Source organism: Lepisosteus oculatus, chromosome 23 (genome assembly GCF_040954835.1).
Source record: "Lepisosteus oculatus isolate fLepOcu1 chromosome 23, fLepOcu1.hap2, whole genome shotgun sequence".
Lineage (NCBI taxonomy): Eukaryota > Metazoa > Chordata > Actinopteri > Semionotiformes > Lepisosteidae > Lepisosteus > Lepisosteus oculatus.
Genome location: NC_090718.1, coordinates 1,121,334 through 1,263,077, shown reverse-complemented (window position 1 = coordinate 1,263,077; position 141,744 = coordinate 1,121,334). Strand labels below are relative to the sequence as shown.

The window sequence follows — 141,744 nt, the reverse complement described above, 5'->3', positions numbered from 1 at the left end:
ACTGACTGAGCCTCAGGGATTCCTCAGGACTCTCCTCTGTACAGACAGACACACAGGAATCACCTGGATTAATACTGACTGAGCCTCAGGGATTCCTCAGGACTCTCCTCTGTATGGACAGACACACAGGAATCACCTGGATTAATACTGACTGAGCCTCAGGGATTCCTCAGGACTCTCCTCTGTACAGACAGACACACAGGAATCACCTGGATTAATACTGACTGAGCCTCAGGGATTCCTCAGGACTCTCCTCTGTACAGACAGACACACAGGAATCACCTGGATTAATACTGACTGAGCCTCAGGGATTCCTCAGGACTCTCCTCTGTACAGACTCTCTCAGTTCAGTTCAGTGACGCTCAACCACTGAGCTCCTGTACTGTTCCTCCTGGAGTCCTGCAGCACTGAGACTCACACTGACAGACGGGTCAGTAGTGAGTCTCTACCTGATTGTCACTGACTGTGTAGAGAACAGCCCTGAGGCTCTTATCCTCATGTCTGAGAGTCTGTCTGTCCTCTCAAACACGTCTCTTACCAATAGCAGCAGCTCCAGCTCCTGCTGAGACCTGGAGTCAGGCTGCAGTCTGTCTCAGGAGAGTCCTGCACCAGAGGAGACTGGGGTTTCTACACCCTCGTCATGTGATCTTACCTTCCCAGGAGTCACAGCTCTCGCCACACACTGCAGTAGAGTCACTTCCTGTACCTTCACAATCACAGTGTAGAACATCAACATGACAGGACTCTTCTGTGTCTCAGTTGCACACATGAGGTGAGAATTCTGTCTCCATCACTACCAGTGTATGAGACAGCGCCCCCTGTGTGCTGGTGGAAGAGGTGCCCTGATGTGTGCAGATGTGCGCAGGTGTGTACAGATGTTACAGGTGTGTACAGGTGTGTACAGAGGGCTCTGTAGGCTGGAGCAGAGCACTGTCACTCACTGTCACTGAAGCTCACATGTAGAGTTAAAAGGACAGACGTTTTCTACAGCCAGCAGACACAACCCCTCACACTCACTACACCACAGGACTCTCAGGGCTGATCACACACTAAACCATCAGTCTCCACACTCAGTCTCCTCTCCTGTAGTCCTACAGAGCACAGCTGGGCTCCTCACAGACAGAACAGCTGCCAGTTCACCAGCTACAGCTCATTGTGTCCAGAAATTAAGACCATTATTATAAAAAAACACCTGTTTCCAAAAGCATCATCAAGAACTGAGCTCAGATATCACTGCTGCTGCTTTCTGAAAGATCTCAACACAGTTCTGGGTCAGAGGAGTCACTAGTCCAGCTGTCCTGATGGTTATAAATTCTCGACATGTTCATGTAGAAACAGAAAGGGAGAGAGCTCTTGCTGTCACCCTCTCACTCCTCTGACAGAAGAGACCCCTCCCTGCTCACAGTCCTGCTGAAGACCCGTCTGCTCTGTCAGTGCAGCTCCAGACCAACCTGAAGACCAGCTCTGTCCAAGAAACAGGTCTTCTCTCTCCTCTCTGCTGCTGTTTCACCCTGCAGACCTGTCACCCCTACACACACTCAACTCTCACTCCTACACACACTCAACTCTCACTCCCACACACACACTCAACTCTCACTCCCACACACACTCAACTCTCACTCCTACACACACACTCAACTCTCACTCCTACACACACACACTTCACTCTCACTCCCACACACACTCAACTCTCACTCCCACACACACACTTCACTCTCACTCCCACACACACACTTACTTCTCTTCCCAGTAGAAGGGTCCACACAGAACTTCTCCAGCTGTTTCCTGTATCTCTCAGCTTCACTCAAGTGTGTCGCAGATTTATTCTGGTTTCTCTCCAGCTCTGACTTCGTCTCCTCCAGTCTTCTCTCCCAGTCTGAGCTGTTCTGTTTCCACACTGCAGGTCACAGCCCCAGAACACACAACATCATTTAATCAACCAGATTCATCTGTCTGTCTGTCATCTGTATATCAGCTGTCTGTCTCTGTCTGCCTGATCTATCAATCACAGGAATGATCCACTTCAGTAGTATTATCATCTCCTGGTCTGTGTATCTCTGATCTTAATTATTTAATTAAACTAATGATTTACAATTAATATCATGAGTATTTCAGTGCTAGTTGAGAAAGGGTGTGTGTCTGGATGAGGACAGATAAGAGCACAGCGATCCACACAGGAAGCAGGAGCTACAGCAGACAGCTCTCCTGGGGGACTGGGAGCTGCAGGAAGCTCCGCCTGAGAGGACCTGTGTGTTCCTGCAGAGTCTTCTGTCCTCATCCAGACAGCCTGGGCACAGCCTGCTGGGATGTGTACAGAGAGTGGGGCTGAAAGCCAGGGAGGTTGTGATGAGGGTTTACAGCTCACTGGTGAACCCCCCGTAGGACACTGTGCTCAGCTCTGGTCAGCACACTGGTGAACCCCCTGTAGGACACTGTGCTCAGCTCTGGTCAGCACACTGGTGAAACCCCTGTAGGACACTGTGCTCAGCTCTGGTCAGCACACTGATGAACCCCCTGTAGGACACTGTGCTCAGCTCTGCTCAGCACACTGATGAACCCCCTGTAGGACACTGTGCTCAGCTCTGCTCAGCACACTGATGAACCCCCTATAGGACACTGTGCTCAGCTCTGGTCAGCACACTGGTGAACCCCCTGTAGGACACTGTGCTCAGCTCTGGTCAGCACACAGGTGAACCCCCTGTAGGACACTGTGCTCAGCTCTGGTCAGCACACAGGTGAACCCCCTGTAGGACACTGTGCTCAGCTCTGGTCAGCACAATGGTGAACCCCCTATAGGACACTGTGCTCAGCTCTGGTCAGCACACTGGTGAACCCCCCGTAGGACACTGTGCTCAGCTCTGGTCAGCACACAGGTGAACCCCCCGTAGGACACTGTGCTCAGCTCTGGTCAGCACACTGGTGAACCCCCCGTAGGACACTGTGCTCAGCTGTGGTCAGCACACTGGTGAACCCCCCGTAGGACACTGTGCTCAGCTCTGGTCAGCACACTGTTGAACCCCCTGTAGGACACTGTGCTCAGCTCTGGTCAGCACACTGGTGAACCCCCTGTAGGACACTGTGCTCAGCTCTGGTCAGCACACTGGTGAACCCCCTGTAGGACACTGTGCTCAGCTCTGGTCAGCACACTGGTGAACCCCCTGTAGGACACTGTGCTCAGCTCTGGTCAGCACACAGGTGAACCCCCTGTAGGACACTGTGCTCAGCTCTGGTCAACACACTGGTGAAACCCCCTGTAGGTCACTGTGCTTAGCTCTGGTCAGCACACTGGTGAACCCCCTGTAGGACACTGTGCTCAGCTCTGGTCAGCACACTGGTGAACCCCCTGTAGGACACTGTGCTCAGCTCTGGTCAGCACACTGGTGAACCCCCTGTAGGACACTGTGCTCAGCTGTGGTCAGCACACTGGTGAAACCCCCTGTAGGACAATGGTGGTCAGCACATTGCTGGAAGGACACAACAGCCTCAGCAGGAGCTCAAGGAAGAGGAGAGAGACTGATTCCTGCTCTCAGGTGTTGCTCTGTGCAGACAGGACTCTCCAGAGCCCTGAGACCTGCTGGTAATTCAAGATCATGAACACAGATTCAACACGTGAACAATTTAAATTAAATCATTATATTGAATATTGAATTGTAACTCTCTGTAAACATTATTTTAATTATACTGAATTATATGACATCATTTCTGAATGAGGACATTCCCAACACACTAGGTTCTGTACTTACACATATATTGTAGGTAGATCAGTTATAATCCTGTTCGTACATATATTCTCACTCTCGTTAATAATACTATATGTTTCTCAACCTTTTTCTGTGTGTTTATAGTGTGTTTGTACCTCTATTTTCTATAATCATGAGTCTTGTTCACTGCTATTTTCTGTTTTAGCTTTTGAAGACAAAACCACAACCTTCCCCACAGAGAGGCTCTGAATGACCAGAGGAACGTCACCATGGCAACAGGGCTCAAATACAGAATGACCTCAACACTTCACACTGCTACAGCCCTTCAGGAAACACAACTGTGGTGTTAAAAATACTTTCAGAAAAAAGTAAACACTTCACTGGCTTTGTGCAATTAGGACTTTCAGGTCATGTGACTTGTAGTCTCTTCCTGTCTCAGGCAGTAAGAGAGCAGCTTGAGCCCAGCAGCTCACAGCCTGGAGCCACAGTCCTGAACAGCAGATATCCAGAGGCTGATCAGAGCCCAGAATATCTGGTATTGCTTCACACACACATATAAAAGAGAAGGGTGACTGTGTGTAGCTACTCTTGCTGCTCAGACATCAAAGCCTTATGATCACTGTAAGATTAGACACAGATTCACACAGGTCCATATGAAATGACAGGAGCGACTATCAGACTTACAGACTGTCCCCAGGGCAATGACTGTGACCAGTAAGACACACACTGTGACTCCCAGGCTGATGGACACACAGCTCCTACTCCTGGACTGTCCTGGCCAGGGAGAGAGGGAGACAGGTGAATTCTCCCCACAGACTGGACACAGCAGGACTCTGAGTGGCCGGGGAAGTGGAGCTCAAGCAGAGACCCTGACTGGAGCTGCAGGGTGTCACTGGGACTGACTGTGGAGGAGGGGTGTGAGCAGCTGAAGGCTCAGAGTGAGACACTTCAGGAGGGGGGCTGACAGAGGCGTCTCCTCACATCAGAGCTGTGAAGAGGTCATGTGACTGACCACTGAGGAGTGAAAATACACCGTGGTCAGAGCGAAGACCCACTGGTGCAGACTGACTGACTGAGAGAGATCACAAAGAGAGTCAAATAGAAACATCCAAGGAGACCAGGAAACACAAAGAATAAAATGTCAGACATGAACAGATCAGATATAAAGGTGAAATAGTGCAGCAGAGCAGACACACACTGTGTCAGTATGCAGGTGTGTTGACCTTTCACTGCGTCAGTTAACTGATCAGGTCTTTCATTCTGTCTTGTTGTGTATCAATGAGTCACTGTCAGAGTCACAGACAGACGACAGTAAGTCAGAGTTTACCAGCGTGTTACAGAACCAGTGTATCAGAATATAACTGTGTGAGTGTATCAGTGTATCAGAGTGCTACTGTGCTACTGTCTCAGTATCTCAGTATATCAGTGTCTCAGTGTCTCATTCTCTCAGTGTCTCAGTGCATCAGCTCTGTACTCACTGGTCTGCTCTCCTCCTGGCTCTCTCTCTGCTCTCCTGGTCACAGTCTCGTACACGTCCTGTGCTGGATGCTGTAGCCCAATGTAAACGCTGTCTGTGTCCATACGTCTGACTGTATTAGCAGAGTCCAGTGAGACAGCTGGGCGCTGAGTCACACTGAGTCTCTGCCAGGTCAGAGTGACAGTAAAGCCCTGGACAGCAAACAGGAACTCAGAAACCCCTCCTCCTCCTCTCCTTTTTCCTCATTCTCTCTCTCTCTAACCCTCTGAGACAGAGGAACATCTCCAGACACACTCGACTGAGAGGGAGAAGGACAGAGAGACACCATCACACTCACAGAGGCACAGAGTGAGAGAGGAAGAGAGACAGCAGGAGAAAGACAGTGTCTGGTCACTCTCCCAGCGCAGCGTCAGTGTCCTGTACTGCACAGCAGCACAACCTGTCTCTCTGGACTCTGTCAAGCCCAGTAGCAGGAGGTGTGTTCCCAGTGTGTTCCTGGATAGTGTCTGTGAGGCTGACAGTCAGATCCAGTCCCGACTCCAGCAGGGAGCTGTGTCAGCATGCGCAGGAACAAGAGACACCTGAGACTCCACAGCCAAAACTGTGTTTGTTCTCTTCTTTTTCAGCAGGAATAAACCTTTACCTGTTCCTCTGCAGCCTGCAAACACTGTGATCAGCTGTAAGTCTAAGGCCAGGCTGCCTGCACACTGACAGTCACACTAAGAGAGAGTGAGCACCAGTGGCAAGAGTCTCTTGTTCTTGAAGAGATGAGAATGAAGAAGGTGACTCTCAAACACACTCTTTTCCCTGTAAGAAGGACATGATGGACTGTTAGACTTACAGATCCCCACGACAGCGACTGCAGCCAGCAAGAAGCACAGTGTGACTCCCAGAGCAATGAGCAGACCCCTCCTGCACCTGGGCTGGGCTGAGACAGAGAGAGAAAGACGGGTTAATAAAGAAACTCTGACCGCCTGGCACACAGCTGGGGAGGGTGAGGAGGAGACACAGCTCCCGTCCTGCGCTGTGGTCAGAGTGGGGTCAGACTTCACATGAACGAGAGCTCTGGGCAGTGAGAGAGAAAATACTGGAAAAAACCAAACCACAACAAACAGGAAACTACAGTCTTGTCAGCTTTATATAGAAGAAGGGTTACAAACAGATATATGATTTAAAAGTATTTATGTGCAGTCACATTTATTTGTCTCTATAACAATATGTGCAATGTAATTAAGAAACTAGAGGTTGTGCACAAGTTTAAGGCATCTTAGACTCACAGGAGTTACAGGATGTCTGTTCTGAGCATCTTCACTCAGAGACTCCACAGGTTTCTTACTGTATAAAACACATCCACACAGAAGAACAGTGAGAAAGGAGAGCAGTTCAGTAGTTAGGAGCTCACTGATCCAGGAGCTCACCCAGCTGTGTCCTGAGAGAAGCCAGGGTATCGGCTTCAACACCACAGCAGGACAGCTCATCCCAGACTCCCACAGCTGCTCTGGAGTCAGAAGAGCTTCGACTCTTAATAATACAGCTGAGTTTGGGAGGGAAGAAACCCAGCTTGGAATGTGCAGTCAAACACCTGATCACATCTCAAGGCCACCTGCACACGAGCTGCCAGTGTTAAGTGTGAGTAGCTCAACCATCAAACCCACAAATAAGATCTCATGGACTCTGTGTCAGGTGTTCCTCACCAGAGACCACTTTCTGGACTGGGAAATAAAGATCTGCCAGGACTAACTGTTTAAATTCAGTGGAATCTTCTTGTGAAGATGTCAGACATCTCTACAATATGACCTGATCGCTCACTACAATAACAGGCTATCATTCCTGCTTTTTCAGGAAATGACATCATGGAGAATTAGAGCACAGATTAGCAGAGGTGAGGGAGATCTGGACTGTTGTCCGGCCTCCTAAACTTTCATGAAAATTCAAGTTGTGAACTACTTGTAACACATACTGTCATGACATCACAGTTCATAACTAATGCTAAACAACCGAGACCCTTTACAATATCTCAGTGTTACAGTGCAGCAGACAGACAGTATCAGAGTGTTCCAGTGCAGCAGACAGACAGTTTCACAGTGTTACAGTGCAGCAGATATACAGTATCATAGTGTTACAGTGTAGTACACAGTATCACAATGTTACAGTGCAGCAGACAGACAGTATCACAGTGTTCCAGTGCAGCAGACAGTATCATAGTGTTCCAGTGTAGTACACAGTATCACAGTGTTACAGTGCAGCAGACAGTATCACAGTGTTACAGTGCAGCAGACAGACAGTATCACAGTGTTACAGTGTAGCAGACAGACAGTATCACAGTGTTCCAGTGCAGCAGACAGTATCATAGTGTTCCAGTGTAGTACACAGTATCACAGTGTTACAGTGCAGCAGACAGTATCACAGTGTTACAGTGCAGCAGACAGACAGTATCACAGTGTTCCAGTGCAGCAGACAGTATCACAGTGTTACAGCCTAGCAGACAGACAGTATCACAGTGTTCCAGAGCAGCAGACAGTATCACAGTGTAACAGTCTAGCAGACAGTATCACAGTGTAACACTCTAGCAGACAGTATCACAGTTTTACAGTCTAGCAGACAGACAGTATCACAGTGTTCCAGTGCAGCAGACAGTATCACAGTGTTACAGCCTAGCAGACAGACAGTATCACAGTGTTCCAGAGCAGCAGACAGTATCACAGTGTTACAGCCTAGCAGACAGACAGTATCACAGTGTTCCAGAGCAGCAGACAGTATCACAGTGTAACCGTCTAGCAGACAGTGTCACAGTTTTACAGTCTAGCAGACAGACAGTATCACAGTGTTACAATGCAGCAGACAGTATCAAAGTGTTACAGTGCAGCAGACAGACAGTATCACAGTGTTCCAGAGCAGCAGACAGTATCACAGTGTTACAGCCTAGCAGACAGACAGTATCACAGTGTTCCAGTGCAGCAGACAGACAGTATCACAGTGTTACATTGCAGCAGACAGACAGTATCACAGTGTTACAGTCTAGCAGACAGACAGTATCACAGTGCTCCAGTGCAGCAGACAGACAGTATCACAGTGTTAAAGTGCAGCAGACAGACAGTATCACAGTGTCTCAGTGTCAGAGGCAGCTGTGGGGGTCTGTACTCACTGTGGGGGGATCCTGGCTGTGCTGGAATAGTGGTGATGGTTCGGCTCCTCTGTCCCTGTATGTTAGTGAATTTGATGTCAGCGTAGGTCACATCTTCAGCCATGGTGTCTCACTGTCTCAGCGTCTTTAAAATGTCTCTTTCTCGTCACGCTGGACTGCCTCTCCGCACAGAGACAGAAGGAAGGGTACTGAACGAGGAAGAGTCAGAAGGAGGAGTTTTCTCAGTTCCTGTTGTTGTGACTCAATGCCCCCTTCTCATTTCAAACCTTTCTGCAGTTCTAATCCTGTAACATACAGTTGGAACATAAACTATCCTCCATTTAAGTTCCACACGTTTGATTCTACATGTTAACATAATAGATTACTTCTATTTAGACAGACCCAAGACTTTTTAAAAATCATTTGCTGCTTCTACAGTGTTTACTAATCCTATTAGTTTGGTATCATGGGCAACCTGACAAGTTTACTAACTGGACCAGAAAGTAGATCACTGACATAAATCAGGAAGACCAGCAGAAACTCCACCAGTTACATCATCCTAATAAGAGAACTGACCTCTCATCTGTGCTCTCTGTTTAATAACCAATTCTCAATCCAAACACAATCCTTTCCTGGAATTTCTAACACCTGCGAAATGAGAATGAATCTTTTATGCTGAACTTTATCAAAAGCCTTCTGAAAATCTAACCAGACCAGATCTTGTGTGAAGATCTCTAGGAAGTTGCTCAGACAAGTCCTGCCTCTTCTGAATCTGTGCTGACTGGTCCCCAGTATCTGATTTCCACACAGCTGATCATCTACTTTACAGAATAGTCTGTTAAAGTTTTTAGATCTCGATCTTCAACATCAGCTGTTCATTTTGAGAAAATGTCATCTGACAACCAGCCTCCTCCTCTCATCACTAGACAGGCTGTTCTCTGCTTTACAGACAAGTACAGTCAGTGATCTCACCTGTTGGTGAACTAACTGCATGTCTCAGGGGGGATGTAGAGTTAATCTTCTAGGGCAGCACATCTCTGATAAAACACTGCGTGTAAGAGATCACACTGAAATAAAGGTATAACAATCCAGACAGGTTCAGACAGTCAGAGGAGTCCTGTCCCATCACCAGTGACTCTGACACAGAGCACAGACAACAGGATCTTACTTCTCTTGAAATAAAACATGTTTAAAGGACACAGCCAGCAGAAAAGCACCTCATAGCCCTCAGTGACTCGAGAGTAAGTACTGCTGGTCCTGCTCACTTCCCAGTTTCTAAACAGTGTTACAACCCCAGACCTGTTTCCTGTGAAGACCCTCTGTGATCTTCTGCACAAGACAGGCTGACGTCTCAGGGACTGGCCTACCCCCCCATTGCTCTGTGAAGACTCACAAGCCAACAAACAGGATATAAATATATTAGTGACACAAAGAAGCAGACAAGTGGACAGTTGAGTAAAGCTGCCTGTCAATCTATGAGAGAGCAGCAGAATGACCCACCTGTGTGAAGCAGGGCAGACAGCACTGAGCACCTTCACTCTGGGGTTACTGATGAGCAGTGCAGTCTCAGTATTTCAGAGAAAGAGTAAGAGACAAGTCATAAACACATTGTGAGCAGAACATTCTCAACTAAAAGGAACAATGTGCAAATTAGATGCAAATTGAAAAACATTGAATGACATCTGTCCCTGGACACTGGAGCTACTGAGCTCTGTGTCACAGAGTGCTCTCTAGGCTTCTGTAGATGTGTTTTGCAATTTAAACTGAGCTTCAGCACAGTGGAGTGACACTGTTACTACTAATAACAGTCCAGTGTCCAGAGTCTGGAGGAGGGGTCAGTACTGCTCCCAGTCCAGTGTCCAGAGTCTGGAGGAGGGGTCAGTACTGCTCACAGTCCAGTGTCCAGAGTCCTGGGATGTGTTCTAAGAGAGTTGAGCACCACTGAGCAGAGCTTTCACACTGCTTACAGGATTAGTGTGCGGAGACGACTGTCTACGTCTTCTCTGATCTCTCACATGCTCTGTGTGATGTTGTGTATACTGTATTTGTACTGTTCTTGTATTTTTTGAAACTGTGTTTGTGTGTAAAATATAGCTGCTTGGATGCAAAACACATTTCTGAGACGTCGGACAACGGGGTATTGTCTGTATAATATTGTAATAAAGAATTAACTGCTGCTTAAGCGTATTTTATTGAGTCTTCTGTTTGCCCCTCAGCACAGACCTGTCCACTCCACAGCAAACAACACCAGTCCTCTGCTCTGTCAAATTACACAAAACCCTTTGTGGCAGAAAAGCAATTGTGTAGTGGAGACACAACAGTGGTAACAAATTCATGATGTGTGTTTCTCAAAAACAAACAGTGTAATGTTCCCTTTCTCAGCTGGGCCTTCAATTCTGTTTGACAGGATGGGTTTGATTGAGAGGGTCAAATTAATTTATTTTATTAATTAATTAATAAAATTTGTTTCAGGAAATTTTGATTTGTTTAAAGTAAATGTGTTTGTAGTCCTTCCATGAATTTTTCCACTAGAATAATGGGGATTTTTGACCTGGGGGTGTAATTTAGGCTCTTTTTCTTTCATGAAAGTTTTCCACTTAAACTTTGTAGAAACAAAGAAGTTATTTATTTTCCAAGGTTTACTGAAAATTAAATAATACAAGTAAAGGGCAAACAGTGAAAATACTGAACAATCTCTCACCAGAGATCATTACAATCCTGAAGACCTCAAGCCTCTTATAAACATTAAAGGAGGGAGTCGCACTGGAACATTTTGTGGACATGATAACTATGCAGTATGAACATCAGAATCATTATAAATACGTGTTTTTTTTCTATTGTACAAATTGCAATGTAAAACGTATCGCCCAAGTGAAAACACACTAGTCATTTTATTGCGGTTCGAGGTCGGAGCTGCAGAGGTTTCGTCTCCGGATTACAATCACCAAAGCCAATTACAAAAGGTATTTTACTGAATCAAACTCCCACATTCTAACTGCATGGTCGCGTTTGCGTGACGTCATAGACAGAAGCCTCACCTGCGCCAGGCGAGCCGAGTCCCACACATGCGCAGAGGAGACGCTCACCGGCCGCAGGTGAGTTCATTATCGCTGCAACTGTTTACTTTATTAGTTATCCGTGAACTAATGCATAATTCACAACGTTCTCATTTTAAGTTTTCATATTGCTTTAAGTAACACATTAAGTCCAGAATAGGTTATTTATTATAAATTTGAACATTAGGCAACATCTTGCCAGCAGCCTAATCACTCTGAAACTCACAACTAGCAGCCCACTGAAGCTAAGCGGGTGTGAGCCTGGCCAGTACCTGGATGAGAGACCACTGGGAAAAACTAGGCTGCTACTGGAAGAGGTGTGAGTGGGGCCAGCAGGGTTTGCTCACCCTGCGGTCCATGTGGGTCCTAATGCCCCAGTATAGTGACGGGGACACTATACTGTAAACGGGCGCCGTCCTTCAGATGAGACATAAAACCGAGGTCCTGACTCTCTGTGGTCATTAAAAATCCCAGGGCGTTTCTCGAAAAGAGTAGGGGTGTAACCCCCGCATCCTGGCCAAATTTCCCATTGGCCCTTACCAATCATGGCCTCCTAATAATCCCCCTCTGTGAATTGGCTACATTACTCTGCTCTCCTCCCCACCGAGAGCTGGTGTGTGGGGAGCGTTCTGGCGCACTATGGCTGCCGTCGCATCATCCAGGTGGGGCTGCACACTGGTGGTGGTGGAGGGGATCCCCATTACCTGTAAAGTGCTTTGAGTGCCCTAAATAAGTACGCTATATAAGTGTAAGCAATTATTAATTATTATTGTTAATATCTTAAGAGTGACTTCCAGGGACCTGTAATGGTTTTCTCGTTCACACATGTTGTTGGTGTCTGAGCTTGTGATCACGACCCGTTACACACGAGTAATTCAGCTAGAAATCTGAGTACAGATCTGTTTGCAGAGAAAATCTTTTACTGATATTCATCTCCTACATATCTAAAATACATTGGGGTTCAGTTTGATTTAGCTTAGAATAAAACTGATCAGTTAAAAAGAAAATCCACGATGTTTTGTGGAGAAGTGACTCTTGTGGGGATCTGATCTTCAAGTGTCCCAGAGCAAGTGTTAAACCAGGATCACCCCTTCCTCCAGCTCTCCATCGACTAGGAGAAAGAAATCTGTCTGATCCTTTACAGATTCCTGCCTCCCACACTCCCCCCGGAATTCACCTCCCCGAATTCTCTCTGTACCCCTTTCTTCATACTCCTGCTCTCCTGACCCTGAAACACAAGTTACTGAAAACAGTCAGTGGGAAACGGGTGCTAGATTATTGCAGGCTGTTCAGTGTTAAACTGCATCTTTACATTTTCCTTTGCAATTGAATTGAAAACATTTTGTCTTCTCTGCTGAACTGTAATCTAGAGCCCTAATTTCCAGCTGAAATACTGACTGACCCGCTGTCCTGGGTCTGGTCACTGCCTGACCTGTGACCAGCTGGTCAGAGAAGACTGTCTAAACAAACAAGAATGATAAATAGAAATATAAAAAGAGAGAATGAGAGTGTTAGTGATGTTAATGGTTTTATTTTCAGTTTTTCCACAATGCCACAGTAATCAAACAGTTGAACACAAGTGTAGAAGTTGTTGCTTCCAGCCTCAGAGCCTCTTCAGACTCCTGTTCTGTCTCAAGGTGTCCTGTTTCTCTGCAAGCTGATGGCCTCCCGACACACAGACACCACTCCACAGCCAGAACCAGTTTCTTGTTTCCTTCCCAGAGTGGAGTCGACACCTGCTTGTTCCATATTTGTGTTGCCTTGAGGTAAACAGAGCAGGAAAGGTCAGTGTAGTGTTCAGCTGACTCCAGCATGAAGGAATTCTGAGCCTCATCCTGTCCCAGGTATTCATCTACAGGCACAGTGGAGCCACACAGTAAAACTGCAGGATTAAAACATCACCTGGTCCCCTCGATGTTGTCAGAATCACCTCTCCCAGCAGCAGCCTTTCCAGTCTTTCCCCTGTGCTGTCTTCTCCAGGACTCGGGAATGTCCGTGCTGGGATGAGCAAGGAAAGGAAGAGGCAGACTGTGTGCCTGCTCACGGAGAAGAGGAGCAGACTCTGGCTGGACAGGGAGGGAGGTAAGAGCGCCTGTGTCTGGGAGCTCAGGGTGACAGCAGTGCAGGAGGGAAGGTGAACATCCTGACAGGAGGACAGGAGCTGACAGAGAGGGGCAAGAGGGGCTGAGAGCTGGAGAAGATCCCAGCAGGGCAATAACAACACATTGACAATAATACAGAATCTACCCCTCTCTCCACTAGAGTATTGATTCAGTCAGCTCACACTGAGTGAGAACACTGGCCACAGCAGAATTAAAGACCAACTGAAATCTAGAAATCTGTTCAAGACAGACGAGTTACAGACAGGCAGAGGATCAGAAACTGTAAAAGAACAGACAGCAGAAGCATGATTAACAGAAATGAGTTTTTGATAAAGTAAGAAAAGCATTAAAGAGAATTACAGGAAATAGAGTAACAGGAGGAAAAGCTGTTTCTTATTGCTGAACATCCGTTAATTAAAGCATCATCTGTTTTGTCCCCAAAACACTATTATATGAAAAACTATACAATTATATAGATGCTCTCTGGATCTTTTCACTTCTTTTAAACAATTGAGATCAGTAGTAAAAGAAACGTATTCCTTTGTATTTTTGATTGTAACAGACAAGATCGTTATGTCATGTGTTGAAAATATAGTGTATATCTCTGATCATCACAGGAGTACTGAGTGTCTTCAGCTCCTCCTCTGAGCTGGGATGTTGATCACATGTAGAAGAGTGAGGAGTGGGGTTAGTAGTGGGGTTAGGGAGTGGACATGCCATCAGCATCTGAACTCAGAGGAGGAGCTGAAGACACTCAGGATTCCTGTGATGGACAGAGATCACTGTGAATTATCAATTTATTTGAAATTCAGATTCAGATTTAGGAACCATATGTTAATAAGTTTTATTAATTTCAACATCCGTCAGTAAATGAGCTCACTGTACTCAGTATCATCAATGAAGATGAGGTATCGCCTGTTCTTGAGATGCTTTTACTTTGTATAATGCTAAAGCAGTGGCTTTGAGTTGGATTGAGATCTGCAGACACACTTGCCCAGTTTCTGTTTTCTCCTGATGAGCTCTTTGGTTGCACTGACTGGATGCTTTGGGTCATTGTCATGCTGCATGGTGCAGCACTGTCCAATAAGTATGGAAGCCTTTTCTGCTGCATCAGAGCCCCTGTTTCTGTAAACTTCAGAAATCACTCTGCTGCTGCCATCATTAGCTACATCCTCAATGAAGATGAGTGACCCAGTCTGAGACATTCCTGCATCCCCAGGCCATGACATTACCTCCACCAGGCTTCAGCATGCGCTCAGAGGACAGAGATGACAGGTTCAGGTGTGGAGAAAGAAAGGAGCTGCAGATGCTCCAGAGAACAGCACCTCCTGTGAGAGTCATGGCCTGGCCTGGGGAGATCAGGAGGAGACTCCTTCACCTGTCTGTCTCCAGCAGCACTAGTGTACTGGGTCACTGAAGCTCAAACCTGAAGGCTGTGGACTCAGAGCTGAGAGCTCCAGCAACACCTCAATGTCCTCTGCGCTCAGATGGAGATCACATGTACAGGAGTAGGATTAGAGGTGGTGTTAGTTAGGGACCATACATGTCATCTACATCTCAGCTCAGAGGACACACATCAAATATTCAGGTGTTGTAGATTTGAGTCAGTTTATAATGCAACCAAGGAGGTAATCAGGAGAATAACTGTAGAAACACCTTAACTTGTTGGGTCTAATGCCTAGATTTCAACCCTATTGACAGAAGGATAAACAATTGAAGTATGATCGCCTGAAGACTAAATAAGAACTTGGTGGCAACAGCAAAGCATCTCAGATGATTACAGAGGGCAGTGAGCTCAATGGGTCTCAGACCTCAGGCAGTTACTGTCTCAGAGGGATATACAAGCACATCCTCTTCTACACTCTGAAATGTATTTAAAGTGAATGTGTCCCAGTAACATCAAAATAGAAAGCTGAACATTTGTTATTCCAATATGATCAAATGTACACAGAATTACCACAGAATAAAACCAGGATAATATTTCTGTTCTGATCACAAGAACAAATTGCTTGACTGTAAAGTTGACTCCTTGCAGTACTGATGGAGGACACTGTACCTTTCCAATGAAAACCTGCATTTTCAAGTGTCCCACAGTATCAATACACCTTGACAGGAGGGGCTGACTGAAAGGCCAGTGACATGAATTAATGTGCTTTGTTCATATTCTGGGCTGTTAAAATTATTCTGCAAACCATGAAAAAGATCTGAGTGTCTTCATGTGTGAGACAACAGCTACAATTGTCCTTAACACTGTCACTGCAGAGTCCTGATATCTGAATCATGTTCACATACTAACTGCAGGATTCAGACTCACTCCACATCATCAGAAACCATGTCCTTCCCCTGAGACAGTCGAGTTCACCCCAACACAAGCGCAGGAGAGCTGCTGTGTGGTTTGGATGCTGTCAGAAAGCAGGTGAGGGGCAGGAACCATTAACATTCTTGACAGTATGAGGTTTATTGACTGTTTGGGCTTGACATGGTGAGGTAATGGGTTACACAGGTGTAGAAGTGATTGCTTTCAGTCTCAGAGCCTCTTCAGACTCCAGTTCTGTCTCCAGGTGTCCTGTTTCTGTGCAGCCTGATGGCCTCCCGACACACAGACACCACTCCACAGCCAGAACCAGTTTCCTGTTTCCTTTCCAGAGTGGAGTCAACACCTGCTTGTTCCCTATTTGTGTTCCCTGTGAGCAGTGTTGCCTTGAGGTGAATAAAGAGCATGAGTGGGCAGTGTAGTGTCAGTGTGGGAGCCCATCCTGTCTCAGGGTATTGCAGTGTGAAGGTGGGACCTTGATACTGGAATCAGAGCTACTTGCAGCCTCTCCAGTCCACTGCATTACAGTGTAGCTGCACCCAGTGCTGTTGAATTGATAATTAGCAGGATCAGCAGTAATTAAGCAGCGGGTTGAGTCAGATTACTGCAGTGGAGTGCACTGGAAGGGCTGCAAGCTGAGTAGCTCAGACTAAAACCTGTTTTTAACCTCAGATGAGATTTAATTTTTTGTTTAACTGTCCCTGTTAGGGGATTTTTGGTCTCTCGTGTCCCTGTTTGAAAACGCGCTGTTTAGCAGCAGAGACGAGCAGCTCCGGGATCCGCCGCCCCTATTGGCCGAGTCTGAATGAGAAGGCAGGTGCGGTCCGTCTGCAATTAGACTTCAATCCGCGGCTGTTTAGCGGTTCCGACGCCCGAGTCGCTTCTATTCCTTTAAATAGCGAGTTTGCAAACAAAGAAAGTTTCTCAAATTTACTGTTTAGCTACAGCGGGATCCTGGACGACGGCTGTCGGCTTTTCTCGGTCCGAGTGGAAAATATCGTATGGGGCTTGAAAAGTAAATTAATTTCGAAACTTACTTTTGGCGGAGCTGCCGGACGGGCTGTAGGACTTGTGGCTTCGACTCTGCGGAGAAACATGGTATTAAAATCGTGCTTCAGCTTCTTTAAACTGCTTGTTGTATGTTGTTTTTACCTGCACAAAACGCTTTTTCTCGTTTGTATTCCACGCTTCTGCAGGATCCTGGCGCGGCTCTGGGCTTTAAACGACGGCTGTCGGGTCCTTCTCGGCGTGGAGACCTGAGCGCAGACCCACCCGTGTACCGAGTGACCGGAGCTCCGCGGCGGATTCACAGGCGAGTCCGAGTCTCTTCTTCCTAGAGGCCGAGAGAGACCCGGTCAGGAAAGCGCAGCTTCAAGACCCGTTTAGGACTGAAAACCACTTTCATAGGGGCTTCGTCTCTTACCGGTATCGACTCACTGTGCAGCTGCAGGTCCGGCTGGGTTTTCTTTCTCCGGAGCCGGTTTGCATGAAGACGCGCCGACCGCTCGGTTTACCTTGAACTGGGGAAACTGGTAACTCGAGTTACCGGTAACTGACCGCAGGAAACTGGAGCCCAGCCGTGTGAGACCCGGTGTGAAAACCGAAACCCCCGGTGTGAGGAGAGAGAGAAACCGCTTACCTTGCTCTCCAAACGCCTCTGTCCTGCTGTAAAGGTTAAAGCGAGAGAGTTAAAAATGTATGCTTATTTGCTGTAATAAACTGCTGTGAGTGTTAATTGGTTAATTGATTATTCTGGGGTGTGGAAGGGTGGGGTACAGGGGTGTAGAGAGTCGTGAATCAGGTCCCCCTGTGAGCAGCCACACCAAGCGGCTCGCAGCGCTACAGCCTCCGGGCACCGGGCTGTCGTGGTCGGGGAGTCGGAAGCCGCTGGTCTGCGGCCTAGACTGCAGCCTCATCCCCGGCCTCGATTAGAGCCCCGCCGCCCGAGGACACTCGCAGCCCGGCAGGTGAAGGATGACGCTCCGCGCTGCAGAGGGAACGCGTCCCGTCACCATGGTGACTGAGACAAGGGCTCATATCAGCTGAGCCAGGCGGGTCTCGAACCCGGGGCTCCGGGGTTCAGCTGAGTGAGCTATACTTCCTGCCAAATCTGGAATAACTCTGCGGTCATACTTATCTGGCAAACTTCTGATAGATGAAAGAAATCCCCAAAATAAAAATGTATCCCTCATATTCTTGCAATTCTAGAAGTAGTGTCTCCGCTGATCTACTATATTTTGGGTTTTTTTTAAGTATGCGTTCAACCCAGACCTTCACTGATCGTAGGCTCGGGGATTTGAACCCGGACTCTCAGACCAACGTGCTACACGACGAACCACAGCGCCGCCAAATATAAAAGCTTTAAAGCTGTAATAAAGACAGAGCAGAAGCACAGCTGGACTGCAGGAGCCACTGCACACCTGCAGCTCAGATGAAGTGAATTGATGATGTTTGTGAAGATGGAGGAGAGTTGGAGCTGCTCTGGAGCTGCTGTGATCCTGCACAGTGTTCAGAGGGGCTGTCAGTCCTGCCTGTTGCACAGGACTCTGCTTCACTGTGAAAGGTGTTGCAGTGAGTCAGTGTGACTCCATCTGTGTGTATTGAGCAGCTCTAGTTTGACAGTATGATGGAATGAGACTTGAATTATAAATGTGGACAATCGGGCTTCACCTTTCCACTGTTCTCCATGAGAATCTCACCCCTCACAAGGCACAGAGCTCATGTCAGAAGTTCCCCCAAAACTTTGATATAATCACTAGCAGAGAGCTCTCTCATCACCACGAAGACCACAGTTTCCTTCACAGACACTGGAAATAAAACCCAAGAGCATGGAAGAGGTGTTCACAACCTGATTTTAATTAACAAAAATAAGATAAAAACAAGTGACTTAGTTTGCTCAGGAGTGTTTTATTATGTTATAACAGTACATCAGTGTAGTGAATTATCAGAATGAAGGAGTGAAGGAACAGTCAGCTGATATGGGTGTCCATGCCTGAGACTGGTACAGATTCTCCAGAGGCCGTCCCTGAGAAAATACCCACAGCAGTGTAGGAGTAGCTCAGACAGAGGGACCAAGAGCACAGCACAGTTTACTACAACAGTGATCATCTCATTTCAACACAACTGACAACACTATTCCACATCACGATAGCAGTTATAAGATTGAACAGAGAGAGACAATACAAACAACACACAGCAAACTGAAGAGATCCAGCAGAGACTGGTGTAAGATCTGTACAGGTATATGTATAAAGCAACATATATTTAACAGATATTCAAAACATTGTCTCTGTCTATGAATATTCAATAACACTGCTGGAAAAATTAACATTTAAATGTTTTGGGAATTATGAATATTCAATGACGTTTCTGGGAACATTAACATGTAAATTATGATGTTCAGGCAATTCTTTTTAAATTAAGATTAAACTACAATCTGTATTCTCTCAATATCTTTTCTATGGCTTCCAAAAATACATTTTAATAATGTAACAACTAACATGTAATCTGTCTGTATTCTAGATCTCTCATGGACACAGTATAGAGCTACAGAGGAGAGAGACTGGAGCTAAACCAGCTGGTTACTGGTTTAACTGGACCAAACAAACACCTTTTCCCAGCTCTTCATCTGCTGCTGATATAAAACATCTGGATCATCTGCAGCCACACTGACCCCTCCAGGACCAGGACTGGACAGCCCTGCTGCAGACACACACTGACCCCTCCAGGACCAGGACTGGACAGCCCTGCTGCAGACACACTGACCCCTCCAGGACCAGGAGTGGACAGCCCTGCTGCAGACACACACTGACCCCTCCAGGACCAGGGCTGGACAGCCCTGCTGCAGACACACACTGACCTCTCCAGGACCAGGACTGGACAGCCCTGCTGCAGACACACACTGACCCCTCCAGGACCAGGACTGGACAGCCCTGCTGCAGACGCACACTGACCCCTCCAGGACCAGGGCTGGACAGCCCTGCTGCAGACGCACACTGACCTCTCCAGGACCAGGACTGGACAGCCCTGCTGCAGACACACACTGACCCCTCCAGGACCAGGACTGGACAGCCCTGCTGCAGACGCACACTGACCCCTCCAGGACCAGGACTGGACAGCCCTGCTGCAGACGCACACTGACCCCTCCAGGACTGGACACCTCTTACTTATTTTATTGTCCCAGAGGGGAAAATGTTTATGTAGGCAGGTAAAAGACACAATACACAATACACAACACATTTAACACAACAAGAGCCTATTGATAAAATGTACGATGAGAATAAATATCTAAAGTAAAATCTACCCTCAGTTCTCACAGCTTCTGTTAAAGACGAGCTCTTGTCCTGCCTACCTCCTTCCTCAGGGCTGTGGAGTGGACAGTGGACTGTCCAGCTGGTCCTCATGTTCCTCACAGCTCAGGGACTCAGCCTTTGGAAAGGTCTGAGCTTCAGTCTTGTTTCTCCAGTAACAGTTAGAAGACGCGCTCTGACACACGAGGGTCTCGACATCATCGACTTCATCATCATCATCATCATCATCTGTACAAAGGTTCACGATCACTGAGGCTCAATGTGTCTGAAGCAGAAATAAAGTTTCCACAGCAACTCGTGTAATGTAGCGCCGTGATTTCATGTGTTCAGACGAACAAAATACGAGACAAACAGCAACAGTTTACAGCTACAGCACTAAAAGCCGCCTCGAATTTTTCACAAAGAAAGGAAACAATGATTAAATATCTCTTTTTGCTCAATAATAACTCCTTCGTGTTTCTTAAACGCAGATAAACAGCAACACATTTAAAATTCCCGCCCGATCTGATTGGCTATCTTCTCATTCATCAAAAGAGAGTTCAGACCCCAGTCACATGACCCGGGTGTTTAATACACACCAGACCCTCACTACTCACTGTAAACCAGCCCTCCATAGACTCGTGTATCACCACCGCCGCCGGCGGACAGTTATCGGAATCGACACCCCCTGCTGTAGCCCGATCAATAGGCTTCATTTTATTGTTATTTTATTTCGAATTCACTGACACTGCGGGCTTTCTTACGTTTTCACTTTAATATCCAAAAACATTACTGAAGTCCACATATTCAAACGTAAATTGTATTTTTGAAGGACGAGTCACAATAATGACAATTTTGACTCCTAAAAAGGTTAATAACAGCTTTATTATAGAATTAACCAAACAATTTAAGACCGTTTAAAATAAATCCTGTCCTGTCCAGTGCCCCTGGAGAAGGAGAGGAAGGACTGTCTGCAGAGGCCAGAGCTGTCAGCCCAGCAGAGGGCATCCCAGAGGCTTCTCCTGGCCAAGCAGAGGGGGCTCAGCCTCCCCAGGGAAGAGCCGCTGGCTGGGTCTCTAGAGGGAGGAGGAGCTGTTGACCTTCCTGCTGCTTCTCCACTCGTCCCCAGGGCAGCTGTCCTGTTAGTATCCAGCAGCACCAGTGCTGCTCCTGAGCCCCTCATTCTGCCTCTCTGGCTGTTCCTGAACACTCCCTGTGTGGCTGTTTGCTGACAATGATGCCTGTGGAGCTTTAAACTAAACTGCCCTGTGTCCCTGCCTGCTTCAGCTCATACTCCCCATTCCCATCAGCAGGGCTGCCTCTCAGTGTCACTGTGTTCATTCTGACTTCCCACTGCTTCACTGACTGGGTTTCTCCTGGGCCAGTCTGGCCTGGACCTGTGTCTTCTATCCCTTTACACCCTGTGATCTCTGGCTCAAGACTGTCAGGCCTGGGGGCTGGGGGGCCGATTCTCATCAGCAGGGAAAGAGCCCATCAGCCCCAGAGACACAGGAGCCCCTGAGACAGAACAGAGTCTGAGAGCAACAACCTCTACTGCTGTGTGAACTGAGTGATGAAAATAAACTCCAGAATGATCACTGCCACTATCCAGACTTGTCTGTCATTATTCACTTCTCATTTGTTTCTATAGTTTTTCTCTAACCAGCTGTCCACAGGTCCTGCACTGACCAGACAGCAGGTCAGTCAGTATGTCAGCTGGAGCCTCAGTGCACGCTGGGACTACAGGTCACTATTCAGCACAGAAGAAAAGGCAACAATTCAACTGAAAGATGCAGTTTAGGTTCTGTGTTCCACAAGGCTGGTTATGAACATTAGTAATATCTCAACTCTCCTTTCAGTCTGGTAACCTGAATCCTGTGTGGGAGGAGGCTGGACCCTGCTGGTCCCCTGTGTGTGAGGAGAGTGTCCATGTCCCCCTGTGACCTGAAACACTGCCCAGGCTGTAGAGCTCCACTCCGGCTCTGTGCAAGGGGCTGAGTCCTGTCTTTCATCTGAACCTGGCTGGACAGACGAGTCCCACACTAGTGCTGGACACAGCTCTGTGAAACTCCCATGCTGAAGATGACCAAACTCCCTTTCTCCATTAATACTGACTGAACTGATCCTCACTCCATTAATACTGACTGAACTGATCCTCACTCCATTAATACTGACAGTCCAGAGGAGACAACAGACACACAGAGTCCCACTGGACACAGCAAGACACAGCCCAGACATCTTCACACAGGCTGGATTGTCTCAAATACAAAATATTAACAATATAATCTGTAAGATACACAACAGAAATTTTACCTTTGAGAAACAAGCATTGACAAAAATAATTTAAAAATACAAAAATGCAACATATTTCAAAAAGTTGGAATAAAATCCCCATGTTGCTGTCTGTCTGTGTCCCCAGCCTGGAGGGCAGAAGGAGAGACAGAGTGAGGACCAGTGGAGAGACAAGAGACCAGGATAGTCTCCAGGAATCAGCAGAGGAGTCCCAGCAGACACACTGTCTCTCTCTCTCAGGTCTCTCCTCCTCCTCAGGACAGAGAGGGGGGCTGCCAGACTCTCACAACATCCCCCTCACAGATCCAGCGGAGAGTCTCTTTACAGTTTTGTGGATAAACAGTTTTCCAAACCGGACTCCAATATCCACAGTACCCATAATAACTCGTACCAGCTGTGACCCTGTGAGAGAGAAGGAGATCAGAGTCACTGAGCCAGTCTGCTCACCTCAACACACCAGCACCTCTCTCTCCAGCTCCCTCTGCTGTCTCAGAGAAGACCTCCTGTGAAAACTGTCCTGTTATTCCTCACATTGCTGTTGACACATAGGAGCTCATGTTAACTTTTCTCTTTGATCAATAAGATTTACTCAGCAAGTTACAGTTTCTTACAAGTTAGATCATATTTACTTGTCTGTTTGACTTACTTCCTGCCACACAGTTAGAGACTCTGAAAACACAGTCAGTGGACCTGAGACACAACACAGTCAGAGCAGTGATTCCTCCACAGTACCAATAAAACACCAGCAGTGCAGTACAGGTCAGTGGGACTGATCACTGCAGGGGCTCAGTTTGTTCTCATTCTGAGCACTTTAGAGCTGCTTCTTCCTTCAGGCCCCCTGAATTACTCACTGACTGTGGGAGATTCTGCTCCTGAATAAAAAGTCCCTTTGCTTTGTGAATTAGGATTGTCAACCTGTTTCAGACCATCTGTCTGTAGGGAAAACAGAGTGAATTTCACTACTCAGAGAAGAGACTCAGAGCTGCAGACAGACAGGCTGTGTGTGAGAAGAGAGCAGTCAGACAGTATCTGACTTCAGTGGAGACATGATCTTAAACTTGTGATGTTGTGAGACGTGTGCCTGAGGTTTCTCTCTCATGTCTCCTGCAGGAGTGTATGTGAATCACAGGTGAGTCCAGGCTGTTATGTCTCTGAGATTATTTCCAGAAGACAAAGTGCTGGAGAGTCTCTCGATGGGGTTGAAGTGACACAGCTGGGAGGAGCTACAGCTGTGATGTTCAGGAGACTCTTGTCTGCAGAGACCTGGACTGAAACGTGTGGCTGAAGTCCAGTCCTCCTGCATGACAACACTGAGAGACGATTTCTGACATGCAATGTTCTCGCTTTTCCTAAAAATTGCATTTTTTTACTCTTATTGTGAAATACACTGGGGTCTGTAATCTGTTTTAATGGCATTAATTGGAACTTCATCATCTCTGGCTGTGTATTCCGACTCAGTGCTGTGGATTAACGTTCTGTAAGAATCCACATTCTATTTTTCCAGTATCTAAACCATGTTTCATCGTTAATAGTGACCCAGTGACACCTTTGAAACTGCTTATGTACCATCTAGTATCAAGTGGGCTTGACAAACACACAACACAAGACACAACACAACACACAACCAACTTACACTTACACTTCCTTGTCCAGGACTGTTCCGTCAACCCATCTCCACTGAGATTCCCAGGCCTTCCAGCTCAGACCAATCCAGTAGTAACTGTTGTCCTTTACTAGACTTCCCAGGAACTCCTGCAGAGACACACAGAGCAGGTCAGCTCACCCTGGACACCAGCACTAGTCCAGCTGGACTCCAGGTCAGCTCACCCTGGACACCAGCACCAGTCCAGCTACCTGAACACCTGAACCTGAACACATCTTTCTACTCTTCACAAAAGAGAACAGACTCACAGTGAACACATACAGAGTGACCTCAGCTCACATATCCAGCCTCATTAGCTGGATTCAGAGACAATCAGAACGTGTGTTTCCCATCATCACTGAGAGTCAAGACCAGGTTAGAGGTCTTTACTAGAGACCTTTCATTTCTACTGTTCCAGACAGTAACCATCAAGGGCAGTTTGGGATGTATAAACATCTCTTCATTACAGTACCTCAGCCATTTCTTGATTAATAATTCAACTCCATCAGTTCCTCTTCTAACCAGATATTTTCTATATCTGTGTCTGACTGGGTTTCCTTGAAAACGTGCAGCTCTGAGCAGGAAACAGCTGCTTTTCCAGAGTTAAACTTGTCTGGGTAGCTGGTTCCACACTGTCACAGCCCTTCATGCCAGAGAGAGCAGCAGGAAAGGAGGTTGTGGGTCTGGTGTTAGCTGGGCAGTGTGTCTCCTGGGACAGGGCTGGTCTGAGATCAGAAACTGTATCTGAGCACACAGTGGGCATGATCTCACTGTGCCTGGTGTTGGGCAGCACTGCCTGTGAGCTGTAGAGCAGAGATCCATCCCCACACTCTCATCTCTCACACTGCTGCTCACTCTGCTCTGTTCACACACAGGCTGTACAGGGGAAATAGTCACTGCTTTTCAGACTCTGGAAGTGGAAACACAGATTAACCTCTTTTTTGAGGGGGTGATGGGGAAAATGTTTTGGGGGATTGGTACAGTCGTAGGTGCTGCAGTGGTCAGCAGTGTGGCCCTGGGTTCAGTTCAGTATATTTTTGGAGGATTAAAAACCTATTTAGAACATTAAAACTCTCCTTGTATTTTTGGAATGGCTTTTCAGTGGAGTGTTTTCAGAATGTAAACTAAACTCTCTCCCTCAGTGAGACTGTGGTGAATCTCTTGTTCTCACCAGTTCCTTTTTGTCATTAATCACCAGCAGCTCAGCTCCCACTGACCAACAGAACTGATTTGCAGACACCCAGGATCTCTGGTCTGTAGAAACGTAGTAACATCTTCCACTGTCTCCCTCCTTCCATCCCTCTGGACAGCACTGCTGCTCTGTACAGACAGACACACAGGAATCACCTGGATTAATACTGACTGAGCCTCAGGACTCTCCTCTGTACAGACAGACACACAGGAATCACCTGGATTAATACTGACTGAGCCTCAGGGATTCCTCAGGACTCTCCTCTGTACAGACTCTCTCAGTCCAGTTCAGTGACACTGAACCACTGAGCTCCTGTACTGTTTCTCCTGGAGTCCTGCAGCACTGAGTCTCACACTGACAGACGGGTCAGTAGTGAGTCTCCACCTGATTGTCACTGACTGTGTAGAGAACAGCCCTGAGGCTCTTATCCTCATGTCTGAGAGTCTGTCTGTCTTCTCAAACACGTCTCTTACCAACAGCAGCAGCTCCAGCTCCAGACCAACCTGAAGACCAGCTCTGTCCAAGAAACAGGTCTTCTCTCTCCTCTCTGCTGCTGTTTCACCCTGCAGACCTGTCACTCCTACACACACTCAACGCTCACTCCTACACACACACTTCACTCTCACTCCCACACTCACTCAACTCTCACTCCTACATTCACAGTCAACTCTCACTCCCACACACACACTCAACTCTCACTCCCACACACACACTTACTTCTCTTCCCAGTAGAGGGCTCCAAACAGAACGTCTCCAGCTGTTTCCTGTATCTGTCAGCTTCAATCCTGTGCCTCTCAGATTCACTCTTGTATCTCTCAGCTTCACTCCTGTATCTCTCAGCATCACTCCTGTATCTCTCAGCATCACTCCTGTATCTCTCAGCTTCACTCCAGTTTGTCTCAGATTTATTCTGGTTTCCCTCCAGCTCCTCCTTCTTCTTCTCCAGTTTTCTCTCCCAGTCTGAGCTGTTCTGTTTCCACACTGCAGGTCACAGCCCCAGAACACACAACATCATTTAATCAACCAGATTCATCTGTCTGCCTGTCATCTGTATATCAGCTGTCCGTCTCTGTCTGCCTGATCCATCAATCACAGGAATGATCCACTTCAGTAGTATTATCATCTCCTGGTCTGTGCATCTCTGATCTTAATTATTTAATTAAACTAATGATTTACAATTAATATCATGAGTATTTCAGTGCTAGTTGAGAAAGGGTGTGTGTCTGGATGAGGACAGATAAGAGCACAGCGATCCACACAGGAAGCAGGAGCTACAGCAGACAGCTCTCCTGGGGGACTGGGAGCTGCAGGAAGCTCCGCCTGAGAGGACCTGTGTGTTCCTGCAGAGTCTTCTGTCCTCATCCAGACAGCCTGGGCACAGCCTGCTGGGATGTGTACAGAGAGTGGGGCCGGAAACCAGGGAGGTTGTGATGAGGGTTTACAGCTCACTGGTGAACCCCCTGTAGGACACTGTGCTCAGCTCTGGTCAGCACACTGGTGAACCCCCTGTAGGACACTGTGCTCAGCTCTGGTCAGCACACTGCTGGAAGGACACAACAGCCTCAGCAGGAGTTCAAGGAAGAGGAGAGAGATTGATTCCTGCTCTCAGGTGTTGCTCTGTGCAGAGAGGACTCTCCAGAGCCCTGAGACCTGCTGGTAATTCAAGATCATGAACACAGATTGAACACGTGAACAATTTAAATTAAATCATTATATTGAATATAGAATTGTAACTCTCTGTAAACATTATTTTAATTATACTGAATTATATGACATCATTTCTAAATGAGGACATTCCCAACACACTAGGCTCTGTAATTACATACATACTGTAGAAAGATCAGTTAAAATCCTGTTCGTACATATATTCTCACTCTCATTAATAATACTATATGTATCTCAACCTTTTCTGTGTGTTTATAGTGTGTTTGTACCTCTATTCTCTATAATCATGAGTCTTGTTCACTGCTATTTTCTGTTTTAGCTTGTGAAGACAAAACCACAACCTTCCCCACAGAGAGGCTCTGAATGACCAGAGGAACATCACCATTGCAACAGGGCTCAAATACAGAAAGACCTCAACACTTCACACTGCTACAGCCCTTCAGGAAACACAACTGTGGTGTTAAAAATACTTTGAGAAATTAAACACTTCACTGGCTTTGTGCAATTAGGACTTTCAGGTCATGTGACTTGTAGTCTCTCCCTGTCTCAGGCAGTAAGAGAGCAGCTTGAGCCCAGCAGCTCACAGCCTGGAGCCACAGTCCTGAACAGCAGATATCCAGAGGCTGATCAGAGCCCAGAATATCTGGTATTGCTTCACACACACATATAAAAGAGAAGGGTGACTGTGTGTAATTCAGACATCAAAGCCATTTGATCACTGTAAGATTAGACACAGATTCACACAGGTCCATATGAAATGACAGGAGCGACTATCAGACTTACAGACTGTCCCCAGGGCAATGACTGTGACCAGTAAGACACACACTGTGACTCCCAGGCTGATGGACACACAGCTCCTACTCCTGGACTGTCCTGGCCAGGGAGAGAGGGAGACAGGTGAATTCTCCCCACAGACTGGACACAGCAGGACTCTGAGTGGCCGGGGAAGTGGAGCTCAAGCAGACACCCTGACTGGAGCTGCAGGGTGTCACTGGGACTGACTGTGGAAGAGGGGTGTGAGCAGCTGAAGGCTCAGAGTGAGACACTTCAGGAGGGGGGCTGACAGAGGCGTCTCCTCACACCAGAGCTGTGAAGAGGTCATGTGACTGACCACTGAGGAGTGAAAATACACCGTGGTCAGAGCGAAGACCCGCTGGTGCAGACTGACTGAGAGAGATCACAAACAGAGTCAGATAGAAACAGCCAAGGAGACCAGGAAACACAAAGAATAAAATGTCAGACATGAACAGATCAGATATAAAGGTAAAATAGTGCAGCAGAGCAGACACACACTGTGTCAGTATGCAGGTGTGTTGACCTTTCACTGCGTCAGTTAGCTGATCAGGTCTTTCATTCTGTCTTGTTGTGTATCAGTGAGTCACTATCAGAGTCACAGACAGACGACAGTAAGTCAGAGTTTATCAGTGTGTTACAGAACCAGTGTATCAGAGTATAACTGTGTGAGTGTAACAGTGTATCAGAGTGCTACTGTGTTTGTGTTAGTGTCTCAGTATGTCAGTATGTCAGTGTCTCTCAGTGTCTCAGTATCTCAGTGTATCAGCTCTGTACTCACTGGTCTGCTCCCCCCTGGTGTGTTCTCTCTCTGGTGTGTTCACAGTGTGTTCAGAGTCACAATCTGTTGGACAGAAGTTTTCTTCAAACGAGAGAAAGAAACAGGCAGTGAAAAAGTCAAGGAAGCCATTAAAAATAAAAAACATGGATGAACAAATGATTTAAAATAAACCAGTAAACCAGTTACACACTGTCACTATCAGCTTCTCTTGTTGTCACTTAGTCGATCAGTGAACCACTGTCACAGTAACAGAATATCAGTGTGTTACTGTACCAGTGTATCAGTATATCGGTGTTTTACTATACCGTGTTAATGTTTAGCTGTATCAGAGTGTCAGTGTATCAGTATATTATTATATCAGTGTGTTGTTGTAGGAGTGTATCAGTGTGTCGATATTTCAGTGTGTTAGTTTACTGTGTTACTGTATAGGTGTATCAGAGTATCAGTATCTCAGTGCATCAGCTCTGTACTCACTGGTCTGCTCTCCTCCTGGCTCTCTCTCTGCTCTCCTGATCACAGTCTCGTACACGTCCTGTGATGGTTTCTGTAGCCCAGTGTAAACGCTGTCTGTGTCCATTGAACTGTCTCTATTAGTCCAACCAGACAGATGTTCTCCTTGAGTCTCTGTCAGGTCAGAGTGACAGTAAAGCACTGGACAGCAAACAGGAACTCAGAAACCCCTCCTCCTCCTCTCCTTCTTGCTCATTCTCTCTCTCTCTAACCCTCTGAGAGACGCTGGCACAGCCTGAGACAGAGGAACATCTCCAGACACACTAGACTGAGAGGGAGAAGGACAGAGAGACACCATCACACTCACAGAGGCACAGAGTGAGAGAGGCAGAGAGACAGCAGGAGAAAGACAGTGTCTGGTCACTCTCCCAGCGCAGCGTCAGTGTCCTGTACTGCCCAGCAGCACAACCTGTCTCTCTGGACTCTGTCCAGCCCAGGAGAAGGGGGTGAGGTCCAGAGCCCACTCTGTCCAGCCCTGGGAATATTAATTAATAGTAATTCCTTACACTTATACAGCACTTTCTTGACACTCCACTCAGAGCGCTTTACAGGTAATGGGCATCCTCTCAACCACCACCAGTGTGTACCCCCACCTGGATGATGCACCAGTCCTCTCTCCACACACCAGCTCTCAGTGAGGAGGAGAGCAGAGGGATGAAGCCAGTTCAGAGAGGGGGGTTATTAGGAGGCCATGATGGGTAAGGGCCAGGGGGAAATTTGGTCAGGACACTGGGGTTACACCCCTACTCCTCTCGAGAAACACCCTGGGATTTTTAATGACCACAGAGAGTCAGGACCTCGGTTTTATGTCTCATCTGAAGGACAACACCTTTTTACAGTCTAGTGTCCCCGTCACTATACTGGGGCATTAGGACCCACATAGACAGCAGAGTGAGCGCCCCCTACTGGCCCCACTCACACCTCTTCCAGCAGCAGCCTTAGCTTTCCCAGGAGTCTCCCATCCAGGCACTGACCAGGCTCACACAGCTGAGCTCCAGTGGGCTGTGAGTGGGCTGGCAATGAGTGTGTCTCCCTGCTCACAGACAAAGTGATGCTTTTTCCTGTAGCCCAGCTCATGTCTGCATTACACTGCCAGAACTTCTCTGTAAATGTTTAGACTTTATCTTTCGAAAGCTGTGTTGACTCAAACCTAGAATCTGATTTCCATGCAGGTGAGCCTCTTCTTTAGTCCTTATAAATGGGGAGCCTGTTCAAGATGTTAGATCTCGATCATCATGATCAGCCTCTTCCTCTCGTCACTAGACAGGCTGTTCTCTGCTTTACAGACAAGTACAGTCAGTGATCTCACCTGCTGATGAGTTCACTGAACGTCTCAGGGGATGATGGAGAATTATTAATCTAGGGTTAAAACACTGCATGTAAATGATCACAGTGAAATAAAGGTATAACAATCCTGTCAGGTCCAGACTGTCAGAGGAGTCCTGTCCCATCACCAGTGACTCTGACACAGAGCACAGACTGGAGGTAAATGCTCTTTCACACTGCAACAGCCATTTAATAGACTCCCATCTTTTTTAATTGAGATAACATGGGCTTAAAGGAGACAACAAGCAGAAATGCACCATATAGACCTGCAGGGACTCCAGAGTACAGTAGTACTGCTGGTCCTGCTCACTTACTGATCAACTGGTTTCTATGAAGTGTCAAAACCCCAGATCTGTTTCCTGTGAATGGCAGGCAGGTGCTTACAAACAGGATATAATACTTAAGTGATCAAATCAGAGCGTTAATTTTAGCGCACAAAAATGGACAGTTGAGTGAAGCTGCCTGCCAGTGTATGAGAGAGCAGCAGCATGACCCCCCTGTGTGGAGCAGGGCAGACAGCCCAGTGGCTGGCATGAAGCAGGAGTCCTTCTGTATCTGTTTATTCAAGATGGAAACCTCCACTACACCGCAGGAGGAATCTTCACCCCACACTGGTCCACCCAAGGAGACAGCTACCTCCCTCTCCTGCCCCAGGGAGTGTGGAAATGCCCCTGCCAGTGTATTTAGTGCTTCAGTCTCCGTCTTTTTATTTCTGGAGCAGGTCAATCAGTTGCTCCTATCGTGGTTTTGCGGCCTTTTATTTTACACATTGTAGCCGATTCCAAAGATCTGTTCAGACGCAGCTGAAACTCCAGGACTGTTGGATTGTGTTGTTTGTTCCAAATAGCTGAGAAAGTAAACCTCGTCTTTAAAATGGAAGTTTGGCCTCTTCTTCTCTGCTCAACTGTGATCTAGAGCCCTGATTTCCACTGAGCCTCCAGTTGAAATACTGTCTGTTCAGCTGTCAGTCCTGGTTAATCAGAGATTCGTCGCTGGCAGGTCGTGTCTTGCTGTCAAGAGCAGAGGGAGTTTCTCATTCTGTGTGGCTCAATCACACTGGAGTTTCCTAAACACGTTAGTGATAAGTCTGACTGATTACTTTATAACGTCATATTAAAGAATAAACCCAATTTTCTCATAAACACGAGATCACACGTGTAGCACTTCCATCTCTAAAATCAGCACAGCCTCGAGTTCTGGATTAGAAAAGACACAAATGACAACTACTTGCACATAAGTCTGGCACCTTTCTGCATAGGTTCATAATCAGGATTAATAACACAAATCTGGATTCTTTATTCTCCCAGGAGACGTGTTTTAAACTCCACAGGGGCTGGACTGTCTTTCCCTTTTAAGCGAATTGCTTTACGTCATCCGTGGTCGTACAGACCTATTGGAAAATGTTGGACAGTTTCCACTGGGGTCAGCAGGACTTGTGAAGTGCCCCCTCTGCTGGCTCAGAAAGAAGATTGTTTCACACTTTGCCTCCTGTTCTGTGATGTTTGAGACAAAAGTACAAAAGTTGTGATTGCTTCTACTATTAACGCCTTGTAGAAAGCTGCTGCAGCTGTGAAAGTGAGTCAGCTTTATTCTGTCTTAACATACCGGTGAAGGCTGATGGACAGATCCCAGCGATTACTCGAATACCCTCCACAGCGCGGTGAAGCAGGAATGCTGTAGAGCTGGAGATGTGCAGTACGTATGAGCAGGGAGCTGCGTCAGCATGCGCAGGCTGCAGAGGAACAGGTGAAGGCTTATTTCCTGCTCAAAGGACAAGGAAAGAGACTCAACATGAAACATAGTGTCTCTTTTCTTCTCTTCTCAGCAGGAATAAACCTTGTTCCTCTGCAGCCTGCGCATGCTGACACAGCTCCCTGCTTGAGCTGCTGTTCTTTCCTTATTTCACTTTTGTTTTGTGCAGACCTTTTGTTTATTATATATCATAATGCACCTTTATCTTTGAGATGTACTGTATATATATACACCTTCATGCATTATGTTGACATTTTAATTCTCCAATATGATTTATCCATAAGCTTGCTATTTAAGTCTTGTATATATATTTCATAATTCTCTTGCATTTAATATTCAGTTACCTCTTTCTACGTCTATTAACCCCTTATTGTTTACGACTTCGTGTATCAGTTTAGCCACAAGCTTAAACTTACTCAGACTTCTTCATTTGGTGAATCTGAACGGTTGTGTCGCCAGTTAAATTGACACACAGACAGACAAGACGCCGGAGCTCTGAATTCACACACACACTTTCTTTGTGTACTTAAACTGTGTTTTACAAGGTTTGAATCTGATTGCTTGAAATTAATAATGATCTCTAGTCTGGTTTCTAAATTTGGAAATCAGTAAATAAATCTGTATTGATCTTAATACAGTAACTTTTAGTTATTGATTCCTTTTGATTATTCTCTCCTTCCTCAAATCGTACGGTTCTTTCCCTGCTTGGTATTTAAAGGTTTTCTGTCTTTTCTCTTATACAGTTACAATTTAGATACTTGTTACTCCCTGATTCTCCTGACTTACATTATTTAGTTTAATATCTAGTTACTACACAAGCATAATCATCTGATTAATTTTATCCATGTTATTTTTCCTTTGTAGTTTTTCATTTTCTTTAACATTATGTGCCCACTCACTGACCTGAGCACATTGTCTACATACCATCGATATCAACACTTTTCTTTTTCCTTCAATTTCAAAACATTTTCTTCTCCACAGTCATGCTAGATTTAAACACTTCTGATTAATGTCAGCACCTGGCTCAGCACCGAGGACCCTCTTGAGGCTACTGGAGTTTTGAGGCTGTCTGTGCTGTCTCTGAACTTCCTGCACCAGTCGACACCCATCTCTGGGAGTCAGGCTGCGTCATGCTTTTAATTCCATGGCTATTACCCAGGACTGCCTGGGTCTTATACTGCCCCCTGTTTCCCTCCTAAACCTGGTGAAGTTCTATAACTTGACGTCTCTTGGCGGCTGTGCCTCAGTTATAATGGGACACCAGCAGTCTTAACCCCTCACTGATTTGATCTTTCTCCATTTCTCCATGTCTTCATAGTCCTACATACCCACTTCCACTTACTAATGCATTTTCCTACTACTAATCATCTACTGTACCTGCTCTTCACATTCAGTGTGTACTCTTTATCTTTTCATCTTATTCTCATGTACTATACACAGTCTTCCACACTGTATACTCTGTTTTAGAAATCCTCAACACTTTCTCTTATTTCTTCAGCTAGAAACACTGACTCTGCCTGTATGTGTTTCATGTCCTTTCCTCTTCTGACTGGTTCTGCACTGCTGGGCTCTGTCCCTTATTGCTGCTATAAATTCAGACTGACCGGTGCTCTGCAGTCGTCCTCGGTTCTGCAGGAGAATTCAGCTCATTCTCTTATCTTTTTCCACACCTGGCTTTGTATCTTTATAAATATGTTGTTAGTTATACTGGTATTCCTGATGTTAGAGCTCTGTTGCACTAATTCTGTTTTCTCTCCCACAGGGTCTCTCTCTGTCTCAGGGTGTTCTTGTGCAGCAGTCTGAGCTCTGACTCAGTGATGGGCAGGTGTCGTCCCCACTATAGGAGAGACACTAGAGAAGAGTGTCTTGCTCTCTGCCTGTCCAGACCCCTTCAGCACAGCCTCCCACTGACACTCATTCACACTGTGGAAGTGTTTCTGTAAGTCTAATTTTATTTTTTCAATTTTATTGATTTATTATGTTGGAAATGAAGCTGTGCTCTCTAAGCCTCTGTAGATGTGTTTTGTAATTTAAACTGAGCTTCACAACACAGTGAAGTGACACTGTTACTACTAATAACAGTCCAGTGTCCAGAGTCTGGAGGAGGGGTCAGTACTGCTCACAGTCCAGTGTCCAGAGTCTGGAGGAGGGGTCAGTACTGCTCACAGTCCAGTGTCCAGAGTCTGGAGGAGGGGTCAGTACTGCTCACAGTCCAGTGTCCAGAGTCTGGAGGAGGGGTCAGTACTGCTCACAGTCCAGTGTCCAGAGTCTGGAGGAGGGGTCAGTACTGCTCACAGTCCAGTGTCCAGAGTCCTGGGATGTGTTCTAAGAGAGTTGAGCACCACTGAGCAGAGCTTTCACACTGCTTACAGGATTAGTGTGCGGAGACGACTGTCTGTGTCTCCTCTGATCTCTCACATGCTCTGTGTGATGTTGTGTATACTGTATTTGTACTGTTCTTGTATTTTTTGAAACTGTTTGTGCGTAAAACAGCTGCTTGGATGCAAAACACATTTCTGAGACATCGGACAACGGGGTATTGTCTGTATAATACTGTAATAAAGAATTAAATGCTGCTTAAGTGTATTTTATTGAGTCTTCTGTTTGCCCCTCAGCACAGACCTGTCCACTCCACAGCAAACAACACCAGTCCTCTGCTCTGTCAAATTACACAAAACCCTTTGTGGCAGAAAAGCAATTATGTAGTGGAGACACAACAGTGGTAATAAATTCATGATGTGTATTTCTCAAAAACAAACAGTGTAATGTTCTCTTTCTCAGCTGGGCCTTCAATACTGTTTGACAGGATGGGTTTGATTGAGAGGGTCAAATTAATTTGACAAAAACTGAATTTGTTTCAGGAAATTGATTTGTTTAAAGTAAATGTGTTTGTAGTCCTTCCATGAATTCTTCCACTAGAATAATGGGGATTTTTGACCTGGGGGTGTAATTTAGGCTCTTTTTCTTTCATGAAAGTTTTGTAGAAACAAACTAGTTATTTCTTTTCCAAGGTTCACTGAAAATTAAATAATGCAAGTAAAGGGCAAACAGTGAAAATACTGAACAATCTCTTACCAGAGATCATTACAAACCTGAAGACCTCAAGCCTCTTATAAACATTAAAGGAGGGAGTCGCACTGGAACATTCTGTGGACATGATAACTACGCAGTAATAACATCTGATTCATTATAAATACATGTTTTTTTTCAGTTGAGCACAGGTGTAGAAGTTGTTGCTTCCAGCCTCAGAGCCTCTTCAGACTCCTGTTCTGTCTCAAGGTGTCCTGTTTCTCTACAACCTGATGGCCTCCCGACACACAGACACCACTCCACAGCCAGAACCAGTTTCTTGTTTCCTTTCCAGTGTGGAGTCGACACCTGCTTGTTCCTTATTTGTGTTCCCTGTGAGCAGTGTTGTCTTGAGGTGAATAAAGAGCATGAGTGGGCAGTGTAGTGTCAGTGTGGGAGCCCATCCTGTCTCAGGGTATTGTAGTGTGAAGGTGGGACCTTGATACTGGAATCAGAGCTACTTGCAGTCTCTCCAGTCCACTGCATTACAGTGTAGCTGCACCCAGTGCTGTTGAATTGATAATTAGCAGGATCAGCAGTAATTAAGCAGCTGGTTGAGTCAGATTACTGCAGTGGAGTGCACTGGAAGGGCTGCAAGATGAGTAGCTCAGACTAAAACCTCCCTTTTATCATCGGATGATTTAATTTTTTGTTTAACTGTCCCTGTTAGGGGATTTTTGGTCTCTCGTGTCCCTGTTTGAAAACGCGCTGTTTAGCAGCAGAGACGAGCAGCTCCGGGATCCGCCGCCCCTATTGGCCGAGTCTGAATGAGAAGGCAGGTGCGGTCAGTCTGCAATTAGACTTCAATCCGCGGCTGTTTAGTCGCTTCTCTGCCTTTAAATAGCGAGTTTGCAAACGAAGAAAGTTTCTGAAATTTACCGTTTAGCTGGAGCGGGATCCTGGGCGACGGCTGTCGGCTTTTCTCGGTCCGAGTGGAAAATGTTATAAAATGGGGCTTGAGAAGTCAATGAATTTCGAGACTTTTGCCGGAGCTGCCGGACGGGCTGTAGGACTTGTGGCTTCGACTCTGCGGAGAGAAACATGGTATTAAAATCGTGCTTCATCTTCTTTAAACTGCTTGTTGTATGTTGTGTTTTTACCTGCACAAAACGCTTTTTCTCGTTTGTATTCCAGGCTTCTGCAGGATCCTGGCGCGGCTCTGGGCTTTAAACGGCGGTTGTCGGGTCCTTCTCGGCGTGGAGACCTGAGCGCAGACCCACCCGTGTACCGAGTGACCGGAGCTCCGCGGCGGATTCACAGGCGAGTCCGAGTCTCTTCTTCCTAGAGGCCGAGAGAGACCCGGTCAGGAAAGCGCAGCTTCAAGGCTCGTTTAGGACTGAAACCCACTTTCACAGGGGCTCCGTCTCTTACCGGTATCGAGATGTGTAAGAGTCGGGGTTCAGCTCAGTGAGCTGTACTTCCTGCCAATTGTGCAGTAACTCTGCGGTCATACTTTTACGTATGCAGTTGTAAAAGTAGTATCTATGCTCATCTACTGTGATTCGGGTTTTACAAAAGCATCTTTGCAGGCTTGAACCCAGATCAGCACTGATCCCACTTTAGTCTGGGGATTTGAACCCGGACTCTCACCGCCCGCAGTCCAGCGCGCTACATGACGAGCCACAGAGACACGCAGATATTTCAGCGCCGCCAAATATAAAAGCTTTAAAACTGCGATTCGCCCCCCGGCCGAGAGCAGGAGCCCCTTCTGTAATAAAGACAGAGCAGAAGCACAGCTGGACTGCAGGAGCCACTGCACAACTGCAGCTCAGATGAAGTGAATTGATGATGTTTGTGAAGATGGAGGAGAGTTGGAGCTGCGCTGAATCCTGCAGTGATCTGGAGCTGCTGTGATCCTGCACAGTGTTCAGAGGGGCTGTCAGTCCTGCCTGTTGCACAGGACTCTGCTTCACTGTGAAAGGTGTTGTAGTGAGACAGTGTGACTCCATCTGTGTGTATTGAGCAGCTCTGAGTTTGACAGTATGATGGAATGAGACTTGAATTATACATGTGGACAATCAGGCTTCACCTTTCCACTGTTCTCCATGAGAATCTCACCCCTCACAAGGCACAGAGCTCATGTCAGAAGTTCCCCTGAAACTTTGATATAATGACTAGCAGAGAGCTCTCTCATCACCACGAAGACCACAGTTTCCTTCACAGACACTGGAAATAAAACCCAAGAGCATGGCAGAGGTGTTCACAACCTGGTGTTTAATTAAAAAGATAAATAAGATAAAAACAAGTGACTAAAAGTTTGCTCAGGAGTGTTTTATGTTAAAACAGGACAAAAGTGTAGTGAATTATCAGAATGAAGGAGTGAAGGAACAGTCAGCTGATATCGGTGTCCATGCCTGAGGCTTGTACAGATTCTCCAGAGGCCGTCCCTGAGAAAATACCCACAGCAGTGTAGGAGCAGCTCAGACAGAGGGACCAAGAGCACAGCACAGCACAGTTTACTACAACAGAGATCATCTCCTTTCAACACAACAACTGACAACACTATTCCACATCACGATAGCAGTTATAAGATTGAACAGAGAGAGACAATACAAACAACACACAGCAAACTGAAGAGATCCAGCAGAGACTGGTGTAAGATCTGTACAGGTATATGTGTTTATATATATAGAGCAACAGATATTTAAAACATTATGTCTCTGAACATGAAAACTCAATGATGTTTCCGGAAACATTAACATGTAAATTATGATGTTCAGGCAATTCTTCTAAAATAAAGATTAAACTACAATCTGTATTCTCTCAATATCTTTTCTATGGCTTCCAAAATAAAATTTTAATAATGTAACAACTAAATTTTCAGCTCAGACAAATCAACATATAATCTCCGTCTGTATTCTATATCTCTCATGGACACAGTATAGAGCTACAGAGGAGAGAGACTGGTACTAAACAAGCTGGTTACTGGTTTAACTGGACCAAACAAACACCTTTTCCCAGCTCTTCAGCTGCTGCTATAAAACATCTGGATCATCTGTAGACACACTGACCCCTCCAGGACTGGACAGCCCTGCTGCAGACACACACTGACCCCTCCAGGACCTGGACTGGACAGCCCTGCTGCAGACACACACTGACCCCTCCAGGACCAGGACTGGACAGCCCTGCTGCAGACACACTGACCCCTCCAGGACCAGGACTGGACAGCCCTGCTGCAGACACACACTGACCCCTCCAGGACCAGAACTGGACAGCCCTGCTACAGACACACACACTGACCCCTTCAGGACCAGGACTGGACAGCCCTGCTACAGACACACTGACCCCTCCAGGACCAGGACTGGACAGCCCTGCTGCAGACACACACTGACCCCTCCAGGACCAGGACTGGACAGCCCTGCTGCAGACACACACTGACCCCTTCAGGACCAGGACTGGACAGCCCTGCTACAGACACACACTGACCCCTTCAGGACCAGGACTGGACAGCCCTACTGCAGATACACACTGACCCTCCAGGACCCGGACTGGACAGCCCTGCTGCAGACACACACTGACCCCTCCAGGACCCGGACTGGACAGCCCTGCTGCAGACACACACTGACCCCTCCAGGACCAGACACCTCTTACTTATTTTATTGTCCCAGAGGGGAAAGTGTTTTTGCAGCCTGGTAAAAGACACAACACAATACACAGCACATTTCACACGACAAGAGCCCATTCATAAAATGTACGATGAGAATAAATATATAAAGTAAAATCTACCCTCAATTTATGCAGCTTCTTTTAAAGAGGAGCTCTTGTCCTGCCTACCTCCTTCCTCAGGGCTGTGGAGTGGACAGTGGACTGTCCAGCTGGTCCTCATGATCCTCACAGCTCAGGGACTCAGCCTTTGGAAAGGTCTGAGCTTCAGTCTTGTTTCTCCAGTAACAGTTAGAAGACAGACTCTGACACACGAGGGTCTCACCATCATCGTCTTCATCATCATCTTCATCTGCACGAAGGTTCACGATCACTGAGGCTCAACGTGTCTGAAGCAGAAATAAAGTTTCCACAGCAACTCGTATAACGTAGCGCCGTGATTTCATGTGTTCAGACGAACAAAATACGAGACAAACAGCAACAGTTTACAGCTACAGCACAAAAAGCCGCCTCAGATTTTTCACAAAGAAAGGCGCCACCGATTAAATGTTACTTCTGGCTAAAAAATAAATCTTTTCTGTTTCTTAGACATACAGGAACAACAACACATTTAAAATTCCCGACCCTCTCATGAAACTCTGAGTTTATTGGGCAACTGGACCGAGTCTCGTCTATAATTGGGAAATTTTACTGCCAATCAGTAATAACTCCCACTGACCAATCGCAACATCGCTGGGTTCAATCCAGGGATCTGATTGGCTGTGGATCTTCTTGTTCATAAACAGAGAGTACAGACCCCAGTCACATGACCCGGGTGTTTAATACACACCAGACCCTCACTACTGCACTGTGAACCAGCCCTCCATAGACTCGTGTATCACCACCGCCGCCGGCGGACAGTTATCGGAATCGACACCCCCTGCTGTAGCCCGATCAATAGGCTTCATTTTATTGTTATTTTATTTCGAATTCACTGACTTTGCGGGCTTTCTTACGTTTTCACTTTGCAATAAGTTATGATTTAGAATTATATTGTCATGTGTCTTTTTCCAGAGCCGGGATCCACCCTGTGTGGTGGTGCTGTGGGACAGTGCCTCTAGTGGTCATGTGCAATACTGCAGCCTGGAGCTCTGTGACTGGACAGCTGACCCACAGGGGCTCAGGAGAGGGAGTCGGGCCTGAAGCAGAGAGCCAGCAGTGTGCTGGAGCCCAGCCTGTCTGAGAGGGAGGAGACAGGAGCCCTGCAGGTGAGTGTGGGGCTGTGGCCCAGTCACCCTGCTGCTGGTGGGACTGGTGTGGGGGTCTTTCTGTGTGGTGTGGTGTGGTGTGGTGCTCTGGACAGGACTGGCTCCAGCCTGCAGGACCTTGAGCTCAGGGCTGTGGAGGGGCTGGCCTGTCCCAGGTCAGGGTCAGCAGGGGGAGAGGAAGGAGTCTGCTGGGAGCCCAGGGTCTCCAGTGCAGTGGGGAGCTCAGAGCCCAGTGTCTAGAGGTGGTGTGGGAGTATCTCTGTGTCCCAGAGAGGAGGGTGGACAGTGGTGCCCCAGAGGCCCAGTGGGGTCCTGCCCAGCGCCCCTGGAGAAGGAGAGGAAGGACTGTCTGCAGAGGCCAGAGCTGCCAGCCCAGCAGAGGGCATCCCAGAGGCTTCTCCTGGCCAAGCAGAGGGGGCTCAGCCTCCCCAGGGAAGAGCCGCTGGCTGGGACTCTAGAGGGAGGAGGAGCTGTTGACCTTCCTGCTGCTTCTGTCACGCCCGACATCCCTCCCTAGAGGGCGCTCCACTGCTCTCATTATTGTTCGTGTCATTTAGCTCTCCAGGTGTACCCTTTTAGTGTTATTATTTAAGGACCAGCTCCTCCAGTCCTCGGGGCTCATCATTAGGGAAAGATGTTGCGAGGCCCGCCTAGCACCAGGAAACCCTACGTCCGTCTCCTGAGGGCATAGGCCTCATCCCCGACACCTCCCGCTTCCTGAGCCCGGGGTCTGGAGGATCTCGCCCCGTCACCCTTCCGGGGATTTTAACTTTGTCGCGTCCCAGGATGGATTTCCAGTTGATGGACTCTCGGACTGTGCTTTGACCTGCCCTTGGACCCATTTGGATTTGGATGCCGTTTTGTCTTCCCCGTACACTGTCTCACGGATGGTCACTATTATTTTGTGCACTATTAAACCCCTGTGTGTTCCTTTTTACCATGCCTCCTGTTTTCTCCAGCTCTTACCGCATCGCATAGGGTCTTCTACAAGATCCGACACGGATTCCAGTCCGTGTCCGTTACAGCTTCTCCACTCGTCCCCAGGGCAGCTGTCCTGTTAGTATCCAGCAGCACCAGTGCTGCTCCTGAGACCCTCATTCTGCCTCTCTGGCTGTTCCTGAACACTCCCTGTGTGGCTGTTTGCTGACAATGATGCCTGTGGAGCTTTAAACTAAACTGCCCTGTGTCCCTGCCTGCTTCAGCTCATACTCCCCATTCCCATCAGCAGGGCTGCCTCTCAGTGTCACTGTGTTCATTCTGACTTCCCACTGCTTCACTGACTGGGTTTCTCCTGGGCCAGTCTGGCCTGGACCTCTGTCTTCTACCCCTTTACACCCTGTGATCTCTGGCTCAAGACTATCAGGCCTGGGGGCTGGGGGGCCGATTCTCATCAGCAGGGAAAGAGCCCATCAGCCCCAGAGACACAGGAGCCCCTGAGACAGAACAGAGTCTGAGAGCAACAACCTGTACTGCTGTGTGAACTGAGTGATGAAAATAAACTCCAGAATGATCAGTGCCACTATCCAGACTTGTGTGTCATTATTCACTTCTCATTTGTTTCTATAGTTTTTCTCTGACCAGCTGTTCACAGGTCCTGCACTGACCAGACAGCAGGTCAGTCAGTATGTCAGCTGGAGCCTCAGTGGACGCTGGGACTACAGGTCACTATTCAGCACAGAAGAAAAGGCAACAATTCAACTGAAAGATGCAGTTTAGGTTCTGTGTTCCACGAGGCTGGTTATGAACATTAGTAATATCTCAACAATCCTTTCAGTCTGGTAACCTGAATCCTGTGTGTGAGGAGGCTGGACCCTGCTGGTCCCCTGTGTGTGAGGAGAGTGTCCATGTCCCCCTGTGACCTGAAACACTGCCCAGGCTGTAGAGCTCCACTCCGGCTCTGTGCAAGGGGCTGAGCCCTGTCTTTCATCTGAACCTGGCTGGACAGACGCGTCCCACACTGGTGCTGGACACAGCTCTGTGAAACTCCCTGGCTGAAGACAACCAAACTCCCTTTCTCCATTAATACTGACTGAACTGATCCTCACTCCATTAGTACTGACAGTCCAGAGAAGACAGCAGTCACACTGGACACAGCAAAACACATTCCAGACATCGTCACACAGGCTGGATTGTCTCAAATACAAAATATTAACAATCTAATCTGTAAAATACACAACAGAAATTGTACCTTTGAAAAATATGCATTGACAAAAATAATTTCAAAATACAAAAATGCAACAAATTTTTAAAAAGTTGGAATAAAATCCCCATGTTGCTGTCTGTCTGTGTCCCCTGCCTGGAGGAAAGAAGGAGAAACAGTGAGGACCAGTGGAGAGACAAGAGACCAGGATCGTCTCCAGGAATCAGCAGAGGAGTCCCAGCAGACACACTGTCTCTCTCTCTCAGGTCTCTCCTGCTCCTCAGGACAGAGAGGGGGGCGGCCAGACTCTCACAGCATCCCCCTCACAGATCCAGTGGAGAGGTGATTCACAGTTTCGTGGATATGCAGTTTTCCAAACCGGATTCCAGTATCCACAGTACCCATAGTAACCCATATCAGCTGTGACCCTGTGAGAGAGAAGGAGATCAGAGTCACTGAGCCAGTCTGCTCACCTCAACACACCAGCACCTCTCTCTCAAGCTCCCTCTGCTGTCTCAGAGAAGACCTCCTGTGAAAACTGTCCTGTTATTCCTCACATTGCTGTTGACACATAGGAGCTCATATTAACTTTTCTCTTTGATCAATAAGATTTACTGAGCAGAGTCCCCTTTCCAGGGAGACGCATCTCATAAGTTAATAGCTGCTTCTCCCTTCAGCCTCCCTGAATTCTTAACTGAATTATTGTGATTCTGCACCTGAGTAAAAAGTCCCTTTGCTCTGTGTCTTTCAGTTCGTAACTCTAAATCTGTAAATCTGAGTCTTCCTGTCAGTTTTACTCCTGAGATAAGAGACTCGGAGCTGTAGACACATGGCCTGTGTCCAGTTGACTCAGAATCGACTTCAGTGGAGACAGTATCTAAAACCTGTGATGTTGTGAGACGTGTGCCTGTGGTTTCTCTCTCATGTCTCCTGCAGGAGTGTATGTGAATCACAGGTGAGTCCAGGCTGTTATGGCTCTGAGATTATTTCCAGAAGACAAAGTGCTGGAGAGTCTCTCGATGGGGTTGAAGTGACACAGCTGGGAGGAGCTACAGCTGTGATGTTCAGGAGACTCTTGTCTGCAGAGACCTGGACTGAAACGTGTGGCTGAAGTCCAGTCCTCCTGCATGACAACACTGAGAGAGGATTTCTGACATGCGATGTTCTGGCTTTTCCAAAAATTGCATTTTTTTACTCTTATTGTGAAATACACTGGGGTCTGTAATCTGTTTTAATGGCATTAATTGGAACTTCATCATCTCTGGCTGTGTATTCCGACTCAGTGCTGTGGATTAACGTTCTGTAAGAATCCACATTCTATTTTTCCAGTATCTAAACCATGTTTCATCGTTAATAGTGACCCAGTGACACCCTTGAAACTGCTTATGTACCATCTAGTATCAAGTGGGCTTGACAAACACACAACACAAGACACAACACAACACACAACACACAACCAACTTACACTTCCTTGTCCAGGACTGTTCCATCAACCCATCTCCACGGAGATCTCCTGTCCTTCCTTCTCAGACCAATCCAGTAGTAAGTGTTGTCCTTTACGAGACGTCCCAGGAGCTCCTGCAGAGACACACAGAGCAGGTCAGCTCACCCTGGACACCAGCACCAGGCCAGATACCTGAACACTTGAACCTGAACACATCTTTCTACTCTTCACAAAAGAGAACAGACTCACAGTGAACACATACAGAGTGACCTCAGCTCACATATCCAGCCTCATTAGCTGGATTCAGAGACAATCCGAACGTGTGTTTCCCATCATCACTGAGAGTCAAGACCAGGTTAGAGGTCTTTACTAGAGACCTTTCATTTCTACTGTTCCAGACAGTAACCATCAAGGGCAGTTTGGGATGTATAAACATCTCTTCATTACAGTACCTCAGCCATTTCTTGATTAATAATTCAAATCCATCAGTTCCTCTTCTAACCAGATATTTTCTATGAGTTTCCTTGGAAACGTGCAGCTGTGAGCAGGAAACAGCTGTTTTTCCAGAGTTAAACGTCCCGCTGATGGGGCTTGTCTGGGTAGCTGGTTCCACACTGTCACAGCCCTTCATGCCAGTGAGAGCAGCAGGAAAGGAGGTTGTGGGTCTGGTGTCAGCTGGGCAGTGTGTCTCCTGGGACAGGGCTGGTCTGAGATCAGAAACTGTATCTGAGCACACAGTGGGCATGATCTCACTGTGCCTGGTGTTGGGCAGCACTGCCTGTGAGCTGTAGAGCAGAGATCCATCCCCACACTCTCATCTCTCACACTGCTGCTCACTCTGCTCTGTTCACACACAGGCTGTACAGGGGAAATAGTCACTGCTTTTCAAACTCTGGAAGTGGAAACACAGATTAACCTCTTTTTTGAGGGGGTGATGGGGAAAATGTTTTGGGGGATTGGTACAGTCGTAGGTGCTGCAGTGGTCAGCAGTGTGGCCCTGGGTTCAGTTCAGTATATTTTTGGAGGATTAAAAACCTATTTAGAACATTAAAACTCTCCTTGTATTTTTGGAATGGCTTTTCAGTGGAGTGTTTTCAGAATGTAAACTAAACTCTCTCCCTCAGTGAGACTGTGGTGAATCTCTTGTTCTCACCAGTTCCTTTTTGTCATTAATCACCAGCAGCTGAGCTCCCACTGACAAGCAGAACTGATTTGCAGACACCCAGGATCTCGGGTCTGTAGAGACGTAGTAACATCTTCCACAGTCTCCCTCCTTCCATCCCTCTGGACAGCACTGCTGCTCTGTACAGACAGACACACAGGAATCACCTGGATTAATACTGACTGAGCCTCAGGGATTCCTCAGGACTCTCCTCTGTACAGGCAGACACACAGGAATCACCTGGATTAATACTGACTGAGCCTCAGGGATTCCTCAGGACTCTCCTCTGTACAGACAGACACACAGGAATCACCTGGATTAATACTGACTGAGCCTCAGGGATTCCTCAGGACTCTCCTCTGTACAGACAGACACACAGGAATCACCTGGATTAATACTGACTGAGCCTCAGGGATTCCTCAGGACTCTCCTCTGTACAGACAGACACACAGGAATCACCTGGATTAATACTGACTGAGCCTCAGGGATTCCTCAGGACTCTCCTCTGTACAGACAGACACACAGGAATCACCTGGATTAATACTGACTGAGCCTCAGGGATTCCTCAGGACTCTCCTCTGTACAGACAGACACACAGGAATCACCTGGATTAATACTGACTGAGCCTCAGGGATTCCTCAGGACTCTCCTCTGTACAGACAGACACACAGGAATCACCTGGATTAATACTGACTGAGCCTCAGGGACTCATCAGGACTCTCCTCTGTACAGACTCTCTCAGTTCAGTTTAGTGACACTGAACCACTGAGCTCCTGTACTGTTTCTCCTGGAGTCCTGCAGCACTGAGACTCACACTGACAGACGGGTCAGTAGTGAGTCTCCACCTGATTGTCACTGACTGTGTAGAGAACAGCCCTGAGGCTCTTATCCTCATGTCTGAGAGTCTGTCTGTCTTCTCAAACACGTCTCTTACCAACAGCAGCAGCTCCAGCTCCAGACCAACCTGAAGACCAGCTCTGTCCAAGAAACAGGTCTTCTCTCTCCTCTCTGCTGCTGTTTCACCCTGCAGACCTGTCACTCCTACACACACACTCAACTCTCACTCCCACACACACTCAACTCTCACTCCCACACACACACTCAACTCTCACTCCCACACACACACTTACTTCTCTTCCCAGTAGAAGGGTCCACACAGAACTTCTCCAGCTGTTTCCTGTAATTCTCAGCTTCACTCCTGTGTTTCTCAGATTCATTCTTGTATCTCTCAGCTTCACTCCTGTGTTTCTCAGATTCATTCTTGTATCTCTCAGCTTCACTCCTGTATCTTTCAGCATCATTCCTGTGTGTCTCAGATTTATTCTGGTTTCCCTCCAGCTCCTCCTCCTTCTTCTCCAGTCTTCTTTCCCAGTCTGAGCTGTTCTGTTTCCACACTGCAGGTCACAGCCCCAGAACACACAACATCATTTAATCAACCAGATTAATCTGTCTGCCTGTCATCTGTATATCAGCGGTTCATCTCTGTCTGCCTGATCCATCAATCACAGGAATGATCCACTTCAGTAGTATTATCATCTCCTGGTCTGTGCATCTCTGATCTTAATTATTTAATTAAACTAATGATTTACAATTAATATCATGAGTATTTCAGTGCTAGTTGAGAAAGGGTGTGTGTCTGGATGAGGACAGATAAGAGCACAGCGATCCACACAGGAAGCAGGAGCTACAGCAGACAGCTCTCCTGGGGGACTGGGAGCTGCAGGAAGCTCCGCCTGAGAGGACCTGTGTGTTCCTGCAGAGTCTTCTGTCCTCATCCAGACAGCCTGGGCACAGCCTGCTGGGATGTGTACAGAGAGTGGGGCTGAAACCCAGGGAGGTTGTGATGAAGGTTTACGTCATGGTTAAACCCCATGTACAATACTGTGTTCAGCTCCCCAGTAACAGTATTTTACAATACAGAACAGCAAAGAGATTATTGTTATTATTATTAGTGAAAAACTGTCTGGCACAGTGTCCATATTTAGCTCACAGCTCTGAAAGGGAAGTAGGATTTTGTGAAGCTGGTTTCACACTTCAACACTTAAACACTAAATCATCAATACAAAATCATTACACTTTGTAAAATTAATTTAATTATATTTAATTATATTAGATCATTTCTGAATGAAGAAATCCCCAACACACTAGCCTCTGTACTTACACATATATTGTAGGTAGATCAGTTATAATCCTGTTCGTACATATATTCTCACTCTCATTAATAATACTATGTTTCTCAACCTTTTCTGTGTGTTTATAGTGTGTTTGTACCTCTATTCTCTATAATCATGAGTCTTGTTCACTGTTAATTTCTGTTTTAGCTTGTGAAGACAAAACCACAACCTTCCCCACAGAGAAGCTCTGAATGACCAGAGGAACGTCACCATGGCAACAGGGCTCAAATACAGAAACATCAACACTTCACACTGCTACAGGAAACACAACTGTGGTGTTAAAAATACTTTCAGAAAAAATTAAACACTTCACTGCTTTGTGCAATTAGGACTATCAGGTCATGTGACTTGTAGTCTCTTCCTGTCTCAGGCAGTAAGAGAGCAGCTTGAGCCCAGCAGCTCACAGCCTGGAGCCACAGTCCTGAACAGCAGATATCCAGAGGCTGATCAGAGCCCAGAATATCTGGTATTGCTTCACAATACACATATAAAAGAGAAGGGTGACTGTGTGTAATTCAGACATCAAAGCCATTTGATCACTGTATAGCGGCGAGGATTATTAATAAGGCAGAATTAAGTGTTTCTGTGCTTTCCCAAATGAGGCCTCATCTCTCTGTTCATCTCTGTGGTGCAGCCACAGAGAAACTATTCATGCAGGCTGATTTAAAGATGTTTTCTTTTGATAAGGGACAGCTCCCAAATGGGGATGCACTTAGCTAAGCCTGGCTATCATGATTAATGGTCACCCATTGGCGCATATCTGTCTAGGGATGACTCATATCTCACCTTGATCAACCAATCAGGGACTGGTAGGGCCGAGTAACCCACGTGGGACTCTGATGCCCATGGAACTTTCAGCCAATCAACGAGCTGAAGTTCCTCCAGGGAAAAACAGGCAACACAGAGAGCCTGTAGGAGAGATTCTGGACTTTGTGAACTATTCTAAAGGGAATTCAAAAGAGAATTCCAGGACAGGACGGCCCAGGAGCAGAAGGCTCCCAAGGGCAGGACATTCTCGCAGCGCGCCTCCTGACCATCCTGAGACTCAGCCCGGACAACCACGGAACGGCCAGTGTGTCCGAGTGCCAGAACTTTCCTTTGTTCTAAGAGTCTAGAGCGGAGGTTGCCAGAGAGTAACCAGAGGATCCACCCGAGGTTAGCACCAGCAGCAGGCCTCGTGAACAGGTCAGAACTGTGGACAGCTGAATCAGTATTCAGAACTAGCTCTTCATCAGGAACGAACCGGTCCTCTTCCTGACTTGCTGGGACCCACAGTCATCTTTTCTCCTGTGCACAAACTTTGCTAGTTAAAGCCAACACTAACTAGCCGGTCAGTGAGCATCAGCAGCGCACCGTCGCAAGCCGCACAGCACAGCCTGGCACGGAGCCAGAGAGCGCGGATTGGACAGCAACAGCCTGCAACTGTTTCTTTGTGCCTGCAGGAGATCTGAATCCCCAGAGATTGGATGAGTATTCAACTTCACTGCATTACAGCTTGAGAATTCAATTGTTATCCCAACCAGTTGATATCAATTTAATTCCTAAGAGTTATGTACTTGTTTTGAGTATCTAATGTAGAAGTTGTGACCAAGTTCAATTACGAAACGGTCTAAATGAATGATATACTGAACGTATGTCCTCTTGATATATCTAACTCTTTGTAACTGACTGAATATATACCTTTTGTATTCTGATAACCCTCTCGATAAGATCTGTTAGGTTTACATGCATATTTTATGTATTAATAAATGTATCCTCGTGTATTAGTACCCGTGTGTGTGTGCGTTGTTTGAGTTACATTGCATGGTTGGATTCTAAGGCCATCAAAAGAATCATTTTGTGATTTACTGCTACAATTAATAATTGTCCCAGTAAATGCCCAAGCCCTACAGAACTGGTGCCTTCAGAGAGCACACTACAACTGTAAGATTAAACACAGATTCACACAGGTCCATAAGAAATGACAGGAGTGACTATCAGACTTACAGACTGTCCCCAGGGCAATGATTGTGACCAGTAAGACACACACTGTGACTCCCAGGCTGATGGACACACAGCTCCTACTCCTGGACTGTCCTGGCCAGGGAGAGAGGGAGACAGGTGAATTCTCCCCACAGACTGGACACAGCAGGACTCTGAGTGGCCGGGGAAGTGGAGCTCAAGCAGACACCCTGACTGGAGCTGCAGGGTGTCACTGGGACTGACTGTGGAGGAGGGGTGTGAGCAGCTGAAGGCTCAGAGTGAGACACTTCAGGAGGGGGGCTGACAGAGGCGTCTCCTCACACCAGAGCTGTGAAGAGGTCATGTGACTGACCACTGAGGAGTGAAAATATACTGTGGTCAGAGTGAAGACCTACTGGTGCAGACAGACTGACTGAGATCACAAACAGAGTCAGATAGAAACAGCCAAGGAGACCAGGAAACACAAAGAATAAAATGTCAGGCATGAACAGATCAGATATAAAGGTGAAATAGTGCAGCAGAGCAGACACACACTGTCAGTATGCAGGTGTGTTGACCTTTCACTGCGTCAGTTAGCTGATCAGGTCTTTCATTCTGTCTTGTTGTGTATCAGTGAGTCGCTGTCAGAGTCACAGACAGACGACAGTAAGTCAGAGTTTATCAGTGTGTTACAGAACCAGTGTATCTGAGTATAACTGTGTGAGTGTATCAGTGTATCAGAGTGTTATTGTGCTAGTGTCTCAGTGTCTCAGTATCTCAGTATCTCAGTGTCTCAGTGTCTCAGTCTCTCAGTGTCTCAGTATCTCAGTGTCTCAGTGTCTCAGTGTCTCAGTGTCTCAGTATCTCAGTGTCTCAGTGTCTCAGTATCTCAGTCTCTCAGTGTCTCAGTGCATCAGCTCTGTACTCACTGGTCTGCTCTCCTCCTGGCTCTCTCTCTGCTCTCCTGGTCACAGTCTCGTACACGTCCTGTGCTGGTTTCTGTAGCCCAGTGTAAACGCTGTCTGTGTCCATAGTTCTGACTGTATTAGCATGGTCCAGTGAGACAATTGGACACTGAGTCACACTGAGTCTCTGTCAGGTCAGAGTGACAGTAAAGCACTGGACAGCAAACAGGAACTCAGAAACCCCTCCTCCTCTCCTTTTTCCTCATTCTCTCTCTTTCTAACCCTCTGAGACAGAGGAACATCTCCAGACACACTAAACTGAGAGGGAGAGGGAGAAGGACAGAGAGACACCATCACACTCACAGAGGCACAGTGTGAGAGAGCCAGAGAGACAGCAGGAGAAAGACAGTGTCTGGTCACTCTCTCAGTGCAGCGTCAGTGTCCTGTACTGCCGAGCAGCACAACCTGTCTCTCTGGACTCTGTCCAGCCCAGTAGCAGGAGGTGTGTTCCCAGTGTGTTCCTGGATAGTGTCTGTGAGGCTGATAGTCACATCCAGTCCCGACTCCAGCAGGGAGCTGTGTCAGCATGCGCAGGAACAAGAGACACCTGAGAGTCCACAGCCAAAACTGTGTTTCTTCTCTTCTCTTTCAGCAGGAATAAACTTTTACCTGTTCCTCTGCAGCCTGCAAACACTGTGATCAGCTGTAAGTCTCAGGACAGACTGCCTGCACACTGACAGTCACACTAAGAGAGAGTGAGCACCAGTGTAAAGAGTCTCTTGTTCTTGAAGAGATGAGAATGAAGAAGGTGACTCTCAAACACACTCTTTTCCCTGTAAGAAGGACATGATGGACTGTTAGACTTACAGATCCCCACGACAGTGACTGCAGCCAGCAAGAGGCACACTGTGACTCCCAGAGCAATGAGCAGACCCCTCCTGCACCTGGGCTGGGCTGAGACAGAGAGAAAGAGAGATGGGTTAATAAAGAAACTCTGACGGCCTGGCACACAGCTGGGGAGGGTGAGGAGGAGACACAGCTCCCGTCCTGCGCTGTGGTCAGAGTGGGGTCAGACTTCACATGAACGAGAGCTCTGGGCAGTGAGAGACAAAATACTGCAGAAAACCAAACCACAAGACAACAAACAGGAAACTACAGTCGTGTCAGCTTTATATAGAAGAATGGTTACAAACAGATATATGATTTAAAAGTATTTATGTGCAGTCACATTTATTTGTCTCTATAACAATATGTGCAATGTAATTTAGAAACTAACTGTTGTGCACAAGTTTAAGGCATCTTAGACACACTGAGGTGTTACAGGATATGTCTGTTCTGAGCATTTTCACTCAGAGACTCCACAGGTTTCTTACTGTATAAAACACATCCACACAGAAGAACAGTGAGAAACGAGAGCAGTTCAGTAGTTAGGAGCTCACTGATCCAGGAGCTCACCCAGCTGTGTCCTGAGAGAAGCCAGGGTATCGGCTTCAACACCACAGCAGGACAGCTCATCCCAGACTCCCACAGCTGCTCTGGAGTCAGAAGAGCTTCGACTGTTAATAATACAGCTGAGTTTGGGAGGGAAGAAACCCAGCTTGGAATGTGCAGTCAAACACCTGATCACATCTCAAGGCCACCTGCACACGAGCTGCCAGTGTTAAGTGTGAGTAGCTCAACCATCAAACCCACAAATAGGATCTCATGGACTCTGTGTCAGGTGTTCCTCACCAGAGACCACTTTCTGGACTGGGAAACACAGATCTGTCAGGACTAACTGTTTAAATTCAGTGGAATCTTCCTGTGAAGAAGTCAGACATCTCTACAATATGACCTGATCGCACACTACAATGACAGGCTATCATTCCTGCTTTTTCAGGAAATGACATCATGGAGAATAAGAGCACAAATTAGCAGAGGTGAGGGAGATCTGGACTGTTGTCCGGCCTCCTAAACTTTCATGAAAACTCAAATTTCGAACTTCTTGTAACACATACTGTCATGACATCACAGTTCATAACTAATGCTAAACAACCGAGACCCTTTACAATATCTCAGTGTTCCAGTGCAGCAGACAGACAGTATCACAGTGTTACAGCATAGCAGACAGACAGTATCACAGTGCTCCAGTGCAGCAGACAGACAGTATCACAGTGTTACAGTGTAATAGATATACAGTATCATAGTTTCCAGTGCAGCAGACAGTATCATAGTGTTACAGTGCAGCAGACAGACAGTATCATAGTGTTCCAGTGCAGCAGACAGTATCACAGTGTAAAAGTCTAGCAGACAGACAGTATCACGTTGTTAAAGTACAGCAGACAGACAGTATCATAGTGTTATAGTGCAGCAGACAGACAGTATCACAGTGTTACAATGCAGCAGACAGTATCACAGTGTTACAGTCTAGCAGACAGACAGTATCACATTGTTCCAGTGCAGCAGACAGACAGTATCACAGTGTTCCAGTGCAGCAGACAGACAGTATCACAGTGTTACAGTGCAGCAGACAGTATCACAGTGTTCCAGTGCAGCGGACATTGTCACAGTGTTACAGCCTAGCAGACAGACAGTATCACAGTGTTCCAGTGCAGCAGACAGACAGTATCACAGTGTTAAAGTGCAGCAGACAGACAGTATCACAGTACCCCAGTGCAGCAGACAGACAGTATCACAGTGCTCCAGTGCAGCAGACAGACAGTATCACAGTGTTCCAGTGTCAGAGGCAGCTGTGGGGGGTCTGTACTCACTGTGGGGGGATCCTGGCTGTGCTGGAATAGTGGTGATGGTTCGGCTCCTCTGTCCATGTATGTTAGTGAATTTGATGTCAGCGTAGGTCACATCTTCAGCCATGGTGTCTCACTGTCTCAGCGTCTTTAAAATGTCTCTTTCTCGTCACGCTGGACTGCCTCTCCGCACAGAGACAGAAGGAAGGGTACTGAACGAGGAAGAGTCAGAAGGAGGAGTTTTCTCAGTTCCTGTTGTTGTGTCTAAATGCCCCCTTCTCATTTCAAACCTTTCTGCAGTTCTAATCCTGTAACATACAGTTGGAACATAAAATATCCTCCATTTAAGTTCCACACATTTGATTCTACATGTTAACATAATAGATTAGTTCTATTTAGACAGATCCAAGACTTTTTGAAAATATTTTGCTGCTTCTACAGTGTTTACTAATCCTATTAGTTTGGTATCATGGGCAACCTGTCTAGTTTACTAACTGGACCAGAAAGTAGATCACTGACATAAATCAGGAAGACCAGCAGATACTCCACCAGTTACATCATCCTAATAAGAGAACTGACCTCTCATCTGTGCTCTCTCTTTAATAACCAATTCTCAATCCAAACACAATCCTTGCCTTGAATTTCTAACACCTGCGAAATGAGAATGAATCTTTTATGCTGAACTTTATCAAAAGCCTTCTGAAAATCTAACCAGACCAGATCTTGTGTGAAGATCTCTAGGAAGTTGCTCAGACAAGTCCTGCCTCTTCTGAATCTGTGCTGACTGGTCCCCAGTATCTGATTTCCACACAGGTGAGCCTCTACTTCCCAGAAGAGCCTGTTAAAGTTTTTAGATCAAGATCTTCACCATCAGCTGTTAATTTTGAGAAAATGTCATCTGACAAACAGCCTCCTCCTCTCATCACTAGACAGGCTGTTCTCTGCTTTACAGACAAGTACAGTCAGTGATCTCACCTGTTGGTGAACTAACTGCAGTCTCAGGGGTGATGTAGAGTTAATCTTCTAGGGCAGCACATCTCTGATAAAACACAGTGTGTAAGTGATCACACTGAAATAAAGGTATAACAATCCAGACAGGTTCAGACAGTCAGAAGAGTCCTGTCCCATCGCCAGTGACTCTGACACAGAGCACAGACAACAGGATCTTACTTCTCTTGAAATAAAACATGTTTAAAGGACACAGCAAGCAGAAAAGCACCTTATAACCTTAAAACCCCAGACCTGTTTCCTGTGAAGACCCTCTGTGATCTTCTGCACAAGACAGGCTGACATCTCAGTGACTGGCCTACCCCCCACTGCTCTGTGAAGACTCACAAGCCAACAAACAGGATAGAAATATATTAGTGATACAAAGAAGCAGAAAAGTGGACAGTTGAGTAAAGCTGCCTGTCAATCTATGAGAGAGCACCAGAATGACCCACCTGTGTGAAGCAGGGCAGACAGCACTGAGCACCTTCACTCTGGGGTTACTGATGAGCAGTGCAGTCTCAGTATTTCAGAGAAAGAGTAAGAGACAAGTCATAAACACATTGTGAGTAGAACATTCTCTCTAGGCCTCTGTAGACGTGTTTTGCAATTCAAACTGAGCTTCAGCACAGTGGAGTGACACTGTTTCTACTAATAACAGTCCAGCATCCAGAGTCTGGAGGAGGGGTCAGTACTGCTCACAGTCCAGTGTCCAGAGTCCTGGGATGTTTTCAAAGAGAGTTGAGCACCACTGAGCAGAGCTTTCACACTGCTTACAGGATTAGTGTGCGGAGACGACTGTCTGTCTCTCCTCTGATCTCTCACATGCTCTGTGTGATGTTGTGTATACTGTATTTGTACTGTTCTTGTATTTTTTGAAACTGTGTTTGTGTGTAAAATATAGCTGCTTGGATGCAAAACACATTTCTGAGACGTCGGACAACGGGGTATTGTCTGTATAATATTGTAATAAAGAATTAACTGCTGCTTAAGTGTATTTTATTTAATCTTCTGTTTGCCCCTCAGCACAGACCTGTCCACTCCACAGCAAATAACACCAGTCCTCTGCTCTGTCAAAATACACAAAACCCTTTGTGGCAGAAAAGCAATTATGTAGTGGAGACACAACAGTGGTAACAAATTCATGATGTGTGTTTCTCAAAACCAGTGTGATGTTCCCTTTCTCAGCTGTGCCTTCAATACTGTTTGACAGGATGAGTTTGATTGAGAGGGTCAAATTAATTTGACAAAAACAGAATTTGTTTCAGGAAATTTTGATTTGTTTAAAGTAAATGTGTTTGTAGTCCTTCCATGAATTCTTCCACTAGAATAATGGGGATTTTTGACCTGTGGGTGTAATTTAGGCTCTTTTTCTTTCATTAAAGTTTTCCATTTAAACTTTGTAGAAACAAACTAGTTATTTCTTTACCAAGGTTCACTGAAAATTAAATAATACAGGTAAAGGGCAAACAGTGAAAATACTGAACAATCTCTTACCAGAGATCATTACAAACCTGAAGACCTCAAGCCTCTTATAAACATTAAAGGAGGGAGTCGCACTGGAACATTTTGTGGACATGATAACTACGCAGTATGAACATCAGATTCATTATAAATAGGTGTTTTTTTTCTATTGTACAAATTCCAACGTAAAACGTATCGCCCAAGTGAAAACACACAAGTCATTTTATTGCGGTTCAAGGTCGGAGCTGCAGAGGTTTCGTCTCCGGATTACAATCACCAAAGCCAATTACAAAAGGTATTTTACTGAATCAAACTCCCACACTCTAACTGCATGGTCGCGTTTGCGTGACGTCATAGACAGTAGCCTCACCTGCGCCAGGCGAGCCGAGTCCCACACATGCGCAGAGGAGACGCTCACCGGCCGCAGGTGAGTTCATTATCGCTGCAATTGATTACTTTATTAGATAGATAGATACTTTATTGATCCCGTGAGGGAAATTGCAGTGCAACAGCAGCTTAACACAGACAACACAGCCACAGTGTAACAAATTATATAATAATAGTACAATACATACAATACAATACAAGAGTTACTCACAGTCCGGACACACAAAGAACAAACTAGAACAGAACAGTACACAGAAAATCGTATCACACATATGAATATAAATATAGATGTAAATATAGATATAGATGTAAATGTATTGCACAGGTCCCTGGCATATATTGCACAAAAAACGGTTGTAAACGGGAAAAGAAAGAGAACAGATGTAGCAGTAGATGTGTAGATGCGTTCAGTCCAGAAACAGGTCACTGTCGATGTTGCCTCTGCCCAGACGCAAGGTGGATGCGTTGTACAGTCTTATGGCAGAAGGCAGGAATGACCTCCTGTAGCGCTCCCTGTCGCACCGTGGATGAATCAGTCTATTGCTGAACGTGCTCTTCATTCCTGCAAGTAACACATTAAGTACAGAATAGGTTATTTATTATAATTTTGAACAATAGGCAACATCTTACGAGTGACTTCCAGGGACCTGTAATGGTTTTCTCGTTCACACATGTTGGTGTCTGAGCTTGTGATCACGACCCGTTACACACGAGTAATTCAGCTAGAAATCTGAATACAGATCTGTGTGCAGAGAAAACCTTTTACTGATATTCATCTCCTACATATATATAAAATACATTGGGGTTCAGTTTCAGTTTGATTTAGCTTAGAATAAAACTGATCATTTAAAAAGAAAATCCACGATGTTTTGTGGAGAAGTGACTCTTGTGGGGATCTGATCTTCAAGTGTCCCAGAGCAAGTGTTAAACCAGCATCACCCCTTCCTCCAGCTCTCCATCGACTAGGAGAAAGAAATCTGTCTGATCCTTTACAGATTCCTGCCTCCCACACTCCCCCCGGAATTCACCTCCCCGAATTCTCTCTGTACCCCTTTCTTCATACTCCTGCTCTCCTGACCCTGAAACACAAGTTACTGAGAACAGTCAATGGGAAACGGGTGCTAGATTATTGCAGGCTGTTCAGTGTTAAACTGCATCTTTACATTTTCCTTGGCAATGGAATTGAAAACATTTTGCCTTCTCTGCTGAACTGTGATCTAGAGCCCTAATTTCCAGCTGAAATACTGACTGACCCGCTGTCCTGGGTCTGGTCACTGCCTGACCTGTGACCAGCTGGTCAGAGAAAACTGTCTAAACAAACACAAGAAAGATAAATAGAAATATAAAAAGAGAATGAGAGTGTTAGTGATCTTAATGGTTTTATTTTCAGTTTTTCCACAATGCCACAGTAATCAAACAGTTGAACACAGGTGTAGAAGTGATTGCTTCCAGCCTCAGAGCCTCTTCAGACTCCTGTTCTGTCTCAAGGTGTCCCGTTTCTCTGGAACCTGATGGCCTCCCGACACACAGACACCACTCCAAAGCCAGAACCAGTTTCTTGTTTCCTTCCCAGAGTGGAGTCGACACCTGCTTGTTCCGTATTTGTGTTGCCTTGAGGTAAACAGAGCAGGAAAGGTCAGTGTAGTGTTCAGCTGACTCCAGCATGAAGGAATTCTGAGCCTCATCCTGACCCAGGTATTAATCAACAGGCACAGTGGAGCCACACAGTAAAACTGCAGGATTAAAACAGCACCTGGTCCCCTCGATGTTGTCAGAATCACCTCTCCCAGCAGCAGCCTTTCCAGTCTTTCCCCTGTGCCGTCTTCAGGGTGACAGCAGTGCAGGAGGGAAGGTGAACATCCTGACAGGAGGACAGGAGCTGACAGAGAGGGGCAAGAGGGGCTGAGAGCTGGAGAAGATCCCAGCAGGGCAATAACAACACATTGACAATAATACAGAATCTACCCCTCTCTCCACTAGAGTATTGATTCAGTCAGCTCACACTGAGTGAGAACACTGGCCACAGCAGAATTAGAGACAAACTGAAATCTAGAAATCTGTTCAAGACAGACGAGTTACAGACAGTCAGAGGATCAGAAACTGTAAAAGAACAGACAGCAGAAGCATGATTAACAGAATGAGTTTTTGATGAAGTAAGAAAAGCATTAAAGAGAATTACAGGAAATAGAGTAACAGGAGGAAAAGAGGTTTCTTATTGCTGAACATCCGTTAATTAAAGCATAATCTGTTTTGTCCCCAAAACACTATTATATGAAAAACTATACAATTATATAGATGCTCTCTGGATCTTTTCACTTCTTTTAAACAATTTAGATCAGTAGTAAAAGAAACGTATTCCTTTGTATTTTTTATTGTAACAGACAAGATCATTGTGTCATGTGTTGAAAATATACTGTATATCTCTGATCATCACAGGAATCCTGAGTGTCTTCAGCTCCTCCTCTGAGCTGGGATGTTGATCACATGTAGAAGAGTGAGGAGTGGGGTTAGTAGTGGGGTTAGGGAGTGGACATGCCATCAGCATCTGAACTCAGAGGAGGAGCTGAAGACACTCAGGATTCCTGTGATGGTCAGAGATCACTGTGAATTATCAGCCTTTATTTGAAATTCAGATTCAGATTTAGGAACCATATGAAGTTTTATTAATTTCAACGTTCAATCACTAAACAGGCGTCAGGAAGTTGACCAAGACGCTGTTTGATCACATCGCGCTGCAGCGCCGACAGAGACGCGGTCTGTTGGTCTGAGCTGGGTTGTGCTTTTTAAACTCTCTCACCCGTATGTTGCTTTTATATTTTAACTCGTTCTGGGTTCGTCTTGGCTTTTTAAAAAGAACTTACCGCTCTAAGGAATGTGTATGATCTGGGGTCACGCAGAGCGAGGTTTGCTGTACAGTACTGCCATCACATCTGTCCCGGGACAGTGCGGGATACTGAGCACTAGATCACTGAAGGGGCTTGAGCCTGTTGTACAGTTAAAACCCGAGTGCAGAGCACTCCACTGAACAGGGTGTTACTACTAATCAAGTGCTTCCCATAACTAGATCTAGTTCTCAGTTTGCCCCTGAGCACAGGTCCCTCAGCTCCACAGCAAATCATGTCAACCCCCTGCACTGTTAAATACAGCAAGACTCGTCCTAGATCTGCACCCAGTACCCCAGCAATGAGCCACAACTTTACAGTCAAGCAATGTTTATTCATGAACAGGAGACGAGTAACAAACAGAATAAAACATACAGTTGATTTTCGGAATTGCATACATTTGATCACATTCAAGCAGACTAGTTCAATGCTGTAATATCAAGTGACAGTAAAGACTGGGGAACATGTGGGTGAAGCTGCCTTTGAGCCAGTAACTGTCTGCAGTCTGGACACAGTCAGCTCAGTATTCTTAGCAGCTCAAGTTGTCTATTCTTGTGGTTTTGATTTTCTTCAGCCTGTAAAATGCTGCTCAGGAGGATTTAAATGTGGAGACTGGCCTGGCCAGTACAAGACTGTCCACTGTTTCCTCCTGCTGACCTCCTGACGGTGCTGGACTTGTCAGCTACACCTCACTGTCTTCTGCAGGAACAGCTCAAAGTTCAGTGTTCTGGTTTTACATCTTAAATGATTGAGAATATCAGTATTGATACAGGTACAAGTATACAAGATGGAGTTCTAGACAATTACAATCAATCAGATTCTCCTCAATTTGGAAATCATAATCGCAGACCTCTGAGTGTGGATGAACAGCAGGAATAGTGGTGAATTAATCCTCACCATGTCATATGGTCTGACTTATTGGGACACATTCACATTACGTGCATTTCAGAGTGTAAACCAGTAAATGAGCTCACTGTACTCCATGTCATCAATGAAGATGAGGTATCACCTGTTCTTGAGATGCTTTTACTTTGCATCATGCTAAAGCAGTGGCTTTGAGTTGGATTGAGATCTACAGACACACTTGACCAGTTTCTGTTTTCTCCTGATGAGCTCTTTGGTTGCACTGACTGGATGCTTTGGGTCATTGTCATGCTGAATGGTGCAGCACTGTCCAATAAGTATTGAAGCCTTTTCTGCTGCATCAGAGCCCCCGTTTCTGTAAACTTCAGAAATAACTCTGCTGCCGCCATCATTAGCTACATCCTCAATAACAAGTGACCCAGTCTGAGACATTCCTGCATCCCCAGGCCATGACATTCCCTCCACCAGGCTTCAGCATGCGCTCAGAGGACAGAGATGACAGGTTCAAGTGTGGAGAAAGAAAGGAGCTGCAGATGCTCCAGAGAACAGCACCTCCTGTGAGAGTCATGGCCTGGCCTGGGGAGATCATGAGGAGACTCCTTCACCTGTCTGTCTCCATCAGCACTAGTGTACTGGGTCACTGAAGCTCAAACCTGAAGGCTGTGGACTCAGAGCTGAGAGCTCCAGCAACACCTCAATGTCCTCTGCGCTCAGATGGAGATCACATGTACAGGAGTAGGATTAGAGGTGGTGTTAGTTAGGGACCATACATGTCATCTACATCTCAGCTCAGAGGACACACATCAAATATTCAGGTGCTGTAGCTTTGAGTCAGTTTATAATGCAACCAAGGAGGTCATCAGGAGAATAACTGTAGAAACACCTTAACTTGTTGGGTCTAATGCATAAATTTCAATGCTAATGAGCGGTTGGATAAAATTGAAGTATGATCATCTGAAGACTAAATAAGAACATGGTGGCAACAGCAAAGCATCTCGGATGATTACAGAGGGCAGTGAGCTCAATGGGTCTCAGACCTCATGCAGTTACTGTCTCGGAGGGATATACAAGCACATCCTCTTCCACACTCTGAAATGTATTTAAAGTGAATGTGTCCCAGTAACGTCACCTTAGAAAGCTGAACATTTTTTGTTCCAATATGATCAAATGTCTGCGGAGAATTACCACAGAATAAAACCAGAATAATATTTCTGTTCTGATCACAAGAACAAATTGCTTGATTGTAATGTCAAAATGCAGAGATCAACACAAAGGATATTTGTATTTTAATATGATCAAATGTATGCAGACAATTACTGCAGATTAATACCAGGATTATTCATATTTCTGATCACACGTACTAATTGCTTGACGTTAAAGTTGACTCATTGCAGTACTGATGGAGAACACTGTACCTTTCCAATGAAAACCTGCATTTTCAAGTGTCCCACAGTATCGATACACCTTGACAGGAGAGGCTGACTGACAGGGCCAGTGATATTAATTAATGTGCTTTGTTCATATTCTGGGCTGTTAGAATTCTTCCACTGGACCATGAAAAAGATCTGAGTGTCTTTGGGTGGGAGTGCAGCTGAGGCTGTTGGTGAAAGGAGATTGTTCCGCTGTAGGAAAAACCTGCCTGTTTGAATGTGCTCAGAGTGGAGAGGAGTGTCAGTGTGGAGCTGCAGAGGAACAAGTAGGGGAGAATTCCACACTGAGAAGAACATTTATTCTGGCTCAGTTTTCTTCATGTGTGAGACAACAGCTCCAATTGTCCTTAACACTGTCACTGTAGAGTCCTGATATTTGAATCATATTCACATACTAACTGCAGGATTCAGACTCACTCCACATCATCAGAAAACATGTCCTTCCCCTGCGACAGTCGAGTTCACCCCAACACAAGCGCAGGAGAGCTGCTGTGTGGTTTGGATGCTGTCAGAAAGCAGGCGAGGGGCAGGAACCATTAACATTCATCACAGGAGAGTGTATAAACCAGAGAAATTAAACTGGTTTAGTAATGAGTGCTGCGAATGAGGTTTATTAACTGTTTGGGCTTGACGTAGTGAGGTAATGGGTTACACAGGTGTAGAAGTTATTGCTTTCAGACTCAGAGCCTCTTCAGACTCCTGTTCTGTCTCAAGGTGTCCTGTTTCTCTGCAGCCTGATAGCCTCCCGACACACAGACACCACTCCACAGCCAGAACCAGTTTCCTGTTTCCTTTCCAGAGTGGAGTCGACACCTCCTTGTTCCTTATTTGTGTTCCCTGTGAGCAGTGTTGTCTTGAAGTGAATAAAGAGCATGAGTGGGCAGTGTAGTGTCAGTGTGGGAGCCCGTCCTGTCTCAGGGTATTGCAGTGTGAAGGTGGGACCTTGATACTGGAATCAGAGCTACTTGCAGCCTCTCCAGTCCACTGCATTACAGTGTAGCTGCACCCAGTGCTGTTGAATTGATAATTAGCAGGATCAGCAGTAATTAAGCAGCTGGTTGAGTCAGATTACTGCAGTGGAGTGCACTGGAAGGGCTGCAAGCCGAGTAGCTCAGACTAAAACCTATTTTTAACCTCAGATGAGGTTTTTTTTTTTGTTTAACTTACCCTGTTAGGGGATTTTTGGTCTCTCGTGTCCCTGTTTGAAAACTCGCTGTTTAGCAGCAGAGACGAGCAGCTCCGGGATCCGCCGCCCCTATTGGCCGAGTCTGAATGAGAAGGCAGGTGCGGTCAGTCTGCAATTAGACTTCAATCCGCGGCTGTTTAGTCGCTTCTCTGCCTTTAAATAGCGAGTTTGCAAACGAATAAAGTTTCTCAAATTTACTGTTTAGCTACAGCGGGATCCTGGACGACGGCTGTCGGCTTTTCTCGGTCCGAGTGGAAAATATCGTATGGGGCTTGAAAAGTAAATTAATTTCGAAACTTACTTTTGGCGGAGCTGCCGGACGGGCTGTAGGACTTGTGGCTTCGACTCTGCGGAGAAACATGGTATTAAAATCGTGCTTCAGCTTCTTTAAACTGCTTGTTGTATGTTGTATCTTTACCTGCACAAAACGCTTTTTCTCGTTTGTATTCCAGGCTTCTGCAGGATCCTGGCGCGGCTCTGGGCTTTAAACGGCGGCTGTCGGGTCCTTCTCGGCGTGGAGACCTGAGCGCAGACCCACCCGTGTACCGAGTGACCGGAGCTCCGCGGCGGATTCACAGGCGAGTCCGAGTCTCTTCTTCCTAGAGGCCGAGAGAGACCCGGTCAGGAAAGCGCAGCTTCAAGGCTCGTTTAGGACTGAAAACCACTTTCACAGGGGCTTCGTCTCTCTTACCGGTATCGACTCACTGTGCAGCTGCAGGTCCGGCTGGGTTTTCTTTCTCCGGAGCCGGTTTGCATGAAGACGCGCCGACCGCTCCGTTTACCTTGAACTGGGGAAACTGGTAACTCGAGTTACCGGTAACTGACCGCAGGAAACTGGAGCCCAGCCGTGTGAGACCCGGTGTGAAAACCGAAACCCCCGGTGTGAGGAGAGAGAGAAACCGCTTACCTTGCTCTCCAAACGCCTCTGTCCTGCTGTAAAGGTTAAAGTGAGGAGTTAAAAATGTGTGGATACGTGCTTAGTACCACCGTATAGTGTAATTGTTTTATGCTTATTTGCTGTAATAAACTGCTGTGAGCGTTAATTGGTTAATTGATTACTCTGGGGTGTCGTGAGTCGGGTCCCCCTGTGAGCAGCCACTCCAAGCGGCTCGCAGCGCTACAGCCTCCGGGCACCGGGCTGTCGTGGTCGGGGAGTCGGGAGCCGCTGGTCTGGGCCTAGACTGCAGCCTCATCCCCGGCCTCGATTAGAGCCCCGCCGCCCGAGGACACTCGCAGCCCGGTAGGTGAAGGATGACGCTCCGCGCTGCAGAGGGAACGCGTCCCGTCACCATGGTGACTGAGACAGGGGGTGTGGCTGGGCTTAAGGGCTCATCAGCTGAGCCAGGCGGGTCTCGAACCCGGGGCTCTGGGGTTTAGCTGAGTGAGCTATACATCCTGCCAAATCTGGAATAACTCCGCGGTCATACTTATCTGGCAAACTTTTGGTAAACGAAAGAAATCCCCAAATAAAAATGTATCCCTCATTTTCTTGTAATTCTAGAAGTAGTATCTCCGCTCATCTACTATATTTTGGGTTTTTTTAAGTATGCGTTCAACCCAGACCTTCACCGATCATAGGCTCGGGGATTTGAACCCGGACTCTCAGACCAACGCGCTACAAAGCTTTAAAGCTGTAATAAAGACAGAGCAGAAGCACAGCTGGACTGCAGGAGCCACTGCACAACTGCAGCTCAGATGAAGTGAATTGATGATGTTTGTGAAGATGGAGGAGAGTTGGAGCTGCGCTGAATCCTGCAGTGATCTGGAGCTGCTGTGATCCTGCACAGTGTTCAGAGGGGCTGTCAGTCCTGTCTGTTGCACAGGACTCTGCTTCACTGTGAAAGGTGTTGCAGTGAGACAGTGTGACTCCATCTGTTTGTATTGAGCAGCTCAGAGTTGGACAGTATGATGGAATTAGACTTGAATTATAAATGTGGACAATCAGGCTTCACCTTTCCACTGTTCTCCATGAGAATCTCACCCCTCACAAGGCACAGAGCTCATATCAGAAGTTCCCCCGAAACTCTTTGATATGATCAGTACCAGAGAGGTTCTCATCACCACAAAGACCTCAGTTTCCTTCACAGACACTGGAAATAAAACCCAAGAGCATGGAAGAGGTTCACAACCTGGTGTTTAATTAAAGAACATAAGATAAAAACAAGTGACTAAAAGTTTGCTCAGGAGTGTTTTATTATGTTAAAACAGTACATCAGTGTAGTGAATTATTAGAATGAAGGAGTGAAGGAACAGTCAGCTGATATCGGTGTCCATTCCTGAGGCTGGTACAGATTCTCCAGAGGCCGTCCCTGAGAAAATACCCACAGCAGTGTAGGAGCAGCTCAGACAGAGGGATCAAAGAGCACAACACAGTTTACTACAGCAGAGATCATCTCCTTTCAACACAACAACTGACAACACTACTCCACATCACGATAGCAGTTATAAGATTGAACAGAGAGAGACAATACAAACATAACACACAGCAAACTGAAAAGATCCAACAGAGACTAGTGTAAGATCTGTATAATTATATGTGCATATATATATAGAGCAACATAAATTCAACAGATATTCAAAACATGTCTCTGAACATGAATATTCAATGACGTTTCTGGGAACATTAACATGTAAATTATGATGTTCAGGCAATTCTTTTTAAATTAATATTAAACTACAATCTGTATTCTCTCAATATCTTTTCTATGGCTTCCAAAAATAAATTTTAATAATGTAACAACTAACATGTAATCTGTCTGTATTCTAGATCTCTCATGGACACAGTATAGAGCTACAGAGGAGAGAGACTGGAGCTAAACCAGCTGGTTACTGGTTTAACTGGACCAAACAAACACCATTTCCCAGCTCTTCATCTGCTGCTGATATAAAACATCTGGATCATCTGCAGCCACACTGACCCCTCCAGGACCAGGACTGGACAGCCCTACTGTAGACACACACACTGACCCCTCCAAGACTGGACAGCCCTGCTGCAGACACACACTGACCCCTCCAGTACCAGGACTGGACAGCCCGGCTGCAGACACACACTGACCCCTCCAGGACCAGGACTGGACAGCCCTGCTGCAGACACACTGACCCCTCCAGGACCAGGACTGGACAGCCCTGCTGCAGACACACACTGACCCCTCCAGGACCAGGACTGGACAGCCCTGCAGACACACACTGACCCCTCCAGGTCCAGGACTGGACAGCCCTGCTGCAGACACACACTGACCCCTCCAGGACTGGACACCTCTTACTTATTTTGTTGTCCCAGAGGGGAAAGTGTTTTTGCAGGCAGGTAAAAGACACAACACAATACACAGCACATTTAACACAACAAGAGCCCATTCATAAAATGTACAATCCCAATAAACCTATAAATAAAGTAAAATCTACCCTCAGTTCTCACAGCTTCTGTTAAAGAAGAGCTCTTGTCCTGCCTACCTCCTTCCTCAGGTCTGTGGAGTGGACAGTGGACTGTCCAGCTGGTCCTCATGATCCTCACAGCTCAGGGACTCAGCCTTTGGAAAGGTCTGAGCTTCAGTCTTGTTTCTCCAGTAACAGAAGACGCGCTCTGACACACGAGGGTCTCGCCATCATCGTCTTCTTCATCTTCATCTTCATCTGCTCGAAAGTTCACGATCACTGAGGCTCAACGTGTCTGAAGCAGAAATAAAGTTTCCACAGCAACTCATGTAACGTAGCGCCGTGATTTCATGTGTTCAGACGAACAAAATACGAGACAAACAGCAACAGTTTACAGCTACAGCACTAAAAGCCGCCTCAGATTTTTCACAAAGGCGCCACCGATTAAATCTCTTCTGGCTAAAAAATAAATCTTTTCTTTCTTAGACGTACAGGAATAACAACACATTTTAAAGTCCCGCCCCTCTCATGAAACTGAGTTTATTGGGCAACTTGACCGAGTCTCGTCTATAATTGGGAAATTTTACTGCCAATCACCAATAACTCCCACTGACCAATAGCAAACCTGTGCTAAATCCAGGGATCTGATTGGCTGTGGATCTTATTCATAAACAGAGAATACAGACCCCAGTCACATGACCCGGGTGTTTAATACACACCAGACCCTCACTACTGCACTGTAAACCAGCCCTCCATAGACTCGTGTATCACCACCGCCGCCGGCGGACAGTTATCGGAATCGACACCCCCTGCTGTAGCCCGATCAATAGGCTTCATTTTATTGTTATTTTATTTCGAATTCACTGACACTGCGGGCTTTCTTACGTTTTCACTTTAATATCCAAAGACATCTCCGAAGTCCACATATTCAAACGTAAATTGTATTTTTGAAGGACGAGTCACAATAATGACAGTTTTGACTCCTAAACACGTTAATAACATGCTTTATAATAGAATTAACCAAACAATTAAAAAAACCTTTATAATAAATATCCATATTTAAAGATGTAGTAAATGTAGTTAATATCAAGAGTAATCGGCGATATCGAAATATCCCATTTTAAAACGATCGTATAGCGAGTTGCAATAAGTTATGATTTAGAATTATACTGGTCATGTGTCCTTTTCCAGAGCCAGGATCCACCCTGTGTGGTGGTGCAGTGGGACAGTGCCTCTAGTGGTCATGTGCAATACTGCAGCCTGGAGCCCTGTGACTGGACAGCTGACCCACAGGGGCTCAGGAGAGGGAGTCGGGCCTGAAGCAGAGAGCCAGCAGTGTGCTGGAGCCCAGCCTGTCTGAGAGGGAGGAGACAGGAGCCCTGCAGGTGAGTGTGGGGCTGTGGCCCAGTCACCCTGCTGCTGGTGGGACTGGTGTGGGGGTCTCTCTGCACCAGGAGCCCAGCTGGTGTGGCAGCTGCTGGTGCTCTGGACAGGACTGGCTCCAGCCTGCAGGACCTGAGCTCAGGGCTGTGGAGGGGCTGGCCTGTCCCAGGTCAGGGTCAGCAGGGGGAGAGGAAGGAGTCTGCTGGGAGCCCAGTGTCTCCAGTGCAGTGGGGAGCTCAGAGCCCAGTGTCTAGAAGCGGTGTGGGAGAATCTCTGTGTCCCAGAGAGGAGGGTGGACAGTGGTGCCCCAGAGGCCCAGTGGGGTCCTGCCCAGCGCCCCTGGAGAAGGAGAGGAAGGACTGTCTGCAGAGGCCAGAGCTGCCAGTCCAGCAGAGGGCATCCCAGAGGCTTCTCCTGGCCAAGCAGAGGGGGCTCAGCCTCCCCAGGGAAGAGCAGCTGGCTGGGTCTCTAGAGGGAGGAGGAGTTGTTGACCTTCCTGCTGCTTCTCCACTCGTCCCCAGGGCAGCTGTCCTGTTAGTATCCAGCAGCACCAGTGCTGCTCCTGAGACCCTCATTCTGCCTCTCTGGCTGTTCCTGAACACTCCCTGTGTGGCTGTTTGCTGACAATGATGCCTGTGGAGCTTTAAACTAAACTGCCCTGTGTCTCTGCCTGCTTCAGCTCATACTCCCCATTCCCATCAGCAGAGCTGCCTCTCAGTGTCACTGTGTTCATTCTGACTTCCCACTGCTTCACTGACTGGGTTTCTCCTGGGCCAGTCTGGCCTGGACCTGTGTCTTCTATCCCTTTACACCCTGTGATCTCAGGCTCAAGACTGTCAGGCCTGGGGGCTGGGGGGCCGATTCTCATCAGCAGGGAAAGAGCCCATCAGCCCCAGAGACACAGGAGCCCCTGAGACAGAACAGAGTCTGAGAGCAACAACCTCTACTGCTGTGTGAACTGAGTGATGAAAATAAACTCCAGAATGATCAGTGCCACTATCCAGACTGGTGTGTCATTATTCACTTCTCATTTGTTTCTATAGTTTTTCTCTGACCAGCTGTCCACAGGTCCTGCACTGACCAGACAGCAGGTCAGTCAGTATGTCAGCTGGAGCCTCAGTGCAGGCTGGGACTACAGGTCACTATTCAGCACAGAAGAAAAGGCAGCAATTCAACTGAAAGATGCAGTTTAGGGTCTGTGTTCCACGAGGCTGGTTATGAACATTAGTAATATCTCAACTATCCTTTCAGTCTGGTAACCTGAATCCTGTGTGTAAGGAGGCTGGACCCTGCTGGTCCCCTGTGTGTGAGGAGAGTGTCCATGTCCCCCTGTGACCTGAAACACTGCCCAGGCTGTAGAGCTCCACTCCGGCTCTGTGCAAGGGGCTGAGTCCTGTCTTTCAGCTGAACCTGGCTGGACAGACGAGTCCCACTGGTGCTGGACACAGCTCTGTGAAACTCCCTGGCTGAAGACAGCCAAGCTCCCTTTCTCCATTAATACTGACTGAACTGATCCTCACTCCATTAACACTGACTGAACTGATCCTCACTCCATTAATACTGACTGAACTGATCCTCACTCCATTAATACTGACTGAACTGATCCTCACTCCATTAACACTGACTGAACTGATCCTCACTCCATTAATACTGACTGAACTGATCCTCACTCCATTAATACTGACTGAACTGATCCTCGCTCCATTAATACTGACTGAACTGATCCTCACTCCATTAACACTGACTGAACTGATCCTCACTCCATTAATACTGACTGAACTGATCCTCACTCCATTAATACTGACTGAACTGATTCTCACTCCATTAATACTGACATTCCAGGGGAGACAGCAGACACACAGAGTCCCACTGGACACAGCAAAACACAGCCCAGACATCTTCACACAGGCTGTATTGTCTCAAATACAAAATTTTAATACACAACAGAAATTTTACCTCTGAAAATTAAGCATTGACAAAAGTAATTTCAAAATACAAAAATGCAAAAAAAATTAAAAAGTTGAAATAAAATCCCCATGTTGCTGTCTGTCTGTGTCCCCACCCTGGAGGACAGAAGGAGAGAGACAGTGATGACCAGTGGAGAGACAAGAGACCAGGATCGTCTCCAGGATTCAGCAGAGGAGTCCCAGCAGACACACTGTCTCTCTCTCTCAGGTCTCTCCTCAGGACAGAGGGGGGGGCTGCCAGACTCTCACAGGATCCCCCTCACAGATCCAGCGGAGAGGTGATTCACAGTTTCGTGGATATACAGTTGATGAACCCCGGCTCCAGTATCCACAGTACCCAGAGTAACTCGTATCAACTGTGACCCTGTGAGAGAGAAGGAGATCAGAGTCACTGAGCCAGTCTGCTCACCTCAACACACCAGCACCTCTCTCTCCAGCTCCCTCTGCTGTCTCAGAGAAGACCTCCTGTGAAAACTGTCCTGTTATTCCTCACATTGCTGTTGACACATAGGAGCTCATGTTAACTTTTCTCTTTGATCAATAAGATTTACTCAGCAAGTTACAGTTTCTTACAAGTTAGATCATATTTACTTGTCTGTTTGACTTACTTCCTGCCACACAGTTAGAGACTCTGAAAACACAGTCAGTGGACCTGAGACACAACACAGTCAGAGCAGTGATTCCTCCACAGTACCAATAAAACACCAGCAGTGCAGTACAGGTCAGTGGGACTGATCACTGCAGGGGCTCAGTTTGTTCTCATTCTGAGCACTTTAGAGCTGCTTCTTCCTTCAGGCCCCCTGAATTACTCACTGACTGTGGGAGATTCTGCTCCTGAATAAAAAGTCCCCTTGCTTTGTGAATTAGGATTGTCAACCTGTTTCAGACCATCTGTCTGTAGGGAAAACAGAGTGAATTTCACTACTCAGAGAAGAGACTCAGAGCTGCAGACAGACAGGCTGTGTGTGAGAAGAGAGCAGTCAGACAGTATCTGACTTCAGTGGAGACATGATCTTAAACTTGTGATGTTGTGAGACGTGTGCCTGTGGTTTCTCTCTCATGTCTCCTGCAGGAGTGTATGTGAATCACAGGTGAGTCCAGGCTGTTATGTCTCTGAGATTATTTCCAGAAGACAAAGTGCTGGAGAGTCTCTCGATGGGGTTGAAGTGACACAGCTGGGAGGAGCTACAGCTGTGATGTTCAGGAGACTCTTGTCTGCAGAGACCTGGACTGAAACGTGTGGCTGAAGTCCAGTCCTCCTGCATGACAACACTGAGAGAGAATTTCTGACATGCGATGTTCTGGCTTTTCCTAAAAATTGCATTTTTTTACTCTTATTGTGAAATACACTGGGGTCTGTAATCTGTTTTAATGGCATTAATTGGAACTTCATCATCTCTGGCTGTGTATTCCGACTCAGTGCTGTGGATTAACGTTCTGTAAGAATCCGCATTCTATTTTTCCAGTATCTAAACCATGTTTCATCGTTAAAAGTGACCCAGTGTCACCCTTGAAACTGTTTATGTACCATCTAGTATCAAGTGGGCTTGACAAACACACAACACAAAACACAACAGACACACAACACACACACTTACACTTTTCTGTCCAGGACTGTTCTATCAACCCATCTCCACTGAGATTCCCTGTCCTTCCTGCTCAGACCAATCCAGTAGTAACTGTTGTCCTTTACTAGACGTCCCAGGAGCTCCTGCAGAGACACAGAGAGCAGGTCAGCTCACCCTGGACACCAGCACTAGTCCAGCTGGACTCCAGGTCAGCTCACCCTGGACACACACACTCAGTCCAGCTGCCTGAACACCTGAACCTGAACACATCTTCCTTCTCCTCATGAAAGAGAACAGACTCACAGTGAACACATACAAAGTGACCTCAGCTCACATATCCAGCCTCATTAGCTGGATTCAGAGACAATCAGAACGTGTGTTTCCCATCATCACTGAGAGTCAAGACCAGGTTAGAGGTCTTTACTAGAGACCTTTCATTTCTACTGTTCCAGACAGTAACCATCAAGGGCAGTTTGGGATGTATAAACATCTCTTCATTACAGTACCTCAGCCATTTCTTGATTAATAATTCAAATCCATCAGTTCCTCTTCTAACCAGATATTTTCTCTCTCTGTGTCTGAGTTTCCTTGGAAACGTGCAGCTGTGAGCAGGAAACAGCTGTTTTTCCAGAGTTAAACGTCCCGCTGATGGGGCTTGTCTGGGTAGCTGGTTCCACACTGTCACAGCCCTTCATGCCAGTGAGAGCAGCAGGAAAGGAGGTTGTGGGTCTGGTGTCAGCTGGGCAGTGTGTCTCCTGGGACAGGGCTGGTCTGAGATCAGAAACTGTATCTGAGCACACAGTGGGCATGATCTCACTGTGCCTGGTGTTGGGCAGCACTGCCTGTGAGCTGTAGAGCAGAGATCCATCCCCACACTCTCATCTCTCACACTGCTGCTCACTCTGCTCTGTTCACACACAGGCTGTACAGGGGAAATAGTCACTGCTTTTCAAACTCTGGAAGTGGAAACACAGATTAACCTATTTTTTGAGGGGGTGATGGGGAAAATGTTTTGGGGGATTGGTACAGTCGTAGGTGCTGCAGTGGTCAGCAGTGTGGCCCTGGGTTCAATTCAGTATATTTTTGGAGGATAAAAAACCTATTTAGAATATTAAAACTCTTCTTGTATTTTTTGAATGGCTTTTCAGTGAAGTCTTTTCAGAATGTAAACTAAACTCTCTCCCTCAGTGAGACTGTGGTGAATCTCTTGTTCTCACCAGTTCACTCTTGTCATCAATCACCAGCAGCTGAGCTCCCGCTGATGAACACAACTGATTCGCAGACGCCCAGGATCTCAGCTCCCAGGGTTTCGGGTCAGGAGAGATGTAGTAACATCTTCCACTGTCTCCCTCCTTCCATCCCTCTGGACAGCACTGCTGCTCTGTACAGACAGACACACAGGAATCACCTGGATTAATACTGACTGAGCCTCAGGGATTCCTCAGGACTCTCCTCTGTACAGACAGACACACAGGAATCACCTGGATTAATACTGACTGAGCCTCAGGACTCTCCTCTGTACAGACTCTCTCAGTTTAGTTCAGTGACACTCAACCACTGAGCTCCTGTACCGTTTCTCCTGGAGTCCTGCAGCACTGAGACTCACACTGACAGACGGGTCAGTAGTGAGTCTCCACCTGATTGTCACTGACTGTGTAGAGAACAGCCCTGAGGCTCTTATCCTCATGTCTGAGAGTCTGTCTGTCTTCTCAAACACGTCTCTTACCAACAGCAGCAGCTCCAGCGCCTGCTGAGACCTGGAGTCAGGCTGCAGTCTGTCTCAGGAGAGTCCTGCACCAGCTGAGACTGGGGTTTCTACACCCTCGTCATGTGATCTTACCTTCCCAGGAGTCACAGCTCTCACCACACACTGCAGTAGAGTCACTTCTCTAACAGACAAGACCTCGCACACACACTTACTTCTCTGCCCAGTAAAGGGCTCCACACAGAACATCTCCAGCTGTTTCTTGTATCTCTCAGACTCATTCTGATGTCTCTCTGCTTTTTCCCTGAGTTTCTTCACTTCTGACATAATCTTCTCCAGCTCCTCCTCCTTCTTCTCCAGTCTTCTCTCCCAGTCTGAACTGTTCTGTTTCCACACTGCAGGACACAGCCCCAGAACACACAACATCATTTAATCAACCAGATTCATCTGTCTGCCTGTCATCTGTATATCAGCTGTCTGTCTCTGTCTGCCTGATCTATCAATCACAGGAATGATCCACTTCAGTAGTATTATCATCTGGTCTGTGCATCTCTGATCTTAATAATTTAATTAAACTAATGATTTACAATTAATATCATGAGTATTTCAGTGCTAGTTGAGAAAGGGTGTGTGTCTGGATGAGGACAGATAAGAGCACAGCGATCCACACAGGAAGCAGGAGCTACAGCAGACAGCTCTCCTGGGGGACTGGGATCTGCAGAAAGCTCCGCCTGAGAGGACCTGTGTGTTCCTGCAGAGTCTTCTGTCCTCATCCAGACAGCCTGGGCACAGCCTGCTGGGATGTGTACAGAGAGTGGGGCTGAAACCCAGGGAGGTTGTGATGAAGGTTTACGTCATGGTTTACGTCATGGTTAAACCCCATGTACAATACTGTGTTCAGCTCCCCAGTAACAGTATTTTACAATACAGAACAGCAAAGAGATTATTGTTATTATTATTAGTGAAAACCTGTCTGGCACTCCATATTTAGCTCACAGCTCTGAAAGGAAAGTAAGATTTTGTGAAGCTGGTCTCACACTTCAACACTTAAACACTAAATCATTAATTCAAAATCATTACACTTTGTAAAATTAATTTAATTATATTTAATTATATTAGATCATTTCTGAATGAGGACATTCCCAACACACTAGCCTCTGTACTTAAACATATATTGTAGGTAGATCAGTTATAATCCTGTTCGTACATATATTCTCACTCTCATTATTAATACTATATGTTTCTCAACCTTTTCTGTGTGTTTATAGTGTGTTTGTACCTCTATTCTCTATAATCATGAGTCTTGTTCACTGCTATTTTCTGTTTTAGCTTGTGAAGACAAAACCACAACCTTCCCCACAGAGAAGCTCTGAATGACCAGAGAAACGTCACCATGGCAACAGAGCTCAAATACAGAATGACCTCAACACTTCACACTGCTACAGCCCTTCAGGAAACAAAACCGTGTTGTTAAAAATACTTGGAGAAAAATTAAACACTTCACTGGCTTTGTGCAATTAGGACTTTCAGGTCATGTGACTTGTAACCTCTTCCTGTCTCAGGCAGTAAGAGAGCAGCTTGAGCCCAGCAGCTCACAGCCTGGAGCCACAGTCCTGAACAGCAGAAATCCAGAGGCTGATCAGAGCCCAGAATATCTGGTATTGCTTCACACACACATATAAAAGAGAAGGGTGACTGTGTGTAGCCACTCTTGCTGCTCAGACATCAAAGCCATTTGATCTCTGTAAGATTAGACACAGATTCACACAGGTCCATATGAAATGACAGGAGCGACTATCAGACTTACAGACTGTCCCCAGGGCAATGACTGTGACCAGTAAGACACACACTGTGACTCCCAGGTTGATGGACACACAGCTCCTACTCCTGGACTGTCCTGGCCAGGGAGAGAGGGAGACAGGTGAATTCTCCCCACAGACTGGACACAGCAGGACTCTGAGTGGCCGGGGAAGAGGAGCTCAAGCAGACACCCTGACTGGAGCTGCAGGGTGTCACTGGGACTGACTGTGGAGGAGGGGTGTGAGCAGCTGAAGGCTCAGAGTGAGACACTTCAGGAGGGGGGCTGACAGAGGAGTCTACTCACACCAGAGCTGTGAAGAGGTCATGTGACTGAACTCTCACACTCTGACAGGGGCGGCCAGTAAGACTGACCACTGAGGAGTGAAAATACACCGTGGTCAGAGTGAAGACCTACTGGTGCAGACTGACTGACTGAGAGAGATCACAAAGAGAGTCAGATAGAAACAGCCAAGGAGACCAGGAAACACAAAGAATAAAATGTCAGGCATGAACAGATCAGATATAAAGGTGAAATAGTGCAGCAGAGCAGACACACACTGTGTCAGTATGCAGGTGTGTTGACCCTTCACTGCGTCAGTTAGCTGATCAGGTCTTTCATTCTGTCTTGTTGTGTATCAATGAGTCGCTGTCAGAGTCACAGACAGACGACAGTAAGTCAGAGTTTATCAGTGTGTTACAGGACCAGTGTATCAGAGTATAACTGTGTGAGTGTATCAGTGTATCAGAGTGCTACTGTGCTACTGTCTCAGTATCTCAGTATATCAGTGTTTCAGTGTCTTGGTCTCTCAGTGTCTTAGTGTCTCAGTCTCTCAGTCTCTCAGTCTCTCAGTATCTCAGTGCATCAGCTCTGTACTCACTGGTCTGCTCTCCTCCTGGCTCTCTCTCTGCTCTCCTGGTCACAGTCTCGTACACGTCCCGTGCTGGTTTCTGTAGCCCAGTGTAAACGCTGTCTGTGTCCATAGTTCTGACTGTATTAGCAGAGTCCAGTGAGTGGTTTGGACACCGAGTCACACTGAGTCTCTGCCAGGTCAGAGTGACACTAAAGCACTGGACACCAAACAGGAACTCAGAAACCCCTCCTCCTCCTCTCCTTCTTCCTCATTCTCTCTCTAACCTTCTGAGACAGAGGAACATCTCCAGACACACTAGACTGAGAGGGAGAGGGACAGAGAGACACCATCACACTCACAGAGGCACAGAGTGAGAGAGGCAGAGAGACAGCAGGAGAAAGACAGTGTCTGGACACTCTCCCAGTGCAGCGTCAGTGTCCTGTACTGCCCAGCAGCACAACCTGTCTCTCTGGACTCTGTCCAGCCCAGTAGCAGGAGGTGTGTTCCCAGTGTGTTCCTGGATAGTGTCTGTGAGGCTGACAGTCACATCCAGTCCCGACTCCAGCAGGGAGCTGTGTCAGCATGCGCAGGAACAAGAGACACCTGTGACTCCACAGCCAAAACTGTGTTTCTTCTCTTCTCTATCAGCAGGAATAAACCTTTACCTGTTCCTCTGCAGCCTGCAAACACTGTGATCAGCTGTAAGTCTCAGGCCAGGCTGCCTGCACACTGACAGTCACACTAAGACAGAGTGAGCACCAGTGGTAAGAGTCTCTTGTTCTTGAAGAGATGAGAATGAAGAAGGTGACTCTCAAACACACTCTTTTCCCTGTAAGAAGGACATGATGGACTGTAAGACTTACAGATCCCCACGACAGCGACTGCAGCCAGCAAGACGCACACTGTGACTCCCAGAGCAATGAGCAGACCCCTCCTGCACCTGGGCTGGGCTGAGACAGAGAGAGAGAGACGGGTTAATGTAGAAACTCTGACCGCCTGGCACACAGCTGGGGAGGGTGAGGAGGAGACACAGCTCCCGTCCTGCGCTGTGGTCCGAGTGGGGTCAGACTTCACATGAACGAGAGCTCTGGGCAGTGAGAGAGAAAATACTGCAGAAAACCAAACCACAAGACAACAAACAGGAAACTACAGTCGTGTCAGCTTTCTATAGAAGAAGGGTTACAAACAGATATATGATTTAAATATATTTATGTGCAGTCACATTTATTTGTCTCTATAACAATATGTGCAATGTAATTTAGAAACTAGCTGTTGTGCACATGTTTAAGGCATCTTAGACACACTGAGGAGTTACAGGATATGTCGGTTCTGAGCATCTTCACTCAGAGACTCCACAGGTTTCTTACTGTATAAAACACATCCACACAGAAGAACAGTGAGAAACGAGAGCAGTTCAGTAGTTAGAAGCTCACTGATCCAGGAGCTCACCCAGCTGTGTCCTGAGAGAAGCCAGGGTATCGGCTTCAACAACACAGCAGGACAGCTCATCTCAGACTCCCACAGCTGCTCTGGAGTCAGAAGAGCTTCGACTTTTAATTATACAGCTGAGTTTGGGAGGGAAGAAACCCAGCTTGGAATGTGCAGTCAAACACCTGATCACATCTCAAGGCCACCTGCACACGAGCTGCCAGTGTTAAGTGTGAGTAGCTCAACCATCAAACCCACAAATAAGATCTCATGGACTCTGTGTCAGGTGTTCCTCACCAGAGACCACTTTCTGGACTGGGAAACACAGATCTGTGAGGACTAACTGTTTAAATTCAGTGGAATCTTCCTGTGAAGAAGTCAGGCATCTCTACAATATGACCTGATCGGTCACTACAATGACAGGCTATCATTCCTGCTTTTTCAGGAAATGACATCATGGAGAATTAGAGCACAGATTAGCAGAGGTGAGGGAGATCTGGACTGTTGTCCGGCGTCCTAAACTTTCATGAAAACTCAAATTGCGAACTTCTTGTAACACATACTGTCATGACATCACAGTTCATAACTAATGCTAAACAACCGAGACCCTTTACAATATCTCAGTGTTCCAGTGCAGCAGACAGACAGTATCACAGTGTTACAGTGCAGCAGACAGTATCACAGTGTTCCAGTGCAGCAGACAGACAGTATCACAGTGTTACAGTGCAGCAGACAGTATCACAGTGTTACAGTGCAGCAGACAGTATAACAGTGTTCCAGTGCAGCGGACAGACAGTATTACTGTGTTAAAGTGCAGCAGACAGACAGTATCACAGTGTTCTAGTGCAGCAGACAGACAGTATCACAGTGTTACAGTGCAGCAGACAGTATCACAGTGTTAAAGTGCAGCAGACAGACAGTATCACAGTGTCCCAGTGTCAGAGGCAGCTGTGGGGGTCTGTACTCACTGTGGGGGGATCCTGGCTGTGCTGGAATAGTGGTGATGGTTGGGCTCCTCTGTCCCTGTATGTTAGTGAATTTGATGTCAGCGTAGGTCACATCTTCAGCCATGGTGTCTCACTGTCTCAGCGTCTTTAAAATGTCTCTTTCTAGTCACGCTGGACTGCCTCTCCGCACAGAGACAGAAGGAAGGGTACTGAACGAGGAAGAGTCAGAAGGAGGGGTTTTCTCAGTTCCTGTTGTTGTGACTCAATGCCCCCTTCTCATTTCAAACCTTTCTGCAGTTCTAATCCTGTAACATACAGTTGGAACATAAAATATCCTCCATTTAAGTTCCACACATTTGATTCTACATGTTAACATAATAGATTAGTTCTATTTAGACAGATCCAAGACTTTTTGAAAATCATTTGCTGCTTCTACAGTGTTTACTAATCCTATTAGTTTGGTATCATGGGCAACCTGACTAGTTTACTAACTGGACCAGAAAGTAGATCACTGACATAAATCAGGAAGACCAGCAGATACTCCACCAGTTACATCATCCTAATAAGAGAACTGACCTCTCATCTGTGCTCTCTGTTTAATAACCAATTCTCAATCCAAACACAATCCTTTCCTGGAATTTCTAACACCTGGGAAATGAGAATGAATCTTTTATGCTGAACTTTATCAAAAGCCTTCTGAAAATCAAACCAGACCAGATCTTGTGTGAAGATCTCTAGGAAGTTGCTCAGACAAGTCCTGCCTCTTCTGAATCTGTGCTGACTGGTCCCCAGTATCTGATTTCCACACAGCTGATCCTCTACTTTAGTCCTTATGACAGAAGAGCATGTTAAATATGTTAGATCTCGATCTTCATTGTTTCAGCATCAGCTGTTCATTTTGAGAAAATGACAACCAGCCTCCTCCTCTCATCACTAGACAGGCTGTTCTCTGCTTTACAGACAAGTACAGTCAGTGATCTCACCTGTTGGTGAACTAACTGCAGTCTCAGGGGTGATGTAGAGTTAATCTTCTAGGGCAGCACATCTCTGATAAAACACTGCGTGTAAGAGATCACACTGAAATAAAGGTATATCAATCCAGACAGGTTCAGACAGTCAGAGGAGTCCTGTCCCATCGCCAGTGACTCTGACACAGAGCACAGACAACAGGATCTTACTTCTCTTGAAATAAAACGTGTTTAAAGGACACAGCCAGCAGAAAAGCACCTCATAGCCCTCAGTGACTCGAGAGTAAGTACTGCTGGTCCTGCTCACTTCCCAGTTTCTAAACAGTGTTACAACCCCAGACCTGTTTCCTGTGAAGACCCTCTGTGATCTTCTGCACAAGACAGGCTGACGTCTCAGGGACTGGCCTACCCCCCCACTGCTCTGTGAAGACTCACAAGCCAACAAACAGGATAGAAATATATTAGTGATACAAAGAAGCAGACAAGTGGACAGTTGAGTAAAGCTGCCTGTCAGTCTATGAGAGAGCAGCAGAATGACCCACCTGTGTGAAGCAGGGCAGACAGCACTGAGCACCTTCACTCTGGGGTTACTGATGAGCAGTGCAGTCTCAGTATTTCAGAGAAAGAGTAAGAGACAAGTCATAAACACATTGTGAGCAGAACATTCTCAACTAAAGGGAAAAATGTGCAAATTAGATGCAAATTGAAAAACATTGAATGACATCTGTCCCTGGACACTGGAGCTACTGAGCTCTGTGTCACAGAGTGCTCTCTAGGCCTCTGTAGACGTGTTTTGCAATTTAAACTGAGCTTCACAGCACAGTGAAGTGACACTGTTACTACTAATAACAGTCCAGTGTCCAGAGTCTGGAGGAGGGGTCAGTACTGCTCACAGTCCAGTGTCCAGAGTCTGGAGGAGGGGTCAGTACTGCTCACAGTCCAGTGTCCAGAGTCTGGAGGAGGGGTCAGTACTGCTCACAGTCCAGTGTCCAGAGTCTGGAGGAGGGGTCAGTCCTGCTCACAGTCCAGTGTCCAGAGTCCTGGGATGTGTTCTAAGAGAGTTGAGCACCACTGAGCAGAGCTTTCACACTGCTTACATTATTAGTGTGCGGAGAAGACTGTCTACGTCTTCTCTGATCTCTCACATGCTCTGTGTGATGTTGTGTATACTGTATTTGTACTGTTCTTGTATTTTTTGAACTGTGTGTGTAAAATATAGCTGCTTGGATGCAAAACACATTTCTGAGACATCGGACAACGGGGTATTGTCTGTATAATATTGTAATAAAGAATTAACTGCTGCTTAAGTGTATTTTATTGAGTCTTTGTATGCTCCTCAGCACAGACTGTAACGATCCCTGCCTCCCGGCTACGGAAGAGGCAGAAGAAGGCGTAGCCTTACTCCATCAGTTTACCTATCAGTTTTCCTATTCACCACCACACCCCCGTCTCATCCTACTTAAACACCTGTCTTTCCCTACCTCCTCGCTCAGTATTGGTTTTCCTTTCGAGCTTTCTGGTTGCGCTACTTCTTCTTCTACCTTGTGTCCTTCTTGGTTTACGTTTTTTTCCCCTTTTGACGACGGTTTTTCGGATCACGGCTTGGCTTCGTTACTCTCGCTCGGTTTTGGATCTCCGGCTTCCCCTGGGCTCTCGGATTGCTCTATTGTCTACGGTTTCAGATCACGCTTTGGCTTCGGTACCTCGTTCCCTTTTGGATCTCTGGCTTCCCCTGGACTCTCGGCTCGTTCCTTCGACTACGGCTTTCTACGGATCACGGCTAGGCTTTGTCAGCTCACGCAAGTGGGTTCACTCACTGGTTTCGGTTTCTCATACCGAATCCGTAACAGAATACTGACCCATTCAACATGGACCCAGCGGAGCAAGAGGAGATTCGCTCGGTTTTGGATCAGCACGGACAAGCCTTACTCCAGTTGCTGGTTTCTCCGCGCACCTGTCGGAAATGCCGCCCACCGGCAATCGAGGAAGCAACTCTGGAGCTGCCACTTCGGCTCCGCCCCCGCCAGCCGCTACACCTGCCCCTCGACCTCTTCCACTAACTCCACCTGACAGGTTTGACGGCGACCCTACGAGATGTCGGGGCTTCTTAGCACAGTGTGCGCTGGTTTTCAGGCTCCATCCGGAAACTTTTCTCCTCCTCAGGACAAGATCGCCTTCATAGTTTCACTGTTAACCGGCCGCGCTTCGGAATGGGCTACTGCCCTGCTAGATCGCGGGGCTCCTGAAGTTCAGGATTATGATCTCTTAAATTTAAGGGTTTTTTTTTTGTCTCCCTTAGTTGGTCAAGACTCCGCCTTCCGCCTCTCCTCCATCCACCAGGGCCGCCGGTCTGCACAAGATTATGCCATAGATTTTCGAGTAGCAGCAGCGGAGACTCACTGGGATGATGAGGTCCTTATTTTTCTTTTTCGTCAAGGACTCAGTGAAGAAATAAAGGACCTCCTGGTAAATATGCTGCAATTGGGCAGAACCTTGGAGGAAGTAATTTCCCAGGTGTTGGAATTAGAACTCAGAATTCGTCAAAGGAGTACTGAAAGATCTCGGACACCAATACTAGAGGCTCCTCGGCCATCACCTACCAGAACTTTAGACTCAGAACAACCTATGGAAATAGCCCGCACCCGGTTAATCCCTAAAGAACGAGAGAGACGCCAACGAGAGGGTCGCTGCATGTACTGTGGGAAATTAGGACACTTTAAAGCTGACTCCCTGCTTCATACTCATCCTTGAGGCGCTGCCCACCTTCTCAAGATCCTAAGGTGAGTGAGATATCTCAATCCCCTCAGTTTTCCTCAGGATTTTCTATTCTATCTACACTATTCTGGGGTAAAAAACGGATGCCTCTTCTTGCTTTTATTGACTCAGGGGCAGCAGGAAACTTTATAGACGCCTCCATCGCTCGAACTTGGAACTTACCCTTGACCCTGGTGACTCCACCTCTTCGTGTTCAATCTATTGATGGTTCCCCAGTATCTCCAGGACTTATTAGGTGGCAAACTGAAATGATAGGCTTGCAGATTGGCGCCACCCATGTGGAAAACATCTGGTTTTATCTCCTTGAGACCCCAACACACCCCCTTGTACTAGGCTTTCCTTGGCTACAACAGCATGACCCTAACATTTCATGGTCCCATAGAGAAATTTTAACTTGGGGACCCAGATGTATTAGAAATTGCTGTCGTCTACCCGTAAGAATTGCACTCATGGCGACGTCCCCTTCAGGGGTTCCTACCATCCCCCCTCAATATTCTGATCTACAGGAAGCATTTAATGAGCAGGAGGCCTTGGCCCTCCCACCTCATCGACCATATGATCGTGCCATTGACCTTCTGCCAGGTACTATCCCTCCTAAAGGTCGCATATTTCCGCTCTCCAATTCTGAATCTGAGGCCCTGAAAGTCTACATACAAGATTCTCTGAAGGCTGGACTTATACGTCCATCCACTTCACCTGCATGTGCCAGTTTTTATTTTGTGGAAAAGAAGGATGGTGGGCTCCGTCCCTGCATTGCCTATCGTGGCCTCAACGAGATCACAATCAAGAATCGGTACCCTTTGCCTCTAATTCCAGCAGCCCTTGAGTCTGTGCATGGCTAAGATCAAGTTCAAGTGTCATGCCCGCAGTTCTTGTCTTTCCAAGGGTCTAGAAGGCGATCGAAGATCCTGAAGAGTGCTTGAGCTGGTATCGCTCTAGGTTGAGCCTAGGGGGTTAAGGCCAAGCAGCAGCTGAGCTGGGTGGGATCCGGCAGCAACGTTCTCTCTCTCTGCTCTCTCCTCTCCCCTCCCCCTTTCTCTTGCTCCGCCTCCTTGGCCTCTTGGCTGGGAGCAGGTACACGTGGCCTGCCCGCGGTGCTTGCTTTCTTCCTCGAGACCCGGAAGCACTTTCCGCTCTCCTCTCTCTCTCTCTCCTCCTGCGCCTGCACCTAGCTGGGCTTTGCCCACAGGGACAAAGGCCAGGGCTCCCTCGCTGCTCCTTTTTGCTCTCTCTCTCTTTCTCTCCTTTTTCTCCCTCCCAGATGGCAGACAAGAGGACACTGATCCGGTTCCACTGGACCAAGAAAACGGAGACGATGCCGACTGCAAAATCGGACGCCTCGTACGAAAAGGCAACGAGACTGATCAGGGAGAAAGGTAAGCACCCTGGTTTCCCTGATGTCAGGCCAGAGCATATGAGGAAGATGAATCAGAGGACAATCACAGTTCACACGTACAACCCCTACGTACCAACGGAATGGGTAACAGCGTACCTAGGGCGGTATGTAACTGTGGTGGGAAAACCGACAGAGGTCAGGGACGACGGCGTCTGGTACGGCAAACGCCAGTACCGAGTCCTCCTGAAAGAGGACCCAGAGGGCGTCGACGGTTTCCAGCACCCCCCGGCTCGCTTCAACATCGGAGCAGACAGGGGGTACCTCTACTACCCCAGGATGCCGGATTTCTGCAACAAGTGCAGACAGTCCGGCCACAAGGCAAACACATGTGACATCGTCGGATGTCAGAACTGCAATGAGGACGGGCACCTGGCAAAAACCTGCCGGGCAGCCAAAAAGTGCGACGGATGCGGCGCCGAGGGACACCTCCTTCGCCAATGCAAGGTAAGCAAACCTTCGTTTGCGCAGGTGGTGGAAGCCGGCCGGCAGAAACCGGTCTCCAGACAAAGGGAGAGAGGTGAAAACAAAGAACCCGCACCTCCCCCGCAGAGAACCGAAACTGCCGAGGCCACACCCCCAGCCGCACCGGTGCCACAAGATGGCCGCCAGGAAGAGGGACAAGATGGCCGACCGGAGGAAGGGCCCTGGATAACTCCCAGCAAGAAGGGAAAGCGAAAGCGGGAGAAGAGAGGCAGGGCGGATCCACCTTCGGGAGGACAGAAAAAAAGAGTGGCAAGGGAAAACCGTTTCCTCGTCCTAGAGGAAACTGAACTTTCTTCCCCCGAGGCCCAGGGACAACAGGAGGAGGCAGCCCAGGAAGAGGTAACCCCCTCCCCCGAGGCCCAGGAGCAACTGGAGGTCCCCGAAACTCCGGGAGAAAGGGAAGAAAGGAGCCTTCCCGAAGCGGTGGCGGAGAGTATCCTCGAGGAAGACGAGGATTACTTCGAAGCCACCCTGGAGCCGGGACTGATGGTAGGGCTGGACCTGTCCAGCATGTTTACCTTTCAGTCCCCAGCGAGACCTGGAGGGAGCCCAGCATATTCCCCCCAGGACCCGAACGAGAGGAGTTACATCTAGGCTAAACAGTGCCCAGATGTAGACTCTCAAGTTTCAACTGTAAGTACAGAGAGGAGGTTTAACTTTCACTAGTTTAATCATGACTGTGAAACTAACCTTCTTAACAACCAACGTGAGAGGGCTGAGAGACCCAGTGAAAAGACGGGGAGTCTTTCATGATCTGGCCTCAAAGTCTTTCTCAGTTTGTTTCTCACAGGAGGCCCACCTGAAGGATGAAAGCGACAAGCTGACATTCACCAGGGAACGGACGAAGGGAGAATCATGCTGGAGCGTAGGAGGGGTCCACTCTTCCGGAGTGGGAATCCTCCTCGGGAACCCAGAGATGACGCTGGTTTCCTCCTTCTCGGTGGTGCAGGGCCGGATCCTGGTCGCAGACATCGACTGGAGGGGGCAGAAGTTGAGAGCGATTAACGTCTATCTGTTCAGGGTGCTGGAACGCTTCGGTTTCGGAGAGAGTTTCAGCCGCTGGATTCAGATTCTGTACTCTGACGTGGGCAGCAGAGTGAACGTGAACGGAAACCTGGGGGATTTTCACCTGGGGGGGCTGCCCCCTTTCACCCCTTCTCTATGTTCTCTTCACAGAGCCCCTAGCAGAGGCGGTGAGACGGGACCCCGTCATCGACGGCCTGGAGATACCGGGAGGCGCGGGGGAAACCCTGAAGATCTCCCAGTACGCCGACGACACGACGCTGTTCCTGAGGTCGGACAGGGGCTTGAGGAGGGCCCTGCAGGTCATGGAGCAATACTCCAGAGACTCGGGGTCGAAGCTCAACCGCCGAAAGAGCAAACTGAAGTTCTGCGGGCCCTGGAAGCACAGGATGACGGCGCCGGAGGGTCTCGAGCTCTGCACGGAGCCCCTCAGAACACTGGGGGTTTCCTTCCAGAGCCGGGACAATGAGACAAACAACTGGACCGAGAGGATCGCCAGGGTGAACGCGAAGCTGGGTCTGTGGAAAACGCGGTCGCTGTCCTACACAGGGAAAGTGATGGTGTTGAAAGCAGACACCAACCACAGAGCTCTGTACAAAGAGGTGAGGGGGCATCTGGTTGCTGATGAAAGGCTGCGAGTTCCCAGACAAGTCTGGGAAAGAACGCAGCTGAAAGAACTGGACAACGAACTGAAGGACCTCAACTGGATGGCCGTACACAAGAGACTGGCTACCAGAGAGGTCCTCTACAGACACTCGCTTACCAGGAACCCGCATTGCCCCCGGGACACGTGTTTCGTCGAGGAGACTCAGGAGCACGTGTTCTGGAGCTGCCCCTTCCCCAAGGCGGTGTGGGGCAGAATGGACAACACCATGCAACTCCTGGGGACGGATGCGGTGCTCAGTTACCAGTACGTTCTGCTGGGGCTGGCACCTACCAGATTGGACAAGGGGACGCCGTTCCTGATGTGGCTGCTGCTGTCCCTCACTAAAAAAGGCCTGTGGGACGCGAGGAACAATCTCATCCGGCACAACATCAAGTGGGGAGCGAGGGAGCTGGAGGAGAGGATCCTGGCGGACCTCAGGAGGAGGATGAAGCGCGACGTTGCTAAATGGGGTTTCCCCACGGCAAGGGAGCACTGGAAAGGCCTATGGACCCTGTACAGGGATTAATGGTTAACAGCAAGTGGTAGGGTTGGGAGGGACTCTCATAATAGCGCAAATCCACCCACACCTGCAAGGATTGATAACGGACAATCACCGCCGTTCCGCCGTTGTTTTTACTACATGGAGTGTTAATGAGTGAGATGTTTACTTTTGAAATGTTTTTTTTCAGAATAAAGTATATTTTATAAGAGGAAAAAAAATGCGCAGGGGCGGGCGGAGCCGTCACCACACTGCAACCAGATCGTACAACCTGTATGTCGGCCGTTCCGTTACACTATTTTCATGAATCGTACAGGATCATAGGATCTATAAGCCTGAAGACTTGTCCTGTACAGTGCCCTGATAAAAATCAAATTAATTACACTAATTTTTATAGAATCCTATTTCCGCCAGTGAGGCTTCCATAGTACCCGGATGGAACAGTGCACGGTGGGCTTTTTAAAAATAGTTTTTATTTACGTAGACAGAATATGAAATAAGATACAGAAATAGGCACTTCACATCCAGAAGAATTCACAATTATAAAAGCTGAAACAAGACTCAGGTTCGAGCCAGTGCAGCGAGGCACGAACTAGGGTGGGAGCGGTGAGGGCACAAGCCCTAGAACCCGAATCCGTTACAATAACAAAAGGACAGACAATGAAATATGGCTATTTCGTAGTCACAAATGTGAGAAAGTCGGAATTCTGGCTTGCTGAGTCACAATCCTGAGATACCATAGCGCGTTTTTTACTCCCTGGCAGAAACAGGCTTCCATGGGTAAGAGTCGGGGTTTGGCAGAGTGAGCTATACTTCCTGCCAAATCTGCAGTAACTCCGCGGTCATACTTATCCCTCCTGTTCTTGCAATTCTAAAAGTAGTTTCTCTGCTCATCTACTGTGTTTCAGGTTTTACAAAGGCTTTTCTTTGTTGGATTGAACCCAGGTTTGTACTGACCTGGGACTTGAACCCGGACTCTCACCACCCACAGAGCAGCACGCTACATGACAAGCCACAGCACCAGGCAGAAATTTCAACGCCGCCAAATATAAAAGCTTTAAAACTGCGATTCGTCCCCCCGGCCTAGAGCAGGAGCCCCTTCTGTAATAAAGACAGAGCAGAAGCACAGCTGGACTGCAGGAGCCACTGCACACCTGCAGCTCAGATGAAGTGAATTGATGATGTTTGTGAAGATGGAGGAGAGTTGGAGCTGCGCTGAATCCTGCAGTGATCTGGAGCTGCTGTGATCCTGCAAAGTGTTCAGAGGGGCTGTCAGTCCTGCCTGTTGCACAGGACTCTGCTTCTCTGTGAAAGGTGTTGCAGTGAGACAGTGTGACTCCATCTGCGTGTATTGAGCAGCTCTGAGTTTGACAGTATGATGGAATTAGACTTGAATTATACATGTGGACAATCAGGCTTCACCTTTCCACTGTTCTCCATGAGAATCTCATCCCTCACAAGGCACAGAGCTCATATCAGAAGTTCCCCCGAAACTCTTCGATATAATGACTAGCAGAGAGCTCTCTCATCACCACGAAGACCACAGTTTCCTTCACAGACAATGGAAATAAAACCCAAGAGCGTGGAAGAGGTGTTCACAACCTGGTGTTTAATTAAAGAACATAAACAAGATAAAAACAAGTGATTAAAAGTTTGCTCAGGAGTGTTTTATTATGTTAAAACAGGACATCAGTGTAGTGAATTATCAGAACGAAGGAGTGAAGGAACAGTCAGCTGATATCGGTGTCCATTCCTGAGGCTGGTACAGATTCTCCAGAGGCCGTCCCTGAGAAAATACCCACAGCAGTGTAGGAGCAGCTCAGTCAGAGGGATCAAAGAGCACAACACAGTTTACTACAACAGAGATCATCTCCTTTCAACACAACAACTGACAACACTATTCCACATCACGATAGCAGTTATAAGATTGAACAGAGAGACAATACAAACATAACACACAGCAAACTGAAGAGATCCAGCAGAGACTGGTGTAAGATCTGTACAGGTGTATATATATAAAACAACATATATTTAACAGATATTCAAAACATTATGTCTCTGAACATGAATACTCAATGATGTTTCCGGAAAAATTAACATGTAAATTATGATGTTCAGGCAATTCTTTTAAAATAAAGATTAAACTACAATCTGTATTCACTCAATATCTTTTCTATGGCTTCCAAAATAAAATTTTAATAATGTAACAACTAAATTTTCATCTCAGACAAATCAACATGGAATCTGTGTCTGTATTCTAGATCTCTCATGGACACAGTATAGAGCTACAGAGGAGAGAGGCTGGTACTAAACAAGCTGGTTACTGGTTTAACTGGACCAAACAAACACCTTTTCCCAGCTCTTCAGCTGCTGCTGATGTAAAACATCTGGATCATCTGCAGACACACACTGACCCCTCCAGGACTGGACAGCCCTGCTGCAGACACACACTGACCCCTCCAGGACCCGGACTGGACAGCCCTGCTGCAGACACACACTGACCCCTCCAGGACTGGACACCTCTTACTTATTTTATTGTCCCAGAGGGGAAAGTGTTTTTGCAGGCTGGTAAAAGACACAACACAATACACAGCACATTTAACACAACAAGAGCCCATTCATAAAATGTACGATGAGAATAAATATATAAAGTAAAATCTACCCTCAATTTATGCAGCTTCTTTTAAAGAGGAGCTCTTGTCCTGCCTACCTCCTTCCTCAGGGCTGTGCAGTGGACAGTGGACTGTCCAGCTGGTCCTCATGATCCTCACAGCTCAGGGACTCAGCCTTTGGAAAGGTCTGAGCTTCAGTCTTGTTTCTCCAGTAACAGAAGACGAGCTCTGACACACGAGGGTCTCACCATCATCGTCTTCTTCATCATCATCTTCATCTGCACGAAGGTTCACGATCACTGAGGCTCAACGTGTCTGAAGTAGAAATAAAGTTTCCACAACAACTCGTGTAACGTAGCGCCGTGATTTCATGTGTTCAGACGAACAAAATACGAGACAAACAGCAACAGTTTACAGTTACAGTAGAAAAAGACGCCTATGACTTTTAACAAAGAAAGGCGCCACCGATTAAATGTGACTTCTGTCTTAAAAATAAATCTTCTGTTTCTTAGACCTACAGGAACAACAACACATTTAAAATTCCCGACCCTCTCATGAAACTCTGAGTTTATTGGGCAACTGGACCGAGTCTCGTCTATAATTGGGAAATTTTACTGCCAATCAGCAATAACTCCCACTGACCAATCGCAACATCGCTGGGCTCATTCCAGGGATCTGATTGGCTGTGGATCTTCTTATTCATAAAACAGAGAGTACAGACCCCAGTCACATGACCCGGGTGTTTAATACACACCAGACCCTCACTACTGCACTGTAAACCAGCCCTCCATAGACTCGTGTATCACCACCGCCACCGGCGGACAGTTATCGGAATCGACACCCCCTGCTGTAGCCCGATCAATAGGCTTCATTTTATTGTTATTTTATTTCGAATTCACTGACACTGCGGGCTTTCTTACGTTTTCACTTTAATATCCAAAGACATCTCCGAAGTCCACATATTCAAACGTAAATTGTATTTTTGAAGGACGAGTCACAATAATGACAGTTAATAACATGCTTTATAATAAAATTATAATAGAATTAACCAAACAATTTAAGACCGTTTATAATAAATGTCCATATTTAAAGATGTAGTAAATGTAGTTAATATAATATCCAGAGTATCCGCCGATATCGAAATATCCCATTTTAAAACGATCGTATAGCGAGTTGCAATAAGTTATGATTTAGAATTATACTGGTCATGTGTCCTTTTCCAGAGCCAGGATCCACCCTGTGTGGTGGTGCAGTGGGACAGTGCCTCTAGTGGTCATGTACAATACTGCAGCCTGGAGCCCTGTGACTGGACAGCTGACCCACAGGGGCTCAGGAGAGGGAGTCGGGCCTGAAGCAGAGAGCCAGCAGTGTGCTGGAGCCCAGCCTGTCTGAGAGGGAGGAGACAGGAGCCCTGCAGGTGAGTGTGGGGCTGTGGCCCAGTCACCCTGCTGCTGGTGGGACTGGTGTGGGGGTCTGTCTCTCTGCACCAGGAGCCCAGCTGGTGTGGCAGCTGCTGGTGCTCTGGACAGGACTGGCTCCAGCCTGCAGGACCCTGAGCTCAGGGCTGTGGACGGGCTGGACTGTCCCAGGTCAGGGTCAGCAGGGGGAGAGGAAGGAGTCTGCTGGGAGCCCAGGGTCTCCAGTGCAGTGGGGAGCTCAGAGCCCAGTGTCTAGAAGCGGTGTGGGAGTATCTCTGTGTCCCAGAGGGGAGGGTGGAAAGTGATGCCCCAGAGGCCCAGTGGGGTCTTGCCCAGTGCCCCTGGAGAAAGAGAGGAAGGACTGTCTGCAGAGGCCAGAGCTGCCAGCCCAGCAGAGGGCATCCCAGAGGCTTCTCCTGGCCAAGCAGAGGGGGCTCAGCCTCCCCAGGGAAGAGCCACTGGCTGGGTCTCTAGAGGGAGGAGGAGCTGTTGACCTTCCTGCTGCTTCTCCACTCGTCCCCAGGGCAGCTGTCCTGTTAGTATCCAGCAGCACCAGTGCTGCTCCTGAGCCCCTCATTCTGCCTCTCTGGCTGTTCCTGAACACTCCCTGTGTGGCTGTTTGCTGACAATGATGCCTGTGGAGCTTTAAACTAAACTGCCCTGTGTCCCTGCCTGCTTCAGCTCATACTCCCCATTCCCATCAGCAGGGCTGCCTCTCAGTGTCACTGTGTTCATTCTGACTTCCCACTGCTTCACTGACTGGGTTTCTCCTGGGCCAGTCTGGCCTGGACCTGTGTCTTCTATCCCTTTATACCATGTGATCTCAGGCTCAAGACTGTCAGGCCTGGGGGCTGGGGGGCAGATTCTCATCAGCAGGGAAAGAGCCCATCAGCCCCAGAGACACAGGAGCCCCTGAGACAGAACAGAGTCTGAGAGCAACAACCTCTACTGCTGTGTGAACTGAGTGATGAAAATAAACTCCAGAATGATCAGTGCCACTATCCAGACTGGTGTGTCATTATTCACTTCTCATTTGTTTCTAAAGTTTTTCTCTGACCAGCTGTCCACAGGTCCTGCACTGACCAGACAGCAGGTCAGTCAGTTTGTCAGCTGGAGCCTCAGTGCACGCTGGGACTACAGGTCACTATTCAGCACAGAAGAAAAGGCAACAATTCAACTGAAAGATGCAGTTTAGGTTCTGTGTTCCACAAGGCTGGTTATGAACATTAGTAATATCTCAACAGTCCTTTCAGACTGGTAACCTGAATCCTGTGTGTGAGGAGGCTGGACCCTGCTGGTCCCCTGTGTGTGAGGAGAGTGTCCATGTCCCCCTGTGACCTGAAACACTGCCCAGGATGTAGAGCTCCACTCCGGCTCTGTGCAAGGGGCTGAGTCCTGTCTTTCAGCTGAACCTGGCTGGACAGACGCGTCCCACACAGGTGCTGGACACAGCTCTGTGAAACTCCCTGGCTGAAGACAGCCAAGCTCCCTTTCTCCATTAATACTGATTGAACTGATCCTCACTCCATTAATACTGACTGAACTGCTCCTCAGTCCATTAATACTGACTGAACTGATCTTCACTCCATTAATACTGACTGAACTGCTCCTCAGTCCATTAATACTGACTGAACTGATCTTCACTCCATTAATACTGACTGAGCTGATCCTCGCTCCATTAATACTGACTGAACTGATCCTCACTCCATTAACACTGACAGTCCAGAGGAGACAACAGACACACAGAATCCCACTGGACACAACAAGACACAGCCCAGACATCTTCACACAGGCTGGATTGTCTGAAATACAAAATATTAACAATATAATCTGTAAAATACACAAAATACACAAATTTTACCTTTGAAAAATAAGCATTGACAAAAATAATTTCAAAATACAAAAATGTAACAAATTTCAAAAAGTTGGAATAAAATCCCCATGTTGCTGTCTGTTTGTTCCCAGCCTGGAGGACAGAAGGAAAGACAGAGTGAGGACCAGTGGAGAGACAACAGACCAGGATCGTCTCCAGGAATCAGCAGAGGAGCCCCAGCAGACACACTGTCTCTCTCTCTCAGGTCTCTCCTCCTCCTCAGGACAGAGAGGGGGGCTGCCAGACTCTCACAGCATCCCCCTCACAGATCCAGGGGTGAGTTTCTCTACATTCTCTTGAATACACAGTTGATGAACCCCGGCTCCAATATCCACAGTACCCATAGTAACCCGTACCAGCTGTGACCCTGTGAGAGAGAAGGAGATCAGAGTCACTGAGCCAGTCTGCTCACCTCAACACACCAGCACCTCTCTCTCCAGCTCCCTCTGCTGTCTCAGAGAAGACCTCCTGTGAAAACTGTCCTGTTATTCCTCACATTGCTGTTGACACATAGGAGCTCATGTTAACTTTTCTCTTTGATCAATAAGATTTACTCAGCAAGTTACAGTTTCTTACAAGTTAGATCATATTTACTTGTCTGTTTGACTTACTTCCTGCCACACAGTTAGAGACTCTGAAAACACAGTCAGTGGACCTGAGACACAACACAGTCAGAGCAGTGATTCCTCCACAGTACCAATAAAACACCAGCAGTGCAGTACAGGTCAGTGGGACTGATCACTGCAGGGGCTCAGTTTGTTCTCATTCTGAGCACTTTAGAGCTGCTTCTTCCTTCAGGCCCCCTGAATTACTCACTGACTGTGGGGGATTCTGCTCCTGAATAAAAAGTCCCTTTGCTTTGTGAATTAGGATTGTCAACCTGTTTCAGACCATCTGTCTGTAGGGAAAACAGAGTGAATTTCACTACTCAGAGAAGAGACTCAGAGCTGCAGACAGACAGGCTGTGTGTGAGAAGAGAGCAGTCAGACAGAATCTGACTTCAGTGGAGACATGATCTTAAACTTGTGATGTTGTGAGACGTGTGCCTGAGGTTTCTCTCTCATGTCTCCTGCAGGAGTGTATGTGAATCACAGGTGAGTCCAGGCTGTTATGTCTCTGAGATTATTTCCAGAAGACAAAGTGCTGGAGAGTCTCTCGATGGGGTTGAAGTGACACAGCTGGGAGGAGCTACAGCTGTGATGTTCAGGAGACTCTTGTCTGCAGAGACCTGGACTGAAACGTGTTGCTGAAGTCCAGTCCTCCTGCATGACAACACTGAGAGAGGATTTCTGACATGCGATGTTCTGGCTTTTCCTAAAAATTGCATTTTTTTACTTTTATTGTGAAATACACTGGGGTCTGTAATCTGTTTTAATGGCATTAATTGGAACTTCATCATCCCTGGCTGTGTATTCCGACTCAGTGCTGTGGATTAACGTTCTGTAAGAATCCACATTCTATTTTTCCAGTATCTAAACCATGTTTCATCTGTAATAGTGACCCAGTGACACCCTTGAAACTGTTTATGTACCATCTAGTATCAAGTGGGCTTGACAAACACACAACACAAACACAACAGACACACAACACACACACTTACACTTTACTGTCCAGGACTGTTCCATCAACCCATCTCCACTGAGATTCCCTGTCCTTCCTGCTCAGACCAATCCAGTAGTAACTGTTGTCCTTTACTAGACGTCCCAGGAGCTCCTGCAGAGACACAGAGAGCAGGTCAGCTCACCCTGGACACCAGCACTAGTCCAGCTGGACTCCGGGTCAGCTCACCCTGGACACCAGCACCAGTCCAGCTGCCTGAACACCTGAACCTGAACACATCTTCCTTCTCCTCATGAAAGAGAACAGACTCACAGTGAACACATACAGGGTGACCTCCGCTCACATATCCAGCCTCATTAGCTGGATTCAGAGACAATCAGAATGTGTGTTTCCCATCATCACTGAGAGTCAAGACCAGGTTAGAGGTCTTTACTAGAGACCTTTCATTTCTACTGTTCCAGACAGTAACCATCAAGGGCAGTTTGGGATGTATAAACATCTCTTCATTACAGTACCTCAGCCATTTCTTGATTAATAATTCAAATCCATCAGTTCCTCTTCTAACCAGATATTTTCTCTCTCTGTGTCTGAGTTTCCTTGGAAACGTGCAGCTGTGAGCAGGAAACAGCTGTTTTTCCAGAGTTAAACGTCCCGCTGATGGGGCTTGTCTGGGTAGCTGGTTCCACACTGTCACAGCCCTTCATGCCAGTGAGAGCAGCAGGAAAGGAGGTTGTGGGTCTGGTGTCAGCTGGGCAGTGTGTCTCCTGGGACAGGGCTGGTCTGAGATCAGAAACTGTATCTGAGCACACAGTGGGCATGATCTCACTGTGCCTGGTGTTGGGCAGCACTGCCTGTGAGCTGTAGAGCAGAGATCCATCCCCACACTCTCATCTCTCACACTGCTGCTCACTCTGCTCTGTTCACACACAGGCTGTACAGGGGAAATAGTCACTGCTTTTCAAACTCTGGAAGTGGAAACACAGATTAACCTCTTTTTTGAGGGGGTGATGGGGAAAATGTTTTGGGGGATTGGTACAGTCGTAGGTGCTGCAGTGGTCAGCAGTGTGGCCCTGGGTTCAGTTCAGTATATTTTTGGAGGATAAAAAACCTATTTAGAACATTAAAACTCTCCTTGTATTTTTGAATGGCTTTTCAGTGGAGTGTTTTCAGAATGTAAACTAAACTCTCTCCCTCAGTGAGACTGTGGTGAATCTCTTGTTCTCACCAGTTCTCTCTTGTCATCAATCACCAGCAGCTCAGCTCCCACTGACCAGCAGAACAGATTCGCAGACTCCCAGGATCTCTGGTCTGTAGAGACGTAGTAACATCTTCCACAGTCTCCCTCCTTCCATCCCTCTGGACAGCACTGCTGCTCTGTACAGACAGACACACAGGAATCACCTGGATTAATACTGACTGAGCCTCAGGGATTCCTCAGGACTCTCCTCTGTACAGACAGACACACAGGAATCACCTGGATTAATACTGACTGAGCCTCAGGGATTCCTCAGGACTCTCCTCTGTACAGACTCACTCAGTCCAGTTCAGTGACACTCAACCACTGAGCTCCGGTACTGTTTCTCCTGGAGTCCTGCAGCACTGAGACTCACACTGACAGACGGGTCAGTAGTGAGTCTCCACCTGATTGTCTCTGACTGTGTAGAGAACAGCCCTGAGGCTCTTATCCTCATGTCCTGCGAGTCTGTCTGTCTTCTCAAACACGTCTCTTACCAACAGCAGCAGCTCCAGCTCCTGCTGAGACCTGGAGTCAGGCTGCAATCTGTCTCAGGAGAGTCCTGCACCAGCTGAGACTGGGGTTTCTACACCCTCGTCTTGTGATCTTACTTTCCCAGGAGTCACAGCTCTCGCCACACACTGCAGTAGAGTCACTTCCTGTACCTTCACAATCACAGTGTAGAACATCAACATGACAGGACTGTTCTGTGTCTCAGTTACACACATGAGGTGAGAATTCTGTCTCCATCACTACCAGTGTATGAGACAGCGCCCCCTGTGTGTTGGTGGAAGAGGTGCCTTGATGTGTGCAGATGTGCACAGGTGTGTACAGATGTTACAGGTGTGTACAGGTGTGTACAGAGGGCTCTGTAGGCTGGAGCAGAGCACTGTCACTCACTGTCACTGAAGCTCACATGTAGAGTTAAAAGGACAGACGTTTTCTACAGCCAGCAGACACAACCCCTCACACTCACTACACCACAGGACTCTCAGGGCTGATCACACACTAAACCATCAGTCTCCACACTCAGTCTCCTCTCCTATAGTCCTACAGAGCACAGCTGGGCTCCTCACAGACAGAACAGCTGCCAGTTCACCAGCTACAGCTCATTGTGTCCAGAAATCAAGACCATTATTATAAAAAAACACCTGTTTCCAAAAGCAGCATCAAGAACTGAGCTCAGATATCACTGCTTCTGCTTTCTGAAAGATCTCAACACAGTTCTGGGTCAGAGGAGTCACTAGTCCAGCTGTCCTGATGGTTATAAATTCTCGACATGTTCATGTAGAAACAGAAAGGGAGAGAGCTCTTGCTGTCACCCTCTCACTCCTCTGACAGACCAGACCCCTCCCTGCTCACAGTCCTGCTGAAGACCCGTCTGCTCTGTCAGTGCAGCTCCAGACCAACCTGAAGACCAGCTCTGTCCAAGAAACAGGTCTTCTCTCTCCTCTCTGCTGCTGTTTCACCCTGCAGACCTGTCACTCCTACACACACTCAACTCTCACTCCCACACACACTCAACTCTCACTCCTACACACACTCAACTCTCACTCCTACACACACTCAACTCTCACTCCTACACACACTTCACTCTCACTCCCACACACACTCAACTCTCACTCCCACACACACTCAACTCTCACTCCCACACACACTCAACTCTCACTCCTACACACACTTCACTCTCACTCCCACACACACACTTCACTCTCACTCCCACACACACGCAACTCCCACTCCCACACACATACTTACTTCTCTTCCCAGTAGAAGGGTCCACACAGAACTTCTCCAGCTGTTTCCTGTATCTCTCAGCTTCATTCCTGTGTTTCTCAGATTCATTCTTGTATCTCTCAGCTTCACTCCTGTGTTTCTCAGCTTCACTCCTGTATCTCTCAGCTTCACTCCTGTATCTCTTTGTATCATTCCAGTGTGTTGCAGATTTATTCTGGTTTCCCTCAAGCGCCGACTTCATCTCCTCCAGCTCCTCCTTCTTCTTCTCCAGTTTTCTCGCGCAGTCTGAGCTGTTCTGTTTCCACACTGCAGGTCACAGCCCCAGAACACACAACATCATTTAATCAACCAGATTCATCTGTCTGTCTGTCATCTGTATATCAGCTGTCTGTCTCTGTCTGCCTGATCTATCAATCACAGGAATGATCCACTTCAGTAGTATTATCATCTCCTGGTCTGTGTATCTCTGATCTTAATTATTTAATTAAACTAATGATTTACAATTAATATCATGAGTATTTCAGTGCTAGTTGAGAAAGGGTGTGTGTCTGGATGAGGACAGATAAGAGCACAGCGATCCACACAGGAAGCAGGAGCTACAGCAGACAGCTCTCCTGGGGGACTGGGAGCTGCAGGAAGCTCCGCCTGAGAGGACCTGTGTGTTCCTGCAGAGTCTTCTGTCCTCATCCAGACAGCCTGGGCACAGCCTGCTGGGATGTGTACAGAGAGTGGGGCTGAAACCCAGGGAGGTTGTGATGAGGGTTTACAGCTCACTGGTGAACCCCCTGTAGGACACTGTGCTCAGCTCTGGTCAGCACACTGGTGAACCCCCTGTAGGACACTGTGCTCAGCTCTGGTCAGCACACTGGTGAACCCCCTATAGGACACTGTGCTCAGCTCTGGTCAGCACACTGGTGAACCCCCTGTAGGACACTGTGCTCAGCTCTGGTCAGCACACAGGTGAACCCCCTGTAGGACACTGTGCTCAGCTCTGGTCAGCACACAGGTGAACCCCCCGTAGGACACTGTGCTCAGCTCTGGTCAGCACACTGGTGAACCCCCTGTAGGACACTGTGCTCAGCTGTGGTCAGCACACTGGTGAACCCCCTGTAGGACACTGTGCTCAGCTCTGGTCAGCACACAGGTGAACCCCCTGTAGGACACTGTGCTCAGCTCTGGTCAGCACACAGGTGAACCCCCCGTAGGACACTGTGCTCAGCTCTGGTCAGCACACTGGTGAACCCCCTGTAGGACACTGTGCTCAGCTGTGGTCAGCACACTGGTGAACCCCCCGTAGGACACTGTGCTCAGCTCTGGTCAGCACACTGTTGAACCCCCTGTAGGACACTGTGCTCAGCTCTGGTCAGCACACTGGTGAACCCCCTGTAGGACACTGTGCTCAGCTCTGGTCAGCACACTGGTGAACCCCCTGTAGGACACTGTGCTCAGCTCTGGTCAGCACACTGGTGAACCCCCTGTAGGACACTGTGCTCAGCTCTGGTCAGCACACAGGTGAACCCCCTGTAGGACACTGTGCTCAGCTCTGGTCAACACACTGGTGAAACCCCCTGTAGGTCACTGTGCTTAGCTCTGGTCAGCACACTGGTGAACCCCCTGTAGGACACTGTGCTCAGCTCTGGTCAGCACACTGGTGAACCCCCTGTAGGACACTGTGCTCAGCTCTGGTCAGCACACTGGTGAACCCCCTGTAGGACACTGTGCTCAGCTGTGGTCAGCACACTGGTGAAACCCCCTGTAGGACAATGTACTCAGCTCTGGTCAGCACATTGCTGGAAGGACACAACAGCCTCAGCAGGAGCTCAAGGAAGAGGAGAGAGACTGATTCCTGCTCTCAGGTGTTGCTCTGTGCAGACAGGACTCTCCAGAGCCCTGAGACCTGCTGGTAATTCAAGATCATGAACACAGATTCAACACGTGAACAATTTAAATTAAATCATTATATTGAATATTGAATTGTAACTCTCTGTAAACATTATTTTAATTATACTGAATTATATGACATCATTTCTGAATGAGGACATTCCCAACACACTAGGTTCTGTACTTACACATATATTGTAGGTAGATCAGTTATAATCCTGTTCGTACATATATTCTCACTCTCGTTAATAATACTATATGTTTCTCAACCTTTTTCTGTGTGTTTATAGTGTGTTTGTACCTCTATTTTCTATAATCATGAGTCTTGTTCACTGCTATTTTCTGTTTTAGCTTTTGAAGACAAAACCACAACCTTCCCCACAGAGAGGCTCTGAATGACCAGAGGAACTTCACCATGGCAACAGAGCTCAAATACAGAATGACCTCAACACTTCACACTGCTACAGCCCTTCAGGAAACACAACTGTGGTGTTAAAAATACTTTGAGAAATTAAACACTTCACTGGCTTTGTGCAATTAGGACTTTCAGGTCATGTGACTTGTAGTCTCTTCCTGTCTCAGGCAGTAAGAGAGCAGCTTGAGCCCAGCAGCTCACAGCCTGGAGCCACAGTCCTGAACAGCAGATATCCAGAGGCTGATCAGAGCCCAGAATATCTGGTATTGCTTCACAGACACATATAAAAGAGAAGGGTGACTGTGTGTAGCCACTCTTGCTGTTCAGACATCAAAGCCATTTGATCTCTGTAAGATTAGACACAGATTCACACAGGTCCATATGAAATGACAGGAGTGACTATCAGACTTACAGACTGTTCCCAGGGCAATGACTGTGACCAGTAAGACACACACTGTGACTCCCAGGCTGATGGACACACAGCTCCTACTCCTGGACTGTCCTGGCCAGGGAGAGAGGGAGACAGGTGAATTCTCCCCACAGACTGCACACAGCAGGACTCTGAGTGGCCGGGGAAGTAGAGCTCAAGCAGACACCCTGACTGGAGCTGCAGGGTGTCACTGGGACTGACTGTGGAGGAGGGGTGTGAGCAGCTGAAGGCTCAGAGTGAGACACTTCAGGAGGGGGGCTGACAGAGGCGTCTCCTCACACCAGAGCTGTGAAGAGGTCATGTGACTGACCACTGAGGAGTGAAAATACACTGTGGTCAGAGCGAAGACCTACTGGTGCAGACTGACTGACTGAGAGAGATCACAAAGAGAGTCAGATAGAAACAGGCAAGGAGACCAGGAAACACAAAGAATAAAATGTCAGGCATGAACAGATCAGATATAAAGGTGAAATAGTGCAGCAGAGCAGACACACACTGTGTCAGTATGCAGGTGTGTTGACCCTTCACTGCGTCAGTTAGCTTATCAGGTCTTTCATTCTGTCTTGTTGTGTATCAGTGAGTCGCCGTCAGAGTCACAGACAGACGACAGTAAGTCAGAGTTTATCAGTGTGTTACAGAACCAGTGTATCAGAGTATAACTGTGTGAGTGTATCAGTGTATCAGAGTGCTACTGTGCTACTGTCTCAGTGTCTCAGTCTCTCAGTCTCTCAGTCTCTCAGTATCTTAGTGTATCAGCTCTGTACTCACTGGTCTGCTCTCCTCCTGGCTCTCTCTCTGCTCTCCTGGTCACAGTCTCGTACACGTCCTGTGCTGGTTTCTGTAGCCCAGTGTAAACGCTGTCTGTGTCCATAGTTCTGACTGTATTAGCAGGGTCCAGTGAGACGTTTGGACACTGAGTCACACTGAGTCTCTGCCAGGTCAGAGTGACACTAAAGCACTGGACAGCAAACAGGAACTCAGAAACCCCTCCTCCTCCTCTCCTTCTTCCTCATTCTCTCTCTAACCCTCTGAGACAGAGGAACATCTCCAGACACACTAGACTGAGAGGGAGAAGGAGAAGGACAGAGAGACACCATCACACTCACAGAGGCACAGAGTGAGAGAGGCAGAGAGACAGCAGGAGAAAGACAGTGTCTGGTCACTCTCCCAGTGCAGCGTCAGTGTCCTGTACTGCCCAGCAGCACAACCTGTCTCTCTGGACTCTGTCCAGCCCAGTAGCAGGAGGTGTGTTCCCAGTGTGTTCCTGGATAGTGTCTGTGAGGCTGACAGTCAGATCCAGTCCCGACTCCAGCAGGGAGCTGTGTCAGCATGCGCAGGAACAAGAGACACCTGAGACTCCACAGCCAAAACTGTGTTTGTTCTCTTCTCTATCAGCAGGAATAAACCTTTACCTGTTCCTCTGCAGCCTGCAAACACTGTGATCAGCTGTAAGTCTCAGGCCAGGCTGCCTGCACACTGACAGTCACACTAAGAGAGAGTGAGCACCAGTGGTAAGAGTCTCTTGTTCTTGAAGAGATGAGAAGGAAGAAGGTGACTCTCAAACACACGCTTTTCCCTGTAAGAAGGACATGATGGACTGTTAGACTTACAGATCCCCACAACAGCGACTGCAGCCAGCAAGAGGCACACTGTGACTCCCAGAGCAATGAGCAGACCCCTCCTGCACCTGGGCTGGGCTGAGACAGAGAGAGAGAGACGGGTTAATAAAGAAACTCTGACCACCTGGCACACAGCTGGGGAGGGTGAGGAGGAGACACAGCTCCCGTCCTGCGCTGTGGTCCGAGTGGGGTCAGACTTCACATGAACGAGAGCTCTGGGCAGTGAGAGAGAAAATACTGCAGAAAACCAAACCACAAGACAACAAACAGGAAACTACAGTCTTGTCAGCTTTATATAGAAGAAGGGTTACAAACAGATATATGATTTAAAAGTATTTATGTGCAGTCACATTTATTTGTCTCTATAACAATATGTGCAATGTAATTTAGAAACTAGTTGTTGTGCACAAGTTTAAGGTATCTTAGACACACTGAGGTGTTACAGGATATGTCTGTTCTGAGCATCTTCACTCAGAGACTCCACAGGTTTCTTACTGTATAAAACACATCCACACAGAAGAACAGTGAGAAACGAGAGCAGTTCAGTAGTTAGGAGCTCACTGATCCAGGAGCTCACCCAGCTGTGTCCTGAGAGAAGCCAGGGTATCGGCTTCAACACCACAGCAGGACAGCTCATCCCAGACTCCCACAGCTGCTCTGGAGTCAGAAGAGCTTCGACTCTTAATAATACAGCTGAGTTTGGGAGGGAAGAAACCCAGCTTGGAATGTGCAGTCAAACACCTGATCACATCTCAAGGTCACCTGTACACGAGCTGCCAGTGTTAAGTGTGAGTAGCTCAACCATCAAACCCACAAATAGGATCTCATGGACTCTGTGTCAGGTGTTCCTCACCAGAGACCACTTTCTGGACCGGGAAACACAGATCTGCCAGGACTAACTGTTTAAATTCAGTGTAATCTTCCTGTGAAGATGTCAGACATCTCTACAATATGACCTGATCGCTCACTACAATGACAGGCTATCATTCCTGCTTTTTCAGGAAATTACATCATGGAGAATTAGAGCACAGATTAGCAGAGGTGAGGGAGATCTGGACTGTTGTCCGGCCTCCTGAACTTTCATGAAAACTCAAATTGCGAACTTCTTGTAACACATACTGTCATGACATCACAGTTCATAACTAATGCTAAACAACCGAGACCCTTTACAATATCTCAGTGTTCCAGTGCAGCAGACAGACAGTATCACAATGTTACAGTACAGCAGACAGACAGTATCATAGTTTTACAGTCTAGCAGACAGACAGTTTCACAATGTTCCAGTGCAGCAGACAGTAGTGTTACAGTCTAGCAGACAGACAGTATCACAGTGTTACAGTCTAGCAGACAGACAGTATCACAGTGTTACAGCCTAGCAGACAGACAGTATCACAGCTTTACAGTCTAGCAGACAGACAGTATCATAGTGTTCCAGTGCAGCAGACAGTATCACAGTGTTACAGTCTAGCAGACAGACAGTATCACAGTGTTCCAGTGCAGCAGACAGACAGTATCACAGTGTTCTAGTGTAGCAGACAGACAGTATCACAGTGTTCCAGTGCAGCAGACAGGCAGTATCACAGTGTTCTAGTGTAGCAGACAGACAGTATCACAGTGTTACAGTCTAGCAGACAGACAGTATCACAGTGTTCCAGTGCAGCAGACAGTATCACAGTGTTACAGTCTAGCAGACAGACAGTATCACAGTGTTCCAGTGCAGCAGACAGTATCACAGTGTTCCAGTGCAGCAGACAGACAGTATCACAGTGTTCCAGTGTAGCAGACAGACAGTATCACAGTGTTCCAGTGCAGCAGACAGGCAGTATCACAGTGTTCTAGTGTAGCAGACAGACAGTATCACAGTGTTACAGTCTAGCAGACAGACAGTATCACAGTGTTACAGTGCAGCAGACAGACAGCATCACAGTGTTCCAGTGCAGCAGACAGACAGTATCACAGTGTTCCAGTGCAGCAGACAGGCAGTATCACAGTGTTCTAGTGTAGCAGACAGACAGTATCACAGTGTTACAGTGCAGCAGACAGACAGCATCACAGTGTTCCAGTGCAGCAGACAGACAGTATCACAGTGTTACAGTCTAGCAGACAGACAGTATCACAGTGCTCCAGTACAGCAGACAGACAGTATCACAGTGTTACAGTGCAGCAGACAGACAGTATCACAGTGTTCCAGTGTAGCAGACAGACAGTATCACAGTGTTACAGTCTAGCAGACAGACAGTATCACAGTGTTCCAGTGCAGCAGACAGACAGTATCACAGTGTTACAGTGCAGCAGACAGACAGTATCACAGTGCTCCAGTACAGCAGACAGACAGTATCACAGTGTTCCAGTGTAGCAGACAGACAGTATCACAGTGTTACAGTCTAGCAGACAGACAATATCTCAGTGTTCCAGTGCAGCAGACAGACAGTATCACAGTGTTCCAGTGTAGCAGACAGACAGTATCACAGTGTTACAGTCTAGCAGACAGACAATATCTCAGTGTTACAGTGCAGCAGACAGACAGTATCACAGTGCTCCAGTGTAGCAGACAGACAGTATCACAGTTTTACAGTGCAGCAGACAGACAGTATCACAGTGCTCCAGTGTCAGAGGCAGCTGTGGGGGTCTGTACTCTCTGTGGGGGGATCCTGGCTGTGCTGGAATAGTGGTGATGGTTGGGCTCCTCTGTCCCTGTATGTTAGTGAATTTGATGTCAGCGTAGGTCACATCTTCAGCCATGGTGTCTCACTGTCTCAGCGTCTTTAAAATGTCTCTTTCTCGTCACGCTGGACTGCCTCTCTGCACAGAGACAGAAGGAAGGGTACTGAACGAGGAAGAGTCAGAAGGAGGAGTTTTCTCAGTTCCTGTTGTTGTGACTCAATGCCCCCTTCTCATTTCAAACCTTTCTGCAGTTCTAATCCTGTAACATACAGCTGGAACATAAAATATCCTCCATTTAAGTTCCACACGTTTGATTATACATGTTAACATAACAGATTACTTCTATTTAGACAGATCCAAGACTTTTTGAAAATCATTTGCTGCTTCTACAGTGTTTACTAATCCTATAAGTTTGGTATCATGGGTAACCTGACTAGTTTACTAACTGGATCAGAAAGTAGATCACTGACATAAATCAGGAAGACCACCAGTTACATCATCCTAATAAGAGAACTGACCTCTCATCTGTGCTCTCTGTTCAATAACCAATTCTCAATCCAAACACAATCCTTTCCTGGAATTTCTAACACCTGCGAAATGAGAATGAATCTTTTATGCTGAACTTTATCAAAAGCCTTCTGAAAATCAATCCAGACTGGATCTTGTGTGAAGATCTCTAGGAAGTTGCTCAGACAAGTCCTCCCTCTTCTGAATCTGTGCTGACTGGTCCCCAGTATCTGATTTCCACACAGCTGAACCTCTACTTTAGTCCTTATGACAGAAGAGCCTGTTAAACATGTTAGATCTCGATCTTCATTGTTTCAGCATCAGCTGTTCATTTTGAGAAAATGACAACCAGCCTCCTCCTCTCATCACTAGACAGGCTGTTCTCTGCTTTACAGACAAGTACAGTCAGTGATCTCACCTGTTGGTGAACTAACTGCATGTCTCAGGGGTGATGTAGAGTTAATCTTCTAGGGCAGCACATCTCTGATAAAACACTGCGTGTAAGTGATCACACTGAAATAAAGGTATAACAATCCAGACAGGTTCAGACAGTCAGAGGAGTCCTGTCCCATCGCCAGTGACTCTGACACAGAGCACAGACAACAGGATCTTACTTCTCTTGAAATAAAACATGTTTAAAGGACACAGCCAGCAGAAAAGCACCTTAAAGCCCTCAGTGACTCGAGAGTAAGTATTGCTGGTCCTGCTCACTTCCCAGTTTCTAAACAGTGTTACAACCCCAAACCTGTTTCCTGTGAAGACCCTCTGTGATCTTCTGCACAAGACAGGCTGACGTCTCAGGGACTGGCCTACCCCCCACTGCTCTGTGAAGACTCACAAGCCAACAAACAGGATAGAAATATATTTGTGATACAAAGAAGCAGACAAGTGGACAGTTGAGTAAAGCTGCTTGTCAGTCTATGAGAGAGCAGCAGAATGACCCACCTGTGTGAAGCAGGGCAGACAGCACTGAGCACCTTCACTCTGGGGTTACTGATGAGCAGTGCAGTCTCAGTATTTCAGAGAAAGAGTAAGAGACAAGTCATAAACACATTGTGAGCAGAACATTCTCAACTAAAGGGAACAATGTGCAAATTAGATGCAAATTGAAAAACATTGAATGACATCTGTCCCTGGACACTGGAGCTACTGAGCTCTGTGTCACAGAGTGCTCTCTAGGCCTCTGTAGATGTGTTTTGCAATTTAAACAGAGCCTCAGCACAGTGGAGTGACACTGTTACTACTAATAACAGTCCAGCGTCCAGAGTCTGGAGGAGGGGTCAGTACTGCTCACAGTCCAGTGTCCAGAGTCTGGAGGAGGGGTCAGTACTGCTCACAGTCCAGTGTCCAGAGTCTGGAGGAGGGGTCAGTACTGCTCACAGTCCAGTGTCCAGAGTCTGGAGGAGGGGTCAGTACTGCTCACAGTCCAGTGTCCAGAGTCCTGGGATGTGTTCTAAGAGAGTTGAGCACCACTGAGCAGAGCTTTCACACTGCTTACAGGATTAGTGTGCGGAGACGACTGTCTACGTCTTCTCTGATCTCTCACATGCTCTGTGTGATGTTGTGTATACTGTATTTGTACTGTTCTTGTATTTTTTGAAACTGTGTTTGTGTGTAAAATATAGCTGCTTGGATGCAAAACACATTTCTGAGACGTTGGACAACGGGGTATTGTCTGTATAATATTGTAATAAAGAATTAACTGCTGCTTAAGTGTATTTTATTGAGTCTTCTGTTTGCCCCTCAGCACAGACCTGTCCACTCCACAGCAAACAACACCAGTCCTCTGCTCTGTCAAATTACACAAAACCCTTTGTGGCAGAAAAGCAATTATGTAGTGGAGACACAACAGTGGTAACAAATTCATGATGTGTGTTTCTCAAAAACAAACAGTGTAATGTTCCCTTTCTCAGCTGGGCCTTCAATACTGTTTGAGAGGATGGGTTTGATTGAGAGGGTCAAATTAATTTATTTTATTAATTAATTAATAAAATTTGTTTCAGGAAATTTTGATTTGTTTAAAGTAAATGTGTTTGTAGTCCTTCCATGAATTCTTCCACTAGAATAAGGGGGATTTTTGACCTGGGGGTGTAATTTAGGCTCTTTTTCTTTCATGAAAGTTTTCCATTTAAACTTTCTAGAAACAAAGTAGTTATTTCTTTTCCAAGGTTTACTGAAAATCAAATAATACAGGTAAAGGGCAAACAGTGAAAATAGTGAACAATCTCTTACCTAAGATCATTACAAACCTGAAGACCTCAAGCCTTTTATAAACATTAAAGGAGGGAGTCGCACTGGAACAGTTTGTGGACATGATAACTACGCAGTATGAACATCAGATTCATTATAAATACGTGTTTTTTTTTTCTATTGTACAAATTCCAACGTAAAACGTATCGCCCAAGTGAAAACACACTAGTCATTTTATTCCGGTTCGAGGTCGGAGCTGCAGAGGTTTCGTCTCCGGATTACAATTACCAAAGCCAATTACAAAAGGTATTTTACTGAATCAAACTCCCACACTCTAACTGCATGGTCGCGTTTGCGTGACGTCATAGACAGTAGCCTCACCTGCGCCAGGCGAGCCGAGTCCCACACATGCGCAGAGGAGACGCTCACCGGCCGCAGGTGAGCTCATTATCGCTGCAATTGTTTACTTTATTAGTTATCCGTGAACTAATGCATAATTCACAACGTTCTCATTTTAAGTTTTCGTATTGCTTTAAGTAACACATTAAGTACAGAATAGGTTATTTATTATAAATTTGAGCAATAGGCAACATCTTCCCAGCAGCCATATCACTCTGAAAGTGGTAACCCACTGAAGCTCAGCAGGTGTGAGCCTGGCCAGTACCTGGATGAGAGACCACTGGGAAAAACTAAGGTTGCTGCTGGAAGAGGTGTTAGTGGGACCAGCAGGGGGCGCTCACCCTGTGGTCCGTGTGGGTCCTAATGCCCCAGTATAGTGACGGGGACACTATACTGTAAACAGGCGCCGTCCTTCGGATGAGACGTCAAACCGAGGTCCTGACTCTCTGTGGGCATTAAAAATCCCAGGGCGTTTCTCGAAAAGAGTAGGGGTGTTACCCCAGTGTCCTGGCCAAATTTCCCATTGGCCCTTACCAATCATGGCCTCCTAATAATCCCCCTCTGTGAATTGGCTACATTACTCTGCTCTCCTCCCCACTGAGAGCTGGTGTGTGGTGAGCGTTCTGGCGCACTATGGCTGCCGTCGCATCATCCAGGTGGGGCTGCACACTGGTGGTGGTGGAGGGGATCCCCATTACCTGTAAAGAGCTTTGAGTGGAGTGTCCAGAAAAGCACTATATAAGTGTAAGCAATTATTAATTATTATTATTATCTTACGAATGACTTCCAGGGACCAGTAATGGTTCTCGTTCACACATGTTGTTGGTGTCTGAGCTTGTGATCACGACCCGTTACACACGAGTAATTCAGATAGAAATCAGAATACAGATCTGTGTGCAAAGAAAACCTTTTACTGATATTCATCTCCTACATATATCTAAAATACATTGGGGTTCAGTTTCAGTTTGATTTAGCTTAGAATAAAACTGATCAGTTAAAAAGAAAATCCACAATGTTTTGTGAAGAAGTGACTCTTGATGGGATCTGATCTTCAAGTGTCCCAGAGCAAGTGTTAAACAAGCATCACCCCTTCCTCCAGCTCTCCATCGACTAGGAGAAAGAAATCTGTCTGATCCTTTACAGATTCCTGCCTCCCACACTCCCCCCGGAATTCACCTCCCCGAATTCTCTCTGTACCCCTTTCTTCATACTCCTGCCCTCCTGACCCTTAAACACAAGTTACTGAAAACAATGGGAAACGGATGCTAGATTATTGCAGGCTGTTCAGTGTTAAACTGCATCTTTACATTTTCCTTGGCAATTGAATTGAAAACATTTTTCCCTTCTCTGCTGAACTGTGATCTAGAGCCCTAATTTCCAGCTGAAATACTGACTGACCCGCTGTCCTGGGTCTGGTCACTGCCTGACCTGTGACCAGCTGGTCAGAGAAGACTGTCTAAACAAACACAAGAATGATAAATAGAAATATAAAAAGAGAGAATGAGAGTGTTAGTGATCTTAATGGTTTTATTTTCAGTTTTTCCACAATGCCACAGTAATCAAACAGTTGAACACAGGTGTAGAAGTTGTTGCTTCCAGCCTCAGAGCCTCTTCAGACTCCTGTTCTGTCTCCAGGTGTCCTGCTTCTCTGCAGCCTGATGGCCTCCCGACACACAGACACCACTCCACAGCCAGAACCAGTTTCTTGTTTCCTTCCCAGAGTGGAGTCGACACCTGCTTGTTCCATATTTGTGTTGCCTTGAGGTAAACAAAGAGCAGGAAAGGTCAGTGTAGTGTTCAGCTGACTCCAGCATGAAGGAATTCTGAGCCTCATCCTGACCCAGGTATTCATCTACAGGCACAGTGGAGCCACACAGTAAAACTGCAGGATTAAAACATCACCTGGTCACCTCGATGTTGTAAGAATCACCTCTCCCAGCAGAGCCTTTCCAGTCTTTCCCCTGTGCCGTCTTCTCCACAGCAGAATTAAAGACCAACTGAAATCTAGAAATCTGTTCAAGACAGACGAGTTACAGACAGTCAGAGGATCAGAAACTGTAAAAGAAGCATGAATAACAGAAACAAATCTTTAATGAAGTAAGAAAACATTAAAGAGAAATACAGGAAACCCTCAGTTTAATAGAGTAACAGGAGGAAAAGATGTTTCTTATTGCTGAACATCTGTTAATTAAAGAACCATGTTTTGTCCCCAAAACACTATTATATGAAAAACTATACAAGTATATAAATTATATAGATGCTCTCTGGATCTTTTGACTTCTTTTAAACAATTGAGATCAGTAGTCAAAGAAACTCATTCCTTTGTATTTTTATTATAAGGGACAAGCTGTTGATGTCATGTGTTGAAAATGTACTGTATTAAATGTACTACAGCATACAAAACAATAACACCTGTTGTTAGCAATTTGCCTATTGTTATCGCAGGGAATTTGCAGTGTTGACAGTTTTACAGACAGAGTTCTCCTTCAGCAGATTGTGTCTGTTAAACTGAGCGTTTACTGTAGTTCCCTTCAGTCACACAGCCTGCAGGTATTATAGAACCTCATACAGCACTGAGGACACCTGGAGACTGAAATCTGTTTTTACATCAAGCAGAAGTATTCAAGGAGAGCAACCAAAAAGCATTTCATAGTTCTGGACAAAATTAATTAAAAAAAAGTTCAAGAGCTTTGATTTCAACAGAATTAAGTTCAAAATTGATCAAGATGACAGTTCTCCCCAGTAAGGAAGGTGGCCACAGTTGTATCTTGGTAATCAATACAAATCATATCTCAACACTGCTGGAGTAGGACAGGGGCTGTACTGTCTTCAGCTCCTCCTCTGAGCTGGGATGATAATCACATGTAGAAGAGTGAGGAGTGGGGTTAGTAGTGGGGTTGGGGAGGAGGAGCTGAAGACACTCAGGATTCCTGTGATGATCTGAGATCACTGGGAATTATCAGCCTTGAAGCAGAAACACACTGAGGAGTCATTACCTGAGCATTCAGACAGTGTAGAATAAAGATCACATACCTGTAAAGTGCAATATAGCTCATAGTTCAACAAAGTGACAAGTGTGAGATTTAGTTCTAACTGTGGGGTTGCAGAGGTGTCTTTGGGAGAAGCTGCTGTAGGAAACAGGAGAAATTGTGCAGAGCTCACCTGGAGATCTGGGGGATATGAGTCTCTTTTCAGTTTTCAACAAAGCTTGTGAATTCACTCCAGCCTGGTTCCAGTCTGTCAATCTGTGATAAATAAACACTCAACATAAATATACTTGAACCCTGAAGAGCAAACCTTCTTGAATAGTGTGTGTGAAAGGCAGAGCTGGGGTGCCAGTAACACACTTCACACACAGAGCAGCAGGCAGAGAAGGAGAGAGGCAGGACAGTGCAGAGAGAGGGCAGGGGGAGACGCAGTCAGTTCTGAAGAGACACAGCAGAGCACAAGTCAGCACATCCAGGCAGAGCTCTAGATCAACACCAACAGGAAGGACAGATACAGGAGAGAGGAGCAGACACTCACTGGTGGACATGAAGACTAGACAGAGAGAGATGAGGACAGGCAGAGAGTCACTGTCCACTCCTGAAGCAGAGTGCAGACTGCTCTGCAGTGGGAGAGACAGACTAGTGTAGCAACAAGAGACTAGCGTTGACAGAGAGATACAGGTAAAGCAGCGACAGAAGATGGAGCTCTAGACAGTTACAGACTGGGAGAGAGGAGCTGTACATGTGAGATTTCCAGGAGATCAACACCAGGGACTTCAGTGCTGCAGCTGTAGTGAAGGAGTGTCAGTGTGATGTCAGGGTACAGAGATCTAAACCAACTCACCCTGTCAATCCCAGAGCCAGATTCTGACTCTTCACAGTCTGTAAGAGTGTGCTCTTCAACAGCGCCTGTACTTCCTAAGACGGTTGAAGAAGGCTAAGATATGTCCCCAGATCCTCACTAACTTTTACAGATGCACTACAGAAAGCACACTGACAGGCTGCATCACAGTGTGGTGTGGCAACTGCAGTGCAACTGGACTCGGGACTTTCTGACAGGCAGACCTCAGGCTGTCAGGCTTGGAAACCACACCTCGGGCACACTAACTCTGAACACTGGGGTCCCCCAGGGGTGTGTGCTAAGTCCATTGCTCGACTCCCTCTACACCCACGACTGTAAGGCCAAACACAACACCAACTCCATCATCAAGTTTGCCGATGACACCACGTTTGTAGGTCTGATCACAGACAATGATGAGAGGACCTACAGGGAGGAGGTCAATCTCCTTACAAGGTGGTGTGATGACAACAACCTCACCCTCAACGTCAGCAAAACCAAGGAGCTGATCACTGATTTCAGGAAACTGCAAACCGGACATGCCCCTATCCACATCAACAGGACTGAAGTAGAAAGGGTCAGTAACTTTAAATTCCTTGGCGTCCACATCACCAAGGACCTCACATGGTCTCTCAACACCACCTGTCTGATCAAGAAAGCGCAACAGCGCCTGAACTTCCTAAGACAGTTGAAGAAGGCTAAGATATGTCCCCATTGCTCTACTCCCTCTATACCCACTAAATCAGTAAATCAGTATTTTACTGTAATTAATGCGATTTCTGGGGAAATATTAACTCTTTTAAGGAGTTGTAATAGTAGTCCTTTAGAAACATTGGGAGAATTTACAGCTCATATTAGACTAAAAGGAAAGGATATTGTGAGTTGTGGATGTAATAACCAATTTTTGAGATCAAAGTTAAAAAAATGATAATTTACTTGCGATTACAATATATTGGAATTCCGCATTTGGAAAGCGCATTGATTGGAGAAAAATTTGGATGATGCCCAATAAATATTGTATAACCAATAAAATTAAGGAGGTTTCATACAAAATAATTCATGGAATTTACCCAGTTAAAACTCTTGTTACCCAACGATTTAAAATTAATATAGATGACAAATGTGTCTTTTGTGACAATAGCCCTGAAACTATTCAGCATTTGTTTTGGTTATGTCCCAGGGTAAAATTGTTCTGGACTAAGTTGCAGAATTATATTAAACAAGAGACCAATATTGATATTTGTTTTGTTGAAAAAGATATTATGTTAAGTTTCAGCCCCAGTGAAAACAATATAAAAATTTCGTTTGTAATAAATGTAATTATTATACTGGCACGTTATCACATACATAAAATGAAGTGGTCTGGGAAGTACCCTGTGTTTGAGTATTTTAAGATGGAAGTAAAGGGGTATTTGCAGACTATTTCGAAATGCAAAAATATGAAAGCAGTGCAGACATTATTATTTAATTTGTTTAATCTTTTTTCATGACTTGAATTTTATGTAGTAGTATGTAACCCTGACGATATTTTTGTTTTGAATAGTTATATTTACTCTTGTTTGTATTGTAATTTTTCTTCTTTTGTTAAGCATAAATAAAAAATTAAAAAAACAAAAAAAACATTTAAAATTCCCACCCCTCTCATGAAACTCTGAGTTTATTGGGCAACTGGACCGAGTCTCGTCTATAATTGGGAAATTTTACTGCCAATCAGCAATAACTCCCACTGACCAATCGCAACATCGTTAGGCTAAATTCAGGGATCTGATTGGCTGTGGATCTTCTTATTCATCAACAGAGAGTACAGACCCCAGTCACATGACCCGGGTGTTTAATACACACCAGACCCTCACTACTGCACTGTAAACCAGCCCTCCATAGACTCGTGTATCACCACCGCCGCCGGCGGACAGTTATCGGAATCGACACCCCCTGCTGTAGCCCGATCAATAGGCTTCATTTTATTGTTATTTTATTTCGAATTCACTGACACTGCGGGCTTTCTTACGTTTTCACTTTAATATCCAAAGACATCCCGAAGTCCACATATTCAAACGTAAATTGTATTTTTGAAGGACGAGTCACAATAATGACAGTTTTCCAGACTCCAGACACCTAAACACGTTAATAACATGCTTTATATTAGAATTAACCAAACAATTTAAGACCATTTAAAATAAAGGTCCATATTTAAAGATGTAGTAAATGTAGTTAATTTAATATCCAGAGTAACCGCCGAAATATCCCATTTTAAAACGATCGTATACCGAGTTGCAATAAGTTATGATTTAGAATTATAGTCGTCACGTGTCCTTTTCCAGAGCCAGGATCCACCCTGTGTGGTGGTGCAGTGGGACAGTGCCTCTAGTGGTCATGTGCAATACTGCAGCCTGGAGCCCTGTGACTGGACAGCTGACCCACAGGGGCTCAGGAGAGGGAGTCGGGCCTGAAGCAGAGAGCCAGCAGTGTGCTGGAGCCCAGCCTGTCTGAGAGGGAGGAGACAGGAGCCCTGCAGGTGAGTGTGGGGCTGTGGCCCAGTCACCCTGCTGCTGGTGGGACTGGTGTGGGGGTCTTTCTGCACCAGGAGCCCAGCTGGTGTGGCAGCTGCTGGTGCTCTGGACAGGACTGGCTCCAGCCTGCAGGACCCTGAGCTCAGGGCTGTGGAGGGGCTGGACTGTCCCAGGTCAGGGTCAGCAGGGGGAGTATCTCTGTGTCCCAGAGAGGAGGGTGGACAGTGGTGCCCCAGAGGCCCAGTGGGATCCTACCCAGCGCCCCTGGAGAAGGAGAGGAAGGACTGTCTGCAGAGGCCAGAGCTGCCAGCCCAGTAGAGGGCCTCCCAGAGCCTTCTCCTGCCCAAGCAGAGGGGGCTCAGCCTCCCCAGGGAAGAGCCGCTGGCTGGGTCTCTAGAGGGAGGAGGAGCTGTTGACCTCCCTGCTGCTTCTCCACTCGTCCCCAGGGCAGCTGTCCTGTTAGTATCCAGCAGCACCAGTGCTGCTCCTGAGACCCTCATTCTGCCTCTCTGGCTGTTCCTGAACACTCCCTGTGTGGCTGTTTGCTGACAATGATGCCTGTGGAGCTTTAAACTAAACTGCCCTGTGTCCCTGCCTGCTTCAGCTCATACTCCCCATTCCCATCAGCAGGGCTGCCTCTCAGTGTCAGTGTGTTCATTCTGACTTCCCACTGCTTCACTGACTGGGTTTCTCCTGGGCCAGTCTGGCCTGGACCTGTGTCTTCTACCCCTTTACACCCTGTGATCTCTGGCTCAAGACTGTCAGGCCTGGGGGCTGGGGGGCCGATTCTCATCAGCAGGGAAAGAGCCCATCAGCCCCAGAGACACAGGAGCCCCTGAGACAGAACAGAGTCTGAGAGCAACAACCTCTACTGCTGTGTGAACTGAGTGATGAAAATAAACTCCAGAATGATCAGTGCCACAATCCAGACTTGTGTGTCATTATTCACTTCTCATTTGTTTCTATAGTTTTTCTCTGACCAGCTGTCCACAGGTCCTGCACTGACCAGACAGCAGGTCAGTCAGTATGTCAGCTGGAGCCTCAGTGCACGCTGGGACTACAGGTCACTATTCAGCACCGAAGAAAAGGCAGCAATTCAACTGAAAGATGCAGTTTAGGTTCTGTGTTCCACAAGGCTGGTTATGAACATTAGTAATATCTCAACAATCCTTCCAGTCTGGTAACCTGAATCCTGTGTGTGAGGAGGCTGGACCCTGCTGGTCCCCTGTGTGTGAGGAGAGTGTCCATGTCCCCCTGTGACCTGAAACACTGCCCAGGCTGTAGAGCTGGAGCTGTGGACTCCAGCTCTGTGCAAGGGGCTGAGTCCTGTCTTTCATCTGAACCTGGCTGGACAGACGAGTCCCACACTGGTGCTGGACACAGCTCTGTGAAACTCCCTGGCTGAAGACGACCAAGCTCCCTTTCTCCATTAATACTGACTGAACTGATCCTCACTGTTAGGAATCCCTGGTGAGAAGATACACGGATACACGGTAGACTCAATACCGAGCAGTGGGAAGCAGTGGGAAGCAGGTGAAGATGGTTTAAATAGCAGTGCAGTTTAAATAGCAGTGTGCACCGCAATGAGTGTGCGCAGGTAGTTTAACTCGTGCGGCGGCGTTTGTTAATAATCACCCGCTGCTGGGTCTGATTAGCTCGCTTACGCTTTGGTCTTGACTGCCTGGTGGTCGTGACACTCACTCCATGAACACTGACAGTCCAGAGGAGACAACAGACACACAGAGTCCCATTGGACACAGCAAGACAGCCCAGACATCTTCACACAGGCTGGATTGTCTCAAATACAAAATATTAACAATATAATCTGTAAAATACACAACAGAAATTTTACCTTTGAGAAATAAGCATTGACAAAAATAATTTCAAAATTCAAAAATGCAAAAAAATTAAAAACGTTGGAATAAAATCCCCAAGTTGGTGTCTGTCAGTGACCCTAGCCTGGAGGACAGAAGGAGAGACAGAGTGAGGACCAGTGGAGAGACAGGAGACCAGGATCGTCTCCAGGAATCAGCAGAGGAGTCCCAGCAGACACACTGTCTCTCTCTCAAGGGGGCGGCCAGACTGTCACAACATCCCCCTCACAGATCCAGAGAAGAGGTATTTCACAGGTTCCTGAATACACAGTAAATGAACCCTTGCTTCTGTATCCAGTGGCACAGTACCCAGAGTAACCCATATCAGCTGTGACCCTGTGAGAGAGAAGGAGATCAGAGTCACTGAGCCAGTCTGCTCACCTCCACACACCAGCACCTCTCTCTCCAGCTCCCTCTGCTGTCTCAGAGAAGACCTCCTGTGAAAACTGTCCTGTTATTCCTCACATTGCTGTTGACACATAGGAGCTCATGTTAACTTTTCTCTTTGATCAATAAGATTTACTCAGCAAGTTACAGTTTCTAACAAGTTAGATCATATTTACTTGTCTGTTTGACTTCCTTCCTGCCACACAGTTAGAGACTCTGAAAACACAGTCAGTGGACCTGAGACACAACACAGTCAGAGCAGTGATTCCTCCACAGTACCAATAAAACACCAGCAGTGCAGTACAGGTCAGTGGGACTGATCACTGCAGGGGCTCAGTTTGTTCTCATTCTGAGCACTTTAGAGCTGCTTCTTCCTTCAGGCCCCCTGAATTACTCACTGACTGTGGGGGATTCTGCTCCTGAATAAAAAGTCCCTTTGCTTTGTGAATTAGGATTGTCAACCTGTTTCAGACCATCTGTCTGTAGGGAAAACAGAGTGAATTTCACTACTCAGAGAAGAGACTCAGAGCTGCAGACAGGCTGTGTGTGAGAAGAGAGCAGTCAGACAGTATCTGACTTCAGTGGAGACATGATCTTAAACTTGTGATGTTGTGAGACGTGTGCCTGAGGTTTCTCTCTCATGTCTCCTGCAGGAGTGTATGTGAATCACAGGTGAGTCCAGGCTGTTATGTCTCTGAGATTATTTCCAGAAGACAAAGTGCTGGAGAGTCTCTCGATGGGGTTGAAGTGACACAGCTGGGAGGAGCTACAGCTGTGATGTTCAGGAGACTCTTGTCTGCAGAGACCTGGACTGAAACGTGTGGCTGAAGTCCAGTCCTCCTGCTTGACAACACTGAGAGAGAATTTCTGACATGCGATGTTCTGGCTTTTCCTAAAAATTGCATTTTTTTACTCTTATTGTGAAATACACTGGGGTCTGTAATCTGTTTTAATGGCATTAATTGGAACTTCACCATCTCTGGCTGTGTATTCCGACTCAGTGCTGTGGATTAACGTTCTGTAAGAATCTCTATTTTTCCAGTATCTAAACCATGTTTCATCTGTAATAGTGACCCAGTGTCACCCTTGAAAACTGCTTATGTACCATCTAGTATCAAGTGGGCTTGACAAACACACAACATAAGACACAACACAAGACAACACAGACACTTATACACACTTACACTTTTCTGTCCAAGACTGTTCCATCAACCCATCTCCACTGATATTCCCAGTCCTTCCAGCTCAGACCAATCCAGTAGTAAGTGTTTTCCTTTAGTAGACGTCCCAGGAGCTCCTGCAGAGACACACAGAACAGGTCAGCTCACCCTGGACACCAGCACCAGTCCAGCTGGACACTTGGTCAGCTCACCCTGGACACCAGCACCAGTCCAGCTGGACTCCAGGTCAGCTCACCCTGGACACCCACACTCAGTCCAGCTGCCTGAACACCTGAACCTGAACACATCTTCCTTCTCCTCATGAAAGAGAACAGACTCACAGTGAACACATACAGAGTGACCTCAGCTCACATATCCAGCCTCATTAGCTGGATTCAGAAACAATCAGAACGTGTGTTTCCCATCATCACTGAGAGTCAAGACCAGGTTAGAGGTCTTTACTAGAGACCTTTCATTTCTACTGTTCCAGGCAGTAACCATCAAGGGCAGTTTGGGATGTATAAACATCTCTTCATTACAGTACCTCAGCCATTTCTTGATTAATAATTCAAATCCATCAGTTCCTCTTCTAACCAGATATTTTCTATCTCTGTGTCTGAGTTTCCTTGGAAACGTGCAGCTGTGAGCAGGAAACAGCTGTTTTTCCAGAGTTAAACGTCCCGCTGATGGGGCTTGTCTGGGTAGCTGGTTCCACACTGTCACAGCCCTTCATGCCAGTGAGAGCAGCAGGAAAGGAGGTTGTGGGTCTGGTGTCAGCTGGGCAGTGTGTCTCCTGGGACAGGGCTGGTCTGAGATCAGAAACTGTATCTGAGCACACAGTGGGCATGATCTCACTGTGCCTGGTGTTGGGCAGCACTGCCTGTGAGCTGTAGAGCAGAGATCCATCCCCACACTCTCATCTCTCACACTGCTGCTCACTCTGCTCTGTTCACACACAGGCTGTACAGGGGAAACAGTCACTGCTTTTCAAACTCTGAAGGTGAGGACACTGATGAAGGGCTCATAAGGGGACTGATGAGGAACATTTATTTGAGAGGAATAATGAAGAGATTATAATTTTATTTGAAATATTAAGTCGTTCCTTGTATTTTTGAATGGCTTTTCAGTGGAGTGTTTTTAAAAATTATGCTAATCTTTCTCCCTCAGAGAATCTCTTGTTCTCACCAGTTCCTTTTTGTCATTAATCACCAGCAGCTGAGCTCCCACTGACGAGCAGGACTGATTCGCAGACACCCAGGATCTCTGGTCTGTAGAGACGTAGTAACATCTTCCACTGTCTCCCCCCTTCCATCCCTCTGGACAGCACTGCTGCTCTGTACAGACAGACACACAGGAACCACCTGGATTAATACTGACTGAGCCTCAGGGATTCCTCAGGACTCTCCTCTGGACAGACAGACACACAGGAATCACCTGGATTAATACTGACTGAGCCTCAGGGATTCCTCAGGACTCTCCTCTGTACAGACAGACACAGGAATCACCTGGATTAATACTGACTGAGCCTCAGGGATTCCTCAGGAATCTCCTCTGTACAGACAGACACACAGGAATCACCTGGATTAATACTGACTGAGCCTCAGGGATTCCTCAGGACTCTCCTCTGTACAGACTCTCTCAGTTCAGTTCAGTGACACTGAACCACTGAGCTCCTGTACTGTTTCTCCTGGAGTCCTGCAGCACTGAGACTCACACTGACAGACGGGTCAGTAGTGAGTCTCCACCTGATCGTCACTGACTGTGTAGAGAACAGCCCTGAGGCTCTTATCCTCATGTCTGAGAGTCTGTCTGTCTTCTCAAACACGTCTCTTACCAACAGCAGCAGCTCCAGCTCCAGACCAACCTGAAGACCAGCTCTGTCCAAGAAACAGGTCTTCTCTCTCCTCTCTGCTGCTGTTTCACCCTGCAGACCTGTCACTCCTACACACACACTCAACTCTCACTCCTACACACACTTCACTCTCACTCCCACACACACTCAACTCTCACTCCCACACACACACTCAACTCTCACTCCCACACACACTCAACTCTCACTCCCACACACACTCAACTCTCACTCCCACACACACACTCAACTCTCACTCCCACACACACTCAACTCTCACTCCCACACACACACTCTCACTCCCACATACACACTCAACTCTCACTCCCACACACACACTTACTTCTCTTCCCAGTAGAAGGGTCCACACAGAACTTCTCCAGCTGTTTCCTGTATCTGTCAGCTTCACTCCTGTATCTCTCAGCTTCACTCCTGTATCTCTCTGTATCATTCCAGTGTGTCTCAGCATCATTACATTGTGTCGCAGATTTATTCTGGTTTCCCTCCAGCTCCGACTTCATCTTCTCCAGCTCCTCCTCCTTCTTCTCCAGTTTTCTCTCCCAGTCTGAGCTGTTCTGTTTCCACACTGCAGGTCACAGCCCCAGAACACACAACATCATTTAATCAACCAGATTCATCTGTCTGCCTGTCATCTGTATATCAGCTGTCTGTCTCTGTCTGCCTGATCCATCAATCACAGGAATGATCCACTTCAGTAGTATTATCATCTCCTGGTCTGTGCATCTCTGATCTTAATTATTTAATTAAACTAATGATTTACAATTAATATCATGAGTATTTCAGTGCTAGTTGAGAAAGGGTGTGTGTCTGGATGAGGACAGATAAGAGCACAGCGATCCACACAGGAAGCAGGAGCTACAGCAGACAGCTCTCCTGGGGGACTGGGAGCTGCAGGAAGCTCCGCCTGAGAGGACCTGTGTGTTCCTGCAGAGTCTTCTGTCCTCATCCAGACAGCCTGGGCACAGCCTGCTGGGATGTGTACAGAGAGAGTGGACTTTAAACCCAGGGAGGTTGTGATGAAGGTTTACGTCATGGTAAAACCCTACTGTTACGATCCCTGCCTCTCGGCAACGAAAGAGGCAGAGGAAGGCGTAGCCTTAGTTCATCAGTCCACCTGTCAGGGTGCACTTTCACCACCCCAGCTCCGTCTCATCTGGTATTCAAGCACTTGTCTTTCCCTACCTCCTCGCTCAGTATTGGTTTCCCTTTCGAGCTACTTAGTTGCGCTACGCCTTCTACCTCCTTGTGCTGTTCTGGTTCCGACTCTGGTTTCTCCCCTTTTACTACGTCTTTTGGATTACGGCTCGGCTTCGGTTGCTTTCTCCCTGTTTGGTTCTCTGGCGTCCCCTGGACTCTCGGCTCTCTCCTTCGGCTTCGGTATTTGGATCACGACTTGTCTTTATCGGCTCCCGCAAGTGGGTTCACTACTTGGTTTCGGTTTCACTGGCCGAATCCGTAACACCTACATACAATACTGTGTTCAGCTCCCCAGTAACAGTATTTTACAGTACAGAACAGCAAAGAGATTATTGTTATTATTATTAGTGAAAAACTGTCTGGCACAGTGTCCATATTTAGCTCACAGCTCTGAAAGGAAAGTATGATTTTGTGAAGCTGGTCTCACACTTCAACACTTAAACACTAAATCATCAATACAAAATCATTACACTTTGTAAAATTAATTTAATTATATTTAATTATATTAGATCATTTCTGAATGAGGACATTCCCAACACACTAGGCTCTGTACTTACACATATATTGTAGGTAGATCAGTTATAATCCTGTTCGTACATATATTCTCACTCTCATTAATAATACTATATGTTTCCTCAACCTTTTCTGTGTGTTTATAGTGTTTGTTCCTCTATTCTCTGTAATCATGAGTCTTGTTCACTGCTATTTTCTGTTTTAGCTTGTGAAGACAAAACCACAACCTTCCCCACAGAGAAGCTCTGAATGACCAGAGGAACGTCACCATGGCAACAGGGCTCAAATACAGAAACCTCAATACTTCACACTGCTACAGCCCTTCAGGAAACACAACTGTGGTGTTAAAAATACTTTCAGAAAAAAGTAAACACTTCACTGGCTTTGTGCAATTAGGACTTTCAGGTCATGTGACTTGTAGTCTCTTCCTGTCTCAGGCGGTAAGAGAGCAGCTTGAGCCCAGCAGCTCACAGCCTGGAGCCACAGTCCTGAACAGCAGATATCCAGAGGCTGATCAGAGCCCAGAATATCTGGTATTGCTTCACACACACATATAAAAGAGAAGGGTGACTGTGTAATTCAGACATCAAAGCCATTTGATCACTGTAAGATTAGACACAGATTCACACAGGTCCATATGAAATGACAGGAGTGACTATCAGACTTACAGACTGTCCCCAGGGCAATGACTGTGACCAGTAAGACACACACTGTGACTCCCAGGCTGATGGACACACAGCTCCTACTCCTGGACTGTCCTGGCCAGGGAGAGAGGGAGACAGGTGAATTCTCCCCACAGACTGGACACAGCAGGACTCTGAGTGGCCGGGGAAGTGGAGCTCAAGCAGACACCCTGACTGGAGCTGCAGGGTGTCACTGGGACTGACTGTGGAGGAGGGGTGTGAGCAGCTGAAGGCTAAGAGTGAGACACTTCAGGAGGGGGACTGACAGAGGCGTCTCCTCACTCCAGAGCTGTGAAGAGGTCATGTGACTGACCACTGAGGAGTGAAAATACACTGTGGTCAGAGCGAAGACCCACTGGTGCAGACTGACTGACTGAGAGAGATCACAAAGAGAGTCAGATAGAAACAGCCAAGGAGACCAGGAAACACAAAGAATAAAATGTCAGGCATGAACAGATCAGATATAAGGGTGAAATAGTGCAGCAGAGCAGACACACACTGTCAGTATGCAGGTGTGTTGACCTTTCACTGCGTCAGTTAGCTGATCAGGTCTTTCATTATGTCTTGTTGTGTATCAGTGAGTCGCTGTCAGAGTCACTGACAGACGACAGTAAGTCAGAGCTTGTCAGTGTGTTACAGAACCAGTGTATCAGAGTATAACTGTGTGAGTGTATCAGTGCATCAGAGTGCTACTGTGCTACTGTCTCAGTATCTCAGTATCTCAGTGCATCAGCTCTGTACTCACTGGTCTGCTCTCCTCCTGGCTCTCTCTCTGCTCTCCTGGTCACAGTCTCGTACACGTCCTGTGCTGGTTTCTGTAGCCCAGTGTAAACGCTGTCTGTGTCCATAGTTCTGACTGTATTAGCAGGGTCCAGTGAGACGTTTGGACACTGAGTCACACTGAGTCTCTGCCAGGTCAGAGTGACAGTAAAGCACTGGACAGCAAACAGGAACTCAGAAACCCCTCCTCCTCCTCTCCTATTTCCTCATTCTCTCTCTCTCTAACCCTCTGAGACAGAGGAACATCTCCAGACACACTAGACTGAGAGGGAGAGGGAGAAGGACAGAGAGACACCATCACACTCACAGAGGCACAGAGTGAGAGAGCCAGAGAAACAGCAGGAGAAAGACAGTGTCTGGTCACTCTCCCAGTGCAGCGTCAGTGTCCTGTACTGCCCAGCAGCACAACCTGTCTCTCTGGACTCTGTCCAGCCCAGTAGCAGGAGGTGTGTTCCCAGTGTGTTCCTGGATAGTGTCTGTGAGGCTGACAGTCAGATCCAGTCCCGACTCCAGCAGGGAGCTGTGTCAGCATGCGCAGGAACAAGAGACACCTGAGACTCCACAGCCAAAATGTTGTGTTTCTTCTCTTCTCTTTCAGCAGGAATAAACCTTTACCTGTTCCTCTGCAGCCTGCAAACACTGTGATCAGCTGTAAGTCTCAGGCCAGGCTGCCTGCACACTGACAGTCACACTAAGAGAGAGTGAGCACCAGTGGAAGAGTCTCTTGTTCTTGAAGAGATGAGAATGAAGAAGGTGACTCTCAAACACACTCTTTTCCCTGTAAGAAGGACATGATGGACTGTTAGACTTACAGATCCCCACGACAGCGACTGCAGCCAGCAAGACGCACACTGTGACTCCCAGAGCGATGAGCAGACCCCTCCTGCACCTGGGCTGGGCTGAGACAGAGAGAGACAGGTTAATAAAGAAACTCTGACCGCCTGGCACACAGCTGGGGAGGGTGAGGAGGAGACACAGCTCCCGTCCTGCGCTGTGGTCCGAGTGGGGTCAGACTTCACATGAACTAGAGCTCTGTGCAGTGAGAGAGAAAATACTGGAGAAAACCAAACCACAAGAGAACAAACAGGAAACTACAGCCTTGTCAGCTTTATATAGAAGAAGGGTTACAAACAGATATATGATTTAAAAGTATTTATGTGCAGTCACATTTATTTGTCTCTATAACAATATGTGCAATGTAATTAAGAAACTAGTGGTTGTGCACAAGTTTAAGGCATCTTAGACACACTGAGGAGTTACAGGATATGTCTGTTCTGAGCATCTTCACTCAGAGACTCCACAGGTTTCTTACTGTATAAAACACATCCACACAGAAGAACAGTGAGAAAGGAGAGCAGTTCAGTAGTTAGGAGCTCACTGATCCAGGAGCTCACCCAGCTGTGTCCTGAGAGAAGCCAGGGTATCGGCTTCAACACCACAGCAGGACAGCTCATCCCAGACTCCCACAGCTGCTCTGGAGTCAGAAGAGCTTCGACTCTTAATAATACAGCTGAGTTTGGGAGGGAAGAAACCCAGCTTGGAATGTGCAGTCAAACACCTGATCACATCTCAAGGCCACCTGCACACGAGCTGCCAGTGTTAAGTGTGAGTAGCTCAACCATCAAACCCAGAAATAAGATCTCATGGACTCTGTGTCAGGTGTTCCTCACCAGAGACCACTTTCTGGACCGGGAAACACAGATCTGCCAGGATTAACTGTTTAAATTCAGTGGAATCTTCCAGTGAAGAAGTCAGACATCTCTACAATATGACCTGATCGCTCACTACAATAACAGGCTATCATTCCTGCTTTTTCAGGAAATGACATCATGGAGAATTAGAGCACAGATTAGCAGAGGTGAGGGAGATCTGGACTGTTGTCCGGCCTCCTAAACTTTCATGAAAACTCAAATTTCGAACTTCTTGTAACACATACTGTCATGACATCACAGTTCATAACTAATGCTAAACAACCGAGACCCTTTACAATATCTCAGTGTTCCAGTGCAGCAGACAGACAGTATCACAGTGTTCCAGTGCAGCAGACAGTATCACAGTGTTACAGTGCAGCAGACAGACAGTATCACAGTGTTACAGTGCAGCAGACAGTATCACAGTGTTACAGTCTAGCAGACAGACAGTATCACAGTGTTACAGTGCAGCAGACAGACAGTATCACAGTGTTACAGCATAGCAGACAGACAGTATCACAGTGTTCCAGTGCAGCAGACAGTATCACAGTGTTACAGTGCAGAAGAGAGACAGTATCACAGTGTTACAGTGCAGCAGACAGTATCACAGTGTTACAGTCTAGCAGACAGACAGTATCACAGTGTTACAGTGCAGAAGAAAGACAGCATCACAGTGTTACAGTGCAGCAGACAGACAGTATCACAGTTTTACAGTGCAGCAGACAGACAGTATCACAGTGTTCCAGTGCAGCAGACAGTATCACAGTGTTACAGTGCAGCAGACAGACAGTATCACAGTGCTCCAGTGCAGCAGACAGACAGTATCACAGTGTTACAGTACAGCAGACAGACAGTATCACAGTGCTCCAGTGCAGCAGACAGACAGTATCACAGTGTTCCAGTGTCAGAGGCAGCTGTGGGGGGTCTGTACTCACTGTGGGGGGATCCTGGCTGTGCTGGAATAGTGGTGATGGTTGGACTCCTCTGTCCCTGTATGTTAGTGAATTTGATGTCAGCGTAGGTCACATCTTCAGCCATGGTGTCTCACTGTCTCAGCGTCTTTAAAATGTCTCTTTCTCGTCACGGTGTACTTCCTCTCCGCACAGAGACAGAAGGAAGGGTACTGAACGAGGAAGAGTCAGAAGGAGGAGTTTTCTCAGTTCCTGTTGTTGTGACGCAATGCCCCCCATCTCATTTAAAACCTTTCTGCAGTTTTAATCCTGTAACATACAGTTGGAACATAAAATATCCTCCATTTAAGTTCCACACATTTGATTCTACATGTTAACATAATAGATTAGTTCTATTTAGACAGATCCAAGACTTTTTGAAAATCATTTGCTGCTTCTACAGTGTTTACTAATCCTATTAGTTTGGTATCATGGGCAACCTGACTAGTTTACTAACTGGACCAGAAAGTAGATCACTGACATAAATCAGGAAGACCATCAGAAACTCCACTAATTACATCATCCTAATAAGAGAACTGACCTCTCATCTGTGCTCTCTGTTTAATAACCAATTCTCAATCCAAACACAATCCTTTCCTGGAATTTCTAACACCTGCGAAATGAGAATGAATCTTTTATGCAGAACTTTATCGAAAGGCTTCTGAAAATCTAACCAGACCAGATCATCCTCTCTGTGTGTCCATTCCCGATGCTGGCTGTGTGAAGATCTCTAGGAAGTTGCTCAGACAAGTCCTGCCTCTTCTGAATCTGTGTCTGGTCCCCAGTATCTGACTTCCACACAGGTGAGCCTCTACTTTACAGAAGAGCCTGTTAAAGTTTTTAGATCTCAATCTTCACCATCAGCTGTTCATTTTGAGAAAATGACTTCTGACAACCAGCCTCCTCCTCTCATCACTAGACAGGCTGTTCTCTGCTTTACAGACAAGTACAGTCAGTGATCTCACCTGTTGGTGAACTAACTGCATGTCTCAGGGGTGATGTAGAGTTATTCTTCTAGGGCAGCACATCTCTGATAAAACACAGTAATAGGTTTATTCCATGCTGAAAAAAAGAAGAAAGAGAACACAACGTTTCGGCCGTGGAGCCTTCTTCAGGTGTGAGAGAGACAGGGCAGTAGGCAAAGGTACAGTAGCGGGAGAACAAAGGTTGGGAGGGAGGAGGAGTGAGAGGCGGGAGCAGGGGACAGAAAGAGAGGCCAATCAAGAGGTGTGAAGTCAGAATGGGTGCAGAGAGGTGTGAAATGAAACTTCCAATGAATGGAGAAAATTTAAAAGAACAGTAATCTGTCGTTAAGGGAAGGGAGAATGTGTGATCCTAGCTGCAGAATAATTTTAGTTTCGGTGGTCTTTCTGATGTATGAGTTCGGAAAACCGTCTTTGAGAACACAGACGGAGAGATTAGAGTGGTCGTGGCCGTCAGAGGTGAAATGAGAAACAATGGGCTTGGAGAGATCTTTAATCTTCACAGCCCTGACGTGTTCTCTGAAGCGGTCTCCGAGTCTCCTTCCTGTTTCCCCAGTGTAGATGGCTGGGCATTTACTGCAAGAGATACAGTAAATAAGGTTGCTGGAGGTACAAGAAGCCCTCTGGGTGATGCAGAATTGTCCTGAGGGGCCTTGAATGAGTGTGGTGTTGGATGTGTACTTGCAGGTGATACAGCGAGCTCTGTTGCAAGGGAAAGTGCCTGGTGTGGATGGTTGTTGAGGGCGGTCAAGGGAGCTGTGAACAAGGAGGTTACGCAGATTAGGTGGTCGGCGATATGAGATGATAGGGCGATCAGAAAAGAGGGCCCCTATGGAGGGATCATCCTGTAGGATGGAAAAGTTCTGGTTAATGGTCCTGGGGATAGGAAGTGTGTTAGGGTGGTAAGGAAGCACCAAGGGAATGTGGTTGTTACGGCGGGAGTTCCTGATCGGGTTGATGGTCCGAGGGGTGTTTTTGGCTCGGGCAAGGGCCCTGTCAATCACACTGCTGGGGTATCCTCTGTTGGTGAAAAATGAGTACATTTCGAGGGCTTGGTTCTCGAAGTCGATGTCGTCGCTGCATAATCGTCGTAACCTAAGGAACTGTGAAAAAGGAAGAGAGTTTTTAGTGTGGTTGGGGTGAAATGAGCTGTACAGGAGGTAGCTGTGTGAATCCGTGGGTTTGTAATAAACTGAAGTGGACAGTCGGGGGTAGTTGATAGACAAGTGGATGTCTAGAAACGGAAGAGTGGTGGAAGAAATGTTAACCGTATATTTGAGGGACGGGTGGAAGTTGGTGAAATGGTGCAGGAAGAATTCAAGCTGATCGTTGGAGCATGTGGCGGCACCGACGCAGTCATCGATATATCGTTTGTAGAGGTCAGGGACATAGCCAGTGTAGGAAGCGAAATAAAGGTATAACAATCCAGTCAGGTTCAGACAGTCAGAGGAGTCCTGTCTCATCGCCAGTGACTCTGACACAGAGCACAGACAAAAGGATCTTACTTCTCTTGAAATAAAACATGTTTAAAGGACACAGCCAGCAGAAAAGCACCTTATAACCTTAAAACCCCAGACCTGTTTCCTGTGAAGACCCTCTGTGATCTTCTGCACAAGACAGGCTGACGTCTCAGGGACTGGCCTACCCCCCCACTGCTCTGTGAAGACTCACAAGCCAACAAACAGGATAGAAATATATTAGTGATACAAAGAAGCAGAAAAGTGGACAGTTGAGTAAAGCTGCCTGTCAATCTATGAGAGAGCAGCAGAATGACCCACCTGTGTGAAGCAGGGCAGACAGCACTGATCACCTTCACTCTGGGGTTACTGATGAGCAGTGCAGTCTCAGTATTTCAGAGAAAGAGTAAGAGACAAGTCATAAACACAATGTGAGCAGAACATTCTCAACTAAAGGGAACAATGTGCAAATTAGATGCAAATTGAAAAACATTGAATGAGATCTGTCCCTGGACACTGGAGCTACTGAGCTCTGTGTCAGAGTGCTCTCTAGGCCTCTGTAGATGTGTTTTGCAATTTAAACTGAGCGTCAGCACAGTGGAGTGACACTGTTACTACTAATAACAGTCCAGCGTCCAGAGTCTGGAGGAGGGGTCAGTACTGCTCACAGTCCAGTGTCCAGAGTCTGGAGGAGGGGTCAGTACTGCTCACAGTCCAGTGTCCAGAGTCTGGAGAAGGGGTCAGTACTGCTCACAGTCCAGTGTCCAGAGTCCTGGGATGTGTTCTAAGAGAGTTGAGCACCACTGAGCAGAGCTTTCACACTGCTTACAGGATTAGTGTGCGGAGACGACTGTCTGTCTCTCCTCTGATCTCTCACATGCTCTGTGTGATGTTGCGTATACTGTATTTGTACTGTTCTTGTATTTTTTTAAACTGTGTTTGTGTGTAAAATATAGCTGCTTGGATGCAAAACACATTTCTGAGACATCGGGCAACGGGGTATTGTATGTATAATATTGTAATAAAGAATTAAATGCTGCTTAAGTGTATTTTATTGAGTCTTCTGTTTGCCCCTCAGCACAGACCTGTCCACTCCACAGCAAACAACTCCAGTCCTCTGCTCTGTCAAAATACACAAAACCCTTTGTGGCAGAAAAGCAATTATGTAGTGGAGACACAACAGTGGTAACAAATTCATGATGTGTGTTTCTCAAAAACAGTGTAATGTTCCCTTTCTCAGCTGGGCCTTCAATACTGTTTGACAGGATGAGTTTGATTGAGAGGGTCAAATTAATTTGACAAAAACGTTATTTGTTTCAGGAAATTTTGATTTGTTTAAAGTAAATGTGTTTGTAGTCCTTCCATGAATTCTTCCACTAGAATAATGGGGATTTTTGACCTGGGGGTGTAATTTAGGCTCTTTATCTTTCATGAAAGTTTTCCATTTAAACTTTGTAGAAACAAAGTAGTTATTTTCCAAGGTTTACTGAAAATTAAATAATACAAGGGCAAACAGTGAAAATACCGAACAATCTTTTACCAGAGATCATTACAAACCTGAAGACCTCAAGCCTCTTATAAACATTAAAGGAGGGAGTCGCACTGGAACATTTTGTGGACATGATAACTAAGCAGTATGAACATCAGATTCATTATAAATACGTGTTTTTTTCTATTTTACAAATTCCAACGTAAAACGTATCGCCCAAGTGAAAACACACAAGTCATTTTATTACGGTTCGAGGTCGGAGCTGCAGAGGTTTCGTCTCCGGATTACAATCACCAAAGCCAATTACAAAAGGTATTTTACTGAATCAAACTCCCACATTCTAACTGCATGGTCGCGTTTGCGTGACGTCATAGACAGTAGCCTCACCTGCGCCAGGCGAGCCGAGTCCCACACATGCGCAGAGGAGACGCTCACCGGCCGCAGGTGAGTTCATTATCGCTGCATTTGATTACTTTATTAGTTATCCGTGAACTAATGCATAATTCACAATGTTCTCATTTTAAGTTTTCATATTGCTTTAAGTAACACATTAAGTACAGAATAGGTTATTTATTAGAAATTTGATCAGATTGGATTTGGATTTTCTCCCATATCTGAAGTGGTGCTTAAAACTGACCAATCACCTCAGAGCAAAAATCTTGGGGGTGGGCTCTCATCCAGACATTTTGATTGGCTGGTGTGACGTCATCATTTGGTGCCACCCTCTCATGAATAATGCGACTCTCCCCTACTCAGTTATGCAACACGTCCCTTCATTGGCCACGCCCATTCACGAATCACGCCCCTCGTGAATATGCATTGTGGGCGATGCTCGTTCACCGTTTTGTTTGGTTTTATTTTTGTGTTAGAAATAATGTTACGAAGAAAAGAAGAAAGTAAGACAGAAGTCAAAATTCTTTAAGTTTTGCAAGCATACAAATCAAAGACAGTTGGCAACAATGAAACAAAACACAGAGTGAGATACAGAATCACAAGGAACGGCCTCCGGGATGACGGTTTCCTGTCCAGCGCCAGCAGTCTGGTCAGTGCGGGATGGGTCCTGTGCGGGCGGCAGGGACAGCAGCCAGGGGAGACCTGAAACACAAGACAAGCAGGTAAGAGCTCGGAGTTCAGCCCTGAGCAGCAGCGCAGCGACAGTCATCAGACAGGAGTGAGGAGCTGCGCTGGCGGAGGGGCTCAGGGAATCACTCGGCAGTACAGCGCAGCTCGCTTTGCGCTACACGGGCTCGTCCCACTGTCGGGAGAATGAATTTGGAATAAAAAGGGCTCAAGACCTCCAGACCGTGTCCTTACCGTCACGAGAAATACTCACCCGCTTTAATTTCGATTCAGATTTAGGAACCATATGAAGTTTTATTAATTGCAACGTTCAATCACTACACAGGCGTCAGGAAGTTGACCAAGACGCGGTTTGTTCACATCGCGCTGCAGCGCCGACAGAGACGCGGTCTGTTTGTCTGAGCTGGGTTGTGCTTTTTAAACACTACTCTCACTCGTATGTTGCTTTTATATTTTAACTCGTTCTGGGTTCGTCTTGGCTTTTTAAAAAGAACCTACCGCTCTAAGGAATGTGTATGAGCCGGGGTCACGCAGAGCGAGGTGTGCTGTACAGTACTGCCATCACATCTGTCCCGGGACAGTGCGGGATACTGAGCACTAGATCACTGAAGGGGCTCTAGCCTGTTGTACAGTTAAAACCCGAGTGCAGAGCACTCCACTGAACAGGGTGTTACTACTCATCAAGTGCTTCCCATAACGAGATCTAGTTCTCAGTTTGCCCCTGAGCACAGGTCCCTCAGTTCCACAGTAAATCATGTCAACCCCCTGCACTGTTAAATACAGCAAGACTCGTCCTAGATCTGCACCCAGTACCCCAGCAATGAGCCACAACTTTACAGTCAAGCAATGTTTATTCATGAACAGGAGACGATGAATAACAAACAGAATAAAAGAGTTTATTTTTGGAACTGCACCGCTCCGTTTAGCTTGAACTGGGGAAACTGGTAACTCGAGTTACCGGTAACTGACCGCAGGAAACTGGAGCCCAGCCGTGTGAGACCCGGTGTTAAAACCGAAACCCCCGGTGTGAGGAGAGAGAGAAGCCACTTATCTTGCTCTCGAAACGCCGGCTGTCCTGCTGTAAAGGTTAAAGCGAGAGAGTTAAAACATTTAAAATGCATTTCTCGTAGAAAACGGTTTTTGCTTTTGTTAAAACCTGTAAAAAATTAATGCATTTTTTTTTCCGGCAGCCGAGCAAAGCGCCTGTACCGGGAGAGCAGCGGGGTACCAGCCGCCTCTCTCCCAGCCAGCGAGCCGCCGGAGTCCCCCCACCTCCCCTGACCCCAGCCTGCACGGGCCTGGAGCACAGACCCGCCCCTATTTATAACGTGAACCCCTGATGAGCGCGAAAAGGACGACAGAGGTAGCAAAATAAGAGACACCGGGGACCGAGATGGAAATGTGTGGATATCTGCTTAATAACACTGCTGTATAGTGTCATTGTTTTCTGCTTTATATCCTTATTTGCTGTAATAAACTGCTGTGAGTGTTAATTGATTATTCTGGGGTGTGGGAGGGTGGGGTACAGGGGTGTAGAGAACCGTGAGCTGTGAGCAGCCATACCAAGCGGCTCGCAGCGCTACAGTCTCCGGGCACCGGGCTGTCGTGGTCGGCGAGTCGGGAGCCGCTGGTCTGGGCCTAGACTGCAGCCTCATCCCCGGCCTCGATTAGAGCCCCGCCGCCCGAGGACACTCGCAGCCCGGCAGGTGAAGGATGACGCTCCGCGCTGCTGAGGGAACGTGTCCCGTCACCATGGTGACTGAGCCAGGGGGTGTGGCTGTGCTGAAGGGCGGGGTTCAGTGTTAATAGTGTCCAATCAGCATGTGGAAGAGGTGGGTGTAAGAACAGCCAATCAGGGAAGCACAAGTTCAGCCCAAGAGGCGGGTCTCGAACGTGGGGCTCCGAGGTGGAGATGTGCAAGAGTCTAAAAGTAGTATCCCTGCTCATCTACTGTGTTTCGGGTTTTACAAAAGCTTTTTTTTCTTTGTAGGCTTGAACCCAGATCTGCATTATCTGCACATTAGTCTGGGGATTTGAACCCAGACCCTCACCGCCCGCAGACCAGTGCGCTACATGATGAGCCTCAGCGCCGCCAAATATAAAAGCTTTAAAACTGCGATTCGCCGCCCCGGCCGAGAGCAGGAGCCCCTTCTGTAATAAAGACAGAGCAGAAGCACAGCTGGACTGCAGGAGCCACTGCACAACTGCAGCTCAGATGAAGTGAATTGATGATGTTTGTGAAGATGGAGGAGAGTTGGAGCTGCGCTGAATCCTGCAGTGATCTGGAGCTGCTGTGATCCTGCACAGTGTTCAGAGGGGCTGTCAGTCCTGCCTGTTGCACAGGACTCTGCTTCAATGTGAAAGGTGTTGCAGTGAGACAGTGTGACTCCATCTGTGTGTATTGAGCAGCTCTAGTTTGACAGTATGATGGAATGAGACTTGAATTATAAATGTGGACAATCAGGCTTCACCTTTCCACTGTTCTCCATGAGAATCTCACCCCTCACAAAGCACAGAGCTCATATCAGAAGTTCCCCCAAAACTCTTCGGTATAATGACTAGCAGAGAGCTCTCTCATCACCACGAAGACCACAGTTTCCTTCACAGACACTGGAAATAAAACCCAAGAGCATGGAAGAGGTGTTCACAACCTGGTGTTTAATTAAAGAACAAAAATAAGATAAAACAAGTGACTTAAAGTTTGCTCAGGAGTGTTTTATTATGTTAAAACAGTACATCAGTGTAGTGAATTATCAGAATGAAGGAGTGAAGGAACAGTTTAGCTGATATCAGTGTCCATTCCTGAGGCTGGTACAGATTCTCCAGAGGCCGTCCCTGAGAAAATACCCACAGCAGTGTAGGAGCAGCTCAGACAGAGGGATCAAAGAGCACAACACAGTTTACTACAACACAGATCATCTCCTTTCAACACAACAACTGACAACACTATTCCACATCACGATAGCAGTTATAAGATTGAACAGAGAGAGACAATACAAACAACACACAGCAAACCGAAGAGATCCAGCAGAGGCAAGTTTAAGTGTAAGCTCTCTACAGGTATATAAAGCAATATATATATATTTTTAACAGATATTCAAAACATTGTCGATGTCTATAAATATTCAATAACACTGCTGGAAAATTTAACATTTAAATGTTTAGGGAATTAATTTGTATTCTCTCTTTATCTATTCTAGTGCTGAGAAAAATCAATATTCTAATGCAATAACTAACAAACACAAATCAACATGTAATCTCAGGTGGGTAGTTGCGTCAGCATGCGTAGGCTGCAAAGGAACAAGTAATAGGTTTATTCCATGCTGAAAAAAAGAAGAAAGAGAACACAACGTTTCGGCCGTGGAGCCTTCTTCAGGTGTCAACAGAGACATTCATCAACAGAGAGTACAGACCCCAGTCACATGACCCGGGTGTTTAATACACACCAGATCGACACCCCCTGCTGTAGCCCGATCAATAGGCTTCATTTTATTTCGAATTCACTGACACTGCGGGCTTTCTTACGTTTTCACTTTAATATCCAAAAACATCTCCGAAGTCCACATATTCATACGTAAATTGTATTTTTGAAGGACGAGTCACAATAATGACAGTTTTGACTTTAAACACGTTAATAACATGCTTTACATTATAATTTAGTATTATACTCGTCAAAATTAACAGGACTCCGAAACACAACCTATATCTAGTAGCCTTGAAAAATAATCTAGGATACACATTTTAATGTTAAAGGATTAAGTGAACAATCAGTTCAATATACAAGAAGGAAAACACAACGTTCAGCTCACACCTGAAGAAGGCTTGACAGCCGAAACGTTTTGTTTTCTTCTTCTCTTTTCAGCAGAGAATAATCCTATTACTTGTTCCTTTGCTGTCTACGCATGCTGATACGGCTACCCACCTGGACTACTCCAATCAGTTCAATATGTCGACATTTAAAGTCGCAGTAACACTGTGGAAAGCGATGTCAGAAGGTGACATTTCACAGTGTGGCCGCCAGGCGGAGACACTGCTACACGTGTCTATGGAGGCTGGTCTAATGAAGCCCTTTTCAGTTTCCAGCTGTGCTCCACTGACCGCGATGTCATCTGTGTCCAGTCCAGCTCCTGGCCCTGAGCCTCAGTGACACAGCAGACACCAGCTCCAGGCCAAGAGCCTCAGACTGACACTCTCACCAGCTCTGAATGAGCCTCAGTGGGATGTTGTGCTGAAGGTGTTTCCTGCAGATCTTTCAGCCACTATTCTGTTAACTGTTCTTCTCTGCCACAGTCCAGAACAGTTTGTCTGACTCATTTCACTCAGTCCTGGAGAAATCTGTCCCTGCCTGTCACACGTGTGTCTATTGATCTGTCTGGATCAGAGATCTGTCACTTTCCAGCTATGATTTTAAATCCCTGATCAGTTTTACAGCTCGGGGTAAAAGCTGGAGGTCTGTGGCCTCTCTTACACTCACTCTCATTCTACAATTTGCTGAAGGCTGTATTGATCCTTTTGTAATTGATCCTGTTTTGATTATTGTGACTAAACCCCTCTGTCCATCTGTCAAACTCCCCACGTCTCATTCCAGCTGTAACAGATACAGCTCCTGTCTGAAACAGTCAGTAAGATCACTGTGTATCGACACCCTGCAGCCTGGAGCCCTGTGACTGGACAGCTGACCCACAGGGGCTCAGGAGAGGGAGTCGGGCCTGAAGCAGAGAGCCAGCAGTGTGCTGGAGCCCAGCCTGTCTGAGAGGGAGGAGACAGGAGCCCTGCAGGTGAGTGTGGGGCTGTGGCCCAGTCACCCTGCTGCTGGTGGGACTGGTGTGGGGGTCTTTCTGCACCAGGAGCCCAGCTGGTGTGGCAGCTGCTGGTGCTCTGGACAGGACTGGCTCCAGCCTGCAGGACCCTGAGCTCAGGGCTGTGGAGGGGCTGGCCTGTCCCAGGTCAGGGTCAGCAGGGGGAGAGGAAGGAGTCTGCTGGGAGCCCAGGGTCTCCAGTGCAGTGGGGAGCTCAGAGCCCAGTGTCTAGAAGTGGTGTGGGAGTATCTCTGTGTCCCAGAGAGGAGGGTGGACAGTGCTCTCCATGGGGGAGAGAGTAGTGACCTGTCCAGCACAGAACCTGCTGGGTCAGGAGTGACTCTCTGCCTGTGCTGCCCCTTAATGTCATGTCTGCTTTTTGGGGAGGTTTTAAACCCTACTTCTGGAAGCCTGTGCCCATCAGCCTGCTTATTTTTTTATTTTTAAGTGTTTAGTCTTGACACTTCCTTCTAATTCCCCAGTGCAGTCCTGATGCTGTTGAATAACCTCCTCTCTGGCTGAAGCTCCAGCCCTGTAGAGTCTTTGTCCTGAGTCAGACTGTTCTCTCAGTCGTCAGCTGTCCCTGCTGTGATCTGAATGTGGTTTAATAAACTTCTACAGCTCTTGCCTCACTGGCTCCAGGTCTTCTTTCCTCAAGCAGGGTCCTCTGATCACAGCCCCTGTGCCAGCAGCCAGGGGGCTGGTGCTGGTTCTGGACAGAGCCCTGTGCTGGGAGCTCTCCAGCAGGGGCCCTGGAGCAGCTCGGCTTCCTCCAGCAGCACTGACTGCCCAGGCCCTGCTCACCCAGACCGGCTCTAACTGCCCAGGGAGCAGGAGCTGAGGTCACTGGGCCTGGTGGGCAGCTGTGACCCAGATCAGTAAACTCCCTACACACACGTTCACACTGACCACCCGCACCCTGTGTGCTCCAGGCCCCAATCCCAGCAGCCTGTGCTCTGCTCTCGGCCTGCCTGCCCTGGCCCAGGTGTGCCCAGAGTCTCCCTCCCCTTCCTGGGAACTGAGTCTGCTCCTGCTCTGGTATGATCTATTGCCCAGTCCTGCTGCTGAGCTCCATTGGGCTCTTGCCTGAGGGGGGAGTGTCACCTCTGAGCCCCTCTTTGGTGGAGGAGGACCAGCCTGCTGGCCCCAGCACTGAGGACAAGGGTGAAGGTCGGGGGTCAAAAGTCACAGTCAGTACTGTAATACTGAAGCGGAGTCAAAACCCCAGTGTGAATAACAAGTAGGCTGAGACAGGTATGACTGCACTGGAGTCTGAGTTTATAATCAGAGTCACTGACACTGCCAGAGCAGTCTGAGACTCTCCAGGCTGGACCGGATTGACTGGACTGGGAGCTGGACTAGTTCTTCACTGGGATTATAATCAGACTCCACTGACACTGACAGAGCAGTCTGAGACTCTCCAGGCTGGACTGGTCTGACTGGACTGGGAGCTGGACTAGTTCTTCACTGGGATTATAATCAGACTCCACTGACACTGACAGAGCAGTCTGAGACTCTCCAGGCTGGACTGGACTGACTGGACTGGGAGCTGGACTAGTTCTTCACTGGGATTATAATCAGACTCCACTGACACTGACAGAGCAGTCTGAGACTCTCCAGGCTGGACTGGACTGACTGGACTGGGAGCTGGCTAGTTCTTCACTGGGATTATAATCAGACTCCACTGACACTGACAGAGCAGTCTGAGACTCTCCAGGCTGGACTGGACTGACTGGACTGGGAGCTGGACTAGTTCTTCACTGGGATTATAATCAGACTCCACTGACACTGACAGAGCAGTCTGAGACTCTCCAGGCTGGACTGGACTGACTGGACTGGGAGCTGGACTAGTTCTTCACTGGGATTATAATCAGACTCCACTGACACTGACAGAGCAGTCTGAGACTCTCCAGGCTGGACTGGACTGACTGGACTGGGAGCTGGACTAGTTCTTCACTGGGATTATAATCAGACTCCACTGACACTGACAGAGCAGTCTGAGACTCTCCAGACTGGACTGGACTGACTGGACTGGGAGCTGGACTAGTTCTTCACTGGGATTATAATCAGACTCCACTGACACTGACAGAGCAGTTTGAGACTCTCCAGGCTGGACTGGACTGACTGGACTGGGAGCTGGACTAGTTCTTCACTGGGATAATAATCAGAGTCACTGCCACTGACAGAGCAGTCTGACACTCTCCAGACTGGACTGGACTGACTGGACTGGGAGCTGGACTAGTTCTTCACTGGGATTATAATCAGACTCCACTGACACTGACAGAGCAGTCTGAGACTCTCCAGGCTGGACTGGACTGACTGGACTGGGAGCTGGACTAGTTCTTCACTGGGATTATAATCAGACTCCACTGACACTGACAGAGCAGTTTGAGACTCTCCAGGCTGGACTGGACTGACTGGACTGGGAGCTGGACTAGTTCTTCACTGGGATAATAATCAGAGTCACTGCCACTGACAGAGCAGTCTGACACTCTCCAGGCTGGACTGGACTGACTGGACTGGGAGCTGGACTAGTTCTTCACTGGGATTATAATCAGACTCCACTGACACTGACAGAGCAGTCTGAGACTCTCCAGGCTGGACTGGACTGACTGGACTGGGAGCTGGACTAGTTCTTCACTGGGATTATAATCAGACTCCACTGACACTGACAGAGCAGTCTGAGACTCTCCAGGCTGGACTGGACTGGAGTTCTTCCTGAAAGTACACATACAAATCCTGCTCTTCAAAACTTTTATTGTATTTATGAAAAATAATACTTACATATACAGATGTAGAGTATTTACAGAGAAGTGAGCGGTACATTTTACAAAAACAATTCATATGAGAGAGACGGGTGCGAGTCACAATACGATCGACATGTCATTTACGAGCTGCAAGAGAAACGGAGAAATTAAAAACACAGGACACAGTCTCGATACAGCCGAGAGAGGGGCAGACGCTCTCGACCCCGGAGGGGGGAGGAGGAGAGGGGAGGGGAGGGGAGAGGGGGCAGCGAGGCGCGGACAGGTGTGACCCCGCAGGGGGGAGAGTGGGACACAGCCCAGGGGCGGCGCCGCGGGTCGGTCACACACACACACTCACACACACACACCCCTGCCGGACACGGTCAGCGCCCGCACCGGGCCGAACCCCAGCGAGGCACGCGGCCCGGCCTGGGTGGGGCTTGAGGAAGCGGGCGCCGAGCGTGCGCGGGGGGTCCCGAGGGGCCCGTCTCCGCGCTGCTGCAGCGTGAGCGAGCCCTGGACCAGCGGGCCAGCAGGGGGCTGTGAGAGAGCCCTCACCCACTGTCCCTGGCGAGGTCAGCCCTCTGTCTGACTGACCGGCTCTACACTGACTGACCGCTGTGTCCTGTCTGACTGACCAGCTCTACTCACAGACTGACCGCTGTGTCCTGTCTGACTGACCGGCTCTACACTGACTGACCAGCTCTACTCACAGACTGACCGCTGTGTCCTGTCTGACTGACCAGCTCTACACAGACTGACCAGATCTACTCACAGACTGACCAGCTCTACACAGACTGACCGCTGCCTCCAGTCTGACTGACCAGCTCTACTCACAGACTGACCGCTGTGTCCTGTCTGACTGACCAGCTCTACACAGACTGACCAGATCTACTCACAGACTGACCAGATCTACTCACAGACTGACCGCTGCCTCCAGTCTGACTGACCAGCTCTACACAGACTGACCAGCTCTACTCACAGACTGACCAGCTCTACTCACAGACTGACCAGCTCTACTCACAGACTGACCGCTGCCTCCAGTCTGACTGACCAGATCTACTCACAGACTGACCAGCTCTACTCACAGACTGACTGCTGTGTCCTGTCTGACTGACCAGCTCTACACAGACTGACCAGCTCTACTCACAGACTGACCAGCTCTACTCACAGACTGACCGCTGTGTCCTGTCTGACTGACCAGCTCTACACAGACTGACCGCTGCCTCCTGTCTGACTGACCAGCTCTACACAGACTGACCGCTGCCTCCTGTCTGACTGACCAGCTCTACTCACAGACTGACCAGCTCTACTCACAGACTGACTGCTGTGTCCTGTCTGACTGACCAGCTCTACACAGACTGACCAGCTCTACTCACAGACTGACCAGCTCTACTCACAGACTGACCGCTGTGTCCTGTCTGACTGACCAGCTCTACACAGACTGACCGCTGCCTCCTGTCTGACTGACCAGCTCTACACAGACTGACCGCTGCCTCCTGTCTGACTGACCAGCTCTACACAGACTGACCGCTGCCTCCTGTCTGACTGACCAGCTCTACTCACAGACTGACCGCTGTGTCCTGTCTGCAGTGCCGAGTGGCTCTACGCCTGGCCCTGCTGTCGCTGGACGCCCACACCGCTGACCGCGGCCCTGCGGCGGCTCGCAGCGCGGAGAGGGGACCCCGGGGACCCCGGGGCCGGGCAGCTCACGACTCGAACTCGAACCCCCCGCCGGCCTCCCCTTGCTCCCCCGACACCCCCCCCCCGAGGGCGCAGACCCGGGCGGACAGACAGAAGGACCCCTCCAGCGCCACGCCTCGTCCTCTCGCTCTGACACACACACGCACACACACACACACCGCACCGACGCACTCGGGCCCCGACGCTGGCGCCGCCCGGCCCACGGCCCCGCGCCGACACCAGAGCCCCGTCTTCCCGTCACGGCCCGGGAGGGGGAGGGGGAGGGGAAACAGGAGGCAGAGAGAGAGGGGAGACGGGGCAGGAAGGGGGGAATACAGGCAGCACTCCCCCTCACACCTCCAGCGCTCGGGCCTCACTGGGAGAAAAGGCTCTGGCTGGCAGAGCAGGGCAGAGGGGCGGTTTACACTGCCCCCTGCAGAGCCACTCCTGTCCCACCCCCCTGAACCTACCCCCACCTCCCCCAGGACAGGGGAAGCTTCCTGTGTGAATCCCACTGCTCAATCACTGCCTGAGAACCCGTCCCCACAAGGGTGAACCCGTCCCCACAAGGGTGAACCCGCCCCTACGATAGTAAACCCGCCCCAACAAGGGTGAACCAGGCCCTACGAGAGTAAACCCGCCCCTACGAGAGTAAACCCGCCCCTACGAGAGTAAACCCGCCCCTACGAGAGTAAACCTGCCCCTACGAGGATAAACCTGCCCCCATGAGGGTGAAACTGCCACTACGAGAGTAAACCCACCCCCATGAGGATAAACCCGCCCCCGCAAGGGTGAACCCGCCCCACAAGGGTACGGAGCTGAAACACCCATCCTGGTCAGGAACGAACAGGACAAACTCAAGCGACGGGCGTCTCTACTGGCGGAAAAGGGCAAAGCAGATGTTGCCGCTCCAGCGCTGCCGGGGCCCACATGCCCGATCCTCGCCCCGCGGAGAGCATGCACTGGGGGAAACAAAACAAAAAAACCAAGCCGAGAAAGAGCAACGGGCGAACGGCGAGAGCGCTTGAGCCAGGGTGCTGGGGATCATGCACAAGCCGGGGACGCTGGAGAACTGGGGCGCAGGAGCGCAGGGGAGGAGGGAGGAGGAGGAGGAGGAGGAGGAGGGCAAGCGACCAGGGTAGAAAACTTACACAGGGAGAAAAAAATAAAAAAAATTTAAAAAACCTAACAATCTGCAATAAAAAGAGAAGAACCGCATACTGACAGGAATTCGCTCTCACTGCTAACTTGCCGGCTTGCTTCCTCTCAGCCGGAGCACCAGTCCCTTCCTTACCAGCCATTTTGGGTGTGGCACAAGACACCGACGGGTGAGGACCACGGCCATTTTGGGTGTGGCACAAGACACCGACGGGCAAGGACCACGGCCATTTTGGATGTGGCACAAGACACCGACGGGCGAGGACCACGGCCATTTGGGGTGTGGCACCCAAGAGCCGCACCCCCACCCTCTCCCGCCAGAGGACCGGTGGTGGAGCTCTTCATCCTTCCGGCACGGCGGGCTCGGCCAGCCCCCGACCCCCCCGAGGTGGCGGAGCTGGGCGGCCATTTTGGGCGTGGCGCCCGCCGCGCCCCGCGGGGCCAGGCAGGCAGGCTTCTCGCCCCTCACAGTCACGTTAGCCGCGGCAAAGCTACAAGAGAACTTTTTCCCAAACCTGTCGACGGCGCGCTGTCGACGCGGACCAGCTGCGGCTCCCATTTCCTGGCGGCCGCTGGCGTGCTCTCCTCTCTCGTGGGGGTGGGGGAAATGACCTCGTGGCTGCGCCGCCAACGAGCGCCCCTCCCACCCTTCAGTCAAAAGCTTGGCGTGGCCACAGCCGGGGTGGCCAAGCTGCAAGAGACAAGACCTCTCCTCTCGCTCGCTCTCCCCCACCTGGTGCCGCGCGGCGGCGGCCATCTTGGGCGTGGCGGGGCTCCATCACATACAAACCGGGCGGGCAGCAGGCCTTCGGCGGCACGGCGAAGACAAAGTCTTTTGAGAAGGAATGGGGACGCCGGAGCGAGAGTTAGCCCTCCGTGGGGGGGGGGTGGGGGGCGGTGAGGATGAGGAGCTGGACAGCGGCCGTTTGCAGAGTGGCTGATTCTCAACGGATCTTTTTCCTCTTTTTTTTTTTCCTACTACTTTTACACAGATGTCTTCGTAGGGCAGCTGCAAGCTTAGGGAAAGACAAAAATAGAATAATCTGTTAGCTCAGACCTCCTGCAGGGCGAAGAGGACGCTGCTGTACCCAAACTGTGTGCAAAGGTATAAACTCTCTCTATATACATGACTATACACCTATGTACAAGGTCATATAAAACACTGTGGCACAGCCTGAGTGTGCGCAAGAGTCCTTCCTGCGTCCAGCTGTCTGTCTGCAGAAGGCAGCAGGCGCCAGGGGACAGGAAGTGATGCGGCTGCCGCCGAGAGCTGGGCGGGCGGGCCTGTCTGCAGCGCCTGCGGTGGACAGGCACCAGTCCTCCGGTCCCTGCTGGCCGCTGTCTCGAGGGGGGGCGGCCCGCACTGCGTGTCTGCTGAGGACAGGCACCGTGAGGGCCGCGGGGCCGCGGGGCCAGGCCCGCAGGGCTTCCTGGAGCGCCTGTGTGGGGCCACACACCTGCACTGGCCTGGTCCACATGCCCTCCCTGCATCGGCGTGCTCCCGTGTCTCTGTCTCCATCTGTCAGCATACCCATCTCTCCGAGGGCCCGTCTGTCTCTGTCTCTCCGTCAGCGAGTCTGTGGTTACAGCCTGTCTGTCTCTCCGTCAGCGAGTCTGTGGTTACAGCCTGTCTGTCTCTCCGTCAGCGAGTCTGTGGTTACAGCCTGTCTGTCTCTCCGTCAGCGAGTCTGTGGTTACAGCCTGTCTCTCTGTCAGCGAGCCTGTGGTTACAGCCTGTCTGTCTCTCTGTCAGCGAGTCTGTGGTTACAGCCTGTCTGTCTCTCTGTCAGCGAGTCTGTGGTTACAGCCTGTCTGTCTCTCTGTCAGCGAGTCTGTGGTTACAGCCTGTCTGTCTCTCTCTCCGTAAGCGAGTCTGTGGTTACAGCCTGTCTGTCTCTCCGTCAGCGAGCCTGTGGTTACAGCCTGTCTGTCTCTCCGTCAGCGAGCCTGTGGTTACAGCCTGTCTCTCTCTCTGTCAGCGAGTCTGTGGTTATAGCCTGTCTGCCTCTCCGTCAGCGAGTCTGTGGTTACAGCCTGTCTGTCTCTCTGTCAGCGAGTCTGTGGTTACAGCCTGTCTGCCTCTCCGTCAGCGAGTCTGTGGTTACAGCCTGTCTCTTTGTCAGCGAGTCTGTGGTTACAGCCTGTCTGTCTGTCTGTCAGCGAGTCTGTGGTTACAGCCTGTCTCTCTGTCAGCGAGTCTGTGGTTACAGCCTGTCTGTCTCTCCGTCAGCGAGTCTGTGGTTACAGCCTGTCTGTCTCTCCGTCAGCGAGCCTGTGGTTACAGCCTGTCTGTCTCTCCGTCAGCGAGCCTGTGGTTACAGCCTGTCTGTCTGCAGTATACGATTACAGCCTGTCTCTCTCTGTCAGTGAGTCTGTGGTTACAGCCTGTCTGTCTCTCTGCCAGTATCTGGTTATTGCCTGTCTGTCCCTCTGCCAGTGTCTGTCAGTGTGCCCTTGACAACAGCCTGTCTCTCTCTGCCAGTGTCTGTCAGTGTGCCCTTGGAAACAGCCCGTCTCGTCTCTCTCTGCCGGCGCCGGGCAGCGATCCTGTCTCGCTGTGTCAGGATGCGGCAGCCATGGTCGAGGCGCTGGCCTTGCAGTCGATCTTGCTCGGGTCTCCCGGCAGGAAGGAGATGTTGAGAGCCGTCAGGAAGGAGCGACAGTCCTCAACCGAGGAGAAGGACAACACTGACTGGACGTAGTCTACTGGAACTGAGGGCCGGTACCTGAGAGACAGGAGAGAGATAGAGTTAATAACCCACTGGGACTGAGGGCCAGTACCTGAGAGACAGAGGACAGAGAGTTAATAACCCACTGGGACTGAGGGCCGGTACCTGAGAGACAGAGGACAGAGAGTTAATAACCCACTGGGACTGAGGGCCGGTACCTGAGAGACAGGAGAGAGATAGAGTTAATAACCCACTGGGACTGAGGGCCGGTACCTGAGAGACAGAGGACAGAGAGTTAATAACCCACTGGGACTGAGGGCCGGTACCTGAGAGACAGGAGAGAGAGATAGAGTTAATAACCCACTGGGACTGAGGGCCGGTACCTGAGAGACAGAGGAGAGAGAGTTAATAACCCACTGGGACTGAGGGCCGGTACCTGAGAGACAGGAGAGAGATAGAGTTAATAACCCACTGGGACTGAGGGCCGGTACCTGAGAGACAGAGGACAGAGAGTTAATAACCCACTGGGACTGAGGGCCGGTACCTGAGAGACAGGAGAGAGATAGAGTTAATAACCCACTGGGACTGAGGGCCGGTACCTGAGAGACAGGAGAGAGATAGAGTTAATAACCCACTGGGACTGAGGGCCGGTACCTCAGACCCAGAGGGGAGAGAGAGTGAATTAACCCACTGGGGAGTGAACGACGGTTTCTGGGTTGGGGGAGAGATCAATATCTATACAGCGCACAGCCTTGCTGTACTTGCACACTTCTGTCACAGACGCCGATCGGCACATACGTTTTCATCATGGCCCGGAGCGCGCCCCTCCTCTCCCGGTCCAGGAACTTGTCGATGAGGTAGGAGCCCATGCGCGGAGCGTCGCGGTACAGCAGGAAGAAGCGGCGGTAGTTGCCCAGCGCCCAGGCAGTGCGCAGGGAGAGGGCGTGGCTCACACACGTGTCCACGCGGAGGTCAGGGGTCAGGAAGGCCAGCTCTGTGGTCAGGTCTGAGCACATGAGAGAACAGGGGTGACCCCACGCTGCGCGATACCTGACCCACCTTCGACGGCAAGAACCGTCTCCGATTACATTGCGACTATCGACCTCCGACATCCGAGCTCTGGACCGATGCCGTGGATGAGGTTTAATTTATGAAGAGGCTAATATCCATCCTTCTTGTAACTGCCTGATCCAGTTCGGGGTCGTGGGGGAGTCGGAGTCTATCCCAGCAAGCAATGGACGTAAGGCAGGGTACACCCTGGAC

General features: G+C 47.6%; 6 protein-coding genes and 8 long non-coding RNA genes across 33 annotated transcripts in view; 5 read left to right on the top strand and 9 right to left on the bottom strand.

Annotated features, from left to right (window-relative positions):
- LOC138224596 (C-type lectin domain family 12 member B-like) overlaps window positions 1–32,042 on the bottom strand; it is a 34,797-nt gene extending 2,755 nt beyond the window's left edge. Inside the window, exons 1-8 of one of the 11 annotated variants that reach the window (XR_011183071.1) lie at window positions 28,902–32,039; window positions 28,428–28,508; window positions 27,638–27,727; window positions 25,907–26,170; window positions 25,169–25,317; window positions 23,995–24,107; window positions 23,002–23,288; window positions 22,767–22,890 (exon numbers count right to left, since the gene is read on the bottom strand). Coding sequence is in view for 9 of the 11 variants with exons in the window: in XM_069182530.1 (XP_069038631.1) it covers window positions 22,610–22,757; window positions 23,995–24,107; window positions 25,169–25,317; window positions 25,907–26,170; window positions 27,638–27,727; window positions 28,428–28,508; window positions 28,902–29,004 (948 nt within the window). In the remaining 2 variants the exon portion in view is untranslated. The other 10 variants (XM_069182530.1, XR_011183072.1, XM_069182535.1 and 7 more) reach the window with 10 other exon arrangements.
- LOC138224606 (uncharacterized) lies at window positions 12,925–16,941 on the bottom strand. The gene is made up of 4 exons (XR_011183078.1): window positions 16,927–16,941; window positions 16,812–16,857; window positions 13,261–13,519; window positions 12,925–13,118 (listed from the first exon to the last, which is right to left on the bottom strand). It is a non-coding gene; the product is annotated as an uncharacterized lncRNA (long non-coding RNA).
- Window positions 17,159–20,378, top strand: LOC138224610 (uncharacterized). Its single transcript, XR_011183082.1, has 2 exons — window positions 17,159–18,210; window positions 19,297–20,378. It is a non-coding gene; the product is annotated as an uncharacterized lncRNA (long non-coding RNA).
- A 10,074-nt stretch (window positions 32,043–42,116) lies between the features above and the next one.
- Window positions 42,117–49,875, bottom strand: LOC138224597 (C-type lectin domain family 6 member A-like). Its single transcript, XM_069182539.1, has 6 exons — window positions 49,725–49,875; window positions 48,841–48,930; window positions 45,811–46,074; window positions 44,672–44,820; window positions 43,540–43,652; window positions 42,117–42,502 (listed from the first exon to the last, which is right to left on the bottom strand). Exons 1-6 carry the CDS (start codon window positions 49,825–49,827, stop codon window positions 42,355–42,357), a joined length of 867 nt encoding a protein of 288 aa, XP_069038640.1. The 5' UTR covers window positions 49,828–49,875; the 3' UTR covers window positions 42,117–42,354.
- Window positions 49,876–56,675: 6,800 nt separating this feature from the next.
- LOC138224607 (uncharacterized) lies at window positions 56,676–62,132 on the bottom strand. Its single transcript, XR_011183079.1, has 4 exons — window positions 62,045–62,132; window positions 61,928–61,973; window positions 57,018–57,143; window positions 56,676–56,875 (listed from the first exon to the last, which is right to left on the bottom strand). It is a non-coding gene; the product is annotated as an uncharacterized lncRNA (long non-coding RNA).
- On the top strand, window positions 61,813–62,669 carry LOC138224604 (uncharacterized). Its single transcript, XR_011183076.1, has 2 exons — window positions 61,813–61,988; window positions 62,079–62,669. It is a non-coding gene; the product is annotated as an uncharacterized lncRNA (long non-coding RNA).
- Window positions 62,670–66,156: 3,487 nt separating this feature from the next.
- LOC138224609 (uncharacterized) lies at window positions 66,157–67,380 on the top strand. Its single transcript, XR_011183081.1, has 2 exons — window positions 66,157–66,383; window positions 67,159–67,380. It is a non-coding gene; the product is annotated as an uncharacterized lncRNA (long non-coding RNA).
- A 913-nt stretch (window positions 67,381–68,293) lies between these two features.
- Window positions 68,294–78,348, bottom strand: LOC138224599 (C-type lectin domain family 12 member B-like). Its single transcript, XM_069182545.1, has 7 exons — window positions 77,631–78,348; window positions 76,669–77,476; window positions 75,136–75,222; window positions 71,837–72,016; window positions 71,134–71,297; window positions 69,947–70,059; window positions 68,294–68,712 (listed from the first exon to the last, which is right to left on the bottom strand). The coding sequence occupies exons 2-7, from the start codon at window positions 76,769–76,771 to the stop codon at window positions 68,565–68,567; spliced, it is 795 nt and encodes a 264-aa protein (XP_069038646.1). The 5' UTR covers window positions 76,772–77,476; window positions 77,631–78,348; the 3' UTR covers window positions 68,294–68,564.
- Window positions 78,349–88,161: 9,813 nt separating this feature from the next.
- LOC138224608 (uncharacterized) lies at window positions 88,162–91,707 on the top strand. Its single transcript, XR_011183080.1, has 3 exons — window positions 88,162–88,466; window positions 90,433–90,616; window positions 91,416–91,707. It is a non-coding gene; the product is annotated as an uncharacterized lncRNA (long non-coding RNA).
- LOC138224598 (CD209 antigen-like protein E) lies at window positions 90,306–122,673 on the bottom strand. Of its 5 annotated transcripts, none has more exons than XM_069182542.1 (6): window positions 122,402–122,673; window positions 120,588–120,674; window positions 116,925–117,167; window positions 115,918–116,066; window positions 91,941–92,053; window positions 90,306–90,707 (listed from the first exon to the last, which is right to left on the bottom strand). In XM_069182542.1, the coding sequence occupies exons 1-6, from the start codon at window positions 122,502–122,504 to the stop codon at window positions 90,560–90,562; spliced, it is 843 nt and encodes a 280-aa protein (XP_069038643.1). In that variant the 5' UTR covers window positions 122,505–122,673; the 3' UTR covers window positions 90,306–90,559. The 5 variants fall into 5 exon arrangements, with proteins under 5 accessions (XP_069038643.1, XP_069038641.1, XP_069038645.1 ...); XM_069182540.1 differs by lacking the exons at window positions 120,588–120,674; window positions 122,402–122,673 and adding exons at window positions 118,981–119,070; window positions 119,741–120,569; XM_069182541.1 differs by lacking the exons at window positions 90,306–90,707; window positions 91,941–92,053; window positions 120,588–120,674; window positions 122,402–122,673 and adding exons at window positions 113,140–113,521; window positions 114,757–114,869; window positions 118,981–119,070; window positions 119,741–120,568.
- On the bottom strand, window positions 93,093–98,587 carry LOC138224886 (C-type lectin domain family 4 member F-like). The gene is made up of 4 exons (XM_069183051.1): window positions 98,366–98,587; window positions 97,580–97,669; window positions 94,893–95,177; window positions 93,093–93,274 (listed from the first exon to the last, which is right to left on the bottom strand). The coding sequence occupies exons 1-4, from the start codon at window positions 98,466–98,468 to the stop codon at window positions 93,093–93,095; spliced, it is 660 nt and encodes a 219-aa protein (XP_069039152.1). The 5' UTR covers window positions 98,469–98,587.
- Window positions 101,816–103,261, bottom strand: LOC138224842 (uncharacterized). Its single transcript, XR_011183292.1, has 3 exons — window positions 103,133–103,261; window positions 102,806–102,900; window positions 101,816–102,139 (listed from the first exon to the last, which is right to left on the bottom strand). It is a non-coding gene; the product is annotated as an uncharacterized lncRNA (long non-coding RNA).
- A 4,093-nt stretch (window positions 122,674–126,766) lies between the features above and the next one.
- Window positions 126,767–130,173, top strand: LOC138224603 (uncharacterized). 3 transcript variants are annotated; one of them, XR_011183074.1, is made up of 3 exons: window positions 126,767–126,789; window positions 127,215–127,460; window positions 128,616–128,918. It is a non-coding gene; the product is annotated as an uncharacterized lncRNA (long non-coding RNA). The 3 variants fall into 3 exon arrangements; XR_011183075.1 differs by lacking the exon at window positions 126,767–126,789 and adding an exon at window positions 129,416–130,173 and having other exon boundaries at window positions 127,159–127,460; window positions 128,616–128,907; XR_011183073.1 differs by lacking the exon at window positions 126,767–126,789 and having other exon boundaries at window positions 127,159–127,460.
- A 4,791-nt stretch (window positions 130,174–134,964) lies between these two features.
- leng8 (leukocyte receptor cluster (LRC) member 8) overlaps window positions 134,965–141,744 on the bottom strand; it is a 21,465-nt gene continuing 14,685 nt past the window's right edge. Inside the window, exons 14-16 of one of the 4 annotated variants that reach the window (XR_011183069.1) lie at window positions 141,280–141,487; window positions 139,991–140,538; window positions 134,965–139,887 (exon numbers count right to left, since the gene is read on the bottom strand). Coding sequence is in view for 2 of the 4 variants with exons in the window: in XM_069182520.1 (XP_069038621.1) it covers window positions 140,373–140,538; window positions 141,280–141,487 (374 nt within the window). In the remaining 2 variants the exon portion in view is untranslated. The other 3 variants (XR_011183070.1, XM_069182520.1, XM_069182521.1) reach the window with 3 other exon arrangements.

Coding starts and splice junctions, on each gene's coding strand:
- LOC138224597 (XM_069182539.1), bottom strand. CDS start 49,827: ATGGACACAGACAGCGTTTACACTGGGCTACAGAAACCAGCACAGGAC. Junction 46,075..48,840: donor CATTGCCCTGGGGACAGTCT/GTAAGTCTGATA, acceptor TGTGACCTGCAG/TGTGGAAACAGAACAGCTCA. Junction 42,503..43,539: donor ACAGTCCTGGACAAGGAAGT/GTAAGTTGGTTG, acceptor TCTCTCTCACAG/GGTCACAGCTGATATGGGTT.
- LOC138224599 (XM_069182545.1), bottom strand. CDS start 76,771: ATGGCTGAAGATGTGACCTACGCTGACATCAAATTCACTAACATACAG. Junction 75,223..76,668: donor ACAGCCAGGATCCCCCCACA/GTGAGTACAGAC, acceptor TCTCTGTCTCAG/CCCAGCCCAGGTGCAGGAGG. Junction 70,060..71,133: donor TTGATGACAAGAGTGAACTG/GTGAGAACAAGA, acceptor GTGTCTCTGCAG/GAGCTCCTGGGACGTCTAGT.
- LOC138224886 (XM_069183051.1), bottom strand. CDS start 98,468: ATGGACACAGACAGCGTTTACACTGGGCTACAGAAACCAGCACAGGAC. Junction 95,178..97,579: donor CATTGCCCTGGGAACAGTCT/GTAAGTCTGATA, acceptor TGTGACCTGCAG/TGTGGAAACAGAACAGCTCA. Junction 93,275..94,892: donor CCCTTCTACTGGGAAGAGAA/GTAAGTATGTGT, acceptor CTGTCTGTACAG/AGCAGCAGTGCTGTCCAGAG.
- LOC138224598 (XM_069182540.1), bottom strand. CDS start 119,843: ATGGACACAGACAGCGTTTACACTGGGCTACAGAAACCAGCACAGGAC. Junction 117,168..118,980: donor CATTGCCCTGGGGACAGTCT/GTAAGTCTGATA, acceptor TGTGACCTGCAG/TGTGGAAACAGAACAGCTCA. Junction 92,054..115,917: donor TTAATGACAAAAAGGAACTG/GTGAGAACAAGA, acceptor GTGTCTCTGCAG/GAGCTCCTGGGACGTCTAGT.